This window comes from Anas acuta, chromosome 1 (assembly GCF_963932015.1).
Source record: "Anas acuta chromosome 1, bAnaAcu1.1, whole genome shotgun sequence".
In the NCBI taxonomy this organism is placed as follows: domain Eukaryota; kingdom Metazoa; phylum Chordata; class Aves; order Anseriformes; family Anatidae; genus Anas; species Anas acuta.
In genome coordinates this window covers 121123496-121261853 of record NC_088979.1, presented here as the reverse complement: position 1 = coordinate 121261853, position 138358 = coordinate 121123496, and the positions used below count along the sequence as shown (strand labels likewise).

General features: G+C 49.8%; 5 protein-coding genes and 2 long non-coding RNA genes across 13 annotated transcripts; 5 read left to right on the top strand and 2 right to left on the bottom strand.

Moving 5' to 3' along the window:
* Positions 1 to 857: 857 nt before the first annotated feature.
* On the top strand, positions 858 to 17622 carry HGD (homogentisate 1,2-dioxygenase). 2 transcript variants are annotated; one of them, XM_068698298.1, is made up of 14 exons: positions 858 to 1044; positions 5030 to 5101; positions 6431 to 6519; positions 6755 to 6860; positions 9349 to 9423; positions 9663 to 9754; positions 10135 to 10169; positions 10980 to 11059; positions 11246 to 11345; positions 13289 to 13413; positions 13988 to 14092; positions 15081 to 15207; positions 16755 to 16936; positions 17309 to 17622. In XM_068698298.1, the coding sequence occupies exons 1-14, from the start codon at positions 1030 to 1032 to the stop codon at positions 17438 to 17440; spliced, it is 1335 nt and encodes a 444-aa protein (XP_068554399.1). In that variant the 5' UTR covers positions 858 to 1029; the 3' UTR covers positions 17441 to 17622. The 2 variants fall into 2 exon arrangements, with proteins under 2 accessions (XP_068554399.1, XP_068554409.1); XM_068698308.1 differs by having other exon boundaries at positions 860 to 1044; positions 9364 to 9423.
* Positions 17623 to 21106: 3484 nt separating this feature from the next.
* On the bottom strand, positions 21107 to 23521 carry NDUFB4 (NADH:ubiquinone oxidoreductase subunit B4). Its single transcript, XM_068698323.1, has 3 exons — positions 23277 to 23521; positions 22878 to 23024; positions 21107 to 21259 (listed from the first exon to the last, which is right to left on the bottom strand). Exons 1-3 carry the CDS (start codon positions 23475 to 23477, stop codon positions 21200 to 21202), a joined length of 408 nt encoding a protein of 135 aa, XP_068554424.1. The 5' UTR covers positions 23478 to 23521; the 3' UTR covers positions 21107 to 21199.
* A 10875-nt stretch (positions 23522 to 34396) lies between these two features.
* LOC137864296 (uncharacterized) lies at positions 34397 to 47381 on the top strand. The gene is made up of 7 exons (XR_011101411.1): positions 34397 to 34505; positions 36906 to 36974; positions 37743 to 37875; positions 38723 to 44782; positions 45458 to 45552; positions 45639 to 45742; positions 45927 to 47381. It is a non-coding gene; the product is annotated as an uncharacterized lncRNA (long non-coding RNA).
* An 8663-nt stretch (positions 47382 to 56044) lies between these two features.
* Positions 56045 to 86560, top strand: FSTL1 (follistatin like 1). The gene is made up of 11 exons (XM_068698279.1): positions 56045 to 56197; positions 56305 to 56364; positions 77674 to 77778; positions 77936 to 78065; positions 78211 to 78243; positions 78882 to 79012; positions 80803 to 80921; positions 81071 to 81183; positions 82343 to 82453; positions 83340 to 83437; positions 83670 to 86560. Exons 1-11 carry the CDS (start codon positions 56195 to 56197, stop codon positions 83712 to 83714), a joined length of 948 nt encoding a protein of 315 aa, XP_068554380.1. The 5' UTR covers positions 56045 to 56194; the 3' UTR covers positions 83715 to 86560.
* A 1846-nt stretch (positions 86561 to 88406) lies between these two features.
* Positions 88407 to 101772, top strand: LRRC58 (leucine rich repeat containing 58). Its single transcript, XM_068698267.1, has 4 exons — positions 88407 to 88947; positions 94381 to 94509; positions 95669 to 95946; positions 97474 to 101772. The coding sequence occupies exons 1-4, from the start codon at positions 88457 to 88459 to the stop codon at positions 97680 to 97682; spliced, it is 1107 nt and encodes a 368-aa protein (XP_068554368.1). The 5' UTR covers positions 88407 to 88456; the 3' UTR covers positions 97683 to 101772.
* A 6555-nt stretch (positions 101773 to 108327) lies between these two features.
* Positions 108328 to 124750, top strand: GPR156 (G protein-coupled receptor 156). 6 transcript variants are annotated; one of them, XM_068698205.1, is made up of 10 exons: positions 108352 to 110174; positions 115410 to 115642; positions 116378 to 116514; positions 116884 to 117019; positions 117124 to 117234; positions 117538 to 117663; positions 118218 to 118313; positions 120827 to 121063; positions 122506 to 122664; positions 123121 to 124750. In XM_068698205.1, the coding sequence occupies exons 1-10, from the start codon at positions 110102 to 110104 to the stop codon at positions 124291 to 124293; spliced, it is 2481 nt and encodes an 826-aa protein (XP_068554306.1). In that variant the 5' UTR covers positions 108352 to 110101; the 3' UTR covers positions 124294 to 124750. The 6 variants fall into 6 exon arrangements, with proteins under 6 accessions (XP_068554315.1, XP_068554306.1, XP_068554330.1 ...); XM_068698229.1 differs by having other exon boundaries at positions 108358 to 111127; XM_068698223.1 differs by having other exon boundaries at positions 108358 to 111431.
* Positions 124751 to 137221: 12471 nt separating this feature from the next.
* Positions 137222 to 138015, bottom strand: LOC137864246 (uncharacterized). The gene is made up of 3 exons (XR_011101394.1): positions 137785 to 138015; positions 137462 to 137669; positions 137222 to 137366 (listed from the first exon to the last, which is right to left on the bottom strand). It is a non-coding gene; the product is annotated as an uncharacterized lncRNA (long non-coding RNA).
* Positions 138016 to 138358: the final 343 nt, after the last annotated feature.

Here is a 138358-nt window from a genome sequence, read left to right as displayed (position 1 = left end):
GTAAGTATGTTTTTGGAGAAGACAAACTGCCAGGATCTGACCTCGTTGCAGCCAGAGCCCTTGATGTCTGTCATGGCAGGAGGTAACCAGTGGCTGCTCTGGGCTTCCAGGGTGCTCTGGGAGAGGGGGAGACATCAACTGCAGGGTCACATCTGAATTTCAGTGTGAGCCTTAGTGCCAGACACAAAAAGGAAGAAGATATGGCTACATTTTTTTTTTTTTTTAAAGAGAAGAGAATTCAAAGTAAAAAAATAAGTAATAAAAAAAAATCAATCATTTTTGTTTCTGCAACTTCTGGAAATGCAGCCCTGTTGCCATTAGTATTCTGGTGCTACCTGCATGCTTCTGCTTCTTTCTCAGCAACAGCTTTCCTGAAATATTAATATTTCAGAGTTTTGCAAGTTCTCTTCCCCAGCTCCAGTGTCGGGAATACAGAATCCTCCCGTTTCGCCCCAAACTGCTGTGTAATGTTGCCGCACACTGTTTCGCAAGTATCACTGTCTTCACCAGCGCAGGGATGTGATCCTCTCTATCCCCTAAGTACCAGACACAGAAGCAAAATGAACAAATGTGTTCATTTAGAGGGTCACGTATGAACAGTGCTGGTATAACTTACAAAAGAGGCTCATAAAAAAAAATCAAAAATGGGTTTTCCTTGTTATTAAGTGCCCTGTCCTTTTTTCTCCCTCGTGTGTGAGAGCTATGACCCCGTGTTCAGCAGCTGATGAGGAAAAGGAGCGGTGAGGAATCGGTGTCCCCCTCGCCCCCTGTTTCTTATCTCCAAACCCCTCGTGGGATTGGTCCTGGGCAGAAAGGCCGGTGTTTGATTAAACGCGGACTGGGCTGAGCAAACAGTCTGAGAGCTCCCTTGGACTTTCTCACTTCCAGCCCGCGGCCAGCCGGGCTCAGTGGATGCAGCCCCCCCTTGCTGGACAAAAACCCGCTTGCAGACTTCACCTGAAGAAGCCACTGGCCAAATACCTCCTTGGGGTTTGCACCTGCTAGAAGAGGGGGAGGACCAGGAGCAAAATGCTGGGCTTGAAGGTAAGGGGCCGTGCACGCTGGTGGCGGGGCTGCCTGCCCACAGCACCCCCCCTGTGTCTCCATTTGGTGCCAGACCACCCAAACGTGGTCCCTTTGGAGTGGGGCTGGTGGCAACGAGGTGGCAGGACAACTTCAGGCAGGGATTGAGGTGTGCAGCTGAGGTCTGGGCTGATGTTTTGGCCGGAGATTGCATGTCTCATTTAGTTTTAATGTGATCCTCTTTTATGTTTCAAGGTGTGTTTTAAAGCTCTCCGGGGATGAAGGGTTTTGCTATGCTTCACCTGAACGAGCTTTTATTGCTCTTTTCTCCTCCTTTGGAAATCATCCTCGCTCGGTCAGGGCCAGTTCAGGACCTTTTCCTCACCGTATTTGTTCTTCCCCCACTCTCTCCTGCCCTGGTTGCCAGGGGGTGTTTCCCCCTCAGCCTATGAAATCTGGCCGCTAACATCTGCCCAGCTGTTGCAACCCGTGCTGCAATCTTCCCCAGCAGCTCCATCCTGGGCCAATTTCTCAGTTCACTTGGAAAATCCAGCACTGGCTCCTCCCAGCAAACCATATCATCCTCTCCCAGCATGGGATGGATTGCAAGAAGGGTGGGATGTTGGTTGATTTTTCATTTATAGGATCGCAATCCCAATTTGTGCCAGCACCCCACTGTTGTAGTATGGAGGACCATTTGCCCCAAACCACCTCTGCAGATCGCATTGCCAGCCCCTGACCCCCCAGCTTTCTCCCTGCTGCTGCCCCTGTGCTCATCCATCTCCTTTTGGGTTTGTGCTGGCTGTGCCCGTGTTGGCCCACCCGAGCTGATGCACGGCGCTGTGAGGTTTCTTTGGCTGTCGCTTCCCTGCCTCCCGCAGCAGCAGCGGATACAGAAATGTCTTATGCAGCGTTTGAAGAAGGGCCTTAATTATTTTGCAGCCTGTGTGTTCGGACTTCAAATACCTTTTTTTTTTTTTTTTTTTCCCCATCCCTGCTGTCTAATCCAGTGAGCAAAAGGTTGTGGTTTATAGGTCAGATCGTGACGCCCATTGCGAGCACTCTGCTTTGCATCCCGGTTATCCCAATCAATGATCTGTGCTGAATTTTTTATGTAGCGCTGGGCTTTCATCTCTCCCAATTTTACGGAAGAGCAACAACACAAAAACAAGGTGGAATTGGATGAATTCCTAAGATCCTGCTTCATGAAAAGCTGCGGGATCGCGAGCAAAATAACAAGAACAGTAATTATAAGCAGAAGTGGAAGGAAAGGACCGCGGAGAACTTTTTGTTTCACAGAGAAACCAACTCTCCAAATTACCAAAATAACCCCTGATTGGGAGGAGCCGTGGGATTAAAGCAGTGAGCCAGCAGAAGGTCACTTTGGACCAAAAACCACGGAGGAAAAGGGTTGGTTGTGGAGACCAAAGGCTGATCGTGGAGAAGAAGGGCTGATCATGAGGAAGATGAGTTGCCCTGCCCCAACACAGCCCCATATTTACACAGCACCATTGCCCCCAACACAGCCCCATATTTACACGGCCCCATTGCCCCCCTGGCTGGCACTCTCTGGAGGCAGCAAACAATTTGTTAGGAGCATCTCCATCTGCCCCAGCTGGGCTCAAAGCTGGACCCGAGCACTGTTTTCTCCTCCATGTGAAACATCTGCGCCCTATGGCATTTTTAGCACCTCTCAGCACTGATTTATTTGGAAAACAAACCGCCAGGAAAATAAAATTAGGAAGAAGATGAAAGCTCTACCCCCCAGACAGCATGTGAAGATGCAAATAGCAGGCTCCTGCTCACCAGCCCTGCATTTACACGTGGGGGCTTGTGAGAGGTTTGGTGGTTTTTTTTTTGCAAACCACGTCATCTTTCACACTGACCCTCAAGGGAAAGGAGAGGAGACAAGCCTCTGGTGTAGGGGAAGACAAAAAAAAAAGAGAGTGAATGAGAAAAGCCACACGGAACAGCCAGGCAAAACCCTGAAGTGACAAAACCTCCGGGTGATAAATCACCATCAGGACACCACCTCCCCTCCTGCAGCTGCAGTCCTGCCTGCCAGAAGGAATTGTCTTTATTTTTTTCAGCCTTCAATGCAGTTACCTGAAGATTTTTTTTATTTTTTTTTTTCCTGAGCAGGGAAAAATGATTTGCCCAAACAATGATGCAGCAGCTTCTCCCTGCGCTCACCGCTGGGGATGGCAGCATGGGGATCCAGCAATGCAAGGGACATGTTCACCCCCCAAACCCCCACTCTTCCTCACCAAACCCTTGTGCTGAGCTTTTATATTTTTATTTTATTTTTATTTTTATTTATTTCTTAGTCCTACACCACCAAGCAGGAGAAAAGGGGCTGAGTGGGAGCCCGTGTGAGGGGCAGCTGATGGAGCATCAGCATCAGCTGATGGCAATCTGCGGGCCTCACCAGCTGTGATTTAAAGGAGGAAATAAGCATCCTCCCCTGCCCATTTTCCTCCCCGTTTTACCAAGATTGCCCTGCTGGAAAATGCTCTGTCCTGCTGTCTTTACGGTGCTGGTGAAGGAGGATGCAGCGTGGAGGTCTGGGTTCAGCTGGAAGTGCTGCAGTCCCACCAGACAGTGCTGCATTTCCCTTCAAACGGGACAGAAATGCACCAGCACGCTACGCTTGCCAAGGCTGCTTAGGTGACCTGCTGCTTTGCATATCAATTTGCTTCGTGCAGAAGCGGGGGGAGAGCAGAGCCCCAGCAGCGTGTGCAAGGAGAGAAACATCCTCCGTGACCCTACAGGAACCGAGGTTTGGGCCAAGCAGGGCTGCTGGCCAGCCCGCATCCCTCTGGGAATGGATTGTACTCACAGATACCTGACAGGCACCTGAGAAAACTCATATTTTGTCAGGGGAGCTCAGATATATCCAGGAAATATCCAGGGGTCTGCAGCCTGCAGAAGGCTGAGGACCCCTGTGGGCATCAGTGCAGGCACCACGATAACCTGGTCAGGCTCTGCTGCCCCAGAGAGCAGGGCAAGCACTGGTGCAAACTTGTATTGATGTGTATTAAATACACTCCTGACTGCCTAGGAAAAGAGGCTGCAAAATTTTTTTGCTCAGGAAGGGGATGGGGGCACAGTTTCCACAACAAAAGTAAAGAATTTAAAGAAAGGTCGACCTAAAGTTGGGAGGTCTGGGTGAACAAACCCTCTCTCAGCAATGCCACGAGCGCCTTCAGGCTGCAGGCAAGCAGAGGAGGTAGAAGGGAGCATTAATATTTAACTCTGAGGCTGACCCATTCATTGATCGCTGCCGAAATACCGCTGCGTTCAGGCAGGGTTCGGCAGAGGTGCTGCGTGACCTGAAGGGGCCGTATTTACATTTCTGTCAGTGGGAAGCTGAGGGCTCTGCTTTGTCCCTTTGCATGTCTGAGGTTTGTTGCAGGGCTTTGAGGTTTGTCCTCGGCCCTGCAAAGCTGGGAGCAGCATCCCCTGGGGTCCTGCAGCTGCTGGCCGTGCCCTCCCTCGGACCACAGCCCCAGGAAAGCACACAGGTCTGCTCCTTCCACACATCCCTCAGCTACACGTCGCCTGAGGAGCCTAGGTTGTCACCCTAATTCTTGCTTTCTGCCATGGCAGACAGTTCAGACCCCACTGGATGACACTCCGTAATGTTGGGACATGGTTCTTCCTATGCCATCATCCCCTTGGTCTTGAGCCCGACCATATCTGAGATAGCTGGCATATTTCTCGAGTGCTCTTATGGCACAGAACGTCACCAAAATGTACCCGTAGACCTAACAGAAGAGCAAATGCTGTCAGTGCCTCCCAGCCCACCCCACGGTTAGCTGACGAACCTAACCCAGGAGCTGGGGAAATGGTGCATGGAAAGCATCATGCAGATTGTCTGGGGAAAGTCTCAATGCCTGCAAAGAGTATGGGGAAAAAAAAGGCATGAGGATGGGATGGATGAATTGTTTGGAGAGGTTTTGATGTGTTTTCAGAAGCCTGATGAGTTGTGTGGTTTATTTTGCAGTACATGTCGGGATTTGGAAACGAACACGTTTCTGAGGATCCACGCTGTCCTGGAGCTTTACCAGAGGGACAGGTACTGAGTTTGTTAAAGTGCTTTATTAAAATGACATGGAGTGCAATGAATATCTGTTCCCTGGGCTTCTTTTTAAATTAATGTATTTCCTTTCTCTCTGCCACCACAGAAGTCTTCAGGAGCCTCCCTTATGCAGGACAAGAATAATAAGACGCTGGCAAAAATCAGATCGGAGTGTTTCTTTTCATACCCTCTATGTTTAAGTTACTTGAGAGGCTCCAAGTCTCACCTGGGGGTTATGATTTGCCTGGCTTGCCGCTGCTCAGCAGCAGCTTCTCAGGAAGGATTTGGGGAATGACAGTGGCTCAGGCACGCTGAGGATGAGGGAATTGGTGCTGGGATGAGCCAGAGCAGAAGCCCGAGGCTGGCACAGAGACGGTGCTCACAGATCTCTGCAGGAATGGGCTTAGATCCCCCCAGGTTACCAACCTTTGGAAGCTTCCCTGCAGGGAGGGGACAGGGACGCCTGCAGCCATGAACAGGCTGATTAAAACACATCATATTGGGTTGTTTTAAAGAAAAGATTCACTTCCATTTGGTGCTATCCGCTCAGTCTGCAGATACAGGAGGAACCCCTGAAGAACTGAAGCTCCCTCCCCTCCTTTACGCCTGTCTCCTTACTCCAGCCCAAATTTCCAGGCTGGCCATGCCCTCCCCGGGGTCGAATGAGGTGACCTCATCCGGGCTGAGTTTGGGCTCGGTGTCAGAAGAGTTAATAGAAAACCTGAACGCAAGTGAGACGAAAAATCTCCAGTCCCAGGGGTGGATCCTTTCTCCTCTGCAGTGTTTATAAGATTGGCATCTGCAGTAGTGCTGGCTAAGATAAAAACGACAAGGGCTATTGATCCCCCTGCTCCGCTGCGCGCCCGTGCCAACAAGACAAAGTTTTAGGGCCGGGAGCTACGTGCCAGGCATTTTACCTCTTCCTTAGGCTCACCTGGCCGGGCAGCAGGGGATGCTGCAGGGTGAGCCCTCTGCCCAGCTCCCACATCGCAGGAGTCCCACAGAAAAGCAAGGGATCCCACAGCGATTGCTCCCACTCTCAGGCAACAATTTCCAGTGGCAGGAGGAAGCTCCACGCCACCAAAACGCCTGCTCTGGGCATCTCTCCCTAGGCAGAAGGGTCAGGGATGGTTAGGGCATAGGAAGGGAAAAGCCAGACAGATGTGGTGCTTCTCTGTGCTGGGGCAGCCCCTCTGAATACCTGGTGGTCAAACTAAGAATCAAAATGGTGTAATAAATAATAAAACAATAAAATATAACAATAAAATAGGTAAATGATACAAGTGGGGCTGCCCCTCACTGCTGGTTTCTCCTTCCCCCCCACAGAACAACCCCCAGGTCTGCCCCTACGGCCTCTACGCGGAGCAGCTCTCGGGCTCGGCCTTCACCTGCCCCCGGCCCACCAACAGGAGGAGGTACCGTGGGCCAGGGGGGCGTTTTTGGGGGTGTTTGGGCACAGAGGTTGGAGCAGCAAGGCCAGAAACATCACCTAGTGTGGGGTTTACTTGAGCCATGACTGATTTGGGGGCCATCTTGTGGAGCCCCAGAGCAAACGTCCTGCCTGCGGTGCCACCCCCATCTGGCCTTCACCTCATGGGCTCGTTAATGATCCTATGGGTTTAATGAGCCTCGCCTTTTCCTTCCCCGCAGCTGGCTCTATCGGATCCTGCCCTCGGTCTGCCACAAGCCCTTCCAGCCCCTGCAGGAGGGACACCTGACACACAGCTGGGACGAGGTGGAGCCCGACCCCAACCAGGTAACTGCTGGCCAGGGGAGGACAACCCGCGGTGGGTGTAAGGGTGCAGGATTCAGGCTGGGCTCGTCTCCACCACCTCGGCTGCTCTCTCTTCCTCCCTGTGTTAAAGGCTTATGGTGGGGCTGAGTTGCCCTGTGCTTCTGCTGCCCGTCCCCTCCTTCCCCGTGCTCTCGGGGAGGCTGCCAGCCTGTTTCTCAGGGGAAATCAGGCTTCATTCTCGAGAGGCACGGCATTTGTCTTCCTCTGCTACGGCCCCGCCATCATCCTTAATCATGATTTCTCTCCTGCCAGCCCCGGGACATTTGGCTTTGCTAATCTGACTCTGCCCAGCTGCCGCCCTCCTCCCCACACAACCCCATGCTCATTGCTTTCAGCTCCTCTCAGGTTTTGCCCTTTGATGCATCATCTTCAGCCATTTCCCAGCCTCCCAGCGGCCTCGCCATTTGTCTAAATACTTTCTCATTTCTGCTGGAATATGTTTTCTACCCGCTGACCGAGCAGCGGTGGTGACAGGCTCACATTTAGGTGCCCGTGGTGCTCCTTCCCCAATGAAGCTCACTGCTGCTGGCTGGCAGCAGTGCTCGCAGCCTGCCACAGAGCCCATCCTCAGCTCCCTGTGGCGTTTTGTGGCCTGCCCAGCTTGCTTCAGGAGCTTTCTCCGTTGTCATCCATCTAAAGGCATCACCATATGGACGCGTCTTATGTACAGCTCATTGAAGTCAATGGGAAAAAATCTCTAAACTTGGAATTTTGCTCAAGGACAGGATTATAAAAGATACCGTGCACAAAGCATAAAAGAGGACAGGGATGATGAAAAAAATAAGGGGTGCAAGAAAGCCAATGCCAAAGAAAGCTCTCCAGCTTAGAAAAGAGGTGACAAAGGGAAACTATGATTGACAGGCAAGGAGAAAATGAACCAACACTGAAAGCTTCTCTGTTTGAAGCACCCACTTGGTCTTCTCTTCTGTCTCAGTGCCCCTGTTCTGCTGTTCTTGTGTTGGTGAAACCCAAACCCAACAGGGACCCACTCTGAGACCAAAGTGAAAATGGAGAGGTCACACAGGAACAGCACTAAATTCACCATTTAACCTGCAGACTTACTGTCACCTTCAATACCCCCAGCGAGAAAGTTTGCTTCCTTTTAGGCCACCTCCATTCCTGATATTTATTTCTCCTCTTTCCCCCGCTCAGCCTTTCTCCCTGCTGTCTTCTGTGCCTTCTCTTGTTATCCCTCTGCATGTCCTTGCTGCCAGTGGTTCCCAATTCCCAACCACGGAGGCTTCAAACAGTCATTAGCAGGATCATTTGGGAAGCAGGTGGCTTTGGAGAGCAGAGCTGGGGGCCGGGCCTGGGGTGCTGCTGGCTAATTAGAGATGAGCCCCTGCTTTGTCTCACTTCGTGCACGGATGCACCTGCTGGGTCCAGCACAGCAGTGGTTCTGCTCCCCCCTCGAGGCAGGCTCTCAAGGAGAGCTGGATGAGTCACTTGGGGCCCCACATTTTGGTTTTGGCTTGAAAAACATCTGTGAGGCATGGGGGGATTGTATCTCTTTTCACCCCATGAAAATTGAGCAGAAATTTGCCCATGGAGTTTACAATTATTGGAAACAGCTGGCACAGACACGCAGTCTCATAAGCTTGTTTTTCTTAGGGAATCAGCCCCAAAACATGCCAAGACCTTCCAGCCTACATAGTTGGAAGCCAGAAGGCATCCCCATGGATGCCCAGGACCACTGGCACTTTCACCTGGGGTACAGCACATCCATGCCAGGAACATTTCTGGTGGCTGGTGCCAGCAGGATCTGGCCAAAAGCCAGCCCCATCGTGAGGATTTGGGGTGTTTGGGTGAATTTGCTCCAAAATCCCACCTGTGAGGGGCTCTCAGCTGTGGCACTGGTAACCCAGAGCTGCAGAGCCCCAGATGATGCTATCAGCGGTAATGAACACCTTGGGCTCCCCCAGCATCTTCTGCCTGAGGGCCTCAGCAGGTTTGGGAGGAGCAATCAGTGCAGCTGGCAGCCCCCAGTCCTGCAGGAAGGGATGTGCCTGCTCTGGGTGTGGGGAAAATGAGAGGCAGTGTGCAGAAACGTGCTGGAGTCATGGAGGGATGAATGGCCTGGTGCAGCGCAGAGTGCAGGAGCAGGGAAATTTGGTCGTGGAAAGCCAGCTCATTTGAAATTTCCTGCTCTCGACAATGTTGTTAGTAATAGTGGAAGAGACAGCTTTTAAATAGGATTTTTTTAAAAAAAAAAAAAAAAAAAAAAAACCTTGGCACCCACACAGGCCAGCCAATGATTTTACAAAATTACAGCTCAAAGCGAAAAAGCCCCATAAATCAAAAGAAACCTGCAGACCAAATTAAGCAAGGCAAAGAGGAAAGAGAAAGCTATCTCAGCAAGCCGAGGGGAGGGCGTGTGTGTGTGTGTCTACTTTCTTATGAATTATTATCATTTGCTTTATAACCACCGGTGTTCTCTTCTTGCTTTCTGTGTGCTGCGACCCAGCTGAGATGGAAACCCTTCGAGATCCCGAAAGCCCCCCAGAACAAGCTGGATTTTGTGAGCGTAAGTGTTGGGCCATGGCTGCCAGGTGCCCTCATTTTTTGCCTCAGGCTTCTAAAAAAAAAAAAAAAACTTAAGATTTTAAGGAAAAGCCAACAATGTATTTGGCCAAAGCCATACGGAGCAAGGGGGTGCCTGTGTGTGGGGTGAGCCCCAGCAAAGGGATGGGGCGAGGCAGGAAGGGGGCTGCCCCTGAAACTGCCTGCCCCTCACTCCCCATGCTGCTGGGGGTCTGCCCGCAGGGACTGCACACCTTGTGTGGCGCCGGAGAGCCCAGGGGACGCCACGGCATCGCCGTCCACATCTTCGTCTGCAACACCTCCATGCTCGACAGGTCAGGGACTGGGCTGCCAGAGGCTGGGGGTGAAGGAGGGAGCTGGGCACGGGGCTGCGGCCAGAGGGGTTGTGCTGGGGCTGGAGTTGCTCCCCGGAGGTGAACACGCAGGCTCTGGTGGGCATCACTACCCGTTGACTAAGGGCTGCTTCGCCCAAGGCCACAAAGGCAGGGAACTTGCCAAGGAGATCTGGACATGATCCTGGGCAATCAGCTCTAGGTGGCCTTGATCGAGCAGGTGGGTTGGCCCAGGTGACCTCCAGGGGTCCCTTCCCACCCCAAGCATGCTGTGACTCTGTGACACTGTGTGCAAATGCCTGATTTATTTTTATTTTTTTATTTTTTTTTGACACCTTGACCTTCCTCTTCTTTTTCTTTAGATGCCTTTACAATTCAGACGGTGACTTCCTGATTGGTGAGTGGTTGCTTTGGCTTCTCCTTTCCCCCACAGGACGTATCTGGGCTGCCACCCACCTGCCTCTTTCCTCCTCCAGCCTGCCAGCCAGCTGCAGGGACTTGAGGAGGGTTGGCTTCACCCGTGTGCCATCCAGCTGGGCTGTCAGGCTTGCCCCATCGCCCCCAAGCAGCTCAGAGGGCATGCAGCTATGCCAAAACCCAACGCTGCTTTTGAGCAGTGCCCCAGCTTCCCCAGCCTGGTGCTCAGAGATCTCTCCCCCGTGCTTCCCAGATCGGTATCAGGCACCCTGTGGAGGTTTTCTGGAAAATATAATCCCTGGGATTTCTGAGCAGCTCACAGCGAGATGCCTGCACTGCTTCAGTCCAGGACGATTTGGCATGGCAGCTCAGCTCCTGCACTCCACCAGCCTCAGGCAACCTGGCACATACAGTGAGCACATGCCAAAAAAAAACCACTCTGAGCAGCATCACAACCCTGCAAGCCTGATATTTACGTACATCTTTCTTGACCGAGGGACAGAAATGCCTTGGGGTCACCAACAGAAACATTTCTCCCATCAAATAGTTATTGAGTCGTTCGTGCTCACTACCATGAAGTAAAATTAGTAGGGCAGGTTCTGCAATTTTGCTGGTTTTTCAAGTCAAAATGTGAGCTCTTTAGTTCCAGGAGACATTAGTCCCTGGCTGATGTAATTGCTCCCCTCTCGGGGGACAGAGAGGAAGGTGTGCAAGCCAACCTGGTGTCAGCTTGTTGCTTCACCTCCTCTACCTTCTACCCCTACTCTTCTACCTTTGTTTGCATCCACAGTGCCCCAGCAAGGAAAACTGCTCATCACGACCGAGTTTGGGAAGATGCTCGTGGAGCCCAACGAAATCTGCGTTATCCAAGTAAGGGCTGTGTTATCTGGGAAGTAAGGGGGCTCAGAGCCCAGTGTTGAAGCAGACAGCTAAAACCTGAGCTCTGCGTGGCCTCTGCTGAGCTCTGGGGGCTGGACGGACCCAGAAGAACCTCAGCTGCCCTTGGTTTGTCAGCCAGGTCCCGGGATGATCCTGGTTTCTTCCTTTGTTTTCCAGCAAGGAATGCGTTTTAGCGTGGAGGTGTTTGGAGAGACCAGAGGCTACATCCTGGAGGTGTATGGGGCACACTTTGAGCTGCCTGACCTGGGACCCATTGGTAACCATCTCCCATCAGACCTACAGTGAATTTCACAGGGATGGAGTGAGGAATTGCCAGTCCCAAACCACCCTCTTATCTCCTGTGTAATCCATCCTCGCATGCAGGCACTCCTCCCAAAAGTGCTTCCCATCCTGGCACAGTTATCCCTCAGCAGAGCTTTCTGAAGCACAGCCTGAGCCTCAGCACAACAGGAATGCCAGATGAAAAGGAGGGAAAATAAAATGTCTGTGTGTGCGCACAAGACAGTGTTTGCCTGTGCAAACCCGAGCACCTTGCTGCTGCCCATACAGGCACCACTCTTCATTAAAGCTCATTAACATTAGACCCTCGTTAGACCCTCCCTGCCAGCTGCTTCCCAGCCTGGGAGCTGTCACAGGCTGAGCAGACACACTTGCTGCTGTGACAAAGATATCGTGAGAGCATCTGAACCCCGCTGTGATCTCCTGGCCAGCTCTCCCGGGGTGCTCGGCATGGGCTTTTTCACCATCCTCATCCCCGGAGGGCTTGCCTCCAGACATCTCTGGCTGAGAAAACACCTCCTACTCCCTCGTCCTGGTTAATGCTGCTGAGATTGTCACAGGGAAGCTTCGCTTCCCCTGTAACAGCTAAAACAACTACAGGAGCAGTATCGATAGTTCTCGGCTTTTAGACCAGTGGTTTTTGTTGTTTTGTTCTGTTTTTCATCGCAGGGATTTTATTTGTTTTGTGTTTCACCTAGATCAGGCTTGTTTTAGAGCTCTCAGTGGGATCTAAAAGACTGGCCATGCTTGAAATAAACTGTATAGGTGTTATAAAGCACTAACAAGCCTGGCATGGCCCATCTGCTCTCAGAGGGCCTCTGCAAGCATCTCACAGCCCTGGTGAAGCTGGAGCTGGCCATTCCCACAGGCAGGAACCGACCCAACCTTCAGCATCTCTCCCGTGCTCTTTCTGCTCCGAGTCTGCAAGGTTTTTCAGCAGCTCTCCTTTCAGCAAGCTGGGATTTCCTGCCTTTACCATGCTTCTTCTGCCCTGTGCCTGCTCCACGTGATTATTGGTATTGTTACACCTGCCTGTTGGTAAGAAGTTTTCCCATTAGCTAGTTTTTCAGACACTGCTGGAAGGAGCTTTTTTTTTGAGCCTGCAGAAGGCAGGAATCTGTTATAACATTTACTTTTTGGAGAAAAGAAAAGGAGTGTGCTTGCCTGTAAATCGTTTCAGGAGCTGGTAATTATACGAGCTCCTCTTCCCACCACCTACCTGGCTTCCCCTCAGAGACCAAGATCCTTTGTATTTCATTCTTATTTTATTCTAACTTCACTTTTCACTTGAAAAATGACAGCTGGAGAAAAGCACCGACTGTTAAACCTTAGCAGCAGGTAGTAATGTCTGGCATTTTTATCCAAGAAACTCAAAACACTTCGCAACAATAATCCTAACGAGAAGAAGAATACTTCAGCACCCATACAGCGCTTTGCACTTTGCACTCCTTGCACCAACCAACCCCTCAGTGTGCCCAGAGTCTATAAGTATCACTAGCCCTTATTTTATTACTTTTTTTTCTTTTTGCAACTGTTCAGAAATGTGTTAGGCCCCCTCACGAGCTTCAGAGCTTCTGCGTGGCTAGGTGTCCAAGCAGGTGGATGTTCACCAACTGAAAGCAATTCGCCCCCCATTTTTCGCTTAATTCCCAATCATTACGTGCTTTTAATTGAGGATGAAGGGCTAATCCTGTTCAGAAAAGAACAGGGGGAGACCTGTTTTAGTCATGTAAGGGAGCATGGACTGAAATGCGAGGATGTATTACAACTACCTACTCATAGGAGCAAAAAAAGTACACGAATAGCACAGGCTTCATGGTGCTCTAAGAAGTCATAGGGTCATTCAAAATGCAGAAGGGCACCCACAAAGCCACCCTGTTTGCACCTTGCCCAAAGATCTCTGGTGTTTTTCTTTCGCAGGAGCCAATGGCCTGGCCAATCCACGTGACTTCTTGGTGCCGGTGGCGTGGTATGAGGACCGGCAAGTGCCGGGGGGATACACGGTGATCAGCAAGTACCAGGGCAAACTCTTTGCAGCCCAGCAGGTGAGGAGACCCCAGGAGAACAGAAGGAACAACTGGTGCATGATCTGGGGTCTACAACTCACCAGCATGCATGTAGTCTCAGGACGGCCTGCTGGGGGAAGTGGAGCAGGGCTGAGCCCTTGCCTTCTTGGCTTCTTCATCTCCCCAGCTGAAGCTCCTTGATCTGGAAGATGTGTCTGTGGAAATTTGGTTAACCCAAAGACTCAGCGATGGTCTTTGCCTCCCTGTTTCCACTTGCCTATTGAGCCCAAAAAAACTGACAGGGAAAATCCAAATTTTCTATACCAAAGAGCCAGTGTTGGAGCCCACCTTGTTCAAGCACTGCTTGGACATCCAAAAGTCCTCAGAGACTGAGCCCTGGAGAGAGGGCTGAGGCTCACCGGGTGGAAATGCTGAGGAAAACCATGTCCTCACAGTGTTGGGCTGTGCCCGAAGGGCTTCACGCTCTCACTGTACTTCTCACCAGCACTAAACTCATTTTCAATCTGGGAAAGAGCAGTGCCCTGCGTATGTGCAGCAAGTTGGAGGGCTTGTGTGTGCTAATTCTCTGTCTCTGTCCCTATTGCTTTGATAGGATTTCTCCCCCTTCAACGTGGTAGCCTGGCATGGGAACTACACGCCGTACAAATACAATCTGGAAAACTTCATGGTCATTAATTCTGTTGCTTTTGACCACGCGGTAAGTCCCAGAGCTAGGCAAAGGAGAGCTGTGCTTTGTGGATGCTGTGCCACCAAAATTCACCCTGAGCTCTGGGGGTTCAGTGCCTGTTAAAAAATATGCCATCCCGTAAGAAGTAGTGTGAAATCTCTTGTGCTTGTTTTTCTGGGCCTGAAACGAGATGTTGCAAAGACATACAACCTCTTTAGTGGTACAGTGACAGAACTGAAGGTTGATTGGCTTCTTAAACAGCTTTATGCAGCTTAGCATAGCATCTCTGTGCCCTGAAAGATGGCTGAACACTGAGCCAATATGCACCATGCAACTCTGAGAAAAGACCTTTGCTTCAAATTATTGCCTTGGTTTATTTATTACAACTGTAAGGGCTCCTTCCCCTTGTTCCTCTGAGCCCAGCGCTGAAATTCATTTGAAGAGCTGGCAGCTTTCGTTGCAATAATTTCTAGATCTTACGGAAAATAACTAAAGCCAAAATCAATGTGAGCAGCTCTTCTGAAAAGGAAACCAGCCCAGTGGGAGAGGTGCCCGCAGCAATGCCATCTCCTGGCACTGCTTCCGCGAGTGGGTGTGCAAGGAGACAGGAGCACTTCTAGCGAGACAACTAACAGAAAGCATTGTTTAAACTCCGGAGAAACCTGCCAGGAGAAAGATGGTTTTGGGATCAAAGCCCAGAAAATCACTTTACCGGACTGGAAACCTCAGAAATCCTTGAAGCGAGTGACAATTCCTCTGCCCTTTGTTCTCCCAGTTTGTCAGTCAGCGGGGCTGTGAGGCAAAGAGCCTCTGGTAGGATGCTCCTGCCCTCTGCTCAGAGGAGAATTGTGAGCTATTAGGGGGAAAAGAGATGGAAAACAAATTATCTTCAAGTCCTCAGCACGGCTGCAGTAGTCAGATTTGCCGTTGGGATGACCTGAGCTGAGCCCTGCTCTGTTTCGTGCTCTTCACCTTTTTATTTATTTTATTTATTTTATTTATTTTATTTTTTTCACAGGATCCTTCCATCTTCACTGTCCTGACAGCCAAGTCGACCCGTCCTGGAGTGGCAATCGCTGACTTTGTCATATTCCCCCCCCGATGGGGGGTAGCCAACAACACCTTCCGACCACCATACTACCACAGTACGTCTGCTCTTTGTGGGTTGTGCTTGAGTACAGGAGGGCAGAAAATAAAAAACCCCAAGCCTCCATTTATTTGAGAGCATGCTCAGGGAAGGAGCAGCCCGATCTGTTGCCCTTGGCACTGTTACATCCAGCTTCTTGGAGTCAGCGAGTCCTCCTTGGAAAATGAACAAAACCAAAGATGTTCCTATTTACAGCACCTCCGGAAAACTCGGAGGTGATGGGCTGGTTGTGTCTGTGGAGATGGATGTGTCTGTACTCAAGGGGCTCCTGCTGAGATTGGGTGCGTATCGAACTTGGCACCGCACAGACGCATCAGAAATTGTCCTGTCATCCAGCCATGAATTGCTTAACATCTCATTAGAACATAAAGAACACCTCAAAGAACAGGAGAAATGAAAATACGACAGCACGGGTGGGGAGAAGCACTGAGAGATGCAGAGCTGCCCAAGATCTCGCAGGGTGAGATCGGGCTTGCAGCAAAGGACTGAATTGGCTCTCCTGATGGTGGTGGTGGTGGAGGCACCTCCAGCATTTAGGAAAGCCAGAGGTCAGGAACTGGGCTCCCTCTCAGAGAACTGGCTGCATTTGGGGTGATTTGTTTGCCACCACCAGAGGTGGTTTCTTTTTGGTAGTCCCTGAGCATAGCCTCCTGTCAGACTGAATGGATGCTAGAAATCCCGTTCCCCACTTGGGATTACCCTTGCAGGGTGTGGATGAGGCACTAAGAGACTGGGGAAAGCCTGCCCGTCCTGCAGCCCTTCTGTCAGCAGATAAAAGGCCCCATCAAGGTCTCCCTACAGTCACTTTGAAGTGCTCCTCAGCAATTCTCCTCTTCCAACCATTTTTCAAGAGGTCTAGTTCTTCTGCCAGAAACCCCCAAGCACTTCTCATGTGCACTAAAAATCTCTGTGCTCAGAGAGCTTTGGTGCACTCAGAGTCCCAGTTTTCCTGGTGCCTTAACTTCCCCCCTAGAGTCCTATACTGAACTAGTGGCAAAAAAGGGGTTATAGAAGGCAGAGCCACAGAAACACACTCTGGTTTTGCAAAAAAATGACCACTCAGCTGGAAGTTGCCGTAACATTTAGTCACATCAGGTCCACTAAAGACTGGGATGGCAGTTGTTAAAGTACTTCCTTAGCAGGGAGCATAACTTAATAAGCCCCTGAGTGATTAGATTTAGCCATTGTTAGCTAGGTTCGTGGTATGTCACTGTTGGTTTCAGAGGGTCTGCTTAAAGTATTCTTCCTCAGGGAAGGACAGAGTCTGGGTCCTTGTCTTTGGGTATACAGTGGCTCTCAAGAACGAAGCAGGTCCTGCATGAATCAAAAGCATAAATTTTGGAAGTGTCTGGCTGGACTGGAGGTGGTGGAAGAACATCAAACAAAATGTTTTTGTGCTTATGACCTAGGACAGCAGACCAGGCTCTCACCAGAGTGCTGGCTATGAGCTTTGTGCCTCAGTGCCTATAACGCAGAGGTGATTATGCTGAACTGCCTTTCCAGTGCTCCTCCTGTGTTGCAACCTCTTCTCTATGCCTTCCACAGGGAACTGCATGAGTGAGTTCATGGGGCTCATCAAAGGCCACTATGAAGCAAAGGAGGAGGGCTTCCAGCCTGGAGGGGCCAGCTTGCACAGCATGATGACTCCTCATGGGCCGGATGCTGACTGTTTTGAGAAGGCGAGCAAAGCCAAGCTGGAGCCTGAGAGGGTTGCAGAAGGGACTATGGTAAGGAGCCAAGAGAGCTGGTAAGGTTTTGTACCCAGCACAGCATGCTGCCACTCCCAAAGTACAGCCTACCTTCTTGCAGGAAAGCTGGGAAGTGCTTGGACCAAACTGCTGCAGCATTCATACCCCATACTCATCAACGTTGCTCAGCTCCCAGGAGCTCCTCTGGAGACACTAGATGCCAGGCAGCCCTGATCATCTGCCCACATAAATAGTTGCCTGAGCAGGAGGATGGGAATTTTCATGCTGTTTGATTTAATTTTTGTCTCAGCCTATGAGCAAAGCAGTCAAGACCGTGACTGTCCTCCTTTCTTGCCCCCTTGCCTGGATTCAAGCTCTTTTGCCCTAATCTACCTTTCCTGTTCCCACCAGGCCTTCATGTTTGAATCTTCTCTCAGCATGGCTGTTACCAAGTGGGGCCTCAAGACCTCCAACCGCCTTGATAAAAACTACTACAAGTGCTGGGAACCTCTGAAGAGCCATTTCAACCCCAACCGCAGGTAAAGAGACGTATCTGTTGCTTGCAGTACACGAACGAAGATGGAGAAATCCAGCATACCTGCACGTGGTGGCACAGTCAACTCAGGCAATGAGTGTCCCAGGAACAGCATTTCCAGCAGCCACCGAGCCACCAAAATGATCGTGCTCATGTAACTTGGGAAATGCAATAAAACCCACTATTCTTAGCTTTCAAGTACCCAATTAAAGCCCTCCTGGTGAAACACCGAAGCTGAAATACTTGCAGGGCTTTCACCGTGTGCAGTTGGTGTGAATGCTGTACCCTGGGTGGATATGAGGTGACAGTCGCCACTCCAGAGCCTCCAATATATGGTGTGATGTGTCTTTCACAGGGAAAAGCTAGAGATCAACGAAGCATTTTATGTTGTCTGCAAGGGAAGATCTTCCCAAACAGAGCTGAAGGCTCTACCAGATCTAAGGCTCCTACTGGGGGCATTTCAACCTGCTCGTCTGTGGAGGGTTGCCAAGAACCCTTGTTGTCAGAAAAGCATTCTGCAAATTAGAAAAGGTCAGAGAATCCAGAATGTTAAGTGAGGGAAAGTTTCCTCTTCAGTTTCACTCTAGCCATCCTTCGATATCGACTTGATTGCCTGCAACTGACAGTGTCTCTCCCTAGTGCTGATTTGCAGCTCAATGGATGTCAAAGGGCCTGTCTGGCCAGCCCAGATGTTTGCTCCTGGGGAGCCACCTGGAAGAAAGGCCAAGTGCAGACACACTTTTATGGACCTCAAAAAACACCGAAACGTTCACTCCTCAGCCCTAGGTGGCGAGTTCGGGTCAGTCTCCTTGACAGACAGGGAAGGCCCAAGCAAACAGGCTAGGAACCAGGCTCACAAGCAGGCCCCCCAACCCTCAGGCCTCTGCTTTAGCACATGCCCACTTTTTCATCATATCAAAACAGGATTTGGAGAATTTAGTCAGACAGGTGTGTGATAGATGTTTCTACCAAGCCATTTGTCTCTCATGTGTGCATACCCTGAACTAGTTTGCTCACAACCCACGCTCCTCATTCGTCTTCTGGTGAAATTGATTTCTCCTGTTGAGCCTGCCAAAACTAAGAGGAGATTTGGGTAAGTGTTTGAGTCTAGGATGTGAAACGGTTACTATTTTTGGTGCCATGGGGATCTATGCTCCCTACTTCCCCTGAGATACAATCTCCAATTGACCAAAAACGAAGGAAATGCAGACCTGTAAGGCCCAACTTTAGTCAGCCACATCCACCACCAGATCCTGGGGTGGGAAAAGCAAAGCATCAGCTCGGAGCAAAGTATTACATTATAAAATCTACAGGGAAAACTCTAAAATAACGAGCTCCGAAAAGGATGATCAGGAGGTTCAATGTGCCAGAGAAGTTGATTTAATCAGACTGACCCAGGGATAAATGAGGTCTAAATGTTTCACAGGCAGGGGGAAAAACTTGTTTTCTGTTTGGGACATAAATTATGATCCACTGACCTGCAGGCTTGCGTTCCTCTTGCTACCGACTCATCTCTGAAGCAGACACGGGTGGTTACGCATCAGTAAAGGGTAAAATTCCATCAGGCACACTCGCTCTTCTGTCTTCACTCCCTATTTCTGAAGGGAAACACTTCTTTCCTTCCCCTACACGCCCAGCACCACCTCAAGTAGCACAGCATGTTTTTTTCCTCCTAAGAAAACAGCCCAGGGGGTTCTGCAAATAGCACGAGGGAAAAGTAGGGCAGCTTTCCTCCAAGCACCGTGCTCAAATCTGCAGGGACGGAGCATCAGACACTCCTGTCTGCAAAGGCAAGGGCTGAGGCAGGTGCAGCACGCCAAACAAATGCTGGCCTAGAAGTCCAGAGGCGCTGCTCTCATCTACAACCCATCCTGAACAATTTGTTCAACCGTCCTGAAACAAATACAGCTGCAAGGAAGAATTTACATGTGTGGCAACTCAAGTTCCAATTAGCCGAGGAAATGGGTCCTGGGAGATCAAATTAGTTTGTGGCAGCAGGAAGATAGTTAATTTAGCATGCTCAGACAAGCAATTATTTCTTTCCCTAAATACTACTTTCCCCATGTCTTGATGCCTCTCTCCCACACTGACCCCCAGCCGTACCTTGTGATATCATTTGTGACAACCTTTTAGAAGCAGTTCTGCAGAGAGAATTAATCTGGGTGTGCTTTAGCTAAGGTAGAAGAACAAGTCATAGACAGGTGCAGAAGGGTTGCTGGGAGCACATATGGGATTGAAAAAGCAGACCGCAGTCCTGAGCAGCTGCTGCATACAATTACTGCCAAGCCCCCCACAGCCTGAGTCTTTCATGGCCTAGACAGGAAAATGAGGAGCAAAAACAGCACTTTTAAAAACCCTTTTCTAAAACATCAGTAAACATGCTGTTTCTGTGACAGTGACAACACGGGAACAAGTTCCCCAGAGAAGTCTTGGAGTCTCCCTTCGTACTCCAGAGACTCTCAGAAGCCTTCCAGACAGTCCCAGCCAACTCATTCCAGGTTACCCTGCTTGTGCCAGAGGGCTAGGACATAACCCCCAGAGGTCCTTTCCAACCCCATCTGCTCTGTGACGATGTGAAGAAGCTCATCAGTTCACTCTGATGCACGGGGACTCCCAATGGCCCATACTTACATCCTAATCACATAGGGCAGCACGCTTACCAGAGCTTTTCTTGCTTCAGTCAATAATGCAGGCCACTTTCACACCACACACAGGAGTTTTAACTTGTGTAAGATTGCATTTTTGGCATTGACCTCTACATTCCAGAAAATAAATCCTTTACAGTGTCTGAAGAACAGGGGTGGTTTGGATTGTGACGGCACCTAGAGGCCATGTGAAAATTCAAGACTGATTTAAGATCTTTTTTCCTCACTCACATCTCACTACCCTGGGCAGTGACAGCTTTAGAGCTGCCCTATACCAGTTGACCCCAGCAGAAGAGATTTGTGCTCTTGTAAGAATAAGCAGATAACGTATCTTTGCAGATACAAAGTTCACTCATGCATGATGTGGTATTTTTATTTATTTTTTTTTTTAACTTACAGTCTATTTCCAGGGGCCATGGAATAAATAAAAGTAGGGCTCCTATACTGTAAAGGAATCAAAAAAGCCTTACATTTTTACTTTCTGTTCCTCCACTCACAAGAATCACAAAATTAGTGAAAATGCTCTTAGTCACATATAACACAATGATACCCAAGCACTATTTTCAGAATTGCTGCAGCAATTTTATCAAGAAGTTTATTGCAGTAAACAAATAAACAGGGTTTAGGGTCGTATTTTATTAGGGAAAGGAAAAAAATCAACTCAACTTAGAGACCATGCAGGCAGGCTCCTAAAAAGATGATTAAAATATACCACTGGAGTTACCTATAATCTGATTTTGGCAATCTACGTAATTAAACCAACACCAGAAGAAATACTTGGTACATGAGCAGTAGTTCTTTAGGAAACTACAGTGAGATTGCTTCATTAATTAGCCTGCTACTAATTTTAAACTTCAGCCCAAGCTGCTCTGACAGCAGCAACTTCCACAGTTTAAAAGGAACCTTTGTATGCAGACCGAACGAATTAACCGGTGAGCTCAGGACATCCCTTCCATATCTATTTGTATTAGATATAAAGATCCCACACTGTAGTACTTTCCGTAATTATTAAAGATGCGAGCCATCCAATGAGCAATTAAGATTTATTCTTATGAAGGACAAGTGTCAGCATACAGTACATCTTTATTCATAACCCAAGAGCAGCACTGCGACTCCAGCAACTTAAAAAACACTGAATGGTCGCTCGTATTTACCTTCTCGGATAAGCTTCTCTTTACGATCCTGTGGAAGAGAGAACACTCATCATTATTCTATTAGAAGCAGCTTTAATCAGCCTAGGCTAACAGAAAAGCTACTCTAATGTTTTGGCCTGGAATACAGCAAGATAGCATCACATAAGCACAAGTTCTGCTAGCAGTCATAATTCAAAAATAAAAACAAAGAAGGCATTTACCTTCACCTATCTGCTAGGAAAGATGTTTAGTCTGATCTCTGCAGATCAGTCTCCCCTCCTTGGCCAGCACAGACCAAGTGCTCTGATGTATCTTTCACCAAACTAGTTGTGTTCCAGTTAATTTATACACTTAGTCTCTATCTCCTCCTTCTGGCTGAATAATCTAGTTTAAAAACATGATTATGGAGAAACTTCTTAGGAACTTTCCTAATTGTTCCTGTGTTCACTTTCATCCCATCTGTATTTCACTTGACAGTCAAGTACCATTCCTCAGAAGAGTACTGTTAAGGCACACAGAAGATATTGCCCGAACTCCTTGTGCTGGAATCATCCAGAAGAAATGCTCAGGAGTTAGTAGTTTAAATTTCTCTTCTGCCTTCCCAGACACACAATAATCACTCCTCAGAGAGAAGCATGACTACTACTGTGCTTTATATACTACTGTAAAACGAAGAAAGATCCCCAAACATCAGTAAAGGAACTGGAATAGAGCAAAACACATTATCCTGAAGACTGTATCAAAGACTCTAGCTAAAGTACTTCCTGGAAAATATATCTAATGTCTCTCACACACATTCAGGTTTATTTTCAAGTACTCACATACTAATCCACACTTTTTAGCTAAGTGCAAGTGTGGTTCAGCATATGAAACAAAACCAGTGCAACAAAGTACTGCAGGAACGCTGAAGTCTCAAAAGCAACTGTATTAACATGTTGGGTAAGTCCCTGTATTTTGGGTTTATCCTATAAAATAATATTAATTACAAGTATTCTCTTAACGTCAATTGATATCGGTGCTTCCTGGTTTATGATTTGATCTAAAATAGCAGCCACTGTCTGCCAGTTGCCTACCATTTTCTTACTTACATAGCTAAGATCTTCAGAATGACCTACAACGGCTCAGATCCTGACACCCACCTTTCAGGATTTAGAACAAAAGCAAGATATGCTGTCCAAAAGCTCAAAAATCCAGGTGAGATATGACATGGTACTCAGCATAAATACTCCTCCCCGTTTGCTTCATGGGGCTGGAGAAATGGCCAAGCACTTCAGAGACCTTGCTAGGCCTGCCACCCATAAGCTCCCTCTCGTTTTTTAATTCAGTGAGCACACCTAAAGTGTGCCAACAGTGGAAAATAGTAGTCTGGTATGATTAATTTATGCAGTGAGTGGTATGAAAAGCTTTATTATAACAAAATGTATTGATCAGAGAAAACTGACTGCCTATAGCTGTGGGTACAATACAGGACTCTTAGCACCAAAGGACTTTGCGACTTGTTAGGCACCTCTGGGATCGTAGGTACTATGACCTAGCCTTCCTTCCCTTGTTGCTTTATTGGTATTAAGCATTCTTAGATGCAAGGGGACCCCAATAATAAGTCACCAGAAGGATCTTAGTTTTACAACCTGGTGTTCACTCACGCTCAGTGTCACCACCAGACTCACCCTCTCAATTTTAAAGGCAGCCATCCAGAAGAGGATTGGACCTATGGCAAACAAAGCTCCCCTAAAGGACGTCTGGCGTGTCGGGCGGAAGGTAGGGTAGACATTCTGCGTCTTCGCATGGACCCAGCGGAGCAGGGCAGGATCTTCCTGTGAGGGAAGGAAAACTCTGAGCCCCTACCCTCACACACCACAGGTCCTAAAGCAGACACCCCATGTCTCACGACCCCATTTGCCCCCGCCACAGCACCACGGCCTACAAATCCCCGTCCTACAGCCAGCAGGGACACCAAGGTCACCGTGAGGAGGGGAAGGCGCCTCACCTCCCACACCACCCAACACCCCAGGGACCGACCCCACTGCCGGGCGGCCATACCCGGCTCCCCCCTACCCCACACTCACGATGACGGTCGGCGGGTTCGGGCTGTTGAGCTGCAGCTGGTACTGCCGCTTCAGCTGGGCGCGGATAGCCAAGCGCTCAGCCTCAGCACGCCGCTTCTCTGGCGAGGCATCGTAATCAGCGGGATCGAGCTCAGCCGGCAGCGAGACGAACTGGTTGGGGCCATACCCTTTAGCCGCGCTCGGGGGCGGCCCGGCCGCCATTTTGTGCAGCCCTCCCTCGGCAGCAGCGCGCAGCCGCGGCGGGCGGGGCCGCCATTAGGGGCAGGCGCTGCCCCCGCCGCCATCAGGGGACTGCGCTCCCTGCTGCCGCCCGCCGGCTCGGCGGGGCTGCGTTGTGGTGTATTGAGGCTTCATGCCTCGGGCTGCCCGAAAATGGGTTGTCTGTGTTATAGTGGAAAGCACAAGGGTTGCTGAAACATCGCCACGCAGGAGTTGGAGGCGTGCAGGGTCGCTGTGCCCTCCTCTCACGGGCTGCTGCCTGCCTGATCCTTTCCTCCTGGGGCAACTCTTGTGGGCTCACATCAAGTTTCATTCTTTATTTTTACCTTTTTAGGTGCTCCCAGCAAAAGGGAGTCGGTCCCTTTCTTGGGAACAGCCTCAGCAGCTGAAATAGGCTGTGGCTCTGAAAAAAAAAAAAAAAAAAAAAAAAAAAAAGGACCTACAGGTGTGGGGAGATTTGTGGAGATGTGCTCCTGAACCTGGGCACCAGATCAGACCACGCTGTTACCACTGCATCTTTCACAGCAGCAGGCTGTGCACCTTTAAGCAAAATACTCAATTTCTTGTTACATCGGTGATGTATCGCAGGCATGCTGGAAGTTGCACAATCCCTCTGTCATTGATTTCAGCTTCAAATCATCTCTTTGATTCTCACACCAAGGCCAGGCTGCTTAGATAAGCTGCCAGATAACCTTCAGAATCATCTGGTGATGACTCACTGCTTTGATCGCCTTTATCGATGCGTTCACAAGTCAACATCTGCTGATTAATACAAGGTGAAGAGAGCAAGCTCTGGCCCGTAGGTTTTGACTTTAGGAAGTTTCTGATTTGTCAAAGTTAAGAGCATTGCTCCTAAGCATACACAAAATAAAACTGCTGACTTTACTTAGGACGCTGTGCTTTGGCAACACAAGAAAAGAGCGGAAGTTTTCCTCACCTCATACGATTTCCCTCTACTTTTACCCAAGCGCTCGGAAAATAGATGATCTCCATTTGGTCTGAGCAGTTAATTAGGAGCTGTAGCTCTGTGGTTTGCTTCCAACAGGAAGAAATATGAGCTGGATATTCCTTCAGTTTGTGTACCTTGCACATACCAGCACAGCAGGAGGCACTTTTCCCTCTCTCAAGTACAAGCCTACAGTCCTCAGAAACTCTCAGTGTTCCTCTGGCTTTTTTTTCCCCCGTTTTCTTCACAAAGACACAACTGCTAATCCAAGTGAAAACTTCAGCTGCTTCATTTGCAGTCATCTACAAAGGCTGTCCTTCTTACATGCCCTGTTGCATTTTTTTCCCAGGTCTTTCAGCATGGCCAGTGCTTGGGATCATGGTTTCTATTATATGGAAAAATTTACTCCCTTTCCTTTCCCCATTCATTACATACCAGGGCCATTGGATTTAAGAGCTCTGTGATTGTCTCTAGCTCCATGATTTTCTCTCTCCATAACTGGCACATATGGAGAGCTACTTCAGCAGCACAGTGTGTATTCCAGCAGCCCTGCCATGTGGCACTCCTGCGACACTTTTATCTCCAAGGGCTTCCAAACACTTAGCAGCCTGTGTTTCCATGTCCATGCATGGCCCTCTTCTTTCTCTGAGATGTAAAAGCTCTTCCTCCCTGCTCTGGGTTATTTCTGAATAGTCGACACACGCAGCCTTGCCAGGTATGGGGGTGCATGTTGCAGCTAGGATTGAAGATTAGCGTACTGGAAGTGATAGCTGCTCTGAAGGAAATGCCGAGTGTGTTTTTTTTTTTTGTTTGTTTGTTTTGTTTTGTTTTGTTTTGTTTTGTTTTTGTTTTTGTTTTTGTTTTTTTTTTTTTGTTTGTTTGTTTGTTTGTTTTTTCCCTCTTTGCTGGATCACAGAGTGGAACAGAAAACTCCTGTCCCTGCAGATATCCCAAAGGACAGCAGAACAACCATATGCTTTTCCCCCAGTCTGTTGGCTTCTGAGGTCTATCTGCAATGGTGCGGGACAGTTGCTGTGGGCAGGAGCAAAGATGGTCTTGTGGTGAAGTCACTTGGCAAAGGCAGTGGGTTCCGTTCCCAGCCTTGTTACAGGCTCTGTGTGATCTTATCTCCACAGGTCCAAGCTGTGCCTTCTCCCTCTCTCCAGAGCTCACAGCTGTGAGTGTGCATGCTTGGCATGCAAACTGTGCTGAAATTAATTCTTCTGGGAGAAAAACAGAAGGTGCAAAGCAACGTTTCCATTAGCAGTGTAATGTACTGTATTAGAAAATTGAACAACCAGCCACTGTGCTGAAAACACCTTTGTATTTCATCTTTAATCACTAACTCATCCTTTCTCCCAGAGGATCAAGTTCCCTACAGGGAGTCTTTTCTGAGTGATGTCACTTATTTTATGGGGTAAGAAAATAACTAAATGGCTTCCAGAGATGCATATTCCCTGACACTCAAGCCTGTGCATTGCAGTTTGGTGCTTTCACTCCTCCAGAGGTGATTTTCTGCATTTTCTTTGTTTAACAAAAGCCATGTCTCTAACTTCAAAATACCATCATTCTTCAGCAAAAGCCCAAGATACCAACAATAAGGGTCTAAAACTTGCATAAAACAATGTAAAGCGAAAAGCAAATACTAGGGCCAAAGTCCTTGACAGAAATCAGTGACTGCATTTTTTCCTGCTGGCAGGAATGGCTGCACACAGTCTGAAATGCTGCAGTGACAAACTGGGCTCCTGTGCAGACCTCCTGCATCATCCACTCGCTCTTAGCCACCGTATGACAGATTCAAAGCACGCTGCAAAACACCTTTGAAACAAACTATTCTGCAAGAATGAACAAATTGTCCCTGTTTTTGCCTGTCAGATCAAGAAGCTCATTTGACTCTCCTCCTGAGCGCACAGTGGCTGGTGTTGACCTGTCAAGTAGCAGGAATGTAAAACAGGCACTGGTGAGAGTGGGGCCACAGGCTTGAACTAGAATGTGCTGGTCTTAAAATCGCGTCCTTGTGCACTCAAACATCAAGGCTTAAAAGGTTAGACCCCAAATGTTTTCTTTCTTTTTAGTCAGGACCACTGGCTATTGAATGTTTGAGGTTGGCAGTATTGAATCAAATCGAGAATTCTCATATGAGTGCCTTTGAAGTTTACATCATCTGTTTTCTTTATGATCAGCAGTAACCGAAATGGAGAGAAGCAGCCAAGAAAATTAATCTTTGTCCGGAACCTTCTGGTGGGTTGACCTTGACTGGCTGCCAGACGCCCACCCAGCTGCCCTCTCTCTCTCCCATTCCTCCACAGAACAAGGGGAGAAAACAAGATGGAAAAGCTCATGGGTTGAGATAGACACAATTTAATAAAAACCAGAAAAAGCTGTGCACAGAAGCAAAGCAAAAAGAGGAATTCATTCACCACTTCCCATCAGCAGACAGATGTCCAGCCGTATCTTGGGAAGCAGGGCCCCAGTGTGTGTAGCAAAAGACAAACACCATACCCATAAATGTCCCTGCATCCTCCACTTTCCCCTCAGCTTTTGTTGATGAGCACGATGCTGTATGGTACAGGACATCCCTTTGGTTTGTTGGTCAGCTGTCCCGGCTGTGTCCCTTCCTAGCTTCTTGGCTTTTGGGGGAGGTGGGAGGATGCTGGATTGAAAGCCTTCAAGCTGTGCAAGCGCTGCTCAGCAGCGGACAAAACACTGGTGTGCCACCAACGCTGCTCTAGACACAGCTGCAAAACACAGCACCATAGGGGCTGATTTTTGTTGGTGACTTTTTGGTTATGTTCCAAAATATATGCACAGACTCCTTGTTCAACACATAACGCAAAGTGGCACCTTTGCAGAGCGGCCCAGCGAAGTGACTCTGCGTTGCAAGTGAATGAAAGGAAAATTAGGCCAAATTACAGACCTGTCTACCTGTCTCCGAGGTGATTTTACATGTGTTTTGGTTCTACCTGCTCTGCAGCTGAACTCCTCGACAACCGCTTTCTCACTCCCCCCTCCTCAAAGGGAAAGGGAGAGAAAATACGATGGGAAGGGCTCAAGATAAGGACAGGGAGATCACCCACCAAGTATGTCCAAGGGCAAAACAGACTCAGCATGGGGAAATTAATATAATTTATTGCCTATTGCCAGCAGATTACAACAGTGAGGATCTAAAAGCCAACAAAAAACACCTTCTCCCCATCCACCCTCTTCCACCTCCTCTCCCTGAGCGGTACAGGGGAATGGGGGCTGCGGTCAGTCCCTGATGCTTCATCTCTGCCGCTCCTTCATGGTCACTCCCTGCCCCTGCTACCCATGGTGTCCCTCCCACGGGCTGCCATCCTTCCCCAGCTGATCTCTGGGGGCTTCCCACAGGCAGCAGCTCTTCAAGAACTGCTCCAATATGGGTCTGTACCACAGAGTCCATCCCCCAGGAGCAAACTGCTCCAGCACGGGTCCCCCACAGGCTGCAGCTGCGGCCCGGGGCCTGCTCATGCGGGGGCTCTCCATGGGCCGCAGCCTCCTCCAGGCCACATCCACCTGCTCCACGGGGGCTCCTCCACCCATGGGGGGGCTGCAGCGTGGAGATCTGCTCCATGTGGGACCCATGGGCTGCAGGGGGACAGCCTGCTCCACCAGGGGCCTCTCCACAGGCTCCAGGGGAACTGCTGCTGCCTGCCTGCAGCACCTCCTGCCCTCCTGCTGCACTCACCTGGGGGCTGCAGGGCTGGATCACACTCCTCTCTCTCAGCTGCTGTGGAGCATCAGGTGTTTTTTTTCCCCCTTCCTTAAATCTGCTCTCATGGAGGCACAAACAACATCTCTTATTAGCTCAGCTCAGACCAGCAGTGAGTCCCTTAGGAGTCGGCTGAAACTGGCCCGTATCTAACATGGGGCATCTCCTGGATTCTCCTCACAGAGGCCACCCCTGCAGCCTCCTGCTACCAAAACCCGGCCACGTAAACCCAGTACAGCATGACACTGTCAGAAGAGACAGGTTAAATATGCTGTCATCTCAAAAAATACTTGTGTCTGTCAAATTTCTGTGGAGTGCTTGTGGTTGCCCTGTTTGTGTTAGTTGTCGGGTTGGGTCAACACGTTGCTGGGCTCTGTTTTGAATTCTCATTGAGTTTAGAAAGAAAGCAAGCTGGAAAGAAGGGCAGAAGCTGACAAGGTCACTCATATCACAAGAGAGCTCCCAAACAGAGGTCTCTTACTTCTAATTTCTACCTGTAATGGGCAGGAAGGGTCATTTGGTTCCTGTTCCCGCTCCATACGAGGGTCTGAATACTGATGTGTATGCTGCCAACCTTCGTCTGTGTGGAATTAATATCAGTCATCCACCTGCATGGATAAACCCACAGTTAAATCCAAGGCTTGAATGAGAAGGGGAGCAGTGTAAAAGGTATTGGGATACAGCACAGTTTATCTAGGCTTAGAAATGAGTGTGTCTAATTGCAGTATACAGCTATGTTAATAAATTGTCCAGGTAAATGTAATTCATTCAGCGCTAAGAACCAAGGTCCCCAGTATCTTTATCTTACAGCCGTTTAAAGGAAACCTGGCACACAAAGGAAGGAGTTAACGTGGTTAGGGGAATTATAGATAGTTCAATCGTTATTACAGCCAACAGGCCACCCATAAATGTACATCAAGTGTTGAGCTCAGCAGGAGTTAGTTACAAAACTAGGACACTTAATGAGTCATAAACTGCCAGGAGTAATGAGAGACAGCATTAAACAAACCATTTCTGCCTCTCCTGGGCATGTCCAGAGACGGTGACAAGAAGCCCTCTGCTGTTTCAGCTGTTCCTGCTGAAATAAAATTTTTGACTCGCGCTGAATTATGGCTGTGGCTGAGCTGCCCAAGCTGGGGAGGAGCTGGAGCTGCCTGGGCAGCTCTGGTGGAGGAAAGAGAACCCGTCAGTGAACAGCTCGTCTCCACTTGCTTGCAGGACATCGATTGTAGCATCTCATCCTATAATTCATGCTCATAGTTCTCTCTCTGCTTCCAGCTCCTCCTAGGGGAGCCTGTTAATAGTCACACAGCGCTGAGGAGAAACTAGAGGGGGTAAGGAAGAGGTCTTAGAATATAAGTATCCTGGCAATTAAAAAGCTGAATGTCTAAGGATGAGTCCTGTTATTGGCTAAGTCTACGTCTGTGGTAGAAGTGCCTGACCAGCCAAGGAAGAATATTATTCCTAGGCTTCCCCTAGCTGTTCTCCACAGCTCTCAAGGAGAGGAAAGCCAAGTGTTGCAGGAAATGTCTCACACACTGTACAGAGAGGAATCTTCTCTGGCCTGCTGCTCCTGACACACAGCACTGCCACCAGCTGACTATTTTTCCCCTCTATTTCCACCCAGCTGTTTTGCTCTGTCCACAAAAGGCTAGATCTGTCCCATTCAATTTGAATTTCACTGTGAACTTCACCTTCTTCTATCCGACATGGTGGAGGAAGCTCAAGACCATGAGTCCTTCTACCATGAGACGTGTCTAGGAGGCTGTGAGCCATCCCCTAGAGGACCTGTCTTTCCTCATGGCCTCTGGAATGAGTCTCATTCAGCCTAGACACATCTACTTTTAAATGGCTAAAATTAGGTGAGGTGAATTCTTTTCCAACCCCCCAGAGAAAATAGTGTGTCGGGGTGACGTGGCTCTTGTAGCCCAGGGCCGAATGTTGCACAGCCTTGATTTTGCCTGAAGGATCCTCCTGTAAGTTCTGCCCAAACACACGGGTGAAAACTGTGGGGAACAACCCCAAAAACCAGCCTGAAATCCGCGCTGGATCAGCCTTGAAGGAGCGGCATTTCCACTGCACAGCTGTACAGAATAGGATACTCACTTTATTTTGCTGTATATATTTTGTTAAGAGTCTGGAGGTTAAATTTTAACGCAAGGCGTTGAGAGCACACTGCGAAGCAGGCCATCAGTATGAATAAAATGTGTTAGCAGGGACACGTTGAATTTAGTGCGACTGTTTGGCAATCTCTGTATCGCAGTGGGGAAGTACTTAGTTGTGGCAATGCAGAGTGGCTTTTTTTCTTTCTTTTTTTTTTTTTTTTTTTCCTCAAGTGAAAGACAGAATACAAATGAGGCTGTTGCTGCGGAATGCCAGCTAGTGGGAAAGATATACACGATGCAGCCTGGCTATTTTATTGCTTAAGAAATGATGGCAACACTCAAAACCTTAAACTTCTGACCTGCAGAGAGAGAATGGCAGAGCAGTGCTTCCTTCGGGCTCTTGTTATCGGTGTATAAATCAGGAATGTAAATGAAGACAGAAGCGTCCCTTAGCATTGCAGAACCCTGCATCCATCAGGTTGCACGTGTCTGGCTGGGGGGAGTGGGGAAGGCAGCTGCCAAGGGGAAAAATTACCTAAAAACTCTCCTATTGCCCCTCACTCCATCCTCTTACATGACACTCTGGCAGCAGAGGCATTCATGTTCTTCCTAACTTGCTTTCATTTACTAGGGGTCCTTGGATCTACCCCAGGACTTCTGAAGGTACCATCAGCGTTTCCTAGCAGTGAGGGGCAGTGCTGAGAGCACAGTGGGTTAATGATGGTGGTGATAAAAACAGTGCCAGAAATAGGCTGGTGGCGTTCCTCCATCACCACCACTTTCACAGGTTTTCTGTTTTGATGCAACATTCCTGTTTTATTTGGCAGAAAACAGAAACACCCTTCCTTCCTTCTATTAAACAAATATTTTTGCTTGTTTATTTTTCACCTCCCTTTCTCCTCCATCTACGAGCTGCTAAGGAAAACAGAGAAAAAAAAAAACAAGAAGGAAGAGAGAGGGATAACGGAGAATAAAACAATACAAGTTTTTGTTATTTTGAAGGTTGTTGGTTTTGTTTTGTTTTGTTTTGTTTTGTTTTTTTTTTAACCAAGGCCAGAAATATCATCGTGATAAAAATACAAGAATGCTCCCTTCAGCAAACACTGCCATTTCTCTACACTTCCTCAAATCAATTCCTGCTGCACTGTGTCTCTCCGAAGGCAGCAAAGGCAGACCGGGATGAGACATCCAGAAAAACGCTGGCGTCTGGCAGCATCCCTGCTTTGGCTTTAGAAGTGCAGAAAAGCAATGTTAAATCAGCAAATTTGCTTTATATTTTTATTTTCTTGTTATCGATCTCCTCAACAATCGCCTGTAACTGGTGCTTCACTTTCTGAAGGAACTTTAAGTTGCTCCTTTCTGCATGAGTGATGAAAGTCTACACAGGCTGGCCTGGTTTGCTGGAGCGTGCTTGGGTCATGCTCAAAGAGGGCTGCTATTGACCTGAAACAACTTCTGCCTCTCCTGAGACAAAATCAGTGAATCTCTGCAGAAAGCAGGAGGTAAATGGCAGCGATGCAGTGAAGCTGCTTCCTGGAGAAGGAGAGCTTTTCTACCAGCCTTCACGCTACCCTGCAGGGACCGAAAGAGAATCAAAACAAGCTCTGTAATCACGTCTGGCAGCAAAAAGATCAGTCTTTAATAAAGTCTGGAATTCTTTGCCATTAGGTAGTCAGCAATATGCATAGCTGAATGGGGAGAGGGTTTGGAGCAATATGGTCTCAAACTAGTGGAAGGGTTCAAAAAGGAAGGGAAGCCCAGTCTCATTCACAACCTCACACATCTTTTCAAGATGCATCTCTGCAGCAACAGTAAAAGTAATAAGGATCAACAGTAATTTGGCCAGTTTTATGTATGCTGGGTTTCAGCCCAAGTAAAAATTCCTAGAGGGAAAAAATAAAAGGTTTATAATAGGAGCACTGAGCAGACCGGAGCTGTGATGGGTAGTGCTTCTTCTGCAGCTTCATTCTTAACCCTGGGCTGCTTTCTGCTGGTAAAAATAGCTGCTGCCAAGACACCAATGGCTTTAAAGAAGCTGCAGTGCTCTTGCTTCCAGAGGAACTTCCTATTGTTCCTATGTAGAGCACTGAAATTAGGATCTGCTTCAGAAAATAACACCGGGGTTGCAATTGAGCTTCCCCAGCTGCTGTTTCACCAAAGAAAACAAAATTAGGGGGGGGGGGGGGGGGGGGATGAAAACTCACGATCCTTTCTTAAACAGAGCCCTTTATTCAGTGTGAGGTTGCTTGTTCAGGTTTGCAAGGAGCCCCAGAGTAAACCTGGAGCATCGTGGTTGCTACATAACCCTCTGGAGGTTTAACCCTGCTGTTGCAGGAGACACTGCCCAGTGTCCAAGAGCTGAAGCAAGAGTTTATCTATGGGAAACTCAGTGAAGAATCCCCTCCAGTCACTGCAAAAGCACCATTAGAGCTGAACCTCCCCATCCAAAGCGCTGTGCAGAAAGAGGATTTGATGCCTGAGTTATCTCGCTGCCTGGTGGACCAGGTCAGGAGGCGGTCCAGCTTTTTTTTGCTGAATTCCTAATTCAGAAGTTTTGCCCAGGGGTGTTTCAAATTGCCCACATGGCCTAATATTTGGACATACACCTGGAACTCTTTTTAGCACCGGACATTTCCTTCGTCTGAGATTAATGCAGTGGGATCTCAGCGCTGCCAGAGCAAAGTCCCTCAGCACCACCTATATCGTGCTGTTGGCAGAGAAAGCTAAGAGCCATTTGGCAACGGAGGGATGTAGGCTTAAAAGGGGACTGAGGGAGTATTTTTAGTCACCTCGTGATGGGCAGGAGCTACCCAAAGAAACCACGGGTCACATCACAGGGTATTTACCTCGATGCTGATGTGCTCTTACTGCTGTTGCTTAACTCCGGCTCCGAGGCCGGAGACCAAGCGTGGAGCAGAAGCAGGGGCTGGATCGAGCTGTGGGCATCTGCCCACGCCATCCTCAGGGCCTTGCAGGGCATTTGCAGCCCAGCCTTAACACCCTGTGTGCCCAGAGACGGCTTCTCAGAGACAGGGGACGAAAACAGATGTGTGAGACACCCATTAAAAACCTGCTGATGCCCTATGGTGAGCATTGACGAAATGCTGATTTATACACATTTCTGCCTGCGTGGAGTGGATCCTTTCGATTTCCTGGTATTTATTTTTAGCAGCCTGATCATTTCCATGGAAATTCATTGCTTGGGAAATCTGTATGCCCTAAGTCACCCATCTGAAGACTCCTCGTCTTTTCCATCGCAGCAGGCTCTGATACCGAGCACTTTGACACGGAAATATTAAAGAATGCCTTTTATTTGTCCTTTTACAACCAAATTCCCATTCGTATCTATCACTGAAAAAAAAAAAAAAAATGGAAATAACGTTTATTGATACACTGATACCATTTCTGTTTCATTTGATTTGTGATGCTTTAAAGCAATTTTTCATTATTCTAATCAACAAGCTCCCAAAAAAATGATGATGCCATCGTTGGAGAGCAGGTGCTTTCTTTTTTTTTTTTCGGACAGGTTTTCAGGTCCGGCCAAAGGAGGCACGGAGGGCAGAGGGAGGTAAAGGGCACCAGGCTTTTCCAGCAGGCAAAACCCCTGCAGTTGACTGGTGCTTCGCCTTGCAGGGAAGCGAGCCGTGCCCTCTGGTGGCAGATCAGGGAAGAAATAAGTTTAAAACCTTGAGGAAAATCTCCACTCCTCGCTGTGCAGCATCCGGACTAGGCCTGCTGACCCTGAAAAGTAAGTCAGAAGAATGAAACAAGAAAGAAGTTTCCAAGAGTCCACACAGTTTCTCACATCCTTGCCTCACTCTCAACATTTCAGCAGCAATAAAGAGCACCAACACTGCGTCAGCCTGATGCTGGAGGTGCAAGGAACACGTCTGTAGACATCCAAAAAGGTTTGCACAGCCCTGTGGCTGCACAGATCTCCAGATCTGTGCTTGGACACATAACTCCCTGATTATGGGGATATTAAGTTGTGGAGTCACACCCAGGAGAGCTTAGGGATGGTTATAGCACTCTTGGAGATAATTAAAGCAGCTCAGGTGAGAAAGCTTTCTGGTCAGTCACACCTGAAATTAATTGCCAGGGAAGGCTGCTGCAATAGCCTCTTAGCTTATAAATGATTTTTTTTTTTTTTTTTTTCTAGCTCCTTGCACAGCGGGCTGCTTGGGCTGCTGAACCCAATGGACCTGTGCAGACTGGTTCCAGATGATAAGGTAACAGATAGAGATTTATTTCTAAAGGTGTCCCACAAACAGGAAGAGACTGCACCGTTCTTCACTTCTTATTTCTTTGCAAAATATATAGAAAATATAAAAATGTTGGCTTGTTGCTTCGGTATTTTTTCTGCCTAAGTTTTCTTTTCAAGCAGAAATGCCAAGCCTGGAAATTGTTGATTTTGTAGTGGTTTTGCTGAAGAGTCAGTGGAGAAATAAGAATTTTGTCAGATCTGAACTAAAGGGCAAGGAAACATATCTATTCCCCTTACTGCTTCTCTGCTGCTTGAGCTAAACTTTTTTTTTTTTTTTTTATCATAAAGCAGACAAAAGTCATTTTAACAGAGTAGCAAGAACAGAAATTGATTCTAAGTTAAATTTTTAACCCACTGCTATATTACTTTTATAGTACTACTGCAAGATTTTCTGTTTCCCACAGAAAGTTCAGGAAAACAAATGCTTGAAATTCAGAATTCATAAGCAAAAAAAAAGCAGGACAAAAAATATTGTTTAGCAGAGGGCATTCAGCTTCTTTTCGCACAAGCAGCTAGCAATGGCTGTCTATTTTTGCAATAGCAAAAGCTGTTCTTGCAACTTGAAAGCAATTTTTAAGGATCCTAAATTACCTGGAGAAATAGAAAGGAGGACTTTCAGCTTCCTTTCTGCCTTTCACTTCTGCGTAGATTTTTCTTGTTTGAGGACTTTATTGTTTGAGGATGCAGGATATCAATCCCTTGAATTATTTATATATTTCATGAGAGGTTTGGAGCCAACCTTTTAGACCCAAATCCACATTTGGCCAACGTGCTTTCAGCTCGCAAAGAGGTTTTTTTATAACGAGCTATTAAAATACTGTCTCAGTGCACTTGTCCCTGCAGAATGATGGCAATGATACAGCACCAAAACATGGGCAGTCCCTGCAGCTATAGGAATCTCCAGGGAAGATTCCTACATTTCCTATAGTGTCCTATAGACTATAGGCTCCTACAGAGCCTCCTTCCTAAGGGAAGGGAAAGGAAGGGAAGGAAACAAGCTTTGGGCTTCCAGGAGAGCCCATGGCCCCCCAGCCAGTGATATTTATTACTTCTTCCCTATGCTAAGAAGTGCTGGTTGGCACACACACAGCCCTACTTTTATCTTCCTAAGATGACTTTTTATTATGTTGCAAGAAAAAAAAAATCTGTTTATTGTTATAGCCTGCTCTCAGCCATGTGTTTTGCCCTTGGCTGAATGCACTGGGCTACCACTCAGCCAAAGCCCCTGTAAAAGTGCGCCGGATTTGGCCCACCGTATTAGCAGAGGCTTTGTCTGCACTAGTAAATCTAAACACAAGCTGAAGCACCAGCCCGTCTGTCATCATCTGTACTGCCTAATTGCTAGCTAGGGTTGTTAATTGGCTAGGAAAATAACGTCCAAGCAGTCCTTTTGCTGCCAAAGGCACCACGGCTGTGATTCATGGTGGGATGGCAGTGGCTTTTGGTCACCAACACAAGGGTGATGCTGGCACCGATGCAGGGGTCTCGTCTGCTTGCTGCACAGCAATTTTCAGCAAGTTTCCCCTCGCCCTAGTGCCAAGCTGACAACTTTTGTGATGATTTTTGGAAGACACACCTTCTACAGTTCCCATTTGGCCTCACGGTGCTCAAGCGAGGCTCCATGGACCGGATTCTGCGTGGCCTGAACTGCGATAGATTTACACAGGTGACATTTCAACATCAACAAATCTGAGGGAGATTATAGGATGAACATCCACCCTGAAGGCAACAGGGGCGGCCAAACCTCTTGATGAGACCATACCTGTGCATTTTATACTTGTGACCAGGAAAATAGGAGATCAGGTTAAGGAAACCAGCTCTGCTATTGAAATGCCCCTGTTGAAGGTGCTCCAGAATGGATTTGGTCCCTGGCTATGACGCTGATTTGAAGCAAACCATGCTCTGTGACTGATCCTAGCTGCTGTTGACATGTAAATTATCTCTGAGGGTGTGGGCTAAAGCCCAGGATTCGCTCCAGGTTCAGCAAAATGCACCCTACGGAGTGCAGCACCGTTCCTGGCAGGAGATGGCATTTCCCAGTTTGCTGCTGTGTAAGGAAGGGGAAGCAGCTCTGGCACCAGCTTGCTCCAGGCCTTGCTACACAGACCATGGCTGTTCTGTGAGAGCAGACTGATCCAGATACCAAAGTTTGCTTTGTCCAAGGAGAAAAAAAATAGGCTGAGCAAGCCCGTGAGGATGGCAGAGGTGTCCTCCACAAGAGCGTGGCACTCTGCCCATCCGCACCTCCAGATGTCTCCTCCATCAAGTTAAGCATCCCTTCGAAACCTGGCAGCCCCCAGACAGCCATTCCCTGCCTGTTATTTCAGCAAGTTCTTGACGAGCCGTTTTGTTTTCCTTTTACAAGGGGACCTAGCAGAGCGACCTGCTCCTGATATGAGCCTGTTGGGACTTCATCACTTGGATTCCTCTCCTTGTGAGTGCCTTTAGAGATGCAACACGTCTCCCTCCTTAGCCATACTTTGACGTGACACTTGTTTTTTATTTTGCAGCTGGGTGTTGGCTCGCTTTCCTTTTGGTTGAAACCCTTCTTACAACGAAGCTGCTTTCTTCTGCTTAATGCCCACACTTCCAACACACCTCCTAAAGCCTCATCATTTCTGTGAGAGTGGGATCTATTGCAGATGATGCTTTTAGACGAGAATCAAACACTTTCTTGTTATTCACTCAGTGCATAATAGATGCAGTGAATTCCACACACGCTCCTGTTCACTTTGCGGAGGCAAGGGCAAAGATAAGAGGACGTCTTGGGGATGAACAGATGCTCCCGGTGTCTGGCACCTACCTGTCCAGGGGCTAGGCTGTGCAGTAATTACGTGGTAAATACACCCAAAGTCGTTCATCAGAGATTTGCTATGTCTCTGCTACAACCTACCACACCCACTCCCCTCTACTTACTATCCCCCCTTGGAGCATCTTTTATAAGGACCCCTCTAGTTCCCAGCTGAGGGCTGGCACGTCATCGCACCATGCAACAGAAAAACATTTTGTTCTTGAGCTGTTCTGGATGTACAGCAAGCCAGCCAGCCTTCACAGCCCATGCTTTTCAGCCAGCTATTTGGCTTCCTTCAGCTATCAAACGGGTGTACTGAAGCAGATGAGATTGCCCCAGATTTACACAGGTAGGAACGAAAACATTGCTGCCTGGGATTTTCAGATGACTAAAGTGCCTTTGTGTTTTCAGATCAATCTGCCGGAGAGTGACAGGTGCAGCGGAGAGAAGGAAAATTTCATACTTGGATGTCACTGCAGAAATAAACCGAACCCAGATTATAAGGGGAAAGTAATTGAACACAGTTTGGGAAGGGGGAAAAAGGGTAAGTCATTCTCTGGTCTGTGCACAGACGTTTATTAATATGGTATTCAAGAGAAATGCTACTCTCCCTTTGCAGTATCTTTTGCACAAAACCCTAAAGCAAAATTGCCTTGGCTCTGTCAGCACCGAGATTGCTGCTTTTATTTAGCACCGGCTCTGGTGACATTGGGCTCGCCGGGTTTCTTGCCCCACATCTGTCCAGTCCCACCTGACACAGTGGCTCTCTGGGGATTCAGCTCCCTCTCCAGGCTCAATGGGAGACTTCCCCAGGTCAGGAGGGCTTTGGCCCGTGTGGGTTGTGCCATTTCCCCAACAAGAGCACAGCTCTGCTGCTGAAAGGATTTTCTGGCCAGCACAATCGCATTTCCACGAGGGCTTTTGCCAGCTTTGCTGTATTGGTCAGGGCAGAGAGCAGGCTGAAGGTAAATGACAGTCTTAGAGATAGGGCTGTGCCAGAAAAACTTTTAGTGTGGCTTCGCCTTACAGGCTGTCATTCAGGTGCTGTGTCGCTGGTTATTTTTAGTCTGCCTTTGCAACACGCAGGCCTGTACCTTTCTCATGAGTAATGTGAAATCTGCCAAGTTCAGAGTGCACATTTTAATTAACTCAGTGTTTGCTCAAAAGAAAATGATACCGCTGCACTTTAATTTGATAGCTGGAGTTATACTTGCTGGGTGTTCACTCCTGACCCGCAAGCCCTCATATTTAAAGCAAGGCTGGGGGGGAGAAAGACATTTTTGGCAAGGAAAGTGCTGCCTTCAGGCTATTAATGCATCTTAATCCCCAACAGAAAATGAAATCACTTTGGGCAGGTGCCAAACAACACAATAACTTCCCTCTGATTTCAGGGAGGAGTACTTCTTGAACAGCCTCTCTTGCATGAAGTAAGATCTAGACTCCCGGGGCTCGGTTCTGCTCTCAGTTTACATACATTTTACACCAGCACAAAGGCGGCGTCTGAGTAGAGTTTCCCCAGCTTAACAAGAGAAATCCAGCCCTCGTTGGTGCTGTTATTTATTGCTTGTATTACAGCTCGGGGCCCGTATTTACTGTTGCTGGCACTGGGCTTTGTGCCTGCAGAGCCAGTGGGCACATTTTTCATCTGATTGGGCTTTTGAGCATGATTACCTCTAAACTCCATCATTTGCCAGTCCCCTGATAGCGTGACTCAGGAAGAAAGATGTCTGAGCCTCTCCCTGCAAGGCAGAAGGTTTGCAACAGCCATCAGGCTGCTGAAAGAAGCCAAACAGCAGCCTCTTTCCCACTGACTTCTCCCAGGGTCCTGCATGGTCCTGTTCAGCTGATCTGCTGCTGCAGCGCTTCTCTTCCTCCTCTGCTGCTCCCTCGGAGGCTTCTGGCCACCTCTGACCTGTCAGATGGAAAGAGGAGACCCCTTTCAGTAAGCCCCACCTTTCCAGAAGTCCAGCAAGAGGACGTATTGGGCTGTTTTGTGTGGCTGTGCTGTTGTGGCTGGATGGGAGCAAAGGGAGGAGTGATTTATGATGGGAGCTGCCTCGCTGGGGTGTGCGCACACGCACTCCTCTTGCTGAGGTCTGTGCAAGGAGCCAGACCCTGACCTTCACAGCCCCCCTCGAGCGCTTCCCCTGCTTCTGCTTTGGGGTGAGCAGAGTCCAGTTTCTGGAAAAACAGCAAAAGAAGTGGGGTGGAGCAAAGCCTTTTGTGATCCGTGGGGACTGGAGAGGCTGCAAGGGCAAACGGGGTGACATAATGCTGTGGAGAGAAACAGAGCACGCATGGAAGCTCTCCAAAGGAAAAAGTTTATGCACAAGCCCAAATTTTCTAGGAAAAAAGCCCCGGGCAGGCTGAGACAGATAGTGAGTGGATAGCTGAGGCAATAACAAAAACTGCCTTGAAGATGTGCTGAAGGATAAGATCTTAACAGGACCCAGCCAGAAAGAGACACAGAGAAAATCAGGAATGAAGAACAATTTAGCATTTGAACAGAGGTTGTTTGGACAACACAGGCATCTAGGAGCCCTTGCTAGTGCTGGACATGGGGCGGTACCTCCTAAAACAGAGAGGCACGGACAGCAGACAGGCATGCACATCGCTGAGAGAAGAAGGAGCGAGCAGAAAGCCTGAGCCACATCCAGGTTTTAAAGGGAAGCATGTAGCAAAGGCACGCCAGCAGGACACTGGTGCAACACATGGCATTGCGCAGAGCCCCAAGCGGGCTTTGCTCTCGGTAGTCTGTCTGCGTGAGGCAGGCTAAAGGAAAAAAACACATCCTGAACCACCCCGAGAACTCCACCGTGAGAGTGGAGCGACGCAGAGATGGCCTGTTTGGCACAGCAGGGAAGTACGGGGTTTCATGCAGATATATATCAAAATGTCGAATATCTCAAGTTCTGTGCTATAGAAATGCCAGCAAAACCAGTCCTGGGACCAAAAGCCTTCCGTTCCTGAAATCTGATAAAACAATCCCGGTCTGCTGGAGGAAATGAAATACTTTACTGGATTTTCAAGGCATGGGGTAAGGTGGAAAACACACTCTGCTGCGAGGGAATTGATTCAGCAGGAATTGCTGAGGATGACATCCCCGGGGTCCCTCGGGATCCCCTTGCCAGCACAGCCCCTCCCTGCAACAGAGCAGCAGCCACCTAGAATTATGAACCCGGTTGCACCCACCACTGGCACGACTGAGAAAGGACTGCAGGAGAGAGCCCATGCTGTAGCTAAAGATGGATGAGAGAGTGGAAGAAGCACTGGGCTGATTTTGCACAATAATCACAGGAAAAAATGGAGAAACCTCATTATTATCCGTAGCTGCATAGACTACTGAGACACAAAGAAAGCCATAAGGAAAAAACGGTGCTATTTACGGCCCAAGATGAGGTCACCTATCTGTTCTCTACAGCAAATGCACGCCGTGTGCTAAACATTCAGTCTGGGCACTGGCAGTCTGGGCTGGACCAAGGAAGCAGGATGCTGGTGACTTTAAGAAGGCAGAACTTCAAGTGCCTGCTTCTTAAAATATCGCCTGTCTTAGAGATATGCCCCAAATTATTCACAAAATAAAGACTGTGAAGAGCTGTAGCCACTCCTGATGATATTCTTATGCATGACAGACCCAGAGAGAAACATGACAGAAAAAAAAAAACACCCTAATAGCATTACCTACGAGAAGCAGGGAATGTATTCTAAAATTAAGCCACAGCAAAATGCAAATCCACCCAGAGGAACTGAATTGTTTTGGCCACACTGCAGAAAGAGAAGGCATCAGGTTTGATTCAAAATGAAAACAGCAGCGAACGAACAGCAGCCTCCCTCTGGAAGTCAGCAACTGCGCGAGGAATATTGACGCAGCCCTCAAGATTTATACCCCGAATAGCATAAATTCACTGCTCATAACTGGGGAGAGGGTACAAATGAGGAAGGGGTAGTACAAGGAAACAGTTGCTTTGAAAGCGGGCTAAATCATGGTGAAAGCAAGGAAAATACCACTTCAGACAGGTAAAGTAATAGGAAGAGCTCTGGTAGCACATGGATGAACTGAAGGCAATGCTGCAAAGCTATTTTCCTAGAAAAGCACTATCTTGCCATTGCCTGGATGTCAGGATTTTATCTGTCACCTACTGGACGACAGGCTAAGACTGTAAGTAAATCACAGGCCCCTAGGAAAAAAGTTCTTCACAAGCCTCATGCTTCTGTACCACCAAGCCACATCATTCTAAAATCAGAAAAAAAAATCAACTTAAAAGTGAACAAAATAATCAAGGAAGTCAAATTCTTCTAGAATGACTTCAAGGAAGAAGCTGTTTCAGGAAAGAAATTTCTTACAGACTAAGGAGAAAAGAGGAGGAAGAGTTTGAGGAGGAAATACGTGTGAAAGTCCAGCACTACAGTGCCTACAAATAAGTTATTAGAAATAGTGAGAGAAGCAGAGTGTGGGATGTGCTGGATTTTAGAAAGAAACAAGGAAAGCAGACTGACCTGCTCAAGACTAACAAGCTCCCTTGGCTCTTGCAGGCTGTTGGAATGAGAAAAAAAAAAAAAATGTCTGCAGAGAAAAGGCTAAGGCTGAAGGGTAAGGACAAACAGTGATTCCTAGGAAAATGGATACAATGAACCGGAAAAAAAAAAAAAAAGGTTGGTAAGAGGCATTTTGCTGTAGTGCCTTGCAAAAAGAAAGTAAATGGTAAACATAATTTTTTGACATGGCTTGAAAGCATGAGTAGAAGGAAATATCAGGCATTGTGGCTCAAATGGAAGCAGTACTGCAAGGAATGAATCGTGTGTTGTGTTATTGGCAGCAACTGACAATTGCTGTATTCAGTACAGGGGTTACCACAGCCTGCTTATTGTGAGTTATTGTCAGGAGGTAGGTTTTGTTTAGCTACGCCATTAGCTAACATATTTTCCATCAGTGTGGCAAATCCCACAAAGACAATATTAACTCGGTCTAGAACAATGTCTGCGGTTCTTCAGACAAAGATAGCGGGGTGGGATGGCTTAGGAGAAGTCCCTGGAACATCAAGTGCTGCCTGTGTGATCGATGTGTCAAGCGCTGGGGTCATGAAGAGCCCGGGAGCCAGCTATTGATGAAGACATGCATTGAATTGTACAGCTAATGCTGGTTATGATTTACAGTTTCTGAGCTGGCCTTAGAAACATTGTCAGCAGCAGGAAGGCCATTTAAGCCAGAAGGGACATGCTCATCAAATGACACAATAGAGTTTATACGCAATAACAAGCTCTTCTTCTTCCATCCACTACCTCCTCCAGCTGCCCCTTATTTGAATCAAATTACAGCATATGTTATCATCTGAGCTTCTTCATTTGTAGAGGGGATGTAGAGATGGGCAGGTAGGTTTTAAGACTGGAAGTGGTACTGGGATCCAGTTTCCTCTTGTATGTGCACACCCATGTATGTGGATCCAAACCATAATTCAGTGGATGGATGTTAAGTACTTTACAGATGAGCAAATTAAGGAAGCATTAGCTACAGGATTCGAGGGAGAGGTGACAGGGGTGCCAGCCAGTGACCACTGAAGTCCTGCGTGTGCTCCCAGTGCTCAGGAGGGTCCCAGGCAGCCACCAGGCAGCTGCAGAAGAGCCAGGAGCTGCCTCCTTCCCTGGATTAATTCCTAAGATGTGGAGCAGGAACTAGAGACTAAGAGGGGGAGACTTAAAGTCAGAGGCACTGCAGATAACACAGGATTATGTTTGCTGGGAACACTCCACATTTACTACTTGCAAGTTGAAGTGCTTTAATCAAGCAGAAGTTGAATGCTCAGGACATTGGGAGACAAGTGAAGTTTTGTGGCTTTGAGCTACAGGTTCTCATCATCTGTGATCTCTTTAAGGTGTTCTCTGCCTCCTTTTCCACACTGTAGATGAGGATGTTCGATGGTACTGGTTCCAGTATTGCCCCCCTGAGGAATATTACTCCTCACTGGCTTCCTGTTAGGCTTTGAAACATGGACCACGACACCTCGAGCCCACCTGTCCAGCCTGCTTTCACCCACTTTGTAGCCCACCCATCTAGTCCATCGTTCCCCATTGTGGCTACAAGGCTGCTATGGGCCTTTGTTCTAGTCATTCAACGAGACCAGCTCCTAGGAGGAATATTAACTCTACCCTAGCCAAAGCCAGGGCACACACTTGGCCACATCTTCTCTGCTGGCAGGAGATCAGCTGGATTAAAGCTCTCTGGAAAGTGGTGGAGTGGAGATGCGGGGCCAGGAGTTGCACATGGCAGTAAAACTGTCAGGGAGTTGTGGCGAGTGGCCAGAACCACAAGCTGCGCTGTGCCAGTCACAGATGGGAAGTGGAAATTTGTGACGTTTTGTACTTCAACCCAAAATCTGAACAGATTTTCAAGAGACCACATTAAAGAAAAAAAAAAAAAAAAAAAGATTGTCTCTCTCACCCTGGCTTAAGGATCCTGCCAAATTTCGTAGTCTTGCTGCAACCCTGCAAGCGTGGAAAGAGAAAAGGAAAGTCGCAAAATGGTAGGGGAGGAGCTTTTTTACTTCATCTTAAGGAATGCGTCAGGCTGCCAAGATTTAGGAGTGTGAACTCCTCTGTAAAATCAAAGGAATGAGAATCCAGAAATTTCATCCAGGCTCCGCTGGCTATTTGTAACAGTTAGCCAAAGCAACCAGGTAGCTGTAGCTCAAAAAGTTCTGGTGTTTGTGCTGATAAATCCAAACAGGGAGCAGGGATCAAAAGGAAAAAAAGGGATCCAAAGGAAAAAAAAAATAAATGGAGATGCCTCCTCTCTCTAATCTAAAGTTCTTGCTTCAGCTATCTGCATTTCTACCCCGTTCTGGAATGGCTGGAAAAACAAGTCTGTGCTGTTAAAACTATTCTTTTCCCAAGCCTTCTTTCAGAAAGCAAGGATGCTATTTCTGTAAGAACTTAAAAGGAAATACATGTCTGAGACGGGGAGCAAGAATGGAAAATTTCAGTACAAACGGTGAATGTTTGGCAGTTGGGAGCCGGCGGGGTTTTGTAACACGCTGTAAGAGAGGGGTTGTCTCCTTGGCTCTACCAACAGGCACGTTTCTAAGGAATAAAACTGTACCTGTTGTAATGGGTTTTTCTTTTGCAGAAAATGCTCCAAAAGAGCATATAGTGGAGAAGCAGCAGTTATTTTTCAGGCAGAGTGAAGTGTGTTCCCCTAAATATCTGTCCCTACCTCCTCTTTGTTTCCCTTGTTCCAGCCCTGGCTGAACTCTCTCAGCACAACTTTTTCTTCCTCTTGCTGCACTCAGCCTTCCCAGCTCCAGCCCACTTCCTTCTGCCTTTATTTTACCAAGATCACTCTTGCCAGCCGTGTGGAAAGGGAAACAAATATCCTCAGCTTGAGTTTTCTGTGCTCTAGGGGGCTTGGAAATGATGGGAAGCTTTGGTTACCTGTCCACGAGGAAGGTCTGCTGATGGTGAGCACTGTCATTAGAAACACAGGGTATGACCCAAAAAGTGTCAATTTCTCTGCAGATAATCCATTGTTTTCCCCAAGGATGGGTAGCTGATTTTCTCAAGAGGGCTTTGCTTTATTATGTTATGAAGCTTATGGTATATATACAAATGCTGAAAGGAGGCCTTACCACTACAAAGCAGCGTTTTTATTTGAAAGGTAATCAACAACGTGAACGTAAAAGGGAGCTGATGGCATATCTCCAAGCCATCACATCAGTTGGAGGCCACTGAGATGTCCCGCACACTTTCTGCATGCTGGGTGGGCACATGGGTATCACCTCTGTTCTTCGCAGGTCAGCTGAAAGCAACAGCAAGAGTTTCTTCAGAGGGTGGACAAGTTTGCCCGTTTGATTCACAGCTGGAGACAGGAAGCCTGTCTCCTTTCCGTGCTCCTATGGTGCTTTGTCAGTCGCCCAGGCAGCTCGGAGAAGGAAGGGCATTTTCCTGCAGTGAAGAACTGAAAGGCAAGGACAAGATGGGAATTAAACGGTTTATATTGGGACAAGCCTCCTGGGGCTGAAACAGGGAGACTTTGGGACTTTTGGGATTCTGACTGAGAAAACAGGACTGGGTCACACCATCACTTGGACCTACTGGGCTCTGTGCCCACATGGCACTGCTCCTCCTGCCCACAGGCATCCGTGGGACACCCAGGCAGCATCCTCTCCTCATGTCAGGCCCTTTCACAGAGGCTGTCGTGGTAAAGGCTCCAGCTCCATTGTTGTTCCTGGTGGGTGTCCATCGGATATCACAGCATGGGGTTTTGTTATTGCTGCTGTTGTTTTAATTTTTTGTTTAACTTTCTTGTTCTGAAAGACTCAGAAAGGACAGATGAGAGCCTTGCCAAGTTGAAATGCTTCAAACCATCAGGACATGGAAGGCTATTTCAGATTGTCCCATGCTCTGCAACAAAACCCCAGGTGACTCCCCCTCATCTGTTGTTCTTCAGGAGCTCTGTACATTGCCCTTGACGTATATTGTCAGCGTGCTGTCACCTCAGCTGTGACAATCCTGCTCTCCACTTTCCTTTCTCTTCCCTCCCCTTTCTTGTGGGCTGATGTCTGTCTCCTTCTGGGTGACACATTTACCTCCTTCACTGAACAGTCCCTCGGGCGACATGTGTGTGCACTTACCGTGTGGTCTGATCACGGGCTGCAGCGGAGACAACCTGTACCTGCGGCGACTGCAGTGTGCCCTCTGCTGTCTTGCTATCTGCGCAGTCCAGCGTTTCTGAGATCTACAGGAGCTGAGCCTCTGTCCACAAGCAAAATCAATTCTGACCCCCCTGTCCTTGTACTCCATTTGCAACGGGTTGTCAGAGGTGTCCTCCCGAAATGAGGACGAAATGTGGAAGGTCCTCTGCAAATGGGTTTTGCATAGCTCTCAAAATGGGTTTTGCCTTGCTCTCTTGGATGTGCACTATGCAACCTGAAACACTATTGAGACCCCAACCCTAAACTTTTGTACCTGGAGGAGTGTTTAAAGGCATTAAAATGTAAATAAATGCAGGTTTTTGAAAAGAAAAACATCCCATGCAGGGGATCGTGTGTAACCTACACAACAGAAACTTCACTCTTTTATCACTCGGTATCACCCTCCCACTGAAGGACAGATAACATTTTTTAAATTCTTCCCTTTCTGTGGCTTTTATCACCTGTCCTGTCTTTACACTCTTTGAAGTCTCCCTCCAGATCTGAATTCTAAGTTTATCTGCCTCAGTTCTGTCATGTTTCCTCAAACATCAGTGTTTATTTTTTTTTATATATATTTTTTTTCCTGTCCCCTGTTCTTGCTTCTTGGTTGCAAAAGCTGCTATCTCTCCTTGAGCATCCCGTATCTCTCCTTATACATGTGTGAGCTGACAGCTGATCTATTGCCTTCTTACCAGAGTGTCTCATCTGTTCAGAACAGATTTCACTCCAGCAGCATATCTTGGCAGCCACAGAAAAATCACCATTGCTTTGGGGAAAATGCCTGATCTTTGCTCTGACTGAACGACGGAACTAAGTTGTTTGTAATTTTGTTTACCATTGCGGCATAATGTTTGCAAGAAAAGGCAGAACAAGATATAACCCCCAAAGGGGAGAGTGAATCAACTAGGTAAAGCAGTGCACCATTATTCTTAGCTAAATTTGCCAGCTTTTCCTTCTGTTGCTGTATCTGCGCTCAAAAATAAAGAAAAGAGGTCTTTAAATAACTTTATGCCTGATCAGAACAGGAGAGCAGGAGCAGGAGCTGGCTCTGTGCAGCTGAATGCATGTTTATTCCCAATGATGGGAGAAATGCAAGTGGAGGAACTTGTAGGAAAGGATTAATGTAGTTATTTACGTGTTTTCAGTGAGCATTTTAGGTTATTTTTAGAGCTGTAGCGAGTTTACACTACTAAGGCCAGAACACAAAATTGAATGATGACCATAACTGCTAATTTGGAGCCATAGCCTAAATTCTAGCTAATTCACAACGCTGAGTAGACTGTAGTGCCAGTCTCAGACAATGATTCAGACTATTTACACCCAAGATCTGTCCAATCCCAGGAAATTTCTCATTTTGGTCAACAGCTCTATTTCAGATCAGCAGTCAACTGCACAGAGAGATCCCTAGAGATATTGAGGGATCCCATGTCAGGGGACATAGATCAGTTGTGCTCAGATCTCATTCCCTTCACTTTGGTAGTTCAATTCTGCAAACAGCTGTCAAAGAAGTACTTGCTGTCCGTCTTTCACCGGCTAACGAGTTGTTTAGAGAATTAATCTGGAGGTAGTGAGATGTGTTACTGGATTTTCCTCAGGCTTAGTGGGTGAAAAGGGCAAGATACACTTGTCAGTATTTGTTTTATATCTTTGCTGTAGCTTTGTTTTGATTCATAGAGTTGAGTTGGCTGAAAGGAGCCCCATGAACCTGCTGTCAGGAACCTAAACTTCAATTCTGGGTGGTTTTGGCCCTTTTTTAAAAAAATCTTCTCACCCAGTGTCTCCTTAACTTCCTTGCAAACGCAAAATAAGGCAGTTACCCTGTTCAGATAACTGAGAGTGTCTCCCAAAATCCCCATGGGGTATGAGCAAGTCCCTGTCATTCTAGGCTAGGTAGAAACAACATCTGGTTTGAACGAAAAGCATAGGCACCAGGGTCTGCATTGAGGTTTGACAACCAATTTAAGGTGCCACACCTCTGATTAATTGATTAACCTCTGATTAACTACCACTGTAACTTTTCAGGGAGCAGGCGGGCCTGGGATACACAGAGAGAGGGCTCGTGCAAACACAGCAGCACCACGGAGGCTGTGGGGGCCCACCCAGCTTAGCGGCCCCCTCTGCAGCTGATTTCGACAGGAGAGGGATCCGTAGCACAGAGCCCGATGCTATTTCAGTAGCTGGTTTCGTTTGCTGGAAGGGATTTGCCTGGGTCTGTGCAGTAAGTGGGTGGCCCAGCTCCAAGGCCTGTACATGGAGCTCCCCTCAGCAGAGGACGATGCTTTGAGGGGGGAGAGAGGAACCCAAAGAGAAAGCCCTGCGTGAATCTTCCTCACATGAATCTTCTTTTCCCCCTCAGGAGCTTCCCACAGTAGGGGCAACATGGACCCCAGATCCAGGGGTCTCCCAAAGCATGAGTAGGCCTCAGGGATGCGACACAAGGCCCCTTTGTGCAGAGTTAATCATCAGCCCCCGTTGTCTACCACCAGTCTCTAACTAGTTCCACACGGCGTGATTATACCTCATCAAAGCTAATTTGCCCAGCTGTTTAAGTGGCTGTACAGCGTACAGGGAGCCTCCTCCCACCGCCAGCATCTTTTTCAGCTGCTGCCCTGCTGAGGATGCTTCAGTCTGGGTGGTCCCAGCAACACCCTGCAGCATTTTTCAGTGTTTTCAGCAGTCTGGAATAGGGTCCTTTCCTCAGAGCTCTTGGCTTCGTTTCCCAGCCGAAGTTACAGGAGTCTTGTGGAAAATGATTTGGAGGACAAGAGGCAGCTCTGATAATGGGAAACGTCTGTGAAGGATTGGAACATTGGCCTGTAATCCCTGGACAAAACTGCCTCATTCAGAAAAAGGGGGGAAAAAAAGCACGCAGAACAAAGATCTTATTTCACTTCATGAAACGAGCACGTGATGTTTTCTCTGGAATGTCTCGCTGACAAACAGGCCCAAATTTTCCAGGGACCAGGGCTTTTATTTAGGCTCAGACGAGACCATAAATGGCTGAAAAGGATGTAAATTCACAGCTTATGTTAATTTGTCATTTCCAGGCTCGACACTAACTCAGCCTTGCCATTGCCAGGTTTGGATTTCCTGAGGAGTGGGACAGTGTGAGAGGCCTCTAACGCCCTAGTCCCAGAGCAAATGGACAGATCTTGTGTGCACCACGTACAGTTTTGCTTGGGGATGGAGTTACGAAGCATGGATCCGTCCAGCTCTGCCCCTGTCACTTACCTGTCGAGGTAACTGGGGACCAGGAGAGGTACGGATAGGTACCAACACCTTTCAGACCAGGTGTTTTGTCTTGAGCAGATGCTGAATGGAGATACGTGCTAGTTCATGAAAGGTACTGCATGGCTGGTCCAGTGGAGAGCTTTTATTCAGCATTTCTGGGCCCTATTGCTAAAAAGCTGCACGTCTTACTATGGGAGCTCATGGGCATAGATATTTAAACAGAGTCAAAGGTTCAGATGCAGCGAACAGACTCCCCTTCTAAGCGTGGGAGTGCTCTAGTGTTAAAGTCAATGAACTTGTTGGCCAGCTGGGATTTGAAAAGGAGATGCCACACTTCCACTGTGAACCTGCTCTCTCTTCCAGTGCTAGGCAGGCAACTCCAAATCGGTGCCATTCAGCTGGAACCTGCTTGTCCTCCTTCCCAAGCCCTCTGATGGTGCTTCCATCCTTTCCTTTTGCTCATGGCTTTCCTGCTCATCTCTTCCAGTCTGTTGTGCTGCCAGAAGGGGATCTGTCATCTCCTTTGCCCCGTCATCAAACGCAGCTCACTGGTCTCTCTGCAGCACTGCCGTGGCCCAGAGAAGGGAGAGCTCCCCCCCAACCCCTCTCTTTCAGTCTCTACTCCCCTCAGACAACTTGTCCAGCTTGCAATAACAACTTCTTATCCATTTTGTCTCCTGTCAGTCATGTTTCCAGTCCCAGAGCTTTTTCTCACACAGGTTGAAAGCAATGACCTTTTCCTTTGGATGGGCTTTGTTTCCAGCTTTGTGTACAGCTATTTATCCTGTCCTTGCACGTCAAGGGCCTGGCATAAATCCTGACCCACAGGGGCAGCTTGGCTGCAGCAATTAAAGGCCAACACGTTCAAATGTGGATGCCTGAAGTCGAGCACTTTCTCCATACTTAGAACATGATTCAAGAGCCTGATTTGCAGGTGCTCAGCACCTGGTGCAGCTGAGGGTGCTTAGCATCTCCTGGGGACTGAGAGCTTGGGCTGGAGACAGGCATTGTACCTCCGTGTGGGGGAAAACCAAAACCCCTCGGTTTCCACTGCTGAGCCCAGTGCTGGGAGGGGGGAACATATGATTTCATAGCATTGCTGAGCCATGACAAGGAGGTAGTCTCTAGGGTGAGCTGTGTTTACTAACACATTGTACATTTTCTTGCTTAACAGAGCAGTTTCTCAGTTTATAGAGTCCCTGAGCTAAAGCTCGTGTCCTAGATCAGTCGCCCAGGCTCACCTTGCCAACTCTCATGCTTTCTCATGAATCACAGAAGAGCCACCCCAAACCTGTGTACTGAATGCTGCAGCAGGCTGTAGTTAAGTAAGGTTGTGTGGACCTCTCCTCCTGGTCTCAGAGATGCCTGGTGACTCACGGAGCTGTTCCACACCCAGTCCCAATGAACCCAGGCACGACTCACACAACTCCAATACATTTCAGGCAGAAAAATTCCTAAATGCCTTCTAGCAGGCATCCCAGATCTCCTGAGGACTGGGACAAAGAGCTAAGTGTGTTTGAGCATGTCCTTTCATGCTCAGGTTGCCCGTCCTTGGAGGAAGAGAAATAGCTAGCAGAGTGTGGGTAGGAAAACCCAGGAACGTTTGTCCTCTGAGCCATAGCCCTGACCCACAAGCAGTCTGTGAGAGGTTTTTGTATAGTCAGAATGTCAGGGGTTGAATTGAATGGGTTGGGGGTATCTGGAGGTACACTCATTTTTCATCACGTAGCTGTGTGCAGGTTGTGCAGGTCAGGAGACATCCCCAGCCAGAGCTGTTCTGCACAGGGTCACGCCCGAGGTCTCTGGGCTCCATCCATCATAGCTGGATGGCATGGTGCTGAGGCACACAAATGCCTCCACGCAAAATCATCCCAGATCTCACTGGGCTTGTTAACTTCGTTTCCATGCACTCCCTTCCCAAAAAAGGCTGCTCATGCTAACCCAGATGCAACCCAGCCCTGTTGCCTCAGCTGGCAGACCTTCATCACCAGCATCTTTGTTTTGGAGATGTCGATTTCCCCTGAGCAATCTGCCCTCATCAGCAGATGCACGAAGCAGCATCCTCCAATGGCTCTTCTACAGCACCTCCTCTGCAAGCAGTGCTGGAGTGGGTTTTTAACATTGCAGGGTGGCAGGGTGACATAAAGCAATTGCTTTATGGCAGGATGGCAGGTGTTAGCACCCCTCTGAGGAATTCTGCAGGACATTTCAGGCAAATATTTAGCTTGTCCCTGTGTGGCAGCAGCGATTGAGAGGTGAGACGAGTGAGTGGCACGCCAAACACTTGGGTTTTGTTGCACGTTGCATTGACGGATTGAAATGGTCTGCGCCCGAGCTCGAGATATTCTGGGTTGATTTCCTGCTACATTCACGAGCACAAACACCCTGCTGTTTCGGCTAATGGTGAAAATGCTCTTAATTGTGTGAATCAGGATTTGCCGGTGGTAGACGACTGCTTGCTCCACGGCAAGAGCTTGTTTGAGACGGGGTGCCTGGGCTTATTGCACAGAAAATGGCAGAGCCGAGTACATCATCGTGGCTCAATGGTGTGGAAAAACAAAATAGCTGAAATTTCATGCTGCCACAGAAATGTCCCGGGTCTGACTGAAAGCTCTGCCAGAAGTGACCTGAGCAACTTCTTGGTGAACATGTCTGCAAAATAAGGTAGATAATGGGGAAGAAGCGGAATGATGTGCTGACTGTTTCCTCGGCTGCAGAGGAGAATGATACCATATTTAACAGCATGTGCTCCACCTTCAAGTGTATTTCCATGGCATTTTTGCAGTTTACTTCAGCAACAGCAGAGTCAAAAGCAGGAGGATTTCACTTCCTCGTGCTACCTCATGGCCTGGCAGCAGCTGGACAGAGCTGGCACGAGGAGCATGCTGAGACAGAGGGCTGTCAGGCTATTCAGGACAGAGGGGCGGCTTCCATGCAGAGGTTTTGAGACAGATTCTCCTTTCGTGCACCATGATTTGTCCAGCTGCTAAGGCCTGGATAAAGGATGTGAGAAAATGACCCCTTGGGAGCCTCCTTTAGGTAAGAAAACCTAAAAATCTCCCCTTGAATAAAGGATACAAAGGCTAATGTTTAAGGGCCAGGTTGCCAAAGGTATTTAGGCGTTTTACTGCTCTAGCTAATGGAATATCTAAAAGCCCAACGAATGCATCAACCATTAGAGACCTAGCATTGGGCTGCTAGTGCCAGACTTGTGCACCCTTTGGTTAGCAATGTCCCCAGTAAAACCTGCAAAATGAAGACCATCTGCTGAGGGGGAGAGGAGAAAACTCCAGCACTTAGCTCCATCAGGTCTGCGCTGAAATAGAGCTTTCAGCAATCACAAGTAGAAATGCTGCAGTCCTGGTAAGCCTCCTCGGGGGAGTCACGACAGGCACAGCTCTCCTCTGGGCTTTCCCTTCCTCGCCTCTCGTGTTCCTGGCCTATGTCTGATGTTTTTCTGGGAAAGCCCCCATGCCTTTTGGCCCTTCCTCGGGCTCTGTTGCAGAGCTACATGTCTGAGTCGCTCACACAGCTCAAGATAACCTGGATGCCTCCAGTCCCACCCCAGCTGAGCCTTCTCCACTACAACCTCAAGCATCATGTACTCAAAAATAACATCCAAAAAATAAATTCCATCAAATAACGCCGCTGCAAATGTCTTGCTCCTCAGCAGGCCAGATTATCGCTCTGCCACTAAGCCCAGCTAGCAAACAGCTCCGGTTTCTCCAATTGCCACCTGAAACACAGCTCGGGCAGGGCGGTCGCTGGCTCGAGCACAGCACCACCAGCCCCTTAGGGCCGCTGTTGATGGCCGTGTGCTTCGTGTGGCAGGGCAGAAAGGAGGGGACGGGGGTGATGTGGGTGGTGGACAGCAGTGAGGTAATGTGGAGAGGGTGATATCATGGTACAGACACAAGGGCTGGGTGAGGGCTTAAGAAGTAATTTACTGGCACGCGTTGTGCCTGGTTTCCCTAGGAAATGAGGCTTACACAGTCACGCTGGGTGTATGTATGTGCACATGCTGTAATCAGGGAGAGGCTGCAGCTTCTGAGTAACCCTTACGAGACACCAGAGAGTCCAGAGGAGTGATATTTACAGTGCCCCGAGAACAGAGAAAGCTTCAGTTGGAGCGTGCACTTTATTAAAAACAGGAGAATACATCCACCCATGAGACATACACTTGTATGAGCCCAGGATTCATTGCTCTGCTTCTCAGGCAACAGCTTGTTACCGAATTTTAGTTGCATGGCCACTTGGGCATCCATGTGTGCATCCCAAAGTTTTCCATCCTGTATGTATAACAAAATGCTTGGCATCGAAGTGGTGGTGCCTGGAAAGGTAAGTGTCACCAGGAATGAAATATTAATGTATGTAATAGAATAATATCTTTCCCGCAGAGGAACGGTTCCCAATTTTTTGGCCTACCAGAGCATTGCAACCTTCAAAATCACAGGCAAGCATCCTTCACCCTTATAAAGAAGCTTTTAGCTGAAAGTATTTCATGATACAACTTCAGTCGTGTAGCCAGCGATGATGAAACACCATCTCCAATATGTGACAACAGCTTGAAACCAGAACAGCGAGTGCTTTTGCTGTCCCCTTAGTCTGGTGCTTCTGATTCAAACTCCTGGTTACAGGTCCATCAGGAAAGAGCAAAGATTCCTGATGGATTTATTTCTTATTTGATTAGCTGATGCACACTGCTCCTTCGCAGTTCACGTTTTCAAATAGTGAAAGCAAGTTCAGTATAAAAGTTAACTTTTCATCAGATACTGTGTATTATAGAGTATGGAGTCTCCTGTGACAGCTGAGATCATTTTGTGCTGCCTGTGATGGGAGAGAAAACGCCCTTCTGCTAACTTGATAAGCCTCCCGATGTGATAGACCTGCTGCTCTACCTGTGGACGGATACTTTTGTAGCTGGAAGGCCATAGCTGGTCGCAGTTTTCACATCCATGCTCCCACAAATCCCTGTGACTCTTTCACTGTTGTCACCTTTCCATGCAGAGCTAAGGACTGGTCACTCACAGTCTGCCAGGATTACTCAGGCCTCGTCTTTACACACAACTTTTATCTGATTTAAGCTGTAAAAATGTCTCTCTTCCCTCATGCTCCTGTGGCAACATTCTCTCCTTCTAGACTAAGAGATGCTTTTTGTTTTTCGCCCTTACCCATCTCCATCTATAAGGATTAACTTGAAGAAATATGCTTTTATAGACCAAATGCCAACTTGCAATGGAAGATTAATCCTTTAACTGTGCTTCCTGTTCAGTTCTTGGATTACACAGGGGAAAAAAAAAAAAAAATTGCTCATGGTGACCTACATAATCCAGCACAATGGCTAATCACGCTTCCATGAGGTGACTGCCCATGTTAGCAGGGAGAGAGCACAGCAGCTAGGAGATGCCTTCTGGCAGCGTGTTCCCAAGCGTGGTGGAGTCACTTGTACCTCTGGAAACAGAGAGCCTCCTTGCGTAGCACTGCTTGAGCAGATCAGGCACCAAGAGGCCAGAAATTAATTAATCTTTTAAAACGTATTTATCATTCGCCACTCGCTTTTTTCTTATTGTGGTGGTTTTATCCGTGTGACTGAGGATGAGCCTGATCTTAAGATGCTTCTGCAAACTAGAGGCTGGCTGAGTTAGCCATAACTCTGCCAGAGCTGGGTCAAGGCAATCAATTCACTCCCAAACAAAGAGGCATGTTGTGAAGGTGAGTTTCAACAAGGAAAAATACGGGACAATGGGAACCATACTGCTCAGCTTCAGCGGTGAAATAATTAGACATCTCTTCAGGCTAGATTTATAGGCCAGAACTGCACTCAGACAGAACTTGCTGGGGAGGGTGCTTTATAAAAGCAGAATTAGTAGCAGTAGTCCTAAAAAGAAAACAGAGCGAGGCAGCAGAGCCAGAGTGAGCACAGTAAAAGTGCACAGCTCTGACCTGATCCAGGATAACTCTCTTCCAAGTTTGTCCCTTCCAGCAGGATGCTTGGTCCCAGTGAAGGACGAGGGAACACACCAGCATCTCCCACAGCACCCGCCTGTGTTCAGGGCCCAGCAGAAAGCAGGGCAAGTTACAGAGCAAGATGGGATTTTTACAGCCAGCAGCATCACTTCTGGTCACAAACAACCTCAAAACTCGAGGAGAAGCCCTTGACAGCTGGTGTCGCTTGCTGTACGAGAGGAGATTTCTGTATTTGAGGCACGGGCACAGCGCACACCCGGCTCTGACAGACTCTGCCTTGCGAGGTCCTGCCTTCCAGCCCCATCACACCCAGAGGCCTCCGAAATTCAGACCTGAGGAGAGGAAAGAAGAGGATCACAGTTAGTTACACGCAAACCAGCACCGCCAGCCACCTCAGGTGGGATCCCACACACTGCGGGCCCTTCAGACACCCAGTTAACCCATTTAACAACCCAGTTAACTTTGTCCAGCTAACACCACAAGGCCAGGGGTTCACACTCAGGGCTTTCCACCTCCCTTCACCCCACGTAAGCCCATCGGGCAGCATCACACACACTATTTTGGGACAAAACCCCATTTCCACCGATTCTTGTGGAAGAAACCCCGCTGCGCCCCGCTTTCCCGTGCTGCCAGAGGGGTCCCCACACACGGCCCCCCTCTGGTCCCCGAAGAGGGGGCCGTGCCCGTGACCCGAGGAGGGGGTCTCCGAGCAGCAGGACCCCCTCCTGGCGCCCCAAAACCCCGCTGAGGGGCCCGGGGGCAGGGAAGGGGGCGGCTGTGGGGCCGGGCGGGCCGGGGAGGAGCCGGGCCCGGGGCGGGGGGATGGCGGCGGGGGTCGGGCCGGGGGTGGAGCTGCGGGCTGGCGGGTCGGGGTGAGGGGAGCCCTCCCCTTCCCTTCTTCCCTTCCCTTTTTCCTTCCCTTCCCTGCTGAGCCGAGCCGAGCCGAGCCGGGGAAGGCGCCCGTCCTGTGCCGCCCTCAGCATGGTGAGCGGGGCCGGGGGAAGTTTGGCGGCTGCCCCACCACCATCACCACAGCCCCCCGGTTCCCCCCCTCTCCCCCTTTTTTTATCCCCCGTTGCTTTCTCTTGCAGGTCTGGAAAACTCTGCCGCTGCTCTGTGCCCTGCTGGCCGCCGCCCGGCTGCGAGCGGAGGTAGGCGGGGGGCTGCGGGGGGCGCCTACAGCACGGGGGGGGGGGGGCGGCCGGGATGGGCTTCGTTAGGCACCCCCTGCCCTTCTCCTCCCCCTTTTCATCTCTTCTTTCTTTCCTCTGAGCGTTTTTATATTTGTTTTACCCCCCCTTTTCCCGCCCTGACCTCCTTTCCCGCACCGTCAGCCCCACAAACTCCCCGACCCCCTTTGTGGGGGCTGCGTTGAAAGCGGTGCCTGAATCCCCCCCCCAAAATCCCCGGCGCTGCAGCCTCCGTAAAAGTGAGGTCAGGGACGAAATATTTGATAATTGTGGCCGGGAAATGTGGAAGTGATTTGAGGCAAATGAACTCAAGCTGGGCTGGGGAGGGCGGCCGAGCGCGCTTTCCGCAGGGTAAAAGCGGTCCCGGCTGGGGGACGGGGTTGGGTCGGCCTCCCGCGCACATTTTTTCGCCCTACATATTTCTCCCAGATGGCCGGCCCCACCCTAGAGCATCACAGTTTGGCTCTGCGCAAAAAAAAATAATAATAATAAAAAAAATGTATAAACACTTCTGCTTCCCTACAGAGAGTTTTCCCCTTTCTCCGCCTTCCCGCCGTGGCAAAGATGGGGGTCGTAGGGGAAAGCTGCGCTTCCTCTGTCCCCATCTCTTCGGCTGAGTCCCTGCAGAGGTGAACAGTGCCAAAACATTGCCAGAATTGCCAAAACATTGCCAGAATTGCCAAAGCATAGCACAAGAGGTGAGGCAGGGCGGCCACCGCCAGCAGACCCCGTCCGGGGAGCTCTGGTGGCAGCTGTGGAGAAAGCCGAGGGGAGCGGGACCGAGCAGCGGTGTGGGCTGGTGTTTGGCAGCTGCAAACGCGTGATAATATTGTAATAGACTTTCTTCTGGAGGCATGACATACTTATGTAGTCAGCATTTCCGTGCGTCCCCCTCCAACGCTGTCCTGAAAGAGCCGGATCGGTTCTATCCGTTTTTCGTAGGAATCGTAAAATAAACTTTAACCATTTCTGGGCAACGTGCAGCAAAACCTCTGTCAGAAGGAAGGGCTCGGCAGCGCATCCGTAAGATGAGTGGTAATAACAGCTAAGTAATAGGGGCAGTGGTCTGAGTAAAGCATCGTGGAGCCAGCGACCAGCAGAAACGCATCAAAGATGTGTTTGGAACTTTGATTTCTGATTTCTCTGGCGCCACTAACATTGTGTCGACTCCTGCTTTTCACCTCGTGTGCTCTACTTAGGAGGACCTGGATGGCTGCCCAAGTACGAGCACTCTTAACGTTTCCGTGCCTCAGTGTCCTCATCTACAAATCGGAAGTAAGAAAAATGTGCAGCCATCATGCTCAAAACTTGCTCTTAAAGGCCAGTTCGTGCTCGAGTGGATAAACGAATGGTTTGACTGCTTTCAGGGGTAATGGTCTGGGTGTCAAACCGGCAAATGTTTTGGTTCAATTCCAGCCCAAGTTCGGCAAAACTTGGGAGTGACAGCTGTGGTTGGTTCCGGTTTCAGGGAAAACTGACACCTCGAACAACTTTTCTATTGGGGCTGAGTCCGATTCCTTGCTGCTGAGTGGTGAGCATCAGTCCGCCCGCAGGAATCACCATCAGGGATATCAGGAGCTCCTCATTTTCTGGGGCGTAGGCTGCACTTGAAAGTGAGCTGCTTGCAATTCAGAGATGACTTTGATGGTCGCTCCCTTCTAGATGTTCTTCGCTACCACTCCCTGGCATCTCTGGCATTTCGTAAGATTAGCGTGGCATTTTCCCATGTGGTTTTCCCTCTCTAGATTGTGGAAGTGATGACTCTCCGTTTCTTGTTTCCGCTGCAGTCTGCAGTTAGTGCCTTTCAGTATGTTCGGCATATTAAGGCTGAGCCTTAAGCTTCTAATCCACTTGTAGGCAAAACTGTACCCGAGCGGTGCTGGGTTTTTGCAGAACACTCATTTCTACGACATTGTTAGGTGCGTAATTAGAGTCTTGAAAGAAAGAAAGAAAGAAATTGCTTCAGTAAATGTTCCTGGCGTGATTTTGTGCAGACTGGAAAATCTGAGACGTGCCAGAACTTGGGAGCTTTTCTTGGCCCGGTTCAGTAATAGTCACAAGAGCAATAGACGGTGAACTGTACTCCTGGGATGGAGGCCAGCCACCAGCTTCAGACAGTGCTTTTTGTCTCTCTTTTCCTGGGTCAGCCTTGCAAGGAGGAGGCCGTTTGCTGGCATTAGCAGGGATGCTGAGGAGGTGAATCTGCTTGTGTTCTCGGCTGGGGCTTTCCTGAGCAGATGCGGGGGGATTTTGGGAAGCATCCATCATGACAGAGGAAAAGGGCGAGGCTCAAAAAGTCTGATGAATGTCTTAGAAGTTAAACGGCAGGCCTGTAACTCGATCAGTCGTTCGTTTCTTGCTGGAGCAGTTACCTAGTTAGCGCTGGAAAGGAGTCCAGTCGCTGTTTGACCGTGTCCGTGAGGTCCAGGAGCACTTCTGGTGGTACCAGCAGTGTGGTGACACGTCCCGTCTGGATACTTCCTTCAAAATAACAACGAGAGTTTTACTTCTTTCACCGTGCCTTCAGCCTGATCCCAAATCTGCAGGAAAGTTACTTTTCGTTGTGGGTTTTAAATGCTAACAAAGATTTATGCCAGCATGAGCATGCTGGTGCAGGCTGTGGATGGATGACCGTGTGCATTCAGATTGATCCCCGAGACCTGTAGCTGTTGCCTTCCACTACCCTTAACCCATTTCTGGCCAAACGAGCCTGCCCTTGGGAAGTGTTGTGTAAACAGTTTAAGCTGGCTTAGCTCATTTTGGCCAGAAAGAGCTAGAGGAGGCAGTCTAGAGGATCTCCTCCCATGAGGACATCTCCTGACAGATCTGAGGGGGTTATAACCCCCAAGCAGCGCAGCGATGACAAGCATCGGGGAGCAGATTTACAACCTTTTCTAATAGCACAGTGTTTGCAGTGCATGCATCTGCTGTAGCCCTGGGATTCGTTTTTTCACCCACCTCCTTTTCCCTTTGTATAATTTTTCCACGTGAAAAGCTGCGAGGGGGTGTGAGAGTTCAGCTGGTCTGCATAAAGCCTCGTGTGCTTCCTCCTGTCTGGCTGTTCGCAAGAGTAAGCCTCCTTTGGTTAATCTTCTCCCACATTTTTGCAGTGGTGAAGACTAAAAGCTGCTGCCTTGATAAATTAAGCTTAATGAATTACAGTTGAGCTCCTGAAGCTCTAGGACAAGGCCATAATTTGGACCTCGAGCCATTGTTTTAAGAAGTATCTATTTGCCTTTGAAATTCAGTGGTAGTCTTGGTGCTTATTTCTGTCCTCCCGGCATTGATATTTGGTCCAGGCAGTGGAAGGGAAGGAGGCTGTGGTGCCTGTCAGATGGGTAGCGCAGGCTGTTTCTAATCTGCTCTGTGCATTAAAACCCAGCAGTTACATGCAACCCGCTAATGTAATAAAAATACAGCTTCCCATGTCTTCTTTCGCAGACTCATCTTCAGTGGGAGGAAAGAATCGCGTTTATTTTTCTCCAGGAGCTGATTTTGGAGTGATAGACATCTTCCTCCTTGGGATTCCGCCCTCGAGCTCCAGACCAAGCCCTGCTGGCGCTGCACCTCGAGGCAATAAGTGTGTTTTAAATGGGGAGGTAGGGCAAAGTGGTTCTGCCCTGTGCAAAGCCTGTTTTTTGTGGTATTTTTTTATTTTAATGTGCATGGTCAAAGAGCTCGGGCAGGCAGGCGAGCCAGGAAGTTTTGTCTGGGGCACCTCGTGCCATGCTGAAGTCACTGACCAAATACCCCACATGCAAGTGCTTCTGTCTTCGGATGGAGCTGCGATTTGCCTTCAGGTCAGAGCTGCTTTGTGCAAATTCACCATCGCTGAGTGAATGACTATCTGCCAGGGTGCAAATTCCTTGCGGGTAATTAACAGGGGGCTGCTGAGGAGGAAGGGACTGACTGAAAGACTTCTGGTGCCTGTTGTGTTTTCCAGCTGCTGTTATTGGTACAGCTGCTTACCCATCAGGAGGCACTGGGGCTCCTTTCATCTTTCTTGTGTGGTGTTACCCGAGCTGGGGAATGTTTTTCTTTGGACAGAAGAGAGTTTGTCACAAATCTCAGCCAGGTGTGCCTTGCCAGGCTCACCAGACTCCTATTACCACGCTGGTTTTACCACATACCCTGAGCGAGATTTATCCCTCATGGCATTGTCTCTAGCTTGGAGGAAGGGAAGTCTGGAGTGCTGTAACGCTGTGGAGCTCCTTCCAGAGCTGGCTCAGGGTGGCAGGCGCTGGGATACACACATCAGCTTTCCCCGGGGCTGCAGACTTTGCCACAGCTCGTGTGTTATCTCTGCCTGGTTTGGGTAGGAAGGGACCCTAAAGCTTGATAGATGTGAACTGGTTGGAGCAGGGGCTCATTTGCTCTTGCACGATGGGGCTCTGCTTGCAATTCCTAGGCATCCTAGTACTAAATAAACAAGCGTCAGATAAACAGCCCCGGAGGCTACAGAAAGAACAGATAAATACTGCACGAGCAGCGACTGCCTAGCGTTTCCTTGCTGTTTGCTCTCAAATGTGCTCCAGCTCGGAACAAAAGGAGCTGCTCACCAGCAGGCACTGGGCTGAAGACACCAGCCAGCAGTAACTTGAGATTACATCTGTTCTCTGCCATGCAAGCCTAATCTTATTGCCTGCTCTATCCTGAAATCTCTGAATTATTACACCATACCTCTGAATTTTAACACGGGACCTGTAGCTGCCTGGGACAATGGACAAGATCTAGGGTTATCCACGAGAGGTGATGGAGGAAAGCAAGCTTGTCCTCCAGCCTGTCTACATGGAATTCCTTGAGACACTGCACCTGATGTGGAGCGTGTCAAGGGGTCCATAGCCTGGAAAAAATTTGGAGGCTCCTTTTGGATAAACAGGCTTGGAAAGAACAAAAGAGATTCAGGATGGATGACTGGGGAGGGATTTGATATCTTATTAGCTCAGCTGCAGGTGGATCCCACGTTTCCACTGTTTGACAGCTAAGCAAATATTTTGGCAGAAGAAACTAAACACTGCTTGAAGATTGGAATGTATTTTGTCTCACTGGGGTGAGGGTACTCGTCTTCCTGTGCTGCTGAGGAAAACACTGAATGCGCCAGGAAAACCAGGAGATTGAGAGGAGGGACTTGTCGGAGCCCTTCTCCGCATGGCCATCGCAGGGTGGTTCCCTGTCTAGAGTTTTTTGGCTGTACCGTGTCAACTCCTGTCCCAGAGATGGACCTCTAAGCACTTCATCTAAATACTGTCACACCACATAGTGGACCCCACAGCAGACAGCTTATTTTGTTGGTCCTTCGCCTTTATCCTTCCCAAATTTCATTCAGCCACCCTTTTAAACAGCAGTGAAGCCGTAAGCATGTGAACTTGTTTATTTTTTTTCTCCTGATTATATGTCTGTAGAGGGCCTTGTGATGCCAGGAGCAACAAACCAGGCTGAGGGAACAACGGAGATGAACAGAATAAAACAGCATGGCAGAGCAGCTGGGTGCCAGTGGTAGGTGCATAGGATTTGCACATCTTATGCTTCAAATCAGGATAGCATGGGCTTGGAAGAGCAGAAGGAGCAGGTTGGAGAGCTCTTTGTCACCCGCTGCTGGTTGGCATAGTACGTGTTCCTCCTGATCCCATCCCTGCTCCTACTTCAGGGTCTGAGATGGGATCAAGGGATCAGAACAAGGAGCAGAACAAGGGGTTTCTGCCCGCCTCCTGGGCGTTCAGCAGGCGCTGGGAAGTTTTAGGGTCAGCCCCCAGCAGCAGCAGCATGCCCTCCCTCTCCAGGGCTGGGTTTGGTTGTGGAGCCTGTTGCTGTTTTCCCGACAACAAATCGATCTGGAGCGCGGTGCCTGTGGGGCCCCTGCGTGCTATAGCAGCCCCTGCCATTTCAGCGCTGGTAATTGTAGCCCGGAGCCAAGAGCTTTCCTTGAGCATGACGTAACGCCTTGCATATGTACTCTGTGCTGCTCTGGGACTTTCTTCTCCTCCCGCGTTTTGGCCACTTTTTCATGTTTACGTTTGAGGAAGCTGGAGTTATGAGGGCTTGGAATTACTGTCTCGTTTCCTATATGTAGGAGGAAGAGATTTCCTCAGGGGATTTTTACTATGTCTGGATCGTTTAGTTTGTCTGGGTGAGTAAAAATTCCTCAGGGATAACCGGAAAGGTTGTGACCCAGCTCCGGTCTGCAGCATGCTCATTCAAGCCCAGGAGGCTGGAAGATTAAGGTGGCAGGAGACCAAGCTCTCACGTCGAAGGCATGGGCTTGAACTTGGCAGAAAAGCCCTGGCGTTGCCGTCTAAGGACAGCGTGTTTGCTCTGCGTCATGCAAGCCCTGGGGTGTTCCAGCCCCTGGGCGAGGAGTTCCTCGGGAGTGATATCGGCCTCATCTTCCTCGGGGCCTCATCTTGCAGATATTATTCCCTGCAGCCCAAGCTAGAGGGGCTAGTGACAAACACAATAGTGCTTTCAGGGGTGCTCCTTTCGGGATCCTTCAAAGCATCCCTCATTAAAGACTGATTCTTCTGTGAGGATTTGCTGCATTGCATGCCCTGGGATTAGAAGCTGCTTGTACAAACTGCAGGCCATTAGTGTCTTGTCAAATCCGGTTTTGCACATCCCTGCTAAGTGATGTCCCCTTCCCGTTCTGTGAAAAATGATACCACGCTCTGGAGTGTCTCAGAGCCAGTAAGTTTATCTTGATGGCCCTCTCCTATGAACAAGGGGACCATCAATCTTGTTATTCTGTCCCAACAGTCCTAATTATGCGCCTGTGCTCCGTGATAATTGGTGTCTCCCCCATGCAGTTGCACACACATCACAGGTTTATGGGGCCCCTCAGCTCCACGCATAGCCCACCTCTTTTCATCTCCTTCCATCTCCCTTCCTTCTGTCAAATCAGAACATTTTTTTCCCCTGGCTGCCTGAAGAAACAGAGCTTTATGTGATCATCTCCGCTTGTTGGTACCTTTGAACTTCCTCAAATAACTTTTAAACCCATCAGCCAGTTTCAGCCATGTTTAGCAAAGGGTATTAGGTTCCTACAAGATACCGTGTGCCTCTAAGGTTGGTAAAAATAAAAGCTGTGCTGCAGTAGAAAGGCTCTTTTACAGCCCTTCCTGAGGGAAAAGCTCCAGTGTGAGATCAGCTTTTACTACAGACCAGAGAGGCATTTCGTGAGTATTCCCCTTTGATCGCAGTTTGTACTTTCTTAGTCACCAAATGCACTCAGCCTCAAGACAGGAATCTGTAGGAGACAGCTTGTAGAACAGCTTGTTGTTGCTCCTCTTTGCACTTTATGGTTTATCCTTCCCTCTTTGATACCTTGGTGCTCAGAGGTGCGTGCAGCCTCCCAGGAGTGTGTCGTGGAGGAAAAAGGGCCAAAGCACTATTAATCATGGGGTGCAAGGCATGGTTTGTTACCCCTCGCACAGAGCCAGCCCTTTCACAGAGGACCTTGCTGGTAACTCCAGCAAACCAGAGCTGGCAGTGGGGAGCAGAGCAAAATTTGCAATCGATGCGCATTATTTGGGGTTGCTGATCTTCACGGGCAAATGTTGAGTCGTATGTGAATAACCCTAGTCTGCATGGTGTCAGTGTAGTGCCTGAACCACTCCTAACTTTATGCACGTGGGAAGCTAAGGAGACAGGCGAACAGCTGGGTGTGAATATGGCCTCACAAATCACTGCCAAGCTGCTCTGCAGTGCAGCAGCGTGCATCCACACGATGGGGTGAGTTAGGCTGTCCTGGCCGCAGATGCAAGGCCAGCAGTACACCAGCATTAAACAGAGACAATGCTGGCTTTTTATGTGTTGGGTTTTATGCTTATTAGCTGTGGGGTTTTGGTGGGGGGCAGATTAAAGGGGTCTCTGAGCAGATGTGGTTCAGGCATCTTCAGAGCCTGCCTGGAGGCATGAAGAGAATGCAGGCAGAGCCTTCTCTCCAGACCTGTTTGCTCCAGCGCTTAGCATCCCACCATGATTTGTGTGTAGGCTTTGGGCAAGGCACTTAAATCCTCTGAGCTGTGGTGTTCACGTCTGCGAAACAGGAACAACAACTGTGCTGTGCCTCCCAGGAAGGTTTATGAAGCTGAGTGCTTTCTTGTTAAGGGAAGTTTAAAAGCTCTGGCTTGGAAGGCGCAGCAGGCATTGCGAAGAGCTGTTATCCTTAACATCAGTGGCAGAAAGAGTGAAGAGGGTGGGGGTGACGTTTGGACCAGAACTGGATGGAGAAATTTATTGACAGGCAGTAAAGGATGGAGCCCACCGATGAGAAGGAGGAGGTGCTTGGATGTCTCGGTGGAGGCAGAAGAAAGGCATAAGTGGGGAGAGCTGGGGTGCGTGGCATCTGTGATCATGCCTCTAGGGCATGTTTGCTCTCAGCAAGCATCTCCTGCCCCTTGTCGCTCAGAGGGAGCAGCCCGGAGGTGTGCACTTGACACGGGGGTGACACGGAGCTCCCCGAGAGCTGCAGGCCGAGGGTAAGTAGAGCTTGTGGCACGGGGCATACCCGCTTGCTTCCCCTGACAGCTCTTATCGAGGGTTGGCAAGGGAGAGAAGATGGGTTAGCGATTGCCATTGGTTGTCATGGTAACTAATGGAAACTACTTTTTTTTTTTTTTTGGTCTGTCATATATGAAGATGTTTGTTAAAACAACTAGGAAACATTTCTCTCGCCTTAACATTTTCACTGCTGCCTTCTGGACTTGAAAAGCACATCGCTATCAGTAGATTTTTAAGGAGGTTGTACAGAGGTTTTGGGTGCCGTGAAGTGTGCACTGGGGATGAGCACTCAGAGCAGGCCACTGATCAGCCTCTTTTTACCCCAAAACCTTCTGCAAGGCTCTCCCGTGAACATTTTCTCACCAAGAGGCCAAAAAGTAGGTGCCCAAAATCACAGGTCGGCCGAGTACTGCTTCCCATGTAAGCAGACGATTAGCTACTTGGAAAAGAAATGAGGCTGGCTGAACGGGAAATAATAATGCCAATTTATCAGGCAGCGAGCTGTCAGGCTTACTGACACAGCGACGGTAAAGAGCTTTGAGGATTTCAGATTAAAGGTGTGGGTGCAACACAACGTGTTATTATCACTATTTCATGTAAATAACAGCATGTCTTGTCACTAAAAATATGGCCATCTACCAACTCTGCTGACACTAAAAGGAGCAATTTTCTCTATAGATTAGTCGATGACGAGGCCATAAGGAGCTGTTGTGCTTTATGTCTTATGCCCCCTTGCCTCCTAGAGACCATATATCCAGCTTTGTGATGAGTTCCATTTGCTCCGGACTCTAAAGCGTGTCCTAAAAAACATCTCGTCTTGATTAAGTAATTACCACAAATGGCAAATACCACTGCGCTTGGTATGTTGCTGCGGCGCTTAATTATCCTCGCGCTGTTACACCTCATTTCTGGCTCGCATTTGCCTGGTTTTCATCCATGGAGGTTGAATCTCCTGCCTGATGGCGGAACAGAAGAGGCCTTCAGTACCTTGCGCCTGTTCCCCACCAGTACAACCGTGGTCTGTGACAAGGATTGCGGCCAGTCTTATATTTGGCAGGTTGAACGGTGTGAAACCCCTCAAGTAATCCCCGTGGATGGGATATTTCCTAGCTGGGCCTCTACACGTTGTGGTGCCCTGTCCCAGCTCTGCCTGTGAGGGGCTTGCTCCTTGCCTCATGGTGACGGGGCGTCTCCACACGCTGCTGGTGGGAATCCGTACAGCCTGAATTGTGTGAAGAAGAAAGGCAAAGCCAGCAGGGCAGCCTGATTTAGTGTCGGAGAGATGGTACAGATGATGTTGGAGGCTGGGTCTGTTCACAGGTGTAACTTGGTTTGGTTTATGTGCAGGTAATCAGGCGCTGAGGCCTGCACATAAACTGAGGGGGCACCAAGAGCAAGCCGGCTGCCTCCCCTCCAGCAAACTCAAGCAAGCCTGCCCCAAATTGGATGCAGTCAGAGGTGGAGACGGCCAGCTTTCTTGCTGTTTGCTCCACCCTTCTCAAAAGATGAATTTCTAACCAAATAACAATACGGGAATTGGTTCCAAGAGCAAATCTTGCTTGCATGCTGTCCCAAGGGCATGGGCTCAGCTCTGAGATGTGCTTGTGTAGGGCTTGGCACGATCTGGCTGCGTCTTGACTTGGACCTTGGGAGACTTCTGCGCTTAAAGTGCACCATAAAGACTCAGATGCTATTAAAAAACCCTTTTTTTGTTGCTTCCTTTCCAGCTTTGTCTTCAAATATGGATGTTTGGGGCTTTTGTCTGCTCTGAAAGCAAGTAGGAAGCTCAGTGCCTTCATTGTTCTCGGGTCCTCTCCAGCTCTCGCCTCAGGAAGGCTGAGTGGGTTAGGGTGAAGGTCTGTGCTTTCATAGCTTGAAGGCATCTTTCCGCAAGGCAGCCTTAACCAGGTTGCACAGTCATGCAGATAAAAAAAAAAAAGGCTTAGGCACTTTTCCTGTGGGCAAGCTGGTTGGAAGTCTCTTTTTTATGTGGTCATTTAGGGGAGGTGAGGGGAGATGGTTTGCTTGTCCAAAGCAGTGTTTTCATCCTACGTGCTGCCGCGAGCTCAAAGCTCATTCTTTAATCAGAGTCTGGCAAAAGGCAACCAACTCCTGTGTGCCTCAGGGCTGTGATTTTGAAACTCAGAGCCAAATGTTCTTGCAACGTGTGTCTGTCTGAAGGAGCAGTTTTGCAGTGGGTGCTGTGCGAAAAGGTGAGTGCCTCCCATGTGGCTCTGTCTCCCTCCTCCTCCTCTGTGCTGGCCCTGGCTCCTGTGCTGCCAGGCAGCTGAAAAGTGAACCCTACCCAAAAAAACCCACAACACTCCAGTTGATGCAGATCTTTTAGCTTTTCATTCTTTGTCCCTGCACAGGCGTGAGAGAGCTGATGTGGGAAAACCCAGCGCAGGGAGGGAAAAGGGCAGGACCGCCTCCGCAGCCGTGGCTGAAGACCGTCTCGGGTCACGAAGCCCAGCAGTAAGGCAGGATCCTTTGCCCCTTTGCTGGCTGCTCCTTCCCAGGCTCATAGCCCTGCTGTAAGCTTGCTGCCAACCCCCTGTACCCAGGCACTGCTGTCCCATAGTGGGGCTGAGCTCACCAGAGTCACAACAAGGGGCTTGGAGGCCACCAGCGGGAACGTCTCTGCTGGGATGCGGTGGCAGCTATGTGAGAGGAGGAAGAGGAGGTGCCTCCCTCCCTGCCCTGGCCCGTCCCCTGCTACTGACCACAGCCCCCACGAGAGAGGCCCCTTTGCTGGCTGCTGCTTCCCACTGAAACACAAGAGCATTAACTCTTTCTCAGATAGTTGATAATTCGGTGCAGTTCCTTCCTGTCCTCAGGAAGTGTTCATCTTACGCTGTCTGAAGAACAAATTTACAGCTATCTTGACTGTAACACCTCGGACTTTTAAGTTTAGCCAGCAGGTGTTCACGCAGTAAGTACCAGAAGTCCCAAGTTTGTTCCTTTCAGCCTCAGTCCCATCCAGCAGCATTATGTGTTTCTAAGAGTTTGTTGAAAGCATTAGGTCGTCTCAGGGAGAAGTGCCTGTATTTGCATCATTATTTTTGATGGGATTTAGCTGTTAAAAGTCAGGCACACCGCGTACTGCTGGCTGCTGTCCCAGCGTTAGTGGAGTCTGATCCTGCTGCAGTTGCACGGTTCCTAACAGGGAAGGGGGGAGGGGGGAAATTACAAATTACAATGTCTTGGCTGAGATGAAGGTACAAGACCCAGGCAAGATGAAGAAATGCAGTAAACTCCATGTGTGGAGCATGTAGAAGTTGAGCACGTGTCTCACAGAGTGTTGCTTTGTGTGTTTGATGGCATATGTGGAGGGGAAGAAGCAACAAGGTTTAATGGGATGTTGATGTGACCGAAGGAGCAGGGTCGATTTGGCAGAACGTTGCTGACATCTTGGTGTTTCGGAGGATGTGAGGCTCCTGAAAGTCTTGTGTTTGCTGTAACAAAAGACTTGGATTTTTTTTGGAGGATTAAAGTCAGGCAGCTGAGGTGCTGAGTGACCGTGGATGCCTGCTCCACCCTTCGGCTGAAATCGCCACCATGCAGCAGGGGTGACTGGGCAGGCCACAAAGCACATCCTGAATATGTGGATTGACAACGTGAATTTGGGTTGGGTTTAGTGTGGTGGAGGAAGCAGTAAGCACTGACATGCCAGTAGCTGCTTCACCACCTCTTGACTCTGTTTGCTGTTCAGCGAGCGTTTGCTTTTAGAGAGAAGGCAAAAGCAGTGTCTCTTATGGGTACTTGATTTAAAGCTGTTTCTGCACCCTGGACTTGATGCTGCTGGCTGTGATGTGAAAGGCTTCCCACATTCAAGTCCCTTCTCAGAGGCTGGAAATAATCTGTCTTTATGCACACGTTTCACGGAGTCAAGGGTGCCAAGTGTTACTTGCTCTCGCACTTGGTACGGGCAAGGATTTGATGGTTCGTATGGAAAGTGCGAATCAGTGTCAAGTCCCCATAAAGAAAAGCTGTTGCAGATCACACACGTGATTCCCACTCATGTTCACTGCATGGCACTTGGTCCCTCTTTGGTCAGGGCTGTTTTCTTCTGGGTTAGCACACTGAAATGACTCAAGTCTTGTAAGTGCTAAAGCACTCAGAAGGAAAGGAAGGACTTGCAGCCAACAGCTAGATTGGCGTAGGCTGTCATAAAAATGTGAAGATGTTGTGAATTCCAGTAAGTCGTTCATTGCAGGCTAAAATTATTTACAGTACATTGCTTTTGCCATAGGATAAAGGAGCACATGCGTGCCATTCTTTTAGTTCAGTGGAATAACTTTTTAGAGCTGGTATCTTACAGGTACATCTCAGCATTCTAGATGTACCTTAAAGCCTCTACAGCTTCACTGGGGCATTTGGCAAGGAAAGACTATGGCACGGTTGGCAACTTTTATCCTGGGAGATCTGTAAGACCTACAACAAGGAGGTTTTTGTGCTTCTTTGGGTGTTTTTGTTTACTTTTTTTTTCATTTTTATTTCAAGCTAAGCTAGCCCAGGTTATTGGAGATCCAAAAAGTAAGGTTTATTTTCTTGGAAAAACAAAGCAAGATGATCCAAAACCGAAACGCAGTGTTGTGCTACCAAACCTTTTGTTGCACAGCATTAGACTTCTGATAATTACAAAACCTCAAGGTGGCTTGTAGAACCCTACATCTGTTTAGCATGGCTTGGTACGTGATTATAATATCACAAGCTACTTCTAAAATCATCATGGGGGAAACAGATTGCATTAAATTTATTTCCTGCAACCTATACGTTTTGTACAAGTAGCATCTAGCGTGGCTGTTCAGCGTGGCAAACATAACATCAAGTGCATAAGAATAATGTCTGCACATACTTAAGCAATTTGTTCTCAGTATTCAAAGGCTACCATTGATTTCCTGATGTGCTTGAGTCAAAGCCAGCTCTAGGAACACATTTTAATAAATGCTTCGGGTGTGTGAGTTTCCTGGCTTTTCTTAAATCTTTGTTGGAAAAGAAAAGCCATTGTCCCTTCTGAGTTTGCTATCATAATTTCTTCGGACTCAGTAGGCAGCAGGCAGCCAAAGCAGCCTCTCAAACAGCAAAGGATTCAGAAGTACGGCAGTGCCTTCTGGAGAAGAAGCATCTTTCATAAGTTTTTTAGCCTTTTCGTGTACCTGTTTTTGTCTAAGTCTCTCCTAAGCTGCTAGGGAGACATTTTGTTCTGTTCTTCCCCTCCTTGGATGTGTGGCTGCGAGCCTGCAATCGTGCTGAAAACCGGCGGTCGTCAGCAGCTCAGTCTGATACCTTGGGCTGTGAACTGTAGTGGCTGAGGCACAAGCGTGTATTTCTTTCTGCTGACTTTATTAGGGGAGCAATAAATTCTGGCTGGCCGGCCAGGTGGACAGCCAGGGCTGGCAGACAGCTGTGAAAGCTAATGTCTTCAGCTGCTGCGCTTGGATGTGCCAGAGGCTGCCTTCTGAAGCCCTTAGTCTGCTTCACTTTTATGGCTACGGGAGTTCATTTTTCCTCTCTGGAAGTCATGGCAGGAATCCACTTGATCTCCTGCGGCGTCCAGGGACGACGTGTGGTCTCACGGGGGCTTCTCCTCCCAGCCCCGGCCATGGAGGTGCACAGACAGGGCTGCCCTTGCTGCACCAGCTGGGGCTGTCCTGCTCTTAATGGGAAAAGCCAAAATTGCCTGGCCTTCTTGCCCACTTACTCCTCGTGTTCATTAACCAGCAAACTTTCTCCGCCGAATACCAACGTTGTTTATACTGCATTAAGCAAGGGAAGCGCGCCAAGTATTTCATGCTTGTTTAACTTACAAAAAAGTCCACAGTCGGTGCGCTCCCCCTGTCTTTGATTTGGTTTTGACACAAAGCGTTTACGATGCCAGGTTTCCAGCCTGCCTGGTGTCTGTGCGGATCCCCAAACGGGGGGATTCGTGGGGAAACATCGCCTCAGCCATTTCTGCAGCGCCCGTGTGGAGGAGGAGCGGGCCGCCGCCATCTTGTCATGGAGCCGCGTGCCCCAGTGTGGGGAGGGTTCGTGAGGCGGTGTTAGGCTGGGTCTCTGGGTTTCCAGCAAGGCTGAAGACTTTCGTTTCCCATCCATGTTTTCTAAGCCTTTTCAGCACCTCGAAATGCCAGGCTGTCTGTGGGGAAATTCAGCCCTGGCAGAAGAACCAGAGCAGCTCCGATAATTTTCTCTTTGAGGACAGAGGTTGGAGGGAGGTGTGTGGGCATGGATACGAGAGGCAAATAGGAGAACATAAATCTTCTACAGCGTGGTGCCAGGGAGGCCAGGAAGCCAATCTCAGGTGCTCAAGGTCACCTCAGATTTAAGGCAGTGCACAGGGAACCCCAATGGCTGGAAGCATCAGGAGAGCTACAAGTGCCACATCTCAGATGCTCCCTCTGATGAGAGGGGCCTAACAAAGCTCCCTGACATCTGGCTTCTTGATAGTTGGGAAAACATACCCCCCAAAAAATAAATTAAATGAACAAGCAAAAAACCCTATGGAAGTAACCTGTCCCCAAGCCAACTTAGTTGGCTTTGGCAACTGGAAATCTGTTGTCTGTGCAGAGATTTTGGCTCCTGCTGCTGCTATAAACTTCCAAGTTTCTGGGACATTTCCCAAGCTCTAGCACAATCACCTTTGCTGCTCAGGAAGGAATGGCTGCTGTGCAGGTACCGCTTCCTTCTGTGTGAGACACTGCCTTGTCATTTTGTCTTGCTCCGTTGCCTTTCTGTTGCCTTGGCTGCCCCCCATCCCACGTTGTAGAGCTCCAGGGCATAAATCCCCTGAGCTGCAGCTCCAGCTGCCATGAAAAATTCGTTTCTGCTGGGAGATACATGCTGCTTGGGCGGCTGCTGCTGGGGTGACCAGGGCAAATGGCACTTGGAGGCTGCCCAGGATGGCCTCAGACCCTTCAGGAGCAAGTGCTGCAGGGGGTGCCGTGCTGCCAAGGCAGCCATGGGGACAGAGAAGACTTGGGACCAGAGGTGCTGAGCTCTGGCTGAAGCTGGCTCTACATTTCTCAGCCCTGCTTGCCTTTGTGGTGCCGGGTATTTGTAATTACATTTTGCCTTCTGCTGCATCATCTGTCTCAGCCCATTAGAGCACTCGCTGGTTAATTACTTAAGCTGCCATCAAGCCTTACATTAAGAGTTATTACATCTCTCTTACTGTGGACAGGAACAAGCAAATGGAGCCATCACCTCCAATAGTCTTCATGCTCCCTGTAGAGATGTGGCTGCAACCGCTGAGTCCCTGCCCCTAACAAGAGCACAGTGCTATGCTTCTCTTCCAGAACAAAATAAAAAACAACAGAGGAAGGTCAGCAGCGAGGCAGGAGCTACCCTCACTCTTGGCTTGTAGATCCAGGCACTTAGAGCAGTTTCTCCAGTGGAGCAGCAGTAGTAAGGGAAGAGATAGTAATTTCCACACGCACATGCAAAAAAGCTATCCACATCTCTCAAAGTTTGTGGCAAGCAAGAGGTAGCAGGGTGACTCCCCTGCCAGTTGCAGGCTCTTGCAGTGGCAGAGGGTTGCTCTGCCTTCTTAGCAAAACAACTTTAACAATTCCTCGAGCACGGACAAAATAACTTAATCATGTTCTCGGAAACCACTGACCTTTTTCTGTTGACACTTGAAAAAAAGGAAAAGTCAGCCTGAGGCAAACACCTGGGATGGAAAATTTCAACCTGAGCAGTTCAGTGCCGGCAAAGTTACCAGCAGAGGAAAAAGTGGTTTTGTAAGGGGAAGTGTCAGGCTGCTTTTCAGCGTTGGGTGCTACCCCTTCCACCCGTAACGTGGCAGGGGGACACTTGACAGCACAGTTGAGTCCCAGAATGGCCGAGTTTCCCCCAATTTTCCCTTTCTGCATGGTGTTCAGGGTGCTTTCAGTCAGACATTTCGTGGCTTTGCCATCCGCCTGGGGGTATTGCTGTCACCGGCTGAACTTCAGACAGCTTTGCTGGGATTAGCCTAGACATGGGGGATTATTGAAATACCTGTCGAATCTTGGCGATCTGCTTCAAACTCGTTCCCTTTAGTACTCCCAACTCAACTCTTGCTCCTTACTCCCTGATTAGCAGCTTAAGTCATTGCTGATGAATTTATTATGAACACCAGCACTGAGATGAACTGACGCTGAGGTTGTCTCATGCGTGCCATCGAGGAGATGGGTACAACTTCTAGTTACCAGGGACACTGGGGCACAACTGCAAGTAGTGCAGGAACAAAAGCTTGCATAACCCAGTTATCCAGGGTACAGGTTTTGTCCCGGGTTCAAAATCTCCTCTCTGTTTCTGAGCAGTGGAGATCCGTGCAGCAAAATATCTCTCTTGTGAAAGCTCCTCGTGTCTTCCTATCTCCCCATGTAAAATTCCTGCACCACCAGCTTCAAAGACGCTGCTGCATTGCTCAGACATTTAATACTGTGGAATTCGTCTTGGGAAATAATATAATTGTGTTTTCTTCATAACTAGAGCCATTACACTGTCGAAAGCAGAACTTTCTGTTGCATTAGCCAACAGCGAGCGGAGATTGCTGGGAAAAGAAAGCGCTTAGCTTAACCTAAATTTTTCACTAGCAAGAAAAATGGAGTGAAAACAAAATGAATTTATTATGAAATGGATTTATTTCTGGGCTTTCTTATTGTGCTGTTTGCTTTCTTTGAGGGCATTTAGAGCCGATTAGCAACCCTGGAGACAGAAGTCCATTATTTATCCAGCGAGCAGATAGCAGTGGAGAGGCAGCGATGCAGGCGCCCTCCTTCCCGCTCCGGTCCATCCTCTGCATTCCTGGACGGGAACTCAACTTTGTCCTGAAGGGATCATTTCCAGTGGGGAATTTGGCAGATGTGACTTATCTCCCTGGTTATTGTCTTAGCGTTTTGAAACTTTTCTTTGCCCTCTTCTGGGTGTAAAATGGGGGTAAGCGGGGCCTGGATTGGCTGTCCCAAAGATTTCCATCGCAAAGGAGGCATTTTCTGTCCCCTGCTTCTTTAAAAATGTTATTGATAACAGTCAAAACACAAAATATTTTATAAAAGACCCTGTGTGATCCTGATGGGAGCTTTGCAATGACTGTGTCACCCAAAGGCAAATGTTTGTGGTGGCGAGCATTGCTGGAGGGCAGTAAAACCAGCCTCTTGGGAAAGAGAGGGTAAGGAAAATGCTTTTATTCCTGACCCCTTTGAGAGAACACGTCCAAGAGATCATCACTAAGAAGCAGTGGAAATCCTGTTAAGTTTTTCCTTTTGACCCAAAGAGCCAAAACCCAAATTCTTACCTAAAACATTAAAAGCATTCGAAGACCACGACTGCCAAACACCATTAAGAAAACCGAAAACTAATCAAGGGGGGAAAAACAGTTTTCAGCTCAACACCTTGGAGCAAGGAGAGCTGCCAGCAGCTGGAGGCAGTTCAGCGCTTAATGACCAAGATCTGACACTGGAGAAGAGAAATGAAGCAGCCAGCAGGACAGGTGGTGTAGCAGAGATGCATCAGAGAGAAAAGTTTATTGCCAGGAGCACCTTTGCTGGGAACAACTTGCGGCAGAGCGGGGTGAAGAAGGGTGTTTCCCCGGTAAAATTCTGGCTGAGAGCTGCCTCGTAAAATCAGCGCTGTTTGCTCTGCTGGAGTGACTCAGAGGAAAGGCTGCTTTCCCCGAAGCAACATCTCTTTGGGTTATCGTAACCACCAAAGGGAGCTGGGGCTTTTGTCTTTCTGTTTGTTTGTTGGTTTTGGTTTTTTGTTTTTTTTCCAGAGTCGAGCCATGGGAGTCAGCACCAGCAATCTTCCCAGCTAGACAGGAACAAATTCCATGATGGCAGGGAGCGGGGAGAGGGGTGTCTGCGGCAGTTCTGCCTTATTCCCAGACACTGTCACCAAGGGCCAGATGGAAGGAGATGAAAGAGCGAGAATAGGTTGGTTTAGACACCAAGCAGTGATGTTTTAGGAAAAAAGCCATAGGAATAATCGTCTCCTCTGTTTAATCCCTTAGCTGAATTGAAGAGTCGAAACAAAAATTTCATTTCATCAGCTGAAATTCCTCTTTTATTCTCAACAAAAAACAGAACCGGCCAAACAAAAAGTTGTTAAATCACACCAAAAAGTATTTTTATCTTGTTTTCTTTAAGCTTGCATAAAATACTTCATGAAATACACTTCAAAACTTAAAAAAAAAAAAAAGGGAAAATAGTTCACTTTGAAAACGATTTGGGGATCAAATCTGTTGCCAGAACTAGGTATAAATTTGCAAATAGTTTTGGCCAGCCTCAAATTGCATCTTCCCGTGGATCAGCCCCCTGCCTGAAGAACATTGCCCAGCCTTATTTCGGAGCTAAAGGAAATCAATAATCGCTTCTCTTGCTGCTTAATCAGAGTTGCCTTGGGGCTGCCAATGCTGGCGAGGCTGCCTTTCAGCACGGCAGCCTCAGGATGATGAGGGGAGCTCTGCTTTGGGGCAAGAAGGGTGTTGTGGCTCACCCATCCTCAGGGCAGGCCTCACACTGTGGAGCTGAGCAAGGCTCAGTGCTTCCTCCCAGCTGCACAGCATTTCCACTGCTTTTTGCAACGTGCTGCGGTGGAAGGAGGGGAAAGAAGGACCAAGGCACAGAGCTGGTTAGGGGGGAATCATCGGGTCCATTGCATTAGTGATGGGAACAAGAAAAAAAATGAGGTTTCTTGTGCAAGAAGCCGGAGGCTGCTAGTAAATCTCAGTGTTTCCAGCTCTCCGTGCTCCTCCTGAGCTTGCAGTTACGGGAAGAGGTGAGGAGATGCCGTAGGGCTGTAAATCCCAGCTTGCCTCCAACTGCTCAGCCCTCTTGGCCAGGCGGTGGCCAGGAAACGTGGCAGGTTTGGGTCCCGTTCAGAAATGAATCGCCCCGGGGAGATCATCCCAGCTGGCCAGAGGAATGGGCGACAGATCTTGCTGGCAGGACCAGGAGGATCTGCAGAGCTTCTGAGAGTGGGAAATTGGCACCCCAAAATGGTGTCCTCACCCTGGGCTGGCGTGCACGGAGCAGCCCCTGGTCTCCTGCAGGCGGAGGGCTGGGAGACAGTGTGGATTTATTTGGCTGTGATGTTTTCAGGGCTGTGACTGCGATGGGGTTTTTAGGGCGAGCAGCAGAGCAAGGGAGCAGCAGCAGCCATTTTCCAGGCTCGTTTGCGACCGGGATTTCCTCTCCCACAGATTCCCGTGTCGTTGTTCCCCTTCTGGGGCCTCACCGGTCACTGCCTTGTGATGGAAAATATGAGGTTGCAGGGGCCAGAGCACAGGCATTCCTTCGATCTTGAAAGGCAAAACAGAGCCCTAGCATGGAGCAGCCCCTGCCAGAGGTGTGCCTGGCTCCCCCGCCACCAGCAGCATCTTGTTGTAAGAGAGATCAGCTCTTGGGCAGATTTGCTTCTCCTCATTTAGGTTACGGGGAGAAAAGCCTCCTTCCCCTTGTCGCCGTGTCCCATTTCTGCCTGAGCTGGTCGAGGCCTCCAGGATGATGGGATCCAGCTGGTTTCGTGACCCCGGGTGACAGGCTTAATGAGAGGGGCCTGCAGATAACCCCTCAGAGGAGGGAGGCCACGAGCTGCCCTCTAGCCAGCTGACAAGCCCTGCAGAGAGCTGGGCCTCGGCTGCTCACAGAAGGGCTTCGGGACCGGGAGGAGGATGGTAAGAAATCTTGGTGCATCAGAAAAAGTCACAACAGATGGGATCGACCTCTCCCAGAAATTGTTTTACACTCTTCAGGCTTCTGATTCAGACACCAAGCTGTTGAGGGAAGCCTGAGCCGGGTACTTCACTTCGAGGTGGAAAGTGTCAGAGTAAACAAGGGTCACAACAAAAATTAATGGCAAGCCAAGGAATTAAACCGGGGTCTCCAAGTCAGAAGACCTTTGAAGAGTCTAAGGAAAAAAAAAGAGACTTTAAACTGATGAAAACAAATGGTGGTTTTGTTCTTTTTTTTTAAAAACATGATTAACCTGTGGAAATCGTCCCTGATGGCTGTCAACTGTTTGGGAATGCAATGGGACTTTAAAAAAAAATTAAAATAAAATAAAAAGGAAAAAGGGTTTGACAATGACATGAACAACAGGAATATTTGCGATGACTTTGGCTAAGAGAAAATGGTAAAGCGTAAAAATTGTGCTGCAGGGCATAGGTCGGCAGCTAGCTGTCAGGGAGCAGGACGAAATTTCCTCTGTGAGAAGGTTACTGGGTAATTATCCGTGACAGCGCTTCTTCCTTTGAAGCATTTAGTCCTGACCAGCAGAGGCAAGATAATGGGTCCTGCAGGTTTGTGAAGTTTTTTTGTGACGGGGGCATTATCTGCTGCCTGAGGGCGATTTCTGCCTTCTGTTTGGTGCCGTATCTTTCTGCGGGGTTGTATTCACCTTCTTAAACGTACGAAGCAAAGGCGTTTCTGCTGCCTGCCCTCCGTGAAATAAATTTGAAGGCAGCAGTCCTTGACTTGGGGGAATTACTCTCACCACTTAACTCTAGATCTTATTTTGCTTGTGTTTGCTCCGGCTCTCCGAGGTGATTTTCGGGGAATGACCTCGAGGAAACCTTCTATCGCTGGGGCTGTAACCCTGGCTCCTTTGTCTGCTTCTGGTTATTGTCTGAGCTGTCCATCTACCGCAGTCACGTCTGTCTTGCTCTGTCATTTACGCCTTGCCAGCCTGCTGCTCCGTGCTCCGGCCTAGAAGCTACATGGATGATTTTTGAAAGCTGCCTCGAGGGCGACTTGATGTATTTTGTGTCTCTTCCTTCGTGTCTTTCAGGAAGAGCCCAGGAGCAAATCGAAAATCTGCGCCAACGTCTTCTGCGGAGCCGGGCGGGAATGCGCAGTGACGGAGAAGGGAGACCCGACCTGCCTCTGCATCGAGGTAGGGGGGCACAGCAGCTCCTGCGTCGCCACCTGCCCCCCGGGGGAGTGATACGGAGTGGGCTGCGAGCTGCAGGGCAGCCCTCCCTCCCTGGGGGCGTGTTTGAGGGGGTTACAAGCACCCTAGTAAAACTCCCTCCTCTCCGTCTCCCTTGCAGCAATGTAAACCCCACAAGAGGCCCGTGTGTGGCAGCAATGGCAAGACGTACCTGAACCACTGTGAGCTGCACCGCGACGCCTGCCTCACTGGCTCCAAGATCCAGGTGGATTACGACGGACACTGTAAAGGTAACCCTGCGCGAGGGGCCGTGAGGGGTGGCTGGTGACAAAAAACAGCCCGGTGACAAAAAACAGAGGTCTCAAGAGCCAGGGAAGAGGTTCGTGTTGCTTCACGTTGCATCAGAAATGTCACCGTCTGTCTTTCCTTTAACAGAGAAGAAGTCTGAGAACCCAGCTGCAAGTCCAGGTGAGAAGAGAGGTGGGGGAGGAAGGGGTGCTGGGGGAGTTGCACAGCCCTGAGTGCAAGAGGTGCCTCTGCGCTGGCTGTAGCAGAGCCTGGGTTGATAAATCAGCTGAATTGCTCAGCTCCTCGCTCCCGGGGAACCTTTCAGATCTCATACATCTCCTGGGCTCCTAGCTGTGCTGGGAAATCGTAGGGATTCTGGGCATGCACACGGTGAAGCGGAGCACTTTGCCCCTAGGGACGCAAGGGTCTGTGTGTTCGTCACCCAGACTGAGGGGAGAGACTTAGTTCCTCAGGGACCACCAGCACAGGAGCTCTGGGGCTGTCCCCCCCAGCTCCTGTGCAGCTGGAGAGCGCTGACAACGTGCTCGGCGTCACCCCCTCTAAGCTTTACAAGCTTTAGGGGACTGCGAGGCAGTGTTTTGGCAGCGCTGTCGTTTTCTGGCCTTGCCACACGGTGTCACCCACAGCCCGCTCGGCACAGGGCACCTCTGCTTGGATCCGGCCGTGGATCACCTCCAAGGGGCGTCGGGGCTGTCTGCTCGGCTTTTATTCCCTGTCCCCTCTCTGTGGCCTCCCTGCCAACATTATTTCTCTCGCCCTTGCTTTCTCTCCCCCCGCTACCCCGTCTCCTGTGACAGTTGTCTGCTACCAGGCGGACAGGGACGAGCTTCGTCGCCGCGTCATCCAGTGGCTGGAAGCTGAGATCATCCCGGACGGCTGGTTTTCCAAGGGCAGCAACTACAGCGAAGTCCTGGACAAGTACTTCAAGGCAAGTAGGGCCTGCCTCAGGGGCCGGACAACATTTCTTGGCCAGCCGTGGCCCCGTGGAAGAGGCTGCACGGCGTGGAGATGCTGCGATGGGGGCCAGGAGGGGCTGGTGTGCCCCGCAGCGTGGTGTGGGATGGATGAGTGACCTGGAGCATTGCTGCCTCCTGGTATCTCACCTGCCCTGGGGAAAAGGAGACAGGTAGGGGGGAAAAAAAACTGATCTTAGAGTTAAAAGCTAGCCAGAGGATAAAAGGTGGGTGAAAAGTGCTGGGAATGCAGCAAGCCAGGGCGGAGGCTGCTGATCCTTTGTTCCTTGCAGTCCCAAGGCCACCCTGAGATGGAGACAGGGGACGTTTAGGGGCTGAGAGGGGAATATGTGCCTGCAAGGAGCATGGCAGAGAGCTGGCAGCTCCCTGGTGCTCTGCGGAGAGAGGGAACCCCCACAACCCCTCGGTGTTAACGCCAGGCCTCTTCCCTCCTCCCCGGCAGCCTGTCTGGCATGCCATCCCCACCCCCTTTTATAACCCCGCGGATCGCACGCTTCTCCCATGCTCCTGCCACATGCGCTGCTGCCTCCCTCCCCCTCGCGCCCGGCTCCTGATAAAGACTTCAAAGCATTCGGGGACGGAGCTGGAGGAGCAGGTGGGGAAGTGGGGGGGGAGCACTTAAATCAGGAGCTGTCGACAGCCAGAGATTAATGGTGCCTGACAGGAGTTAGTGCTGCGAGCAAATTTGCCATGGCAATGGCACCCCCTGGTGAGGCAGAGGAGCCGGTCCCTCTGCTCCAGAGAGCATCTTCCCTTTCCTAGCCATAAATCCTGCCTCTCCCTTTTTGTAGAGCACTGATCCCCGGCACGAGCAGGCAAAAGTTTCCCTGACAAAGCCCTACCCTTTCTTGGACCAAGCTTCCTGCTCTGCCAGGTGGTAATCCACCGTGTCAACAGCCCAAAGAGCTTGGAAATACTTTCAAAGCACAGCGCAGGGCTTGGAGCAGCTCAGACAAATCCAAGCAAGGCGAGCTAAATGGCTCCACGTGTGCACAATTTGTTTCACCACGGAGCCTGAGAGCTTTGCCTCACCCCGCTCGTGCTGCCCTGGAATGGCCTGACTCCTGCCCTGCAGGCAATAAACGCTGGAAGCAAGGAGGAGGTGAACGTTTCCCCTTTTCTCCTTGACGAGAGGAGTTTGCAGATGTGGCACTAAGCTGGAAGCCTGCCTTGTGCAAGTTCCTGGGGTGTGGGTTCATTTTCCCCTTCCTGCAATGTGGCTGTCCCTGAGGGGGACTGGAGCCCTGTCAGGACCCTGTGAAGTCGGCGGCAAGGCGTTTAGCTGTTGCGTTAAATTGTTCCTTCTCTGGGATCAGCAGAAAATTACTTCCTGTGATTTTCCCTTTTGTCACTGTCACAGTTCAAGCACAGCTTCGGGTTTTCGCATCTGGGAAAGCCGACACCTTCCTGAGCACAACTGGTCCGCTTGAAGGCGGGAGGTATATCAGAGGGCTAAGAGCTGGCTGGAACAAAGAGAAGAAGTGGGGTTAGAGCCATAAATCAAGCAGCAGGAGGGGAATGAGAAGCAGTGTAGCTTATCAGCGAGCAGGAGGCCACAGCCATCTTATTTCTGATGCTGGTGTGGAGATTGTGCTGCTGCTCTCTGAGTTCTTTGTGCAAAACAGGGATGACGCAACCAGCACTTCAAAAATACTAAGTACCTGTGGAAGAAGGGTAAGGAAAGGGGTACCTTGGACCCATAAATAAGATCCTCTCCCATCTCGCCGTCTCTCTCTCCCTGCAGAGCTTTGATGACGGCGATTCCCGCCTGGACTCGGCCGAATTCCTGAAGTTTGTGGAGCAGAACGAGACTGCCGTCAACATCACCACCTATGTGGACCAGGAGACCAACAAGCTGCTCAGGTGGGCACTGTGTGGGGAGCGGGTGTGGTAGGAAGGTGGAAAGCATCTCAGAGCCTTCCGAGGTGTTACTGGTTTGACTCTGAAGCCAGCAGAGGAGGGACCAGCTTGGTGCAGCCCTGTGCTGAACGCGCCTCTGTGTTGCCTTTCAGAGGACTCTGCGTAGATGCCCTCATTGAGCTGTCAGATGAAAACGCCGACTGGAAGCTCAGCTTCAATGAATTTCTCAAGTGCCTCAGCCCATCCTTCAACCCACCAGAGAAAAGTAGGAATTCTTGGCTTGTGCTGGGGAACCAGTGGGGTACCGATAAGGGGGGAAAGGAGAGGGATCAGCTTTCAGTCAGACTTAGATGCTGTAACTCCCAGAGTTCATGTTGATGGTCTGCTCATCCACCTCCCGTCTTACAGCACCCCTTGCTCTTCTATCCCTGCATTGTCAACAGCTCTGCTGCTTCTATCCTGCAGCTCATGTGATGGAAAAGGTTTGCATTTTCCAAGCAGGGACGTAGGTCAAGTGGATAAGGCACGCTGGGAACGTCAGCGCGTGTATTTAACAGCGCGGAGATAAATGGTGCGAGGAGTTCGTGTCTGGGTACCTTAGAAAAATCAGGCCAGACCAAAGTCCTGCTACGCTCTGCCTTTCACACAGACAAATGTCTCAAAGTTCGCTGTCCTCCCAAATCCTGCTTACTGCCACAGCTCACGTGGAGGCCGCTTAGTGTTCTGCTGACCAGGCACGCGGAGCCGCTCATCTGATCGGCTCCTCGGGGGGTACTTTTGCCTGCCGGTCCGAAGGTGCTGGGTTTGCATCCCTCTGTGGTGGCTCTGAGAAGCAGACAGAGCCTGTGCTTCGTAGGGAATGTTGAGTTGACCTCTGTTGTTGCCTGCTTCAGTGGGAAGCTGGAGATGATCAGCTGGTTCGCGCTGAACCACCACGCTTAAGTGCTGTGAGGGCCTTGACTTAATCATGTAACAGAGCTCTGAGAAGAAATGTGAGGTAAAATGAGAAAGATTTTTTTCATTCCTCTCAGCAAATGCACTCAGCATTTCCCCAACTTCTCCCTCCGGGAACACGGCGTTGGTTCAGGGTGACCAAAACTTTCACTTTGGGGGTTCTCTTCTATGCATAAGGAGTGTCCGATCAGGACATTCAAACAAATCCCACATCAAGATCTCGTTTGGAATTGAGAAATTGCAATGTGTGCTTTTGAGGAAGCAAAACAAAGTGGTTGACTTCCCCTAATAATTATTTTTTGGCTAATTTCACACACCAAATTCAGTGTGAATACTTCAGTCACTGCGGTCCACACTTGGGTTGGTGGCTAGAGGGAGGAAGGCCTCCTCCAAAGGCATCTCTCCTGAGTCTGTTTTCTTTGTCCCACCGCGTATCTCACAACCACTGCCCTTCTTTTGTGCCTCTCCAGAGTGTGCCCTGGAAGACGAAACCTACGAGGATGGAGCAGAGACCCAGGTGGAGTGCAACCGCTGCGTCTGTGCCTGTGGGAACTGGGTGTGCACTGCCATGACGTGTGAAGGTCTGTGCGCTCCCCAGGGGATGGTTTTATTCGGTTTTGTACAAAAGGGATTTTTCCTTTCTAGCTTTTCCAGACCCAAGCTGGTTCTGTTCTAGAGCTCAGAAAGCGCGTAGCTGAGCTGGGGGCAGTGCTGCTGGGCTTCGCAGGTTGGGTTTGGCGTGACGAAAACGCAGCACCAAATCTTCCAGACCAGAGCTTATTTGCATCCTGCTGCTTCAGGACATGCATGGAAAATAGGAAACTGCCTGCTACGATGTGTGGAGGTGTGAGCAATTCAGCTTTCCTACTTGTGTGTTGGCATCCTAGCCTTGAAAGAAGCTGTGCAACATCAAGTGTTGCTGCCTGCTTTGCTCCCGACATCCATGGCTGGACAACACTTTCTTTCACTTTCTGCCTGTGTCAGAGCAGCAGAGGGATTAGATGCTGCTGTTAGGGGGATGATGAAACCAAAGAATCAGACAGATCAGATACATCAGCAAGATGCATCCCCATCAGGCAAAATTACCCTTTATTGCATGTCAGTTATTGAGCTGGCATAGCACTGAGCTTCCACTTGTTCCCTACAAGAGGCCAAGATGTTTGAACTTATTGTAGGTGCTTTTTTCTAAATAATAGGGGAGGAAAGCAGAGTGAAGTCTCTCCTTTACAGTTTTATTACTTACCATGGTGTAAGCAGAGACAGGGACAGGCTGGAAACCCAGGTTCTGGAGTCCCAGGCAGCCACAAGGGCTCTTTTCTTTCAGAGAAGGTGTGGCCAGACAATGCAAAGCCTCCTTCAGCTCAAGGTGTGCTGTGATTAGCTCAGGCTGATCTGCCTCTTTTTGTTCTGCCCCTGAAATCTGCATTCCCTGGTTGTGATAACACTGAACTCTTTTCCCATTTACAGGGAAGAACGAGAAGATGCCTGCTCGGAGACAGCACCCTGATCAAGACTTGACTGAGGAGGAGCTAGCTAGATACGTTCAGGAGCTGCAGAAGCATCAGGTTGGTGTGAGGCTAGGAAAAAGTCCTCTCGGTGGAGGAGTTCCCTCTGCTTCTGGCACTTGGAGGCTTCTGGTAGACAGGGGAGGACAGCAAAAAGATCTCTGCTGCCTGGAGGGACAAATACAAGTGTTGGGCTGTGAGATGTAAACCAGTGTTGGCACTGCTCGTGGGTGGACCAACGTCTTCAGGGCGCTGCCAGCTCCTGTGTCAGTTTTGTGCTCTCTTTTTCTAGGAGACGGCCGAGAAGACCAAGAGAATGAGCACCAAGGAGATGTGAGGGGCCTCCACACCGGAGGAGCCCGGGAGGATGGGCCCAACCTGCTTGCCCCGTCCTCCAGTGCTGAGCTCAGTATGCACAAGTGTCTGCTACAGTTGCCCAGTCACAGATATTTACATTGTATAGCGATGGGTTATTTGTTTTGTAATACACAGAGAATGGGGCCAGGAAAGGGGAGCAGAGCCCACCTGTTCAGGGAGCTTCCTTGCTGGGGCTTGGGAAGGCTGGGAGGCAATCGCAGCAGCCCCTGGGACCCTTTCCCAGAGCAGGCAGCCGCTCCTCCCGGGAGCTAACAGGGATTTCTCGTTCCCCTGGAGCTGGGGAAAGGACGGAGGTCAGTGCTGGATAGAAAAGGGGATCCTCCATCGATAAAACTTGTCAGCGCCGGCCTTGGCTGCAGAAATACGGGCCCGACGGTTTCGTGGCTGGGTTCTGCGTGCTGCAGGGCATCATTAGCCAAGGACCTTGCCCTGCTTCCCCTCCCCTTTGGTTCGAGCTCCTCCAAGCTGCTCAGCCTCGCGTGCCACCTGGGAGTCGTGGTGCCACGCCGCAGGCACAAATCCAGCACGTTCCTCCTTGCTTTCCACCAGCCTGTCCCCAGCAGCTCCTCCAGGACATTGTGGGCTCCCACACACGGTTCCTTGCGACCTCATCTCACTCGTAACTCTCCCTGCCCTCTCTTTAAAGGTGCTATCATATTTTTTATTTTTTTTTTCTTATCACGTTCACGTGCTGACTCCCCCTTTTGTTTTGTTTTGTTTTGCTTACTTTATTTCCTATGGTAGTAACGCAGCGTTTGTATGTCTCGTAGCTCTAGATCTTTCAAGAAAAACCCAGCCTGTGGGGTTTTTGTTATTGACAGTGCTGTAATGCCCGTGCACAGCTTGCATCACACTGCACTCAGCCACCACAAACACCACGAGCGACTTGTGAGCCCTCTCCTACAGGGTATTTCTCAGTCGGGGACTGCAGTGTCCCTGATGGGACAAAGAGACAGGGCTGGATGTAACGAGTTCCACCAGACGCAGGCTGACACTGCAGCTCTCTCTGTCTTTTGCTCCCTTGGCTAGCACTGACTGTGCTCAGAGTCCATGCTCAGGCTTCCCTAAATTGCCCAGGGGGATCTGCTAGGTAGTCTAGAGAGAGATCACCTCCCTAGCCTCAAGCCCAGCTGATTCTCTCCTGTTCCATACAGTTTCACGCCTGAACATGCTGTGTCCACATTCCCTTCATGCCCCTGCTGTGCATCCCAAGTGGTTGCACGTATCCGTATGACTGCCTGTGATTTCTGTCTTCCCGTTCGTGGGCACCTTCAGCAATTGTTGCCAAGTGTCTCGTTGTCCCTAATGCTTACTCGAGCGAAACTCCACTCACATCAGAAGTGTGTTCTGCTTGAGAGAAGATCAGCAGGGCTTGTGTCCCAGCCTTCCCCTTCTGGCACCATGTTTGCCTTGGAGAGGAAGAATGAGCTAGCAGTAGGAGAAGAAGAAAGCTTGGTCCCTGCTGCAGTCTCAACCTGAGAGCTGTATTTGTTCCAAGCTGCCTGGTCTTTGAGCTGTTTCCCTGGGGTGCATGTAGAGGACTTCCACTGACTGACACAGCGCCACGTTTGCAGTGGGAGTCGTAACCTACCCTGCCACGCTTGGAGGCTTTGGTGTAATAAATACAAAAGGGCTTGCTCTTAGGGGGTTCTTCTCCCATGAAGGTCCAGATGTGAGATGCTAGCAGCTGTGATGGTGAGGGGAATGAGCCCCTGGGAGCCGCAGGGCATGCAGGACAGCACTACTGCTTGTGTCCTGGTGCTTGGTGGAACAGGAGCACCTTTTAGACACCTCCTTCCCACCAGTATGAGCGAAGCAGCTTCACGTGCTGGGTCTGGAGTCACAGGAACGTGGTTTTAGGAAATGTTTTGCTTTATTCTGACCCTGCTCTGAAAGGTAGCTCGTGCCTCCCAGCTCGCTTCCTTCCAGTCTGGATCATTCAAGTGCCTTAGAGAAAACACAACAGCTTGCCTTAAAGGCTCTCCCTGGATGGGAAGAAGATCTCATTGTCCGGTCAGGAAAATCTCCAGCTGGGAGAAGCAAAGCGTGTGCAGGAAGGGGAGGCTGGTGATGGCAGAAGGTCTGTAGGCTGCAGTACACATGCTCGTCTCCTTCCTGTCCCCTGTGGGCATGCACTCTGTGAGGATGGCTCCCGGGGCCAGCTGGAGAGTTGTGTGCTGGAAATTGAGGTTACAGAGCTTGCACTCGGGCTGAAGGCTGAGGGATGCGCTGCTCTTTCAGGAAAAATAAGCTCTCTGACAAGCCATATAACATAGCCTCGGGTAGGGGCACAGGGAACGTGCCCCTACAGAAAGAGCCGCCTCCAGTGGAGCTTCTCCCTCCTTGTGCCCTCAAAAAAGCAAACGTACCTGTGGCAAACAGTGCCAGTTCGAAGGGCTGCGGTAACCAAAAGAGAGCAAAACCTCTTGCCTCCCTGCTCCGAGGGGAAGGGCACCCACTCGGTGAGCGATGCCCCACATCAGGCCTGTGGGTTGCTCGCGTTTGCAGGGTGACTCGGCTGCTGAGGAGGGAAGTGCTGAATTCCAGGTGTTGCCTTCTAGGACAAAGAGATTGCAAAGGGCAGGGAAGGTGTTTTGTTTTGTTTTGTTTTGTTTCAAAAAGCCAAATTTAAGCAAGAAAACAAAGAACTCCTCCCTCTGTGCTCCCTCCTGTACGTGTGTGAAATTTATCAGTATTCCGTAGGTTTCCTTAGTGCACTTATTTTACTTGATTTTGTAATTTTTTTTTGAAGCAGGGGGGGTTGGATATTACTGCCAAATAAAACAAAATTAAAAAAAAAACAAACACCGGTGTTGTATTTCTGACAACCCTCATCTTCCTCTTCAATTAGTCCTTGGGTGGACTAATTGGGAAGAACCCAGAGGCAACCACAACCTGTAGCCAGAGGGCTCGTAAATTTGGCTTACAGGGAGCCATCAGCAGCCTTGGGCTAGCTGGGAAGAAAAGCCCTGGATGTTTGTCTGGGAGAAAAGCTGGGTTACCTTGTTCTGCTTGCATGCTCTTTTCAAGGCGGTCTAAAATAATTAGCATTGCCTCTCAGTGTTACTTTTAACGCTGGAGCAAATAATGCTACCTGGCCCCTGTAGCACCTCCCAGCCTCCCTGTACACAGTCTGAACACTTCTCATTCCCTGGGCATCCAGCGCTCCTCTGTAAAATAGGGCTGTTTTATTACTTTTATCTCTACTGCTACAATTTCCCAGGATTTTAAAATGGAGTGAAAGGAAGTACCAGGTACAAATTTAGCTAGATGGCACTATAAATACCGCAGTTCTGCAGCGCTGTTGAGCTCCAATCTGAGAAATGTGTTATTTAAGTGGCTGGTCTAGACTCTGGATGGCATTTTTCAGGTATTTATTACCTTTAATTCTGAAGATGGGATCAAACTGGTCTGTCATAAGACAATTATGTTGAAAAGACATAACTATCCTGATACAGTTTCTGCTTTTAGGGGTTTGTATCAGGGATTGCAGGGGTGAATCCACCAAGGGGACTGCTGCTCCCTTTCAGGTTCCTCTATGCACCACGAAGAAGCAAAAGCAGTTTGCTCCCTAAGCCCAGACATCGTCAGGGCAAAAGTTCCCCGGAGCTGTGAATCTTCTTGTCACAGGCTGCTGCTGCTTCTCCCAGCACACGATTACTGATTGCACAGCTTTTAACCCGTGGCCAAAGGGCAACAAACCGAGGTCGTGAATCTCCAGTTGCCTCTGCGCCTAATGTACGCTACCACCACAGTCTGTTCGGTGCCAGCCTGTGACCTGCATCAGGCCTCTTCGCCTGCCAGACTTCCAGAGGGAAGATCTGTGGGTTAAATCAGGACTAAAGCTGTGTTTTAATGTCCAGGAAATGATATCCATGGAGATTAGGAAGAACTTCTTTACCAAGAGGGTTGTGAGGCATTGGAATGGGCTGCCCAGGGAAGTGGTGGGGTCACCATCCCTGGAGGTCTTTACAAGATGTTTAGATGTTGAACTTAGGGATATGGGCTTGTTAGTGTTAGGTCAGAGGTTGGACTCGATGATCTTGAGGTCTCTTCCAACCTAGAAATTCTGTGATTCTGTGATATTCCAGTATCATCTGGATGTGTATGGCCCGGGTGAGGTGCTCCAGGTGGCCCTGCTGGAGCTGCTGGTTGGACCGGGTGGCCTCCAGAGGTCCCTGCCAACCTTGGCCACGCAATGTACACCGAGATCCTTCTGAGCCTTTGTTTTTGGGAAGTGTTTTGAGAGACAACACCCGCTCCACACAGCCAAAGGGCTCCTGCGGGAAGCTGGGGGCTCCCTGGTGGTGCCTCAGGAACCAGCACCGCGCTGCGGTGGGAGCACTGAGTGTGGAAAGTTACACTTAATTTTACGGTTAGGAGCAATTTTATTTTTACACATCACTCCACCGAGTGCGGTGAAGGAGCCTACACAGAGGCTAGCGGCGTGCACCGACCCCCACCCCCCGCCAGCCCCAAACCCCTCGCTGGCCGCCATCTCAGCCCCGCTTCCCCACCCCGCCATGCTCGTTCCGGGGCGGCGGGCACCGCGCAGGCAGCGCGGCGGCGGCTCCGAGGAACCCCGCGCCCTGCATTTCGCCTCCCTCCTTCCCTCCCTCCCTGCGGGGCCGGCCATGGCCGGAGGGGGCCGGCGGAGCCCCGCGGGTTCCGGGGCGGAGCGGAGCGGAGGGGCCGAGCGGGATGGCGGCGGCCGAGCCGGAGGAGCCGGCGGTGCCCGAGGAGGAGTCGGAGCCGGAGCCAGACCCAGAGGCAGAACCGGAGCTGGAGCTGTCGGCTGAGCTCCGCTCTCGGCGCAGCGCCGAGGCTCGGCGGCTGGTGCTGTCCCCCCGGCGGCTGTCGGGGCCGCTGCCCGCGGGGCTGTCTCAGTGGTTCCCGGCGCTGGAGCTGCTGGATGTGAGCGGCACGGGGCTGGCGGAGCTGGGCGGGGGGCTGCTGGCCCTGCCTCGCCTCCACACGCTGCTGGCTAAAAACAACCGGCTGGGGGGGCCCGGCTCGCTGCCCAAGGGGCTGGGGCAGGCGCCGCTGGGGCGCTCCCTCCGCGTCCTCAACCTCAGCGGCAACCGCTTCGCCGAGCTGCCCCCCGCCCTGCTGGGGCTGAAGGGGCTGCAGAGCCTCAGCCTGGGCGGCAACCGCCTGCACGGCATCCCGCCCGACATCCAGGAGCTCCGCAGGTGAGATCGCGGGGTCCCTGAGGTGGTTGCGGGGTCCCTGAGGTGGTTGCGGGGTCCCTGAGGTGGTTGCGGGGTCCCTGAGGTGGTTACGGGGGCCCTGAGGTGGTTATGGGGTACCTGAGGTGGTTACGGGGGCCCTGTGGTGATTACGGGGTCCCTGAGGTAGTTTTGGGGTCCCTGAGGTGATTGCGGGGTCCCTGAGGTGGTTACGGGGTCCCTGAGGTGGTTACGGGGTCCCTGAGGTGGTTACGGGGTCCCTGAGGTGATTGCGGGGTCCCTGAGGTAGTTTTGGGGTCCCTGAGGTGATTGCGGGGTCCCTGAGGTGATTGCGGGGGTCTAGAGGGGGAGTCTCGGCTTTTTCTCTCTTCAGGAGGAGTCGCTTCGAGGACAACAAGGAAAACGAGGTACCAGCTTCATAAGAGAGGAGGACAGTGCCAGTTGTGCACAGGAGATGAGCCCTGTTGCCTCCACAGCACCCGTGGTAGCTGCCCAGCTCGTAGTTGGGATCCTGTTGTTGCCTCCACCTCGTAGGCAGAGGATCCCTGCTGCTGCTGGTTTGAGTTCTCTCAGCCTCTCTTTTTCCCTCTTAATTTTACTTTTCTTCCAAGAAAACAAGCCCCAAGCCCAGTCTTTTCACACTGCTGACCCCAGGAAGGCACCAGGCTGTGCCAGTTGGCATGCAGTACCCCAACGGGCCAAGCTCAGTGCTCCATGCCACACCGCTGTCAAGCTACCACCCTGTGGTTACTCTGCCCTGAAGCACAGATCCTGCCTGTGGCTTTCTGTGGACTGCTCATGCTTGAGCCCCAGGATGATTTTGAGAGGGCAGCTGCAGGCAAAGCGATCGAACTTTGGGTTTATCGTTACACAATGATGTGTCAGGTAGAAAAACTGAACCAGACCCAGCTTGTGTCTGCCTCCTGTGTAATCACTGCTAACTTACTGAACTTCTGCTAGCGTGCCACCACGATAAAATTGAACTTTAGCTCAAGGTAGTGGATTCACGCTCCACCAGGATTGTCAGTTTGTTCACCACTGTGCCATCAGTGACCCTCCTGTGTCAAGGACTGCTTAAATAGCAAAGGGGAGGAGCACGCTGTATCGCCAGATCTGGGAGAAAGCAGCACTTCATAATTTAATATTCTTCCACAGGAAATCTGGAATCTGCTCGTTGGAGCCAGATAGCCAGCGACCTCGCACCCTTGCCAAAAGGTTAGGAAATAGAGAAATGTGGAGGGGAGCTGCTGCCAGACCGCATTCCCACCTGCCAACAAGAGAGGTGGCGGCACAGTGAGCGTGCCTAGTGTTGAAGTGGGTAAAATGAGCCTGAGCAGGAGCAGAGCAGGGCCAGCTGCTGTGGCAGGGCAGCACAGAGGCTTCTCTTGGACTCTGAGCTCAAGCAGGAGCGAGCTGGGACCTGGTGCAGTTTTTGTCTTCTGTTAACCTCACAGCTTGAGCTGCAAGGTGTCCATCTCGCAAGCCAAGACTTTGAGCTTTTTTCCATATACCACTTCCCATAAAAGACATTTTTCTCATTTCTTCTGGTCTCCGAGACCACAGAGGAATGCAGGCAGCACTTTGACCAGGCACGTTCCTCCTGCTGGTGCTACAGTTCCTGAGGCTAACAGTTCTCTTCTTGTGACCCTGGCAGCTTCGTGTTTGCTCCAGCTGCTGGCTGTGGAGCTGAGCAGAGTTGCAGAGATCTAGAAACATTTCCTGTTTCAAGAGAACGCCTGAGCTCTGATGAGGATTTTCTTAAAAGTTCTTAATAGTTAAACCCCGCGTCTTTCCTCTGCTCCCCGTACAGCTTTTCTGTTGTAGTTTTTGAAAGGATAACTCTGCTCTTTCCTCCCGGTTCCACCATAAACTAGTTCATGGTGATTTGGAACAGCCTCATAAGCTTCTGAGAAATAAGGTAAATGTGGGCCCTGCTGAGGGCTTTTTTATTTGTCTTATGGCTGTGCCAGCTCCCGTGTGCCTGCCACCCACCACTGTCAGCGAGCAGTGTCACTGCAGTGGAAGGCCTGGGTTGCAGCTGTTGCTGTGAATTTAGGGTAGAAAATGCACCAGGTGGGTGAGAGCAGCTCCCTTAAATTGCATCTGTTGCCAAATAAAAGGTGAGCTTATTGTGAGTACTCATGAGTATCATCTCTTCTGCACTTCCTCCAGCACAGACCTTGCTGTGTTTTCAGCAAGGTGAGGTGTGTGCTGCTGCTCTGGGCTTGTGTTGCCTTCCTCTGCTGGCCCCGCTGGGGATGTGTGAAGGAGCCTCGTGTCGTACAGGGCCAGAAGTGCAGTCAGCTGCTTTCTGATGGGCTTGGACAGTGTTTGGCAAAGCACAGCTCTGATCTTTGCCGTCCGAAGTGTGGCTTTAGGTTTATGGGTGCACAGATCACCCTCATCGCTGCGTGCTTTGGGAGACTTTTTTTGCCACGTAAAGGGAAGAAACCTTCACAGCTCAGTGAAATGCCTCGAATCTTGAATACCTTGAACCTTCTGGTGTGAATTTGGAGTTCAGTCTTACTCTTCCAGTTACCACTCACGTACAGCAGAGCACCAGAAGCAAGCAGAAAGAGCAAAGAAAAGGAGCGGGCTCTTTCCAGGCATCTGCCACGTGTTCCTTTCCTTCTTGCTTGGATGCCTCCAGTAAGGCCCTGTTATTCAAGGGCTGAGATCAAAGGCCTCAAGCTCATAACTGGATTCATCCAAGTTTTGTGTGAAGGCTTAGGTGCAATGAAAACCAGAGAATTTGCTTTTATTCAGCATGTGAGACAAGCACGCACTTCAGGGTGGCTGTTACAGTGTGGGAAAAACAGCAAACGGGGCTTTGATAAAGGCACGGCATTAGGAAATCTGCTCGCTGCCTCCCTTTTTCTTCCCCTCTTCAAACGTTTTGCAAATAGTTTTCAGACAGCTGTTTGATCTGAAATTTGCATGTCAGCAAAGGCTGTGCCGTGCTCTCAGGAATTAGCAAATCGTGGAACAGGGCTGGCAGGAGCGCAGCGTGGGCTGCTTTTAAAGTCCTCCCTTGCATGAGCCTCAAAACTGCCGTGGAAACTTCTCGCTGAAAAAAAGTTTACCCTAAAAAGACCTGGAGCTATTTCAGGGTCATTGTTTCTTCTTTTTTTTTTTAAGATTACCTATTAAGATGCATCTGTTTGATGCCAGCTGTTAAATTTTATCCGAGGGAGCATCTGTCGGGAAACCGGATGGGTTGAGATTTTGAGTATCTTCTACGCCAGAAGATATTCTCCTCCTCGAGCATGACTATGGAAGAGTTATGGTAATTGGTAGGCGTTAAAAATAGCTCCTGTGCTCGGAGCGGGCTCTTATTTACCGAGTGTTTGGGGGCTTTTTGCTTTGTTTGTGGTACAGGATGACCTGGAAACACCACGGACATATTCCAGCAAGAACGTACGGTCTCTTGGCATGTTGTAAGTACGCTTTGCTGCCACCACCTGCATCATTTCCTAGCTGTGGGAGCATTTCCCTGAGGGAAGAGTCTGCGGTCCTCGTACTGAGAGGAGGCAGGAACGGCGGTGGGACAAGCCTGGCTTCTGGAAGTACAGAAAAATTCCAGCTCTCCTCCCTCTGTGTACACAGTGCTACACGAGACCTTAGCTGGCTGGTTCAGTGACCACGCGGATTAATGATTGTCAGGAAAACGGGGCCCGAGCTGGACGTGAAGGGTTACTTAAAGCAGCCACTGAGCTCGGTGCTCTCTCCCTGCTGTTCCCCGACCTGCTCTCGTTCAGAAAGGGACGGCTCCCATCCTGTGACCCTCACCGTGCAGTCAGCACCGATTGCAACGTGGCTGTGTCTCCTTGGAGTCCTCGTCCCGATTAGCTGTGCTCAACAAGTCTTGGTGCTTCAGTTTGGTTGAGGAATGGCTGCTAGGAATTCCTCTGCTTTGCTCAGCCCAGGCAAAGCTGGGTCCTTCTTCCTAGCAAATTATATTTCAGGGCACAGGGACAGAGGGGTCACAGGTTTCTTCTTCCTACTCAGCTGTGTTTCAGTGGAAGCTGTGAGGATATCTTTTCTGCATATAAAATGAGTTTATTGTCTCAAAATTCCCTCCCTGTGCCTTTTATTTACTTATTTTTATACATCAACCACCTAATTCATCTCTTAAATTGATGTTGGAAATCCTGAGTCCTACGTGCCAGGCTGGGCCCAGGGAGTTACTGATCTGCAGACCTCTGAGCAGTGATACAGAAGGCAGGTAAAAAGAAAACAATTTTTAGGAACCCTTTGTAGCCATAAAGGAATTACATTATTTAGTGGATTTGCAGTTCAGGACAGTTTGTAGCCTGATGCTGGGGCTTTACATCTTAGCTAGTAATGAGTGCTCTCATTACACAGGCTAAAAAGAGTGGATTTGAAAGCTGTGAGCAGTTGGCAGCGGTTTTGCACGCTGAGTTTGTGCTGTAAGCTGATCTGGAAAGTTATGTATTTTGTGGCTTGAAGGGGATTTTGAAAACATTCGCCGCATATTTTGCTGCCCTTGTTCCCTTCCCTGCTAATGTGTGTTTTTAGATGTATTGTCTTCAAACGCAGAGGACAAGGAGTTAATTATTCACTTTTCCTAGGAAATGGAGACTTGTACACATCTAAAGCTTATTTAAACATTGAAATCCACATTACTGAAATTCCCTTGCCCAACACTTTTCAGCGCGAGCGCCAGCAATGGCACGGAGTTAAAATATGCAAAGGAATTGTATTGTCAGCAGTAAATTCCTGATGGGAGCCAAGCAGCCGAAATCCAACTTTGGGAAACAATGGAGGTCGAAGGAGGAATTTTGGTTAAAATTCTGGGCTTTGTTCTGGGATCAAAATTTAATTAAAAAATAATCTTCTCTTGACGTGCTCCCAGCACAGCAGCCTTACTCCAACCCCCACTCCTCACCTACAGTTTTTTTATGTAGAAAAAAGGCTACTTTTGAGTGGTGGTTTTATTATTTTATTTTTTTCCCCATGTACTTTCTTGCATGGTTAGAATAACCTCCAAATGTGCTGTCCCATATCAGTCGAAGCAAGCTTCTTAGGGTCAAATTAAGCCATTTCAGAGCCTTAGGTTTCAAACTTAATTTTGTACCCACTTTGTCATATCCAAGTACGTACCAGAGAGCTTGAGGCAGCCTGAGCTGATTAAAGATCTGAGTCATAATACTCAGGTGTCCAGTGCCTCTCTACAGATGTAACGGTGACTGCAGGAGACCAGAGGTAAATCTCAACTTTATATGTTACAAAACAGCAGCTTTATTGTAGTTACAATGTGTAACAGCTTTTTCTTTTCCCACAGCAAATTATCTCATCCATAGTCAGCCGTGAGTTCGCTTTAAGAAATGCAGGAGATGAGGAGATCTACCATTAAATGAAACTAAGGCAATGACCTTAATGAGGTGACGCAGTGTCTTCTCTTCTCTTTTTCAGTTTGGAATTTCTGTACCTTGGAGGGAATTTCATTACTTCAATTCCACCTGAATTAGCAAACCTGCCTTCTCTAAGCTATCTCGTCCTGTGTGACAACAAGATCCAGAGCATTCCACCTCAGCTGGCACAGTGAGTATCTACTGTCATCAGCCACCAGCTGTAATTAACTCTTTGAGCTCCTCCTTCTGCTTTGTGTGGATAAAAGCAAGTGGGAGGACCTAGGCTTCAACAGGAAGACCCTTAGTAGTGATCCTCGGCACCATTCTTGTGTGGCCACAAATGTGCAATATGGAGATCTCGAAGTATTATGGAAAAAAACATCACCAAGTGCACACTGTGAAGTGAACCCATAGATTTGTACAGGGAGCCCTGAAAAGCACCTGGGCAACTCAGAAAAAAATAGCTGCTGTGTTCACAGTGATGAACGCTTGGTTTGTTTCCTTTTACCCAAAGCCTTCTTGTGTGTGTGCTTGTGCTTTTATGCTGTGCCATAATCTGTATTCCCTTGGCATTTCTTATTCTAGGATCTCAGAAAGTTTTAGCATTCCCTAAGTCCTGCGGCACAGCTCTAGAGGATGAGCTACTGCTTTCTCTCTTCACTGCTTTATTCTTGAGGTGCGATGTTTAATGACTCCAGGTGTCTCGTACTGGCTTCAGAGCATCCTTGGGCACTGTGCTGGCACATTGCTGCGTGCTCTCAGAGAGAACACCGCCTCTGAGAGCCAAATTACTGCTTGTCACCCATGCAGATGCTAGCCTGGCCTGACCTTGCTAAGCTTTTGGGATCTGGTAGTATCACTGCACAGGGGATGCAGCCGCGAGCGATGAAAGCACGGGGCTTTGCAGAGCTGGCTGCCTACCAGCATTTGTCTTTAATGCATGAGTGAGAGCAGGTGACTTATTCAAAGCGTTACTTTAAACCAGTTTTGATGCTCACACTGGGTAGAAGGAGGCATTATCTGCCACTGAAAGCACTCAGTTTGTACGCTTTTGTTCTGTTCTACTGTTTTGAGGGTGTGTGTGGAGATTGTGGGGTGTGTAGCGAGAGGCACAGCAGCACGTTTAGGGCTGTTTTTTTAACAGGCATACAAGAGCCAAGCCAAGTTTTGTATGGCATTGTGTGTGCTGGAGTAACAGAGCCTCTTTTAGTGTGGATTTGTGCTTTAGAAAGAAGCAAAAACAGGATGGAGTTTGGCAGGAGCGGGGCGAGTTTTCAGGTCTGTGTGTGATGCAACTGCGGAATGATTTTGCTTGCATGTCCTGATGGGTTTTCCATTTCCATCCTCAGGCTGCATTCCCTGCGTTCCCTTAGCCTGCACAACAACCTCCTGACTTACCTCCCTCGAGAGATCCTTAATCTGGTCCACCTGGAAGAGCTGAGCTTGCGTGGCAACCCGCTGGTGGTTCGCTTCGTGCGTGACCTGACCTACAATCCCCCGAGCCTTCAGGAGCTGGCCGGGCGCACGATTAAAACCCGCAACGTGCCCTACGCTCCCAGCGATCTCCCGGAGAATCTTGTCCGCTATCTGAGCTTGGCCAGCAACTGTCCCAACCCTAAATGTGGCGGTAAGTTCACCCTCACTGCTCTGCTGCCTGCTTTCTGCCTGATGGGTCTGCTTTTCCCTCTGGTTTGCTGTGTTTTTAGTAGCTCAGCCAGGTTGGGTGTGTCGTGGCACCCAAATTATGGCTGTATTTCTTTGGCTCCAGCTCTCCCAAAATGTGTCCTTAAGGAACCTGTTATACTCTCTCTTCTTAACTTAGGAGCAGCATTTAAAGTTGCAGTGCTGACTGAATACCTTTATTTACATGGGAATCTGACATTCTGGGTGCATTTATCAGAAATCTTTACAGCACATCCCAACCCTCCACGGTGCTTTTACATTCAGAAGTGTTTTACCCACCTGCCCTGACATAACACAGGCTGAGTAAGGAACAGGAGAACAAGCAAGAGTTTGTAATTGGGCTGCTGAGCAGCAAGCTGCATTTCCAGGTGGAAAAAGAGTTGGGAGGCTGTAGGGATTGGCCGTTACCAAGAGCAACTTATTCAGCTCTTGCTTGGGGTAACTAATGTGTAGTACCTGTGTGGAGAGGACTTTGTAGATAAGCCTGGAATCCTTGAGCTTAATTTGGCTTAATGCTTAATCTTTATCCAGAGTAAATGATCTGTGCATTTGGCCTTGAGGAGATTAAGGAAAATCATTAATTAATATCCACCTTGCAGCCATAACGCAGTCCGTTATCTTATCTCCTTATAGGACAGTATCAAAGCAAGCTTCGTAAGCAAAGGTGGAAGGGCTGGAACTTGTGTTGGAAAAGCAATAAAAGCTCCCTTTTTTTAGAGCTTTGCACAGCTTGGAATAATAGTGGATTGTTTTTTTTTTTGCTCTTTTCTCACTCATCCTTATAAACCAGCACAGTACTGCAGCGTTGCTCTGGCACTGCAGGAGAAAAGATTGCTCCAAAGCAGCCAGGACTTAAAACACTGCTGGAAACTTCTGAAAATGTCAGTGTCTAAAATCACTCCCTGTGACAGGAGGAGAAGGTAATTGTGCGTTACAGCAACACCGTTGCCATGGAAAACCGCATCCAAACTCAGCATGGTGACTTCACTCAAGCAGAAGAGAAGTGGAGCCATGAAAGGGAGAGGGGCTATTTGTGGGCACGACGTTGCTAGCTGGTAGAGGAGGCTTTACAAATTTTGAAAACAGGGCGAGCGAATTAAACCAACATTTGAGGAGAAGCTTGCGAATTCCCAGCCTGGGATTGCTCCTTAATGGTTAGAAGGGACTGTCTCATTCTTTGCAAGTAGATGCCCTACGTCTTTTCACATAGGATTTGCCTTTCTTAAGCACCTGGTAAATGCATTTTTACAGGATTGCTGTTATTTATTTTACCAAGAAAAGAAATTTCACGTTTTGCATTTCCATAGGTGCTCTATTCCCTTCTGTCTCCCGTATCCCTTCTGCTTCCCCATCCGGTGCTGTGCCAAATCCTCACTGGAGGCGTTTGCAGCAGACACAGCCGCCTCGCAGAGCTTAGATATTTCTCCTCCCGCCTTCTGATGTGTCGTTGCTGTGCCCTCTGCCCTTCCAGGTGTCTACTTTGACAGCTGCGTCAGGCAGATCAAGTTTGTTGACTTCTGTGGCAAGTACCGCATCCCGCTGATGCACTACCTGTGCTCCCCGGAGTGCTCCTCGCCCTGCAGCTCGGCCTCCCAGAGCTCCACTTCCCAGAGCGAGTCTGACTCTGAGGATGAAGCCAGCGTGGCGGCGCGCAGGATGCAGAAAGTCCTCCTGGGATAGCGGAACGGGAAGGCTGGAAGGAAAACGGCTTTGAAAAGCAATAATGGGGTGGCGAAGCGTGAGCCTCTGGCCTCAAGGGGCTCACGAGGAACTGCCCTCGAGTCCTCGTAGGGGACAGAGCACCTTAGCAAGCCTCCGCGTGCTGGGTGCAGTGCTACTTAGAACTAACTGGGTGGCGTGCTGCCTGTGGGGTGCCTGGGGTTGTGAGAAACGTCTGCTGGCTGGGGAGCCCACCTCGTGCAGGCTGGGGAGGGGGATTTGTTCCGACTGGCAGGTCGAGGAGCGCTCGGTACCCGACACTTTGCTGGACTTGAGTCATCCTGCAGGGCAGAGGAGGCTGTCCAGATCTCTTGACACTGTGGTAAATCAGAAACAGGCGAATCACGCCGCGTGAGTGTGCGCGGACCCCAATGTTTTGTGTAACTTTTTGATTCTTCGTTGTCTCGTCCGATTTCAGTTACAGGTTTTTGTGCCCATCCACCGAAAACGGGACTTGCTTTTCTGTTGTTGTTGTTGAGGAGAAGATTTCCTCGACTCTGGTCACTGTTCCTTTGCCTAGAGGCATGGGGTCTCTGTGCTTTTGTAGACGTTACAGACGTAGAACTGAGCCACCCTTTTTTCTCCCTTGTTACACCAAGCTGCCCGTAGCATTTCCTTCTCACTGCATTCCGCCTTCCCCTCCCTCTGCCTCTTCCCATTACACCTGGAGCGTTGCTGTCTTTTTGGTGCCTTCAGAAGACAGATGAGTTCTTCTGGTGAGACCTGGTATTAGTTTGGACCTGCGGCCCTATGTGCCTGTGCATGGGACCACGTGTGATGCTCTGTAGCGTGTTCTTGAGTCTCAGCTTACTGGAGCAAGTCTGCTTTTATATCTGAATTGCAGGAAAGGTCTTGATTGGTGTTTCCTGTGCCTAAAGAGCCACATTCCCCCTGCTGAAGGTAGCTCTGCTTGGTACTGGGCTACTTTCTGTCCCTAAATTCAGCTGTTTAAAGCAGACAGAAGTTTACTAACTGGAAGTACCAACAGACGTGCTGTGGAGAATGCTTTTTTTTTTTTTTTCTTACTTAAAACATGAGAGGAAAAGCCAGTAGGAAGGATATAAGGCACGTTGTCTGAGCATCTTGCTGGAGGTGGTTTTGAAGCCTCTTCCTTATTTATTTGTTTGCATTTGCTCTTGTTGTAATAGATCTGGCAGTCTGTTGGATTGTTCAAGTAGCACATTCAGTTGTCTTATACTATGTTTATAGGAGAGCTGCAGAAAATTGTTCAGAAATTTTAAGTACAAAGAAATACCTGTTCAAAATGTAACTATGAAATCGACAGGTATTTATAGATCTACTTACGGGGCTGTTGTGGTTTTTGCTCACTGAGAGCTGCCCCTTTTATTAACATTTTACAGCAGACAGTCCTTCTGTTGCAGTTTCAGTACAGCAAATCCAACTATGCCTTTGAGCAGAGCAAGTATTTTGCGTTGAGAAACTAAATGAACAAGCACAACTTTATTTGGCCCACTTTGGTCCCAAGGGGGAAACTGGAAAACCTGTGCTTCTCTCTTGCATTTGGAAAACACGTGCCTGTTTGGGTATCTTATGGCAGCTCTGTGTTAATGGTCCTGTTTAATTATGCTTGACACTTTATTAAAGCACTTTGATAATTCTAATCCTCATAACTAGCTTTAGTGATTTTTTTTTTAATTAATTATTATTAAGCCAGAATTTTTCTTTTAGTGTGACCTGAAGAACAAGGTCTGTGAAACTCTGTACTTTCCAGTCTGACTCGGTGTGCAGGTTTAACTTCTTGCCTTGCATTTCCTTAGCAGTACTGTTCATTTCCTGGGTTTCCTTTGCAGAGAACTAGAATTTGAAGGAAATTATCTGGTTGTAAAATAGCACCTCTTCAGTTATTAATTACTGTAACTTGCTCTAATGATTCCCGTAACACACAAATGCAGAAGAAATTAAATGACACATGCTCGGTGCCTTTCCAAATCACTTTTTAAAGCATATTTTAAGACCTAAAAAGGTGTCAGTACAAAGCAACTGGATATCACTTTAGCAAATTCTGTGAGGTTCGCTTGGAAAGAACCTCCAGTTTTTGAGAGAAACTGACTGCGTGCTGTTAGCTAAATTGGGATCAGTGAGCGAGTGGCCTATGCTTTTTTCTTTATCTCTTCTTTCAGATGCTTCTCCCTGTCCAGAGTGAATCTTGTTGTACAAATGCTAGACAGTAAACTGATTGCAGAGCCATAACTTCACATTTACTGCTCGTGTAACAGTAGTGAGCAACTACTGTGTGATCTGGAGCTTGTCCCTTGCCAGTGAAAGTGAACCATACCGGTTGAGATCTCAAGATCTCTTGAGCTCAGGGCCATGCCGTGCTGCCTGCCTCTCTCGAGCGGGAGCTGTCTCGAAGTGATGTATTTTTCATTTCACAAAGACAGATTTCACAACCGCTTTGCTACCACAGCTCCTGTTCACGCAGCAATACCTGTGAGTGTGTGTGGCTCTGATTCAGCTCCTTAATTAGCTATATTTTCTTGCCTAAAAAAAAAGCTACCTGTCTCTGCCCCAATTCTAATAACACTAATAGTCTAATCGTTTTTCGTAGCTGCTTTACTGTAGCCAGGTCGAAACTTGACAGCTGATGCAGTGGATATCTATGCAATCTGGACTTGATATAAGATGTCTCTTAAAAATTTATATATATTCGTAAATATAGCTAATGATTTTTCTTCGTGCTGCTGGGCTTTAAAGTGCAATTCAAGTAAGTCAGAATTCACAACAATCAGGGACCCGTAAGAAATACAAATGGTTGGTTGGTTTCTTTTCCCCTTAGAAGTGGGTATGAGAGGACTAGAGGCACAGGTTGGTACTATAGGGGCTAACATACCGAGCTGCCCCCAGGAGTCAAGATTTTCAGCAATTTTAGCCCCCAAGGCCTGGAAGATGTACTGGACAAGACAAAACTTGAAAATATGCTGATGGGTGGTAAGTTCCTATCGTCCCCTTCTTGGACACCCCGAGAAGTTAGGCAGTGGTTTTGCCAGCAGCCTGGCTCGTAGCTCCTTTTGTCAGTTTTAAACTTCAGCTCCTTCAGATGCGCCTCCAGCTGAAATCTTCGGTCGGTGTTTTGGTATCGCTCCCCGTGTTGCCACAGCAGCCCAGCATGTCTGGCTTTTGAAAATGTCCTTAAACTGAGACACGAGTGTGTGAAGCGAAGTTGCTCATTCCCTCTTCCCTGCAGGGTCCCGGGCCCTGCTGGCAATGTGCCCCTGTCCCGCTGCCTCCTTGCCAAGAGGAGCTGGTGGTGTGTGCCTGAATGCAGGTCCTTCACACGAACAGTGGGATCACGCTCAAAAAGAAGCAAAATATCAATTTGACTGGGAGCAGTTTATACAGTTGCCAATTCTTTTATGTTTGTTATTCTTTAATAAGAGGTGAGACTTGAGGAAGTCAGTAATGAATATTTAAACAGACTCTGAAGTGGCCAGATGCAGTTTTTCATGGGCTGCTGTCCTGGTCATTTTGAGTCTTTGAAATCTTGTGTTGAATTATAATGGGAGTAGGGGGGAGGGAAGGGAGAACCAGCTCCTTTTTGTTCCGTACTCTTGTTGGCGATAATGAATGGAAGGAATTTAATCCAATGAAAGTAATGAAACTTAATCCCTGCGCTGTGTCTTTGTTAACCAGTTCAAAGAACTATTTTTAATGCATCTTATTCACACCAGGCAGATGAATTTCTGCCGCCACCACCACCCCCAGCTGAAGATACTCCAAATAGACTACTTCAGAATGCACACTAATACAGCAGTAACTCTATCTTGGAAGCCTCTCTATTGATTATTTCATTTGCCTGCCTTACTAGAGGATTGATCTTTTACTGACCTGAATATTAAGGCTAGAAAGGTTCTCATCTAGCCCTCTCATTGAATTTTTATCACGAGCAGTTGTTTTAGGAAGTCTTAAAGTGCCTTATGTTTTTAGAAGTGTACTTTGCTAGGAATGTCTGAATGTAGAATATCTCTAACAGTGTTTCATTATGAGCTGTAAAACAAACTGTAAACACTAAACCAAAAATGTTATTTCTACAGTTGTGTGTGTCCTTTATTTGCTGACATCTCGATGCCTGGTATTGCTGCGAGCAGAACACTTCCAGAATCATAAACATTAAAAATGGGGCTAAACGCTGTCTGAGAACAGGTTAAATTTGTCCCATGCTGTGTAAAACCAAGAATTGGTGAGACTTCCAAAGGCATTGCCGAAACTCTTGGCATTTGGGGCCTGTTTTTTACAGAACAGGGAATGTTACGGGCAGGACCCTGTTTTACTTCTGGTGTAGCATTGCCAAAGCTTGCTCCAGAGCTTAAAGGTAGCAGTAATTCATGGGCAAGATAACTGTAAGAACAAGAGAAGGCAGTGTGTGGTTCCAACAATTTGAACCATCAGTTCTGAAGTTCCCAAACTGTTTCACTCTTCTTAACTCAAACCTATAAATGATTATTTTGAATGTTAATTTTCTGATTGCGTTAACTGTCTTCCCGTTTCTTGCATAATCCCGTGTTTCCCTCTACATCCTTAATAGATTTTTTTTTTTGTGTGATCTATTGCCAAAAAGTCTCAGATCGTGCAGTGCAATTACCAGAGGTCAGTGCAGAAACATGGCACATTGGAAAATCAGACTGTAAAAACAAGAATTATTTAATAGTAACTTCATCAGAGACTACCTCAGAGACTACCTTAGACCTGGGTCAACTTCATATTTAATGAAAACCTCTTAAATGGTGCAGCAGCTCCATATAAAATAGCTTAAACCCTTGGGGAATCCAGTGACCTTACCTGTCACAACCAAGGTGGGAATATTTTTGCATCTTTTTGTAACTAATATGAAGATACCTCGAGATTGGTTGCCCCTCTTCTAATCTCAAGAAGTAGTGAATCATGGCTCTCAAACTTCGTTTGCTTTTAGCAGGAACGCAATGAGAAGTAAGAGATGAGGTAAGTAGATGCCTGAAGCATGTGCTCAGGTCAGATTGGTATTTCAGGATCACGTTGATCTAAAGGGGAATGTTATGTTGATGCTGTGGACATGCACCTGAAGAAGTAGAGCTCTACATTTCCTGGTGGTCACCTAGAGCTGGATTTATGCAACTTTTACTCATCAGTGAGCTAGTGGGTTGCAGTTGCCAAATACTTAAAGCAATTATTGGAAGTTAGTTAATCTTAGCACTCCCCACAGGTGGCAGTGGAGAAGGCCAATGCCATCTTCAGTCTTTAGTCACAGTCCGGAGATGCTGTGCTGAGTGTCCCTTCCCTTTCCGATAGCCACTGCTCTCTGGTGACTTTCAGAGAAGATTTAAGTGTACACACTTGTGTGCAACACCTTGCTGCTGCAGTCTCCTCTCCCCCTGGTCAGAGAAGTGGAGAGTTTAGATGGGGAGGTCAAACAGCAACCAACATCCCTTTAGGAAGGAGGGAAGGGCAGAGCCCCCAAGGCCTTCCAACCCATATTTTGTGTCAGGAGTGCGAGGACACCTCTGGTTTCAGTTCAGGGAACACTGTGTGCAGGTCCCTTTGCCCTTCTCTTTGTCCTGGCCTGGGGGTACACTGGTGGCAGCTCAGGGCTTGCTGTCAGACTGCCACAGGATTAATGGATGGTCAGCGTGGCCCAAATGCCCTGTTTGTAGCCCCTTCTTTGGCTGTGTGGATAAAGCAGGACCTGAAGTCAGTACTGACAAACAAGTCGTGTATTTATCCTAAATACTACGCTTGGATCAAAGAGCAGCAAAGCCCAGCAAGGCTGGCTGCCATTTGCTTTGGTTCTCCTCACGTTCCCCAGCTCTTCGAGAAGGGCCTGGGGGGGCTCTGCCAGCTCAGCCCTCCGCTCCTAAAACCTACCCAAAGGCTTCGGCGAGCTGATGAAAGCACTTTGTTTTCTGCTAGGTGCAAGGCCGCCGAAAGGGGCTGTCTGGAGGATTTTGCAGCGTGCATCGCATGCGTGCGCTCAGACAGGCCCCGTAACCACAGGCGGGAGAGGCAGCGAGGGGCGGCCTGCGAGAGCCGGGCGGCTCGCCTCAGCCTTTTTATCTTCAAACAAACAGGGCAGCGTGCTTTCCAAAGCCACGTTCCCTGGTTGTTCCCTTCAGATATCTGGGGTTAAACCGTGTTCTTTTCTGTTTGTTTGTTTCTTTTTTTTCCTTCCTTTAAAGCAGCAGCGAGTCTCCTACCCCCAGATCCAATCATGAAAGGCCTTGCAAGAACACCATGTGACCGGGCCGGTTGAAACACGTTTTGAAACAGTCCAGGAAAGGTTGAAACTATTTCGGGTTTTCACAGCTTCCAACCCCATCTGGCTGCTGTGCGGCTTCAGAAACCTGTCCGAAGATAACCCTCCGTGGTGGTTTGGAGGGAAAGGGCAGCCCAAAAAGCCTGGCCGGGGCTGGTGCCGCTGCCCGGTCCCGAGGGCAGCTCGTCGAGCATCCCGCCGCAGACGTTTCGTCGTGCTTCTAGGAAAGCAAGCCTTGTTTGGAGGGGAGAGGTATGGCCTTAGGAGGTGAAAACCTTCCACAATCAGCTGCTGCTGGGCTTGTAACAGCAGCGGGTGTTTTCATCCCTGAGCTCTGAGGTCTTTATGGCTGGCCACAAGGGGAAAATCTGCTGCGGAACAGATCCAGGAGTGCCTTCATCTCCTGATAAAGGGCTGGGGGCATTTCACCCTGTTTGTGTGGAGCACTGAAGTCTGCTTCTGCTCTGATTTATTGCTCTAAACTCGGGCTGCGTTAATAGCTGTCTGGCAAAGCCCGGGTGAGGTGCATTCCCCCCTCCTGGGCTCCCCGTTTCATGCAGCCAGCTGCAGCTGGTGAGCTCCCCCAGGGAAGAGGGCAGAGGGAAGGACAAGCCGGGCTCCTCCTTGTTTACCTGCACCAGCTGCATGCAAATGCCCCCTGTGCAATGCCATTCGCACAGCAGAGGATTAGCTGGGCTTGCCCTCCCTCGGCATGGAAAAACGAATGTGCAATGTCTGAGGGCAGGGGCAGTTGCTGTAATTCCTGCTGGTGGTGTGGCTGTCCCAAAAACAACCTCTCCTGGGAGCTGGCCACACTGCTAGCGAGGACGTGGAAGCAGAGCCCTGGCTGTGAGCAGCGTGCCCACAGACAAGAGGCATGTAGGCTATACCAGGTGCCTCCTAGGCTCACTAAGTGCCAGGTGGCTTTGCTATTATGCCTTTATTGCATCCGAAAGCTCATTTCTTGAAGAAAGAGGTTGCCCAGCTGCTGGGGACAAAGGTGAAGCCTGATGACACTTTGCCGTGACAAAAAATGAGGCATAGCTGCTCTGGTCTGGCATTATTTAAATGCCACGGTGTTGCCTATGGATAGAGGTGAGGAGATGGTGATAGGTGATAGGAGATTCATAGGTGTCCTGACCCAGCAAATCTTGAAGCTAATGGCTGGTTCGTCACCCATGGAAAACCTTCCCCGTCTTCCAGAGGCTCTTCAGACAACTGTAATACTTGTAGTCCTGGTCAAGGCAACCACAGGAGGTGGACATGGGTCTGTGGTGGCTTTGTTCAAGCAGCACATTAATTCCTGAAGTCCAGAATAATAGCCTGGCAACAAGGAGGCTCACATGACATTGAAAATAAGGCTGTTCAGGTCATCTTTTGCTACCACTCCAGGTGCCAGGGCAGTGTATTTTCCCAAGCCTACTTGTCAGAAACCTGGGGCACCCTTGGGACTAACCAACCACTGCAGAGCTGAGCTGGTGAATTTTATGAGAAACTGTTGACACTGGCATTATTGTCTAGGGTGATAAAGAAAAAAAAAAAATTATTCTCTATTGCCCAGGTATTCTCCTTGCAGTAATGTGCCTGAGGATCCCAGAGGTTTCCACCTGACTTGCATTTTACATGGCAGCCCAACCATGTCAGCAAGAACTTTCTCTTCTCCCCTTTCCCTTTACAGAAACAGCATTTTCAAGCCTGAAAGTCACGTTGCTTTTTCCATTAACATTTATTTATTTATTTGTAATTCTCCAGGGTGAAAAAAAGCTGACAAATGTCTTTGTGATCTTTTATCCTGTCATAATTTTCTCCTCTATGCAAATTTCATTGGTAAACATCTATTCATGAACTTTTTCAAAGGCTCCTTTTCTTAAGGGAGAAAAAAAATAAATAAAAAAGGGTGTGTTTCTTTTAGTTTTAAAGCCACGATGAATGGCTTTCAAAAGCTTCAGAGAGACTGAGGAGTTTACAACATCAGGGCCGGTGCGTGCAGCTCTATGAAGTCAGTGATTATAATGCTCTTAAATAACAGCAACCTCTCGCAGCCAGAGCTGCTGTGGGTTTTTAAAACATTTTCCCATCTCCGTTTCTAAAGTTTGGGTAAAGCAATCTGCTGTAGCTGCTTCAAATTTCTTGGTAGTAACAAAGTGGCCAGTGCATTTATCTCATACCAATCCTGCACTGGCAATCCTTGAATTTCGAGGCTTGCAGCCCTGGCTTGAAATAACTTTAAGGGACGTGGAAAATCTGCCACATGACTTATATTTTAGGTGTAAAATGCAGATGTATTTAGACCAATGCCCATCGCTGTCAAGGTGTACTGAAGCAGTTGTTAAATTGGGTGTTGTGCACCCACAGAAAGCTGCAGCAAAGCCACATTTCAAACAATAGTTTTACTTCATGTATTTTTTGTTGTTGTTGTTGTCCTGGCTCTTGCAAAGAACAAGAGATAATTGGCAACTTGCAAATGCCAGGGTTGCATTTGCCTTTTTGTGTCACGGTCATCTCTCCTCTGGTTCCTGCTCCACTTTCTCTTCTACTTTCAGCTACAACCTCTGGGCTTGCAGCAGAGCTGTGGCCTGGCTTACAGCACGCTCCTTACAGCCCGCAGCCTTTAACGTCGTTCAGTGGCTGGTGCTCAGGCCCTGGAGTTCAACCTCTTCTTCCTCCAGGATATGTTTGTCTTCCCCACCCCCCCAGATAATGTCATCACCCCAGATCTCGTGTTGATGCCATAAAGGAATAAACTGCAAAGCGTGGGCCTGAGGCTGGGCATGGAGGACCTGCACCGCAACCCTCCCTTCAGCTGCCTTTCCCTCTCCGTGCTGCTCACCCTCTCTGCACTTGCTGCTCTTCAGACATAGCAATCTGCTCCTGACTTGGCAGATTTCTTACAAATACTGGCTCCCAGGTGCAGGGCTCCAGGTATCAATCCCTTCAGAGATAACCAGTCCACTTTTTTCACCTTCCCACCTGTGCCGGTTCCTTCCCTGAAGCCAAGTTTATTAAATTTTGACATTTGTATCCACTCAAAATGTGGGCAGCGGTAATTTCCCGGCCCTGTTTCTCATACCCATTCTGCCTTTGTCCCTGAGGCCTGTGGAAGCTGAGGCATGGATTGAGCAGACTGAGGCAGCCCTACTAGCCTAGCATTGCTCCCACCTGCCCTTTCTTCTCTCCTTGTTCCCCCTTACACAAAAGGATAATTTCTGTGACCCCATTGTGCTCCTTTTCCCATTCAGTCCTCGTGTTGCCATCCCTTTTTAGCAGCCAGGGAGTGTCCCAGCCCCACTGCTGTGGCAAAGGACCACCTGAAAAGGCCCCTAATAAGCAAAACCTAATAAGCAAAAGCGCTTCAGATGTGGCAGCTAGAGCCAGAAACACGGGATGCCTCTGTGGTGCACTGGCTGCTTGTTTAGATCTGCGTTAATAGAAAGGGGTTTGTTTTTGTTTTTGTTTTTATTCTCTATTGTTAGAAAGAAAAACACCTTCACAGCGCCAGGTAGAAGAAAGAACACGGTGAATAACCGAGGTGAGATCATTGTGTGACTCCACGAGCAGTCATGAGCTGCCACAATTGAAGGAAACTATCATTTACCACCTGTTATTTAGCAGGCGGGCACAGCTGAGACGCAGCGCCACTGCGAGAGACTTTCTTGTTTCCCCGTCACATCCTAGGAGGCTGAGATACCTCCCAGGAGACCACTAATCGCCGCTGGGCTTGGGTGTTGCTGGCAGCAGGGAGCGAGCCTTGAAAGCTTTGGTGGTTCAGATTAGCATCAAAGCAGCTGAACGCTTCCCCTGGGTGCCAGGCCGTGCTAAACCTTTAATAAAAATAATACGCCGAGACTGCATGAAAGGAAGGAGCGGGCAGGTTTATTGGATACATCTGGCATGACCGGTCGCCTACCTAAAATTAGCCAAACTCCCGGTATCCTGTGTCAGCACGCACCGGGCTTGTGCAAACCCCGGCCGGATTCCTCAGCAGCTCTGTCCTCCAAAGTGTCCGTGTGGGACACAAATCCCGCCTGGTCCTTTGCTGAAGCACCACCAAACTTTGGAGGACGTTAGCCCAAAAATTAACATGCAAAAAAATTGACATTCATGTCAAAATGAGGCAATTGTTTGCCTCACGTTCCTGGGGCTGTATCCACGTGGAGATCCTCACTGGTGCCTCCTCCACCACACCACTACGCAGCTGCGTGGCGTTGGCCTGCTGTTTTCTTAGAAACCCTGCCCTGCCTCTCTTTCACCTGACCCGGCACCTAATTCTTAATCTCGTGTGTTCCTCCTGGTGCCTTCCTCAAAAAAATAATAATTAGGAAAGGGTGTGGGAAACCAACAGGCCTCCGTCCCACATCCCATGGAGCTTCCAGCCAGCTGCCCTACGTTTGCGGCAGGCCCTGCCCCATCTGCAGATGGGTGATCCCCGGCCACCGGCAGAGTACAGAAAGTCTTCAGAGAGTTTTTAACACCCTCATCGTCCTGATTTTGCAGGAGGAGTGGAAGAGATGGGGGCAGCTAAAGCACTCCAGCTGCCCACTGCAAGCACCAGCTCATTTCTGGTGGGGACATAGCCAAACCGTGGCTGCAAGGCCCAAGCCTCCTGTACCTTTCTGACCTCCTGTTGGGTGAATCCTGGATTATTTTGCATAGGAAACAGGCAGGGTGAGCAGGGTGTTGCTAGCAAACCAGTTCCCAGCGGTGGGAGTGAGCTTGAGTTCTGGGCATGATGGAAACCACGCTGTGGCTGATAGCCTTGCTTTGGGCTTCTGCAAGCGCCATGGCTTCTGCTTGCAGTTTTGTGCCGTTTATTCTCATAACCTTTCCTGGCAGAGGCTGACCAGCTGAACGGACAATCTCCCAGGATGTGCTGGGAGGAATGGGGCAAGCAGCAGGGAACTGCCCCGAGTGCAGCTCTGGGGTTGGGTTTGCAGGAGTGGTCTGCACATATCCCCAGGTGCCTTAACGAGGCACGCAATTACAGTGGGCAGCTTCTGTCAGGAGATGATTTCTGAAAGTTCATACACCCAACAGGACGGTGTGGCAATAACAAGGGAGCGTTCGAGGTCTCAGGAACCTCGGAGAAGGAGAGCACCCAAGCAGCCACCTCCGAGGTGCTGTTCCTGTGGGCTGGAAGGAGAGGACAGGAGCTCCTGGAGGTGAAACCCGTGGCTGGTGTTTGCTGAGAGTCTTCGACTAAGCCCACCAAGAGGGTCTTCCAATGGGGAAAAACCTCAACAATTTAAACTCCAGGGGACATGGACTAAGTGGGCTGAGTATATGAAAAGAAAATAAAATGATTATTTAAATTCCAGAATAAGAAACTGAGGCAGTAAGAGGAAAAAGTGAAAGAAAAAAATTCTCACTTACGAGAATAAACAGCACAAAACTGGTGTTGCCTAAGCGTGGCCAAGTGCTTTCTTCAGCTGAGACCTTACAATCGCTGGCTGCCGCTTGCTGAGAAAGGAGATAGGGCGTGAAAGAGATAAAGGTGGTGCTTTATGTTAATGGCAACGTTACCTGTTCTCGAGCTACGGGTAATTCAGAGCAGACTGCATGTAGATCAGCGCGCTAATTAGCAAAGCCCAGGAGGGAGTGCTGCATGCATGCCTGCGAGGACGACTGACTGCCTCGTCAAACGAGGCCCGGGATGGATGTCTCTCTACAGGCTTATTTGCCATGTGTGAAAAGAAAACGGTGTTTGCATAGAGAATTTGATTCTGGGACACTGCCTGCAGGCCACAGCGAAGTCTCCTGAGAGCTTCTGAGGGTGCCGGATTATAACTTCCCTGCGGAGGAGGTACCCGTCCGGCACACACCTTCCACATCTCATCGTGGTGGATAAAGAGTTTGTCACCGCACCAGAAGCGGTTACTTGCCTGATTGCAATCAACATCAGCAGAATCAGGACAATCATCAGTAGTCTGATAGGAATATGGCTTTTTAAAGTGGCTAACTTTCCCCAAACTGCAGAAAATACAAAGTGTGGCTCATCCTGAAGGAAACTTGGTGAAATTTGACTGAAAATTGGGGAGCTTATGAAGAGTTCAGCAGATGACCAAAAGCCATAGTTAAAACAGAGGCTGATTTTAATTCCGTTCTGTGCAGCACTCTGACTGGGTGCGAGCTCTTGGGGATGGAAATCCCAAATGTGATAAATGGGCCGAAGCTCTGCAACTTGCCGGGGAGGTGCTGCTGGATGGTAGCTGGTAGGTAGCGGGTCTCATTGCACAAAAATCAGCTCAAGGCCCACTTTTTTTTAAGCTGTCATCTTAAAATAAACATCAAATGATTGCTGGGCACACCTCGGAGCAGACAGGATGGGTCACGTTGCCAGAAGGAGGTGCTGTGCCTTGGTGACACTGAGGAAGGCTCCAGTGTTATTATCAAGCGTGAGTCACTGCGGCCGGCCGAGCGCCCTGTTGGGAAGGAGAGGAACCAGGAATAACGCCCTGGCCTCCTGTCCCTGTGCGAGCAGTCGGGTTCGCCCTCTCCTCCCTCCGTGAGAGGTTTCAGTTCATCATCCCGGTCTGACGGAGGCGGAGACCGGGTTGGCAAATCCAGTCTGCGTGCCTGAGAAGTGACCGGATTTCCAGAGGCACGGGGAGGCTGCGGGCTCTCCTTTGAGTCTCTGGGAGTGCTCTGCTAATCGGGGTGCCGCTTTTGGGGCCGTAACACAGCATTTAACCAACGTTGGGGTCCCCAGCTTTCAGACCACTGGGGTCTAAGCTGAAAGCTTGGGTCTACTGAAGATTTCCAAGGGGCTTTTTTTGGGGGGTGGGAGGTGCTGCTGGGGCTGGCGGCAATGACTGGGGTTTTGGGGACCTGACACAGCTCCTTGCAGGCTGGGGAACTGATGGGTCCCTGCGCTTAGGACGGCACCGAAGCGGCACAGCCAGGCCCCACAAACCTCGCCGCTCCTGTACAGACCTCTGCGGTTTTGGGAAGCAGCAGGGGTGAAGAAATTAGCACGGCTGGTGCCAAGGCCTGGCGGAGGCAGCTAATGAGGTGACGAGAGAAGAGAAAACCTGCGTGGCCCGGTGCCTCTCCGCAAGCAGCAATTCCCAGCGGCGCCTGGCACCCTGCTCCGGGCTGGGACGGCAACCTGGGTGCTGGCAAGGGGAGCCGAGATTTTGGCGAAAGAAGCCGGGGAAGAAAAGTGGTAAAAGGGAGCGGGCAGAGGCCGAGGAGTTAATGAGGCTGGGGGACACGCCAGGAGGGCGAGGGGCGGCGGGGGGATGCTGAGAGCGGGCAGCGGGGCTGTCGGGGGGCGCGCAGGGGGGGTCCTTGGCTACTGCTGGCCCCTGGCTCGCCATCCCCGGCTGGTTTTTGGCTTTTTGGCTTGGAGGAGCCGAGCCCAGCAGGGCGGGAGGAGCACGGCAGCCACAGCCCCTCCCCGCAGCCCGCCCCCGAGCCGTGCCGAGCCGGGCTGAGCCGTGCCGGGACAGCGGGTCGGGGGCTCTCAGGTGGGTCCGGGGGCTTTCCTCGGGGTGGTCGGGGGGGAAAAGCCGAGCCCCCGCTGCTCTGCCCCTGCCCTGGCGCTGCCGGCCCCCGGGGGGGCTGCGGTGCTTTAATAGGGCTGGAAGGGGCAGGGGGAGGACAGGCTGCGCCCAGAGGGGCTGTGGGGATGCCAGGTTCCTGCCCCGTTTGCTCCAGGTGGGATGCCCACCAGGGCTGGTGTGTTTCACCCCGTCCGGGCTCTTTTTTGGGGGGCTGCTGGAGCCAGGAGCTGGGTTTTCCAGTGCCCCACAGCTGCTCGGAGGAGAGCTGGGAAACTGGATCCCTGGTAACCAGCGGCTGGCGCCCAGGCACAGCCAGTGTTGGGTTGCAGCCGGCATCTCTTTTACGTGTCCTTGGCGTGCCGGCCTCACCCAGGGGTGCCAGGGTGCTGTGGACGAGGTGAGCCTCGTGGCAACCCTCGTATGGAGCTGTGTGGGGTGGCTGCTTCGCCCAGCAGGGCGAGGGACCGGGGTGTTCATCTCCTGCAGCGGGGCGAGCCGGGGGCAGCTCCTCCAGCTCCCACAGCCTTGGCTGCGGCCTCGCTCCCGGGGGAGAAATACCCAGAACCAGGTCACCGGAGACCGTTCTGCCTCCCCTTTCAGGGACACGGCCTGTGGGCTGGTTTCCGAAGGTTTGAAAGGAAAAAGAAATACAAATAGAAGTGATGTTGGGCTTTTTAGGGTGAGCAGTTGTCCCTGGGGTTGTGGTGAGCCTTTGCAGTGCTGCTGTCCCAGCCCAGGTGCATCGGGGCTGCGAGGGGCCGGTGTCTGGTTGCACGAAAGAGCAGCCGTGCCTCTCTGCCAGCTCCTGAAACGGAGAGCTCTCGAGGGCCCTGGCTCCACCTGAAACCCAACTTTATAAAAAACATCCCCTCCGCGGCCTCTTCGCCCCCTGCTCAGCGGCGAGCAGCTTCGGCGAGGAGCGAACCTCTATTTTAATGAAGCCTTTGCGCACCTCAACCACAGGCTGGATCGCTGGTGTAAATCAGCACCCGAAATGATCGACCTTTGTTCCCCGGTACAGTTAAGAGGGGGAAAATTGCAGGCTGTGCCTCCCCGAGCACATCACAGCTGGGCCGGTGCGAGCGCCTGGGAGGCAGGGAGCCGATGGAGCCGGTGCCCGCAGCTGCTGCTGGAGCTGCTCGGGGCTGGGCCGTGCCTCGGAGCACAGTGCTGGGGGCAGAGCGGTGTTGAAATGGTGGAAACGGCCTGGGAAAAGGCGTTTTTCCTTCCTCTGAGCATCTCCGGTCTGAAAGTCCGTCCGTTCTCCATCCGCCCGTGCCTCTCGCGTGCCCATCGCTGTACGGAAATTAAGGCAGGAGTGATAAGAGGTAGGAGGCTGATGAGCCAACTCCTTGCAGGACCATGTGGAGCTTCAAAAAAATATTAATTTTAATTAATTAATTTAATTTATTTATTTTGCACAAAGGTTTCTTTAAATTTGGGGTGGAAACTGCAGAGCCGAAAAAAGCAGGGCAAGTATTTGACCTCCGTTGAAAAAAGCTTTGTGCCTCAGCAACTGCGAGTGGTGCTGCCGGATCGGGACGGTGGATGTGAGCGCACTCAGGACCGTTTTATGGTCGTGGGTGGATAATGGGCACATGGGAAAGCCAGGGGGAGAGAGAAAGAGCGGCGGCAGAGCTCCGTGTCCGGCAGACACACAGCCCTGGGGTGATCAGCAAGATCAGCACTCGGGAACAATTGCCTCCGCCAGCTTGGGAGATGCTATCAGAAAGGGGAAGGATGCCTCAAAATTGCAGCTGGCTTCGGTAAAGACTAAATGCCAGGTTTCGGAGCCACCCAGCCAGCTGCCTGTGCGCTGGGTGGCTCCTGTGCTCTGGGTGGGAAGAAGAAATGATGCAGGAGCCACCAGGGACCGAGGGTTTGTAACCCAGGCTGCACGATGGCCCCAGCTTCTTGGCTTGCCTTTCTTTGTAAGCGTTCGCAGGGGAAAGTGTGAAAACTGAGGTGCTGAAGTTTTAAATATAAATTAAAAATAAGCTTCAGATACCCTGTGTGCTTTAACTGGCGATTTTTACATAGCTGTGTTGGGGGGGCGTTGCGGTAAGTCGAGCTTGTGATTTTTTTTTTTTTTTGATCGCCTTGGGGTTGGCAATGCTGCAGGTTTCTCAGGTCAAACGAGAAGGGATCTTGTTGGGCAAGAAGAGCAGAAGGGAACAGCGCGGAGCTTCTCGGAAGAGCCGGTGCTTTCTGAATTGCAAAACCCCATCCCGTGCGCTCGTCCTGCTGGAATAGTTCCTGGACGACCCCATGGTGTAAGTGTGGGGCTGGCATCGCGTCTAGATGGGGCTGTCCCCTGGCACGCAGCAGATGCTCAGGAGGTGGCCACCATCATCAGGAGATGCAGACATCTCCCCACACAGCTCTTCCCCGAAAAGGTCCTTCTACAGCATCCCTCCTGCTGCAGAGCGGTGCCCACACCGTTTCTGTCCAGGCTGATATGGCCAAAGAGGATTGCAGAGCTTCCGAAAAATGGCACGCTTCTGAATGTAACTGTGCTTTTGTCTGCAAATTGACTTCTTCAGTTTTCCACCTTTCGATTCACTGAGCTGTGGCATCACCCCATTTTTGGGGGGAAGAAGTCTCTCCTTCAAAGCTAGATCAAAAGGAATCGGTCGGGGTGAAACCTTCATTCTGCCTGCCTTGGGCTCATGCGTTTTGCATCAATTTTTCAGCTTCTTTAAGTTTTCTTTTTTTTTTTTTTTTTCTCTGCTTTTTCAAAAAGGATTCGAAGGCGAGAAGAAACCTTGAGAGAGTCAAGATCAGCATTTAGCCATCACCGCGCTTTTTGCAGGATGTTTGTGCCTTAGTACACGGCTGCTCAGTGCTGGTAGACAAATAATCTCGGGTCCTGGAGGATCTACAGAAACAGCCTTCCAGACCTGAAGACACTGAGGCGAATGCAAATTGCCCGCATCCAAATGTTTTTCACAACCACTGCTTCCTTTCTAGGCTGGAAGGCGGCGGCGCTCTTTTTTTTTTTTGCGTGCCATCCAGCCGCTCGTTTCCTACCGACTGCAGGCTTGTCGGGTCACGTCCACCTGCACGCTGATGCTTGGCCTTGGCCAAAAGTTGGTGACTGTGATCCATCAGCCTGGTGGATACGGGGCGAGGGGCAGGAGGAGCAGGGTGAGCAGAGCACGTGTCAGAAACAGCAAATCCCGTGGTGCCTGGGAGGAGAGGTGGCCACCGGGCTGTGCTCGGGGTCACCAAGGCATCCTGCAGCGGGACCTTTCAGCCAGCCCTAATTAGAGGCAGGAGCTGGAGGGGAAGCGCCTGGTGCGTTTTGGCAATATCCGTGCTAGGGCTCTCTTTATCGCATGCTAATGAGCGCTAATTGTCCTCGTTGGCCAGATTTATTTTTTTTTTATCAAAATTGCGCGGGAGCTGTTGGCGCCATCGCGTGCCAGCGCTCCCAGGGGGGCAGCTTCGCGGGGAGACGTCTGATTTCGGATGAGTGCTGACCCCCATGTGCTGGGGCTGGGACTTGGGAGCGGCTTCTCCAAAGGGTTTGGCGTTTTGGGGGTGCACAGGGCTGCTGGGGTCAGCCCCGGGGGGATGCTCGGATAAATATTTTGCCCCCACCCGTCATTACCAGCAGCCACGGAGGGAGCTCTTGCACGTCCCCTCCAGCTCCTAGCAGCGGGAGCCTTGCTGATGGCCGTGTATTGGAAGCTAATTAAACCCAGTGACAATGCTAATTGGGTTGGGATGCTTGAGGACAAGTATGACCTCATGTCTAAAATGGTAATGAAGCCCACGAAAACCCTCACCAAAACGAGGGACAACAAGGGGAGCGGAGGCAACGGGGGCACGCGGGGGGAGCGCAGGGGCGCCGGGGTGCCAGGAGGGGCACGTGCCCGGCTTTATCTCCGTGGCAGGGGGCCGGTGGCTGCCGTGACCCCAATGTGTGTTGGTCCACAGGGTGCCCCGAATTGTCTCGGGATGCTGCCGTGCTGCGTGGGGACCCACAGCCCACGCTGAATCGGGGGCGGAGGGGAGGTGAGCGCTCCCCGGCCGGGCTCTGGATGAAGGCTGAGGATGTGCTATGGAGCCGGGATTCAACTGCTCCGACCTCTGCGGTTCCAGCCCCGGTTTCGGCAGCCAGGAGCAGCAGCAGAGGACGCTGCGGGAGCTCTGCTCCGTCACAGTCGTACGTACGGAGGTGGGGGAGCTCATGAGGGTTCCTCCGTGGAAGGGGATTTGGGTGGAGGGATGGAGAGGGGCACGGGGGCATGGCAGCGAAGCCTGCAGGCAGAGGCCACGTGCTGTCCCCTCCTGGGTGGCCTCCAAAAAAATGCCTGGCACCCAGCAGGCAGCCAGGAGGTGAGGGCACAGCCACGGCAGCGCTCCGTGGCCTCAGAGCTGCTTAGGAGCGGGCCTGGGATGCCCTTCTCTGCCCCTGGCCTTTCCCAACCCCTGGCGCTTCAAAGGGCTTTTCAAATATTAATAGAGCAGCGTTTAATTAAAAGCCATCAGCTGTAATGAACGGCACCTGCCCCCAGCGCCAGGCCAGCAGGAGCGACACGGGGATGGCTGCGCCTGCTCGCGCCTGGCTCCACGTGAGGCTGCTGGAGGGAGCAGCGGGGCTCGGCCGCCCCGGTCTCCGTCGGGATCTGCACAAACACGGGCGCTTAATTAGGAAACCATAAGCTGCTCGGCTCCCCGGGCCCTGGCAGCTTTGCTACAATTAATATTCCACCTGCTAGGCCCGGGATTTACTCCGCTCAGTGGCAGATGAAGCGCTCCATCAGCCTCACCGAGTGACGTAGCTGGGATCGAAGTGGGATTTTTCAAGCGTGGTGTGGGGTGGCCCTAATTCGTGCGGCAGGATGGGGTGTTTTTGTCCCTAGAAGTGTCCTCTTCCTCCTCACCCCTTTTGCCTTCCTCAGACGTCTTCTGACCGCGGCGGGAAGAGCTCCCCGTCTTTCTCTGCTGCCCTCCTGGGCGTCGTGTGGACGTTCCTGACCGGAGGGGTCCTGCTGGCCCTCTTCTTTCTGGCCTTCACGATTCGCTTCAGGAAAAACAGGTAAGGGTGTGTGCGAAGGGGCTGCCAGCGCAGAGGCCAGGCTGGTGGATGATGTCTCCAGGCTCTGTGTGGGTTTGGGGGTAGCAAGAACCAGGGAGGAGCTTGGGGGCCCCGAAAGGAAATGATTCCCCCCTTCCTGAGCACAGTTGTTATGGGTAAAGTTATGGGTGGGGGAAACTGTGACCTGAATGTTAATGTAACCTCTTCTTGAGTCAGGGCTCGGGGTGTTGGGGTATGGCAAAAGGGCCACTATTTAAAGTAGGGGGCCTGGGACCGTCCCCTGTGGCCACCTCCATCCCTGCAAAGGGACCTTGCCCCGGCCACCGCGCTCAGTAACCACCACCGCCTTCCCTGCTTTGTCTCCCGGAGGATCGTGAAGATGTCCAGCCCCAACCTCAACGTTGTGACCCTGCTGGGCAGCGGCTTGACTTACACCAGTGCCTACCTCTTTGGGATTCAGGAGCAGAGCCTGCCGTCCAGGGACTCGGTGGAGACGCTTATCCAGGTGAGCGGGTCACGGCCGGGACGGGTGCCTCCACACACCAATAAATACATCTGTGGACAATGGATCCATCACCTCCTGGCCTCCATCTCCACCTCGTCCCCCAGGTTCGGCTCTGCCTGCTGTGTGTGGGGACCTCCCTGGTGCTGGGCCCTGTCCTGGGGAAGAGCTGGCGGCTCTACAAGGTGTTCACCCAGCGGGTGCCGGACAAGCGGGTGGTGAGTAGCCAGCCTCCCTCTTGGTGATATGGGAGGAACGGGTGATACTCTTTATTTTCTGGAAGTGCTGTTTCCTGCCATGGCATTTACCAGCTGGCCATGCAGTCAGGGAGGGCTCATACCTGGTCCCAAGCCTGGCTGGGTCTCCAGGAGTTTGGGAGCTGGAGGCAGAGATGTAGCTGTTGGACTCCACACCAGGGGAAAAGAATTAGGTTGAATATCCCTTGGAAGAGACAACTAGAAGGGGGATGGAGGTTGCTGGTGCCCATTTACCCCTGACTAATACCTCCTGCATGCTTGCAGATCATCAAAGACCTCCAGCTGCTGGCGATGGTGGCAGCGTTGGTGTTGGCAGACGCCGTGTTGCTCCTGACGTGGGTCTTCTCCGATCCGGTCCAGTGCTTCCGAAGCCTCAGCGTCTCAGTGCGGGTAAAGGGACGAGGAGAGGTGGTGCAGCACTGCGCTGTGCCCTGTCAGATCTCTGGGGGCAGTGCTGGAGGATGGTCGGGCTTTTGGGGGTGCTGTTTAAAAAAAAGACAGGCAGAAAAGCCACAAAACCCTTGGGGTTCTCCAGGCTGGCTTTATGTCTATGGCCTACTACAGAGATGAGGATCAGCTGCAAGATTTCCAGGTCTGTGCAGCCAAACCTGGAAAGGGATGGCTGGTTGCAGAGCTGTGGCTGGCCAAGCAGCGGGGTCTAGTGGGTGGTCTTGACCAGTGCGTGCAGGTCACCTGGGTGGCACAGGAGAGGACCACAGCATCCACAGATGCTTTAGGAAAAGGCTGAACCAGCCCCATTGCGAGCAGAATACCAAAATCTTTCCCGATTTAACTGCCTGCCCCAGCAGCACCAGATTTGGCATTTCCCTTTAGGAGTTTACAGAGGAGACCTGCTCGGATTTGCAGACCTGTCGCCCATTGGTCTGTCCTTGCTCCCAGGCAGGGGCAGCAGCCTTCACTTCTGCCTTCCCATTGCCTCCTAGGCGACAGAGAAAGGCATGACCTGTTCAGTGAGCCGGATGCAGTCCTGTGCATCTCTTTATTCCGATCTTTGGCTCGTTCTCATTTTAGGGTTTAAGGTACGTAACCCCTCTATTGATTCTTGCGTTGTATCTCACCTCCTCCCAGTATTTAGCAGCATTTGTAGTTTCTCTGCTCTCCGGAGCTACACGTGCATTGCAGTTCCCAGCTGCTCCTGCTCATCTTGAAAGCCTCCCAACTCTATTTCTTCCCATCTTGATGTTTTCTTGCCAGTTTCTCCCTGTCTCTTCTGCACACACCACGCACGTGCTCTCTCTCCAGTTCTTGCCCTGTAACCACCCGTGCCTCATCTATCTCCCTCCTTAAAACTTGTGCCTTAACCTTTTCCAAAGCTCACTTTTTCCATGAAGCTTTGGTTCAGCGTCTGCCCCGGTGATGCACTGTGCAGCTCAGACCCTGAGTCGTCCGACTCCAAACCAAGGAGGTGCTGACGACAAGTGCGTGGTGTCTACCTTCACAGGATGTTTATCAGCTTAATTACACCACCGAAATGCACTTTCACTGGCGTAACGTTGTATGTGGCCATTCATATTCCAGAAGAGTTAGTTACACTGATGTAACTATATGGGTGTAATTATAGCTGTAATTATCCGTGGTCTCATGTGTCTCTGGGTTGGCAGAGGTTGGAAGCGCTTCAGCGAGCTGATTTTGATGAACCTCGTGAGATCACAGCCTGCCTTTGCAAATGGCTCTGTCCCCGCATGCAACACAAGCAGTTCCTTTCTGACTCACCGTAATGTAATAGTCATTGACCATCTACCAAGAACCATAGGAACAAGGGCAGAACGAGACCTCAGGACACTGCCAAATCCTTCTCCCCCCTCCATTTCATTTTAAAGACATTAGTCTAGTCTGTCCTCAAAAGGCCTTTGGTGCTGGGCATTTCAGGCCTTCCCTGGGCAGCCACTTTCGGTGCTACATCTCCATCCCTGACTTTGTCCGCAGTTTGTGTTAGGTCTCTTCAGGGCTTAGGCGAGTAATGCTTTTGCCTGCAGCTCCTCCAAGCTCTTTTTGTTCCTCTCACTCACAACAAAACAATCGCAGTCACAGGTACTCCTCATTAGCATTGCCTTGAACCTGACCCTGATCCTATCTACCGGGTGTCACCGAGGTGTTGCTTTAGTGGTTTCTCTGGAGTTAATCAGGATTTGCACTAATGGGAGGCTAGGCTCTGTCTCTGCGTGCACATGGCACTTCTTCTTTTCCAAGGCATTACTGTGCTCAGCCCTTTGTGAAGCCACTCAGTGCATTATCCTGGTTTTGCTGGCACGCAGCAGCGGACAGAAACGGCTTGCCAAGGTCATCCATTGAATTAGGAGCACAGGCCTCTGCTCAAGATTCAAAACAACAACAAAACTCAGCCCTGTGCTTATTTAAAGTCCTAATTTACCAGCTGGCAGTGCTTTTTGTCTGTGTCCCCGGTAGACTATATGAATATTAAACGGGACTTTGGTGATGTTATTTTCTCGCGGAGGACTCGGCTTGCCTCTGGGCCCTGTGTTGGGAGGTGAATGTGGTCATCCAGCACAGATCCTGTGGAGCAGATTTGGGTGTCAGCCTCGTTCCTAGGTCTCACTCTTGCAGTTCTCCCGTGGGAGCTCATGGTGCTCTTGGCAGTGTCCGTGGACAGGATCCTCCCCTGCCCATCAGAGGGTCCTCCCAGTCCATAACCCCAGCAGTAGTCAGCAAGCAGCCACTGCACAGAGGGGTCCAGGAGGGTCTACAGAACGTGCCACTGCTCATAAAGGACTGCCTGATGCCCAAATAACCATTTTATACTTATTTGTGGTAAAAGGTTGACAGCTGCACTTGCTAGGTACCGCAGGGATAATGTAGGAGTCGTGTGCCTGGTATCTGGCTCCTTGCACGAGCAGGGAATTTGCTAGGTGGCGTTTCCAAAGGATCCTGAAAGCAGACCGTGCCCTGTGGTAATGGAGAAGGCCAAAAAATCCTCGGTGTTGCCTGCCAGTGCGACCTGGGGAGAGGATAGCTGTGCGCAGAGCCCTTCTTCAGCCCCTTCCACCGCCGCTGGCGTCAGGCAGGAAACGGGGAAGGGAAAAGAATAGAAGCGGGGAGTTTCCTGGATTTCTATTTGAAGAGGCACCAAGGACATCCTCTTCCCTCCAGCCTAACCTCCTGCTTCTTCCCTCTTGCTTTTTCCTTCTGAATGCCCTTCTGAGCCTCCTCTCTGCCCCGCCAGAGGGGTGTTGTTGCAGTGTCCCCCTACTGCTGCATCCCCATGGGGGTTTTCCCTTCCCCTCCGTCTTTGCCCTTCCTGCTCCAGCACAGAGGAAGCTTTCTCTCCTCTCCCTGCCTCTCCTGGCCGTGCCCTGCCCCGTGGCATGTCCTGCCAGTGCCACCAGCCCTGCCCTCCTGCCCCACCGCTGCTGACGAAGCACCCCCCGGCCCGCAGGGCTCTCGCCACGCAGCGCCCGCCACACCAGGAGAGATCAAAGGGCGTTCATTAGGACGGCACCGAGCGCCAGGCTGTAATTACATCCCCGCTCCGCCGATCTCCCTGCTGAAGGCAGGCCTCGTCTTCTGCTTGCAGAGCGTCCTGCTGCTCTACGGGACCTACCTGGCCGGCCTGACCGACAACGTCAGCTCCCCGCCGGTCAACCAGTCCCTGACGCTCGTGGTGGGGGTCAACCTCATCTTCCTGGTGGCCGGCGCCGTCTTCTTGCTTCACCGTTTCTTCCGCGCTTGGCACAATTTGCTCTTTGGCTTCACCTCCGGCGGCATCTTCGTGTGCACGACTACGATCAACTGCTTCATCTTCATCCCACAGGTACGGCTCTGCCCACAGACCGCCCTGGAAACGGGCACTTTTTTTTTTGGGGGGGGTTTGACACTTGTGTTTCCTGCTGCTTTCCCCAAATGTTCGGGCTCTTCCTCCAAAACCCGGTGGCTCCGCTTCCCCAAGCAAATCCCTTGAGTCTCTGAGGGCTGAGTTTCGCTGCCCACAGCCCTCGGCAGGTCCCCCGTGTCCTCACCTCGTGCCCCACGTGCACTCGCAGAGGAGGAAGCTCGGCGGTGCTGTAAGGAAGCCTTTTATGACCCAGCTCGGCTCTTCTGCTTCCCACGTCCTCCAGGAGGAGCCCGGTGCATCTGACCGTGACGCTGGCGAGACAAATGCTCCCATTGTCACAGCGAGAGGAAGCAGTTGTTTACCCAGATTTATGTTTGGAGGAACGTTAGGGCTCGAGGAAATGAGGTGAGGAAAGGAGGAAGAGGTGAAACAGAGGAAAGAGCAGGTCTGGGCAAAAGAGGGCTCGGGGGAATCTCACCCCCGTGCACAAATACCTGGTGGGGAGGAGGAGGAAGGGGGAGCCAGGCTCTTCTCAGTGGTGTCTAGTGATGGGACGGGACACAATGGACACAGCCTGAAACACAGGAAATTCAGTTTAAACACCAGAAAAAAAGGTTGTTTTTGTTTGGTTTTGCTTTGTTTTCTTGCTGTGAAGGTGGCCAGACAATGGCCCGGGTTTCCCAGAGAGGCTACGGTGTCTCCTTGTGGAGAGATGCTCACAGCCCAGCTGCACGCATCCTGTCTGAGCAGGGGGGGACAAGGTGATCCCCAGAGGTCCCTGCCCACCTTGGCAACCCTTTGGTGCAACCACAGAGTCCCAACCCCGTGGATTAGCAGCTCCTGGGAGCCCTCCTGGGGCGAGCACCAAGCCCGCTGGTGATCTCTGAGCCGAGCACCAGCCCCATCGCGCCTTCTGCCTCTGTGGAGCCTGGGGGCTCCGAGCATTTTATTTAACTCGGATCTTTTAATTCACCAGCTCGTTTTTCCTAATGGGCTTGCTCTCCTATTGCTCTTCTGAGATCGATGAGCAGCGGGAGCCGGGCTGTGCAAGACGAGAGACGAGGAAACAGATATTAAGTGCTGCTGGCTTGCGCCTTGTCAGCGAGGATTCGGGGACACGGCAGCGTGCGTGATGCTCCCTTTGTTACAGAGTCAGGGGAAGAAGGGGAGGGGGCTCGTGCAGCACGCTTGGAGCTTGCAGCACAGCTCTCTCTGTGTTAAAAGCCAAGCCAGGGACCGGGCAGGGTCCAGACATGTGGGATGCTCCAAGCACTGCTCCGCCACCTCCCCGGCTGCCTGTCCCTGTGCTCCTCCATCACCCCCCGCCTTTGTCTCCCCCATCCCTTTGTCTCCTTCTCCCCGAGCGGCGGCTGCCTCCCTCCACAGGCACCGCGCCGGTAACAGCTCCTTGTGCCCTGCAGCTCAGGCAGTGGAAGGCCTTTGAAGAAGAAAGCCAAACCCTCAGCCACATGGCAAAATATTTCACCAGCCCGAGCAGGAGCTGCCACTCGGTGTACAGCGAGGAGCAGCTCTACCAGCTGATAGGGGAGAAAAACTCCATGAAGCGGCTGCTGACGGAGGTAGGGGGCTCTGCCGGCCCCGATGCCGTGGCCATGGGGTCTCGGTGGCTTCTTCACCCCCTGCCCTTTGTGTGCCGAGGCTGGGTGGGGTGGGCAGCCCTTTGCTACACCCCTGTCCCCCATCTGGAGGGGAGGAGCTGGTTGGTTTTGTCCCGCTGTCATTCTGCATCCTCGTCCTGAAGTGCCAAAATTTGGGCATAAACCAGAGGGCCTGATTTTAAAATAATAATAATAATAATATTTATATATATAATGTGGAAGGAGGCGAGCAGAAAAGCCTGGTTTCCACAGCCTGCTCAAATATAAAGTGAATTTAGAGGGGGTGCCCCCAGCTGGCTCTTGCAGGCTGTCTCAGAGGTCCTCCCTGCATGAAGGGCGACTCGTTTTTGCCCTGTCGCCTTCCAAATCCTCAGCTTTTACCTCCCTGCCCTTGACACATTTGTGTATTCGATACAGAAAAACGCTGTGATCGAGAGCCTGCAGGAGCAAGTGAACAACGCCAAGGAGAAGCTGATGAGGCTGATGTCTGCGGAGGGCGGCTGCGACCCCGCGGTGCTGGCTCCTTGCACCCGGAGCACGGGGTGGCACGGCGAGCGGCGTGGCTGTGCTGCGGCCCCTGGGGATGTGCCTGGGGACCACTGCCCCCTGGACCCGGAGCAGGATGGGCAGCAGCCTCCTCAGTTGCTGCATGCATCGCCACGCAGTCCGGTGCCTTGTAGTGGTGATGCTCAGGGTCTCTGGAAACGCATGAGCCACGAGCACGTGCTGCCGGAGGAGCCCGATTGCTCTGCGGTGCTGCTTTTTGACACGGGGGATGACCCCGAACGCAGCCCTAAAGATGCCCAGGAACATGGGATGCTTGCGGGGAAGGGGCATCCTCTGGAGCCTGGCCAGGACATCGCAGCTGCTGCATCCAGAGAGCATCCCCCCAAGGTCAGCTACGTGAGCAGCGAGAAGCTGCAGGAAATCTTGCAAGATCTGAGCCTGGACGGCAGGACCTGCAGCCCAGCCTTCCCTAAACGTGGGGCGGAGATGTGGGGGGTGCAGGAGGGGTACCCAGCCGCCCACAATCCCCTCAGCCCCTACCTGACGAGGCGGAGGCGCCACGTCCCGCTGCCCCCTGCCTCTGCCGGCTTCCCCGTGTCCCCGTCCTCGGTGGGCAGGCTGGGAACGTGGGGCTGCGGGGAGCCAGCAGGGAGGGAAGGTGAGGGAGCTGGCAGAGGGCTCCATCACCCAGCATCGTCCTCTCCATCCATCCCCACCGAGGGATGGCCGGAGCCCCAGGGCTGGGAGGCGAGGGGCACGGGCTCAGAGAGTCACCACCACGCTTCCCCGCGGGACTGGCATCAGCGGGGTGCCCCCGGGGTGCTGGCTCGTCCCGCCCTGCACTCGCTGTACCATTACCCGGACTCGGACTCCAGCAGCAGCTCAGAGGAGATGTTTCCCTGCTGCCACCGGCCCTGCTGCCAGGCCTGCCTGCACAGCCCCCGCGGCTCCCTGAGCAGCAGCAGCACGGACACGGACACAGACACGGAGCCTGGCGGGGCTGCAGGATGCTGGCTGGAGCCCCAGGGCAGGGCTCAGCCCGTTGTGAACTTCAAAGAAGATCTGAAACCCACCTTTGTGTGACCACGAGCACCCCTGCCCCAAAGGCGAGTGCCCCTTTGCTCCCGAAGCATGCTCTATGAACGAAAACACGGTGATGCTAAAGAAATGCATCCCCCTGGGATGGAGACAGCAGCACTCGCAGCCGTGGCAAAGCCACAGTCTCACAGCTGAGGGCAAATTGGAGACTCTGGAGAGGCTTGGCAGTGCCTGAGCATGAGCGTGGGGTCCAAAGGTGACATCTCTGCAGGTGGCCTTGCCTTTTGTGCAGCTCGGCTGCACGGTCGTAGGTTAGACTCAGGTTGGCGCTGAAGGAAAGGACAAGCAAGCAATCTTAAAGAGGATCTGAAAAGGTTTCTCTCTTTCTTTTCCTTTTTTTTTTCTCCTGCAGCTTGTGTGCCCTTCCGTATGCCTTTGTGGTGGATGAAGTAGCCTGGAATGTTTTAGGTTTGTTTAAATTAATATGATCTGTTTAATTTTATTTTATTTTTTGTCTGAGAAATATCAAAAGCAGCAAACGCGGTGTGCCCACTATTTTTGGGATGTCTGTGGAGGCATTTCAGCACCTGGCTGCCTTCACAGGAGAAGCGAGGGGCTCTGAAACCTGAAGCCCAGCCCGCGGAGACCCCTTTGCAGGCAGGATGCCTTTGCTGAAAGAGATGGTAACAGAGGCACCCCCAACACAGATATGGACGATGCAGATCCCTCTCATTATCCTTTATGAAGGTCAAATATCTCGCTGCTGTATCCCCTCACCAGCACCGCCTTTTCTTCCCCAGCACTTCTTCCCTGGCTTTGCAGAATCCCGCATTCCTAGGGCAAACCACCAAACCCCATCACCTTGAGGAGAAAAATATCCCCACAGCCCCTCATTGTTCCCAATACAGAAACTCCCCAAAGCGTGATCCCAATTCCCAAATCCCGTGTCCCAGGGGTATCCCTTTCACCAGCTGCGGGGCCGGATGGATGCTGACCACAGCGGGCAGGTGGTGGGCAAAGGGCTGGGGCTGCTACCCGTTCCTGCCCACCCCTGCAGAGGAGGAGGGCGAAGCAGTGGGGTTTGGTGTCCTGGGTTTGGTGCCTGCCAGGTGGGATGCGGCAAGAAGGGGGCTCTGCCTGCTGCGGGACCCCTGAAGGTGGGATGTGAGGGGGTCTCCTGTCCTCCTCAGGCCTGGTTAGAGTTTGCTTTAGGGCTAGGAGAGATGGCAGCATGGTCACGGGGAACAATCAAACGCTGAGCCATCTGGAAGCAGCTGATATAAAAATTAACTTGAAATCTACTGGCGAACGCAGAAAAATCCTCTGGGGGACTTTGAACCAGTGGTGTGTTTGTAAACCCTTCACTGGAATTTGGGGGCAATTTCTTTCCTCTGTCTGGTCACGAGCAGCCACAAAGGCCAGCCACACGCCGTGGGGACACACATACTTTCCATGGACACACAGAGGGCTGATGCCGTGCATACCTAGCTGTGGGACGTGGCAGCGTGGGGAGCAGCAGTCGGTGGCTCTGGGTCTCTAGATGACGAGGGTTGCAGGTTTTGGGGAGGTGAGAGAGCGCCCACATCAATATGGGTCCAACAGCCACGAGGGCTGCAGTGAACCGCTCTCCTCCTGAGCAACGGTGCTCTCCTGAGCCCAGATACCTGGCCAGTCTCTTGCCTTATCCAGTTCTTCATCTGTGCCTCCTCCTTGGCCTCTACCTCTAGGTCCTCCTCCAGGTGCTGCTGTTACCCCAAAGTCTGCACCTAAAGCTGGGACAGCAAAGCTGTAGGTGCCCAGCTGTGAGGCATCAAACTCATCAACGCAAGCTGCACCCTGGTCACAGCCTCGTGCTGGTCTCGTCCTTGGGAGACAGGAAAAAAAAACACCATAAAAGAACCCTACAGGTCCTGAGAAGGTAGGAGCTATGTGGCTGTTTTAGCAGTAGATGTGAAATGACTTCCTGCTGTATTTTATGACCGTGCAACTGGGGAAACAATCTCCCCACACACATGGCAGAGTGAGAGCATGGGGCGTGCAAACACAGCTCCAAGTTAAGTGTCTTTCCTGAATTAGAGTTGCAGACCAAAGCCTCTGGAGAACGCTCACCTCCAAGCACGCACCTCTAGGTGAGGGCTCTTGCTTCCATGCCCACGCTACCACCTCTCCCCTCTCTGTAGCTGAGCTGGTTTTCTTCTGTCTCAGGTATCTGCAGCTTCATGCTTTGTGCTGCCATGGTGCTATCCTTTATATAAGGATTTTATTCTCTATTTTATTTTATTTTATTTTATTTTATTTTATTTTATTTTATTTTATTTTATTTATTTCATTTCATTTAATTATTAATTATTTTATTTATTATTTTATTTCATTTCATTTCATTTATTTATTTTTATTATATATATATTTTTTTTCCTGGAGGTTCTTGCAGCCGGAACGGTTGCAAGGTACTTTGCACCCAGCTATAAAAAGTGCCCAGTGATTCAGCATTTACCACCCCGTACACGGCCTCCTGTTATCATATCGGCAGGAATGCGGGGCTAGGAGGGATCTCCTAGTCATCGCCGTATTCCCTGGCTATGACAGGCAGTGAGTCATGAAGTTCCCCTTGTTAATTTATCACAGTCCATCCTGGGAGTCACTCGGAGTTTTCTTGGCAGGTTATTCCAGAACCTCATTCTGACGGGGAGGAAACTTATTTGTGATTTCCAGCCCACATCTTTCCATGGCCTATTTTTATCTACTTGTTCTCATGCCAGTGCTGTCTTCTTGTCAGGAGCTGTTCTTCCTTCTTGAACCTGCTCTTTTTCGTGCTGACGGAGAGCGTGGCCCTTTCTTCCCAAGAGGACGAAAGACCTCCAAGGCCTACTTGAAACCGCTTGTGAAGTGCTACAGCAGGACCACGGCCTTGAAAAGCAGACAAGTAGAAATTCATTGGTGGTTAGGACATCGGAAAGGCAACTATCCTGGGAGTTAGCAGGAGCTGTTTTCTCTGAAAGCCTGCCCATGGGCCAGGGGTTTCCAGTACCCCTCGGGTGCTGGGTTTAGCAGCAGTCCTTCAGTGCACTCACGGGGCAAGGCCTGTTCATGCCTGGCCGGTGCAGAAACCCTGACGAGCCTTTGCTTGTCAGAGCATCCCATCACTTAGGACACCCACAGGAACCCCATTTCCCTAGGAAACCCCCGATATCCCTCAAGGTGCCCACCGGAGGGGAAAATGAAGGCACACCAGGCAGAGCGCCCTGATGATGTGATTCAATGCCACACACATTTTGTTGAAGGTGAATGCAAGCAGCAGGGCACCCTCCCGGAGGTGTGTGCTGGTTTCCAGGCAATTACACCTCGTATCTAGCCCAAATGAGCAGGGCAATATTTCACACCAAAGAGGACGGCAGGAGCAGCATTAGCTGATGCAACCACACCTTGAATTTACAGCGCTGCTGGGCAGGGCCGTGAGCAGTGGGATACCCTGTGCATGGTTACAGCGAATTCAAGTCCTTGTTTGAAAGCAGCTGTGTTGCTACAAACAATTCCCAAATACAGGTGCTGGATAAAGGCTTTTCCTCCGACAGGTGAATCTTTCACTTGATGGCGGGTTATTCTTTTGCGGGTATCAGCTCATTTTCTCGCTATTACAGCATTTTTCATAGTGGTAAGAAAAACACACACAGTGCTCCCATGCTCCTGTAACCCATTTTTTGCCGCTCCCTGATGGAGTGGTCTTTTCCCTCGTTCTCCTAACATCTCCTAATACCCCTGTGGTATTAGGTTTTCTCAGCCCAAAAACCTTTTGGGCTGAAATCCACCTTGTGATGCAGAACCTCTCAGCCCCCGCTGCCTCCAGGAACAGCTGCTTGAGAGCATCCAAATTTCTGCCTTTAAAGCTGACAAACCCCGCAACGACAAGGGGTACCTGAGGACAATGTGGGGTCTAATTTCCCTTGGGAGTCAAAAGCCTCACCTGTTCAACTGGCTGCTGCGTTAACCTCAGAGAGAAAAATCCCAGCCTCTCTTCTCTCCCACTGTCTCACTCACCTGTCATTCAAGTGAATGCATGGCCACCTCCCTGAGATATATTCAGTTTTTTTTTTAATATATATTTGCAAAAATAAAAGTCTTTGAGTGCTTCACGAGGAGGGAGATGGCTCAATCCATCAAGGAACAGGAAAATGAGAGCTGATGCTCCCAGCCCTGGTGCCTTTCTCAGCCAGCAAGGCTTGGACCTCAGTGCAAATCCCAGACATCCTCTGGAAAACATGAGTAAGTGGCCAGGGATGGCAGTGGAGACTGATGTTGAGTAACCAAGTATTTGCTGTATTTGGATGACTTTTTTCAAACAGCTGGTTTTAGTGAATCAAGTCATGTTTCTGTGCCTGCTCTTGCATATATTTGTGTCCTTACACAAAGAGGAAACATACCAATTTCTCGGAATCACCCCCAACACCGGGAATTAATTGGATTTGACAATCACAGATTAGGAAGAGCCAAGAATTCATCTCCCCATCAGAAATTCAAGCATCTGCTGAAGCAAACCTAAGATTTCTACCACTACGTGGAAATTCTAGATAATGACAGCATTAGAAACAACACCAAAAGCAAGTGAGATAAATCTGTTAAAGTGCTTTTAAAAAAAAAAAAATCCTTTTGCAGCTTTCCCCTGGGAAAAATGAGTGCTATGCAATCAGAACCTGGGCTGCCTGGGGGCACCGTCCTACAAGGAGGGATGATGCCTCGATGCTGGACACAGCAGGGGCCAATTTACTTAGCAGAATTGGGCTGTCCTCCTCCTGGCCCAGACAGCCATCAACCTTGAAGAAGCAGCAGGAGATAAGGTAGGTTTTGCGCTGACCACCTACCTTCAGTGCAGCTGGAAATCTAAGGAACGATATTGTTTCAAAAATTGTTCACTGCGTTTCCAGATTGGTGCCAAGCTCCGTGCGGCTGAAAGCTGAGCAACTGAGTTTTATGTCTCTTAGCAGGATGTTAGAAAATAATTTCCCTCTGTGACCAGTCCAGGCTGCTCTAATGCACAGTCAGAAATGAGGCATTGACTTTTAAAGATCTTCCTGCCCTTAGGGTGGCAGATGAAAGAACAGGTCACAGCTTTGTTCTGCTGCAACGTGTCTGCAAGTATTGAGAGACATGCTTTCATTACAGCGAAATTTCCACTGTCTCATTGTTTTTTTGCAAGTTTGCAATCTACCTGTAGAGTTTAAAGGAAATGCTGGGCTGACCAAAACAGATATAAGACATGGATTGGCTCATGTCGTGTAGGCAGCAATAGCTGTCTTCCTGAAGGCCATTTCTGTTGGATAGGGCACAGGAACTTCCACCTGTAAGATAAATCTGGTGGCATTTCTCAGCAATTTGGCAAGCGTGCCCAAGCCCGGGATAACATCAATTTATTTAATAAGCCTGAATATCATCTTTGCAAAACAAAGCGATCTGTTTAATAGGAGTCCGTGACACTGCGCTGGGAAGGACGGCGCTCAGACCGCTTTAGCTGCTCAAGCGTAGTGCTACTTTCCCTCTGCCTGTGACTTTTGTCCCCAGTTTAATACCACTGTTTTTATGACTCTGCAGTAACCAGTGGAATCAATTAATTTAGGAAATGTTCCAGATAATGAGGACTTTGTCCTGCAGCAAAAAGGTCTCCACTGAAGAGTGAAATGTTAGAGGCTCGGAGTATGAAGCAATTAGCAGATTTTTGATAATTGGTGAGAAGGGAAAGGAGAAAAACAAAAGTGAAAGGAGGTGAAATACTTTATTATTGCATCATCTTAGTATCCCTGTGAATACTAAGGCTGCATTCTCTGTAAAAATACCTTGGATTCACTTGCTTATCATTTTCTTAAAATCTAAACGTTATACCAAATTTTTTTCATGCAGAATGTTCTGGAAGAGCTAAAGTGAACGTGATTAAGGATATTTCCAAGACCAAGTCCAACAAGGATGCATTTTTCCTAATTTTGAGCACATCTACTATATATTTTATTTTATTTTATTTTATTTTATTTTATTTTATTTTGGCCAGGACACTTCATCTCCCTCACACCACAAAAACTGGAAATCCAGCTTTTATGGCTCTTGAGAATTTTATGGGCCTCAGCGTTTTCCAGACAAAAAAGCCATCTCCAGATCATCCCTTGAAAGCCCACTCTGACCAAATGTGCTCCATCTCCGTGCAGCTGCTGGGCTTTCTCCAGGTGGAGGCCGAGCACGCTCCACCTGCAAGTCGTTGCAGTCACTGCCATGGGATGGGGGCACTGGGCTGGGAGCAAAGTGGTGTTTCGCTCAGCTGTGTGGTGAGCACCATGCTGGTGCTGAAGCAACAAGGCAGAAGAAGTGGATGTGAAAGCCAGTCATGGCAGGAAACGGGTAAATCCATTTGAAGAACTTGTTGTGACTGGAGCTGGAATATCCGGGGGAGGAGGGAGAGATGGTGTGACTAGGGTGGAGGAGGAAGGATGGGGAGCTTCATTTTCTGAGTGAGAATGGAGCGTGGGATTAAGCCACCAAGGTTTCAGGGGCTAGGAGCAGCTGTTGGGCAAAAAAATAAGGTAGGGAGCAGTGTGTGGGAAAAATAGGATAGGAGATAACATGGACAGAAAAAGATAAAAAGCTCCTGCTGGCATATGTTGCTCAGCGGAGTTTGGTAGGAAACTCAGTCATCTTGAGTCTCTCATCTCATCAGCTGCCAGCACGTGGCTTTGACGAGTGAGCCCCCAAGACCGGCCAGCAGCACAGCGACCTCTTCCTACAGCCACCCTCACCTCGATCAGCTGGAGAGGGCACAGTGACCAAGGCTGCCTCTGCCAGTCCCTGCAAGAGGTCCCAGTGGTGGGTCTAACTTACGAGCTTTTGAGCCTGTGGATGTCCGTATCGTGGCATCCTTGCTAGGTTGAGTTTGTTTTCAAACCAATCAACCGTGATCCTAAAAAAGAGCACGCTGTAATCTGTGCCAAAAAGTCTCTAAAATCAAGAATTCAGGGTTTAGGGAAGTCTGGAATTAAAACAATTTATGAAAACTTAATTTAGTTTTCTATGGCATGTATGATTTTTTTGGAAAACAGCCCTAGAAGGGACCTTAAGGAGCCATCTGGGTATTCCAGCCCATCTCTTTGCCCCAGGGCAGGACCAATTATTCCTAGACCATTTTTGACAAATGTTTCTCTAATCTTCTCTTGCGAGACAGATGTTAATGGCATGATCACATACGTTTTCTTAATGGGATCCTGGCTCAGTGCATTAAATAAGCCAGGACTGTGCTGTGGAGGAGACTGGGAACACAGCTGGAGAAAGGACAGGCTTCTGGCTCAGCTTGCTGACTGCTGCCCTGGAGAACTGCCTCTGCTTCAGAGTTCCTGGGTGGTCATTTAAGTCAGAGCTCTCCCAGGCAGTCATTAATTGTGCTTTCTCTCTTTTCTGGGTGCTCAGCTTGAAAATATTGCCTCTGATTTAATTGCTGCTGCTTGGCGCCCTGTCTTGGTTCAGTGCTGGTGCTTTAATGTTACCACCTCCATCATACAAACAGCCCAGCTCACATTGCACTGCTTGTCAGGGACTGGGAAATCCAACTGAAATTCTTATGTGCGGTGCTCAGCACTGGCTGTCACAAGTCACTCATCTCCCACTTCTCGTCTGACCTTGCCCTGTGTGCTCTGTCAGCCTCCATCTGCCCACACTTTTGCTTATTCTGCTGAAAGCACATGTACCAAGCCTTGGTCGTGAGTGATGATCCCCAATTCTTGCGTTTTGTTCAAGTACAGTTCCTCTGACTATTTCATTAAGTTCACGTTTCTCCATAGCCACCTCGTCCTCAGAGGCACATGCACCCCGTACAATTAATTGTATTAACAATGCCTGGAATTACCTCAAGGAAAAATCAGGTTTAACACAATTTGTGAGAACTGACAGCATGTAGTGCTCCAGGAACTACTGTAGGGGATCACAGGATCACTGAGGCTGGAAGGGGCCTCTGGAGATCACCTGGCCCACCTTTGCTCAAGCAGTGTCAGCTAGAGTAGGGTGTCCAGGACCATGACCGGGTGGGTTTTGAATATTTCCAGGGATGGAGACCCCCACAGCCTCTCTGGCCAACTTGCTCCTGTCTTTGACCACCCTCACAGTAAAAAGAGCATTTTCTTGTGTTCAGGTGGAGTTTCATGTGTTTTAATTTGTACCCACTGCTTCTTGTCCTGTCAGTGGGTGCCACTAAGAAGAGCCTGGCTTCACTTCCTCTTCTTCATTCCCTCCCACCAGATACTTATGCACATAGATAAGATCCTTTCAGAGCCTTTTTTTCTCCAGGCTGAGCAGTCCCAGCTCTCTCGGTCTTTCCTCACTAGAGAGAGTCTTCCAGACTGTTGGTACCCAGCATGTACTGGTGCATGGGACTGCTCCTCCTCAGGTGCAGGACTGTGCACTTCCCTTTGTTGAACTTCACGAGATTCCCCTCTGCCCAGCTCCCCAGCCTGTTGAGCTCCCTCTGAATAGCAGCTCATACCTCTGGTGTATTCACCACTCCTCACAGCTTTGTATAATGTACAAACTTGCCAAAGGTGTACTCTGCCCCATCATTCAGATCATTACTGAAGATGTTAAACAGTAAAAGAGCTAATACTGACCCCCATGATACGCCACTAATGACTGGCCTCCAGCTGGACTTTGTGCCACTTATGACGATGCTCTGGAGCTGGACATTCAGCCAGTTTTTGATCCACCTCGCTGTCCACTAACCTATATTACTGATATATAGATTATACTTCATCGGCTTGTCTATAGAGGTGTTACAGGAGACTGTGTAAAAAGGCTTATTAAACCTGAGGTAGATGACATGCACCGTTCTCCAATGATCCACCAAGCCAGTCATCTCCTTGTAGAAGGCTCTCAGGTGGATTAAGCCTGATTTTGCCTTTGTAGCTCCATGATGGCTACTTCCAATCACCTTCTGCTCTTCACATGACTGGAAAAGGCTTCCATGATTTGGTGCTCCATCACCTTTTCATGAACGGCCTGTAGTTCCCCAGATCCTCCTTCTTGCCCTTCCTGAAGATACGAGTGACATTTTCTTGCCTTCAAGCCTCAGGAACGTCTCCTGATCACCATGATCTTTCAAAGAGTGGCCTTGCACTTAGCCAGCTCACTCTGCACTTGTGGGGCCCAAACTCAGAGGCCTGGGATTGCTAAAGAACAGTGTTAGAGGTAAAGTCTCCTTCCTGGGTCACCTTCACTTGCTTCCACCTTTTGGACAACTCCTTTTTATGTTAGAGTTTAGTCAGAGGCTCCTTCTTTGTCCACACAGGCCTCCTGCCACCCTTGCTTGATTTCCTTCTTGTCAACATGAATCAGTCATGATCTTGGAGAAGGGATTCCTCGAACATCAAATAGCTCAGGCCCTGGTTTGTAGTCCAATATCTTGTTCCTGACCATGGTCAGTTCAAGGTGTTTCAGAGTCTTTTGCAAACCTTTCCATACTGGAAGGTGGGCATTGATCTCTATAGTTAGAAAGTTGCGTTCAAGCAGCAGATTTCACATCACCTACCAAAACAAAAACAACAACACCAAGGTTTTAGCATTACCTCCTTCAGAGGTCAGTATTACCCAGGCAGTTGCCCAGATTCTACCAGCTTTTCTGAGTTGGTGGTATCTTGCACCACTGATTTCAAAGCCTTGTTAGAAAAATAGCTATCTTCCTGTCATCTCATGGGAGGCTTCTTACCCCAGAGCCCCATTACAAGACGGGTGTTTTTAGGGAATCTCCATACACGTGGAGAAAAGAGAAGATCCTCCAGGTGAAGTTCCAGGGCAACCCCACTTGAGAACTTGAATCATCTCCTGGAGGCATCTCTCACCTTCCAGTGACTAGAAAAAAAAAAAACAACATGCACAACAACTTCTTAATTTAAAAAGATTTCCTTCTTTTGCTTTTAAAAGTGCTATATCTCCCGTTAAGTGCATTGTCCCCTTGCACCTGTACCATGAGGCAATGAGAAAGTCCCTGTGAACTCGGCATGGCATCATCAGCTTGAAATGGCTTGAATCCAGCCCAATTAAAAATAAATAAATGTAGCACTTCCCTTATGTCAGTTGTCCTGAAATGACTCCTTTATAAGAAGGCGTTGTTAATCTTACCAGCTTTTTTTTTTTTTCTTCTGCTTGTAGGCTCCTTTCTCAGGGCTCATTTGGAGTGACTGCCGCTCCAATCGCGCTAACCTTGTTTGAGCTCAGCCATTTCCTTTCCGTGTCCTCACATGCCTGCTCAGTGCTGCCTGTTGAGCCCAGCTTTGCTGCTGCTGCTGCTGGTGATTTGCAGCCTCTCACAGAGTCCAAGATGAGTGCTAATCCAAGGACTGCAGAGCAGCCTGCCAGCGATAGCGTTGGGCGAGATCAGGAGATAAGCATTGCTGACCACTAGCAAAACAATGGCCTGTACGCTCGGCGCTGTTAAATACACTAAACAAACACAGAGGAGAAAAAAAATAGGTTGCTTGTAACAATCACAGTCACAAAATGTTCAGGAGGAAATGAGATTCTGATTTATTGTTATTATTATTATTATATATATTATTTTTTAAGGCTTGCAATTGTTTCCATGGATTTCTAAGGCTTTTTGGTGCTTTCGTGCTACCCGTTTCTTGTCTGCAGCCAGCTAGATCTTGCTGCCTGATCCCGAACCCTTTTCTCGTAGAAAGGTTTTTTAATTACGTCCGACACGCTGAAGCAAAAGTAATGTGAGTTGTTAGTTTGATCAAATTAGGAGGTGTGCTCTGCTGTGCAGAGTGTAAAAGATTTTGCCATGCCAAGCGGTCAACAGGGAATTAGGGGAAATGGGCATTTTTTATGGCAAACATCCAGGACTCGTGTTTTAAGGACACAGCAGTGAGTCTCTTCCACTCCAGTTGCAGTGAAACACTTTCAAGCTTTGTGTTTGCAGACCCCTTCCCTTTAGCCCGTGCACATATCTGATAAGTTTTCATATTCAGCAACTTGGTTTCAACGCCACACTTTTCCAGATGTTTTAGAGATCTGGGAGGGAAGTCTCCTTTTAAAAACAGCTGTCTCTCCATCTCAGGGCCACGGCAGCTGTCATCACCAGATGTACAACGCAAGACGCAGCAACAATTAGTAACCGTTTGCAAGCCAGATATGAAGGAAGTAGTGTGTGATGGTGATTAGCGAGCAGCCAGGGACAGGGATCATTAAATTAATTAGATTGCTTGGCAAAAACTCAATGAGCAGAATGAAAATACTGTTACACTTCTGGCCACCTCGTAATTATCTACGCATCGTCTCACGGGTTCCGCTTACTTTCCATTCCGTCACCTCTTAAAATAGGACAAAATTGAGGAGAATCACTGCTGTAAATTCTGGGCTGTGAACTAAAGACCCCAGGTAACAACACAGCGGGCTCGCTGCTGTGGCTGGTGTATGACCAAGTTCTTATAGCCCTTCTCGAACATTTTTCTGGATGTTGCATGTTGCTATGCACAAAGCATGCTTCCCACAGTCTGCCCTGTGGATATCAAGCGTGGCTGTAACCCACCAAGAGCCATCTTCTCCTTCCTCCCCCAGGGAGAGCCATGCCCATGTGGTTATTTTCAGCTAGAGTAAGAGCAGATGCTCCGGCAAGGGCTGGATGAGCATTTCATTGCAGCCATGGGTGGTGATCTCAGCCTGCAGGGAGCCCTTGCAGCGAGGCCAGCAGCCCAGGCAGGCTGTGCCAGGCGCGGGATGGCTTTCTTTGCTTCTTTTCACCACGCAGACGTCTATTCCCGAAGGCCCTTTCTCCTTCTGTTGGCACCTTGCACTGTAAGCGGTGCTCAATTTCTGAAAACTCTTTCAGTAGGGATGAGTGAATCCCCTTCCTGTGTTTCTGTGGAGGCACAGCAAGTCTCATTACGCTGCTGCAACATCCCCCCGCTGTTTGAAGGGGGAAGTGGAGAAAAATCTCCTTTGTCGGCTGTCGGGCCTGGCTCCCAGTCTCTCAAGCCAAGGCTTTCCAGACCTACAAGATTTGCTTGAAGGGACTCATGGCCTCTGGGATCAGGCTGGCTTTAACTCCTTTTATTTGGACAGACACGTTGGCAGTCGACTGGGGAGGTGTGGAAATAGTGAGCACGGGACACACATGGGCCCTTCCTCTAATATTGTGTTGTAGAGAGCCCTGGTAAGCTCCGGGGACCATTGTTAACACAACACCACTGGGTTTAATTTTAATTTCTTGCTGAGAGAGTGACCCATCTGCTCCTTGGTATCCCCTTTGCAGAAACAGACAGGCAGGCTGGGAGCACTGGGAAGCACAACAGAAAGCAGATAGATGTCTGTCTTGGGCTGCTCGAGTGAATCTGATGTGAGGGAGGTAGATGATGCACACAGAAGAGCCCAACACTTTTCTAGATTTAAACCTTTTCAGAGTCTTGCAGGAATGGGCATCATCTTTGCTTTCGGGAGCACAAATATCTGGAAGGCTTGTCAAAGGACCACCAGACTGACACAGCTTCTCTGGCTCTGGGCACTGCTTTTCCAGGGTTATTTATGAATGAGGTGTGGTCTGACAAATGCTGGAGCAAGGGAAGACATCAAACTTAGCAACACGTTCTCCTGGCACGGTGTGAAACCCGTTGTCTCTCTCAGGGTGCACTGAGTGAGTCACAGATGTTTTCTGTGTGTCGCAATGTCCCCGTGAACCTGCACGGGGTGTCTTGGCTTCTTATGATGCACCGCAAAACTGGGATGCAGAAGTTTTTTGTAGCTCCCGTTGCATTAAAGTGCTCGGACCACCTGGCTCTGTCGGTCCTGGTGAACCTACCTGGCGTCCTGCAAGGCCTAGGTGCGCCCACGCACACCCAGCTGGGCAAAACATCAGCTGTTCTCTGAAGCAATTGTCGGTGGTGACATGTTCTGTGACAGGAAATCGTTGCAAAATGCTGGGTTCTCAGGATTAAAAACTTCTGTCCCGCTCCGAAAAAACAAACGCAAGTGCTGCGTTCTAAACATAGATTCGCGTGGATTTTGTTCTGGGACAAAAATCAAAACCACTTTTCAGGATTTATTGTCTAATCATTAACGCCTGAGCAGTCGGTAAATTTGTTACTGTTACAATCTCTGATTTTCCACTGGAAAAAAAAAAAAAAAAAGGAAAAGTTAAAGTTCAACCACAGCCATTGAGCCTGCCCATGCCAACTACCCACGAGACAAGCCGTTACAGTACCTCGCTGCGTTGTTTCTTGGCTAATTCCCTTGGCAATATTAAGGAATTAGATGCCAAACTGGTAGATCCATTAATCTGAGTGTGATGCACTGGCGTACCAAAGTTCACAGCAGCCTTGCACGATCATCCTTATCAGCCTTACCGAGGCACAATACACCACCCTCCTTCCCTCTTCACCGTGGCTGATGTTGGAATGACCCAGTAATAGCTGCAAGGTAAGCAAACAAAAAGGCAACAGAAAATCTTCCTGCTGATTGCCCAGAGAGGAAGCAAAGGAGAAAGAAAACCAGGAGCTCCCTGTGCAGGAGCGCACGTCTACTTACTGCTCGTGCACGTTGGAGCAGACCTGCTCAGTGTATTAAGGCGATTGGATGTGACGTTCAGGGTGATACCTGAAATGAAAGCAGACAAATGCGAGCCCCCAGACAAACAAACAAAAAAAATAAAGCCTCCCCACCACCGCTACCGAGCTTTTAAAAGCTTTGTTCTACCCAGAAATAGCACCGATTTTCTAATTCACTGCCACCTTATGGCATTTCAGAGAGATAACACTTCAGTAATTCCCCTCAGATGCTTCTTATTTTCAGGCACCCTCCCCAAGATCTTAGATGTGACAGGGACGCTTTAATTTCGAGTCACAGAAGCTGTAAAACCGTCCTCTGCATCCAGATTTGGAACAATATTAATGCCTGGGATACTGGATTATTCTTGCCTGTGAAAACTGATCATTAAAGTGTCAATTCTATTTATATTTGCGGAGTCTAAAGGGAGGTCATTTTTTCAGCCAAGAGGCCAAAAATAAACGCGAACTTTGCAATGTTGTCAAAAGAGAATTTTTCAGTCTAAAAAAGCAACCAGCTCACTCATGATTTCCTCAAATGGGTTTAATTTGGTGCA

Excerpts from the sequence above, each read along its gene's own strand:
- GPR156 (XM_068698205.1), top strand. The coding sequence starts at position 110,102 with ATGGAAATCCCAAATGTGATAAATGGGCCGAAGCTCTGCAACTTGCCG. Across the intron at positions 117,235-117,537 it reads GGGTGCCGGACAAGCGGGTG|ATCATCAAAGACCTCCAGCT; the intron begins GTGAGTAGCCAG and ends GCATGCTTGCAG. Across the intron at positions 122,665-123,120 it reads TGAAGCGGCTGCTGACGGAG|AAAAACGCTGTGATCGAGAG; the intron begins GTAGGGGGCTCT and ends TATTCGATACAG.
- HGD (XM_068698298.1), top strand. Across the intron at positions 11,060-11,245 it reads ACGAAATCTGCGTTATCCAA|CAAGGAATGCGTTTTAGCGT; the intron begins GTAAGGGCTGTG and ends TTTGTTTTCCAG. Across the intron at positions 13,414-13,987 it reads AACTCTTTGCAGCCCAGCAG|GATTTCTCCCCCTTCAACGT; the intron begins GTGAGGAGACCC and ends TTGCTTTGATAG.
- LRRC58 (XM_068698267.1), top strand. The coding sequence starts at position 88,457 with ATGGCGGCGGCCGAGCCGGAGGAGCCGGCGGTGCCCGAGGAGGAGTCG. Across the intron at positions 94,510-95,668 it reads ATTCCACCTCAGCTGGCACA|GCTGCATTCCCTGCGTTCCC; the intron begins GTGAGTATCTAC and ends TTCCATCCTCAG. Across the intron at positions 95,947-97,473 it reads TCCCAACCCTAAATGTGGCG|GTGTCTACTTTGACAGCTGC; the intron begins GTAAGTTCACCC and ends CTGCCCTTCCAG.
- FSTL1 (XM_068698279.1), top strand. Across the intron at positions 77,779-77,935 it reads CGACCTGCCTCTGCATCGAG|CAATGTAAACCCCACAAGAG; the intron begins GTAGGGGGGCAC and ends TCTCCCTTGCAG. Across the intron at positions 81,184-82,342 it reads CTTCAACCCACCAGAGAAAA|AGTGTGCCCTGGAAGACGAA; the intron begins GTAGGAATTCTT and ends GTGCCTCTCCAG.
- NDUFB4 (XM_068698323.1), bottom strand. The coding sequence starts at position 23,477 with ATGGCGGCCGGGCCGCCCCCGAGCGCGGCTAAAGGGTATGGCCCCAAC. Across the intron at positions 23,025-23,276 it reads CGAACCCGCCGACCGTCATC|GAAGATCCTGCCCTGCTCCG; the intron begins GTGAGTGTGGGG and ends CTTCCCTCACAG. Across the intron at positions 21,260-22,877 it reads CTGCCTTTAAAATTGAGAGG|GATCGTAAAGAGAAGCTTAT; the intron begins GTGAGTCTGGTG and ends TCTCTTCCACAG.